Source organism: Alosa sapidissima, chromosome 16, assembly GCF_018492685.1.
Source record: "Alosa sapidissima isolate fAloSap1 chromosome 16, fAloSap1.pri, whole genome shotgun sequence".
Lineage (NCBI taxonomy): Eukaryota > Metazoa > Chordata > Actinopteri > Clupeiformes > Clupeidae > Alosa > Alosa sapidissima.
Genome location: NC_055972.1, coordinates 10,174,517 through 10,318,695, shown reverse-complemented (window position 1 = coordinate 10,318,695; position 144,179 = coordinate 10,174,517). Strand labels below are relative to the sequence as shown.

Sequence of the window (144,179 nt, the reverse complement as noted above, 5' to 3'; positions counted from 1 at the left end):
GATTGACGATGACTCAGAGACAGGGGATGATGGGGATCTATCCGTCAGGGGTCGGCTCTTCGGCCTGGTGGAGAAAGTGGCCAGCCTGAAGCGACGGCTCTCCCTGTGTCCCCTGGAATCTGTCATCGCCAAGCCGGGTGGGTTGCATTTGATGGACACCTGGGATAGATAGCTGTCACAAAGAGCTACAATTAAGGTTGTAGGCTACCTCTCAGCGCTCTGAGTTCCCCTCACCTAATCTCTCTAATCCTCTTGACCTTCCATACCTGCATGCCGCCCTACCCCATCCCCCCCCCTCCCCAGTGTCCCTGCGGCAGATGATATCGGACGCCATGCTGCGCTGGGCTCAGGAGGCGCCCATGGCGGAGCCGGCACTGGTGCGGGCCGTGTTCAGGCTGCTGCGGCGCCAGTACGAGGGTCTGAGTGCCCAGATGGCCGCGCCCCTGCACAAGGCCTACTGCATCAGCCCGGGCTCCGTGGAGGACACGCTGGCGCTACAGAGCGCCCTGGGCCGCCTCCGCTCCCTGCTCCGCATCCGCATGGGCCGCCAGGAGGAGGCGCTCATGATCCAGGGCCTCGGGTGAGACGTGGGGAGGGTTATACCGTAGATATTAGAAAGCTAGATAACGCATTGGGCTCCAGAATGTACGTAAATAGCTCCGCCATCATGATGGGGCAACAATCACTAGAGTCCAAGGATACAGCATAATAGTGCAACTGAGGTCCCTTTTGAATTGTTTACTCCTCTTTAGAGACATCATGAACAATAAAGTATTTTATCAGCACCCAAACCTGATGAGAGCCCTGGGCATGCATGAGACAGTGATGGAGGTGATGGTGAACGTCTTAGGAGAGGGAGAATCAAAGGTAAGAGAGGACCCTCATTCATATATTTCAACACTTTTACATTTTAGAAACATCTATGTTTAATGAATTAACTTATATAGTAAGTAATTTATAGTATTTGTAATAAATGTTTTCATTTTTGTTCACAAGATATTTTCAGCTTTCACTCCAATTTAAATTGAATACATTTCAGAACTGTCTCCCCCTTGTCCATAGGAAATTCTGTTCCCTAAGATGGTTGCCCACTGCTGCAGATTCCTCTGTTACTTCTGTCGGATTAGCCGACACAACCAGAAGGCAATGTTTGATCATCTCAGCTATCTGTTGGACAACAGCAATGTTGGACTCGGTACAAGTGGTTTACTAATTCAGTTTTGAGGAAGTCCACCACAGACAGGCCATGCTGTAGATTAGTTCTGTGTCGCATGTGGTAAAGCTGAATGTCCATGATTTTTTCATAGTAACCCGCTGATCGCACTGCAACACTACAGTCCACTTTAAATCTCCACAGTTGCTCTATGGGGTCTTGTGAGACTTTACTCACTTTGTTCTTTTCTGCGGTGTCCCCAGCCTCCCCTTCCATGCGGGGATCTACTCCTCTGGACGTGGCTGCTGCCTCTGTGATGGATAACAACGAGCTGGCCCTGGCCCTCACCGAGGCAGCGCTGGAGAAAGTAGGAGCACACTCATCTCCAGGCCATGAATATGTTGATGTGAAACGTGAATTTCAAAGGCTGACTGCCCTACAGTAGTTGCTAGCAACTTAAACATTCCAGTAGACCTCAAGTAAAAACCTGGCTTGATTTATTGAGGCCTGTCCAGCGTTAGAATAGCAAAGATTAGCTCGTAAGATTGCATTTGACAGCAAATAAAAGCTTATTGGCTTTGGGTTGGCCTGCTCATTATTTGTGGGTCACTGATTTCCCATTTCTGTGTAGGTGGTTCAGTACCTGGCAGGTTGTGGCTTGCGGAGCTGTCCCCTGCTGTTGTCTAAGGGCTATCCTGATATTGGCTGGAATCCAGTGGAGGGGGAACGCTATGTGGACTTCCTCCGATTCGCTGTCTTCTGTAATGGTAACAGTAATGGCTGTAATGGCTCATTCATCACCTATCATATTACAAAATATTTCCCCCCATTCAAGGCATCAATATTAATATATCATGTTGTCCTGATGTTTTTAATATTTTCTGATATATTATGTCATCAGACATTTCAATATGAATCAGAGAGTTGTTATTGGATCAAGTACCATTTTGACCATTTTTATTTAGTCATTTATCACAGTGCTTGGCTATGTATTAGACGTTCTCTCTCTCTCTCTCTCTCTCTATGTTGAAGGGGAGAGTGTTGAGGAGAATGCTTATGTAGTGCTGAGGTTACTGATCCGTCGGCCAGAGTGTTTTGGGCCCGCCCTACGAGGGGATGGAGGAGATGGTCTCCTAGCAACCATGGAGGAAGCTATCAGGATCTCTGCTGATCCAAAGAGAGATGGACGAACAGCAGCTTATGAGTCCAACAGAACTCTGTATGTCAAAAAGGGAGCTGAACTGTCTCCCCTATTTTATTATCTGTCTTGTGTCACTTATTTATGCTTTCCTTTGCCCTCTAGCCCTTTGCTAAAATACCTCTACTTCTTTAGTGACACGATCAATGATGAAGATGATGACCTCATCCACTTGGGGCATGCAATCATGACATTCTATTCTGCTCTTATTGACCTGCTAGGCCGCTGTGCCCCTGAGATGCATGTAAGAACCTCAGACACGTCCTCCAAACAATAGCATAATTACACCAGCATATGAAGTGCCACTTCCCTCCCATCTGCTGAGATGATTAATGCACTTAGATGATCTTGAGCGCTTTTCATGTGAGCTTTGATGGAGAACGCGATGGTAATGATAGTTTGTAAACTGTATGTATTTCCATGCGGGGCACTTTGATTTGTAGCTGATTGAGGCTGGGAAAGGTGAGGCTATCCGAATCCGAGCCATCCTGAGGTCACTCATCCCTCTGGAGGATCTGGTGGGGGTCATCAGCATCCCCCTGCACCTGCCCACACTGGACACAGGTAAGAGACACAGACTGGGCCGCCGTGTCACAGAATCAAAGCCGTGTTAAGAGATTTCCCCTTGGGGATCAATAAAGTATCTATCTATCTATCTATCTATCTATCTATCTATCTATCTACAGTGTTTTTAACAAAACAGTTTTTAACAAATTAGCGCAGCGTGCTATGATGCTAACCAGATTTAAGCACAATTTAGTACAACCTGGAAAAATCATTGTGTGGTGGTCATTGTTGATATTGTGGTGGGCCGCCACAAATAAGTCAATGTACTGTATGAGAAACACTGATCTATCTATCTATCTATCTATCTATCTATCTATCTATCTATCGATCGCTGTGCTGTGTCTTTGGTCCTCCCAGATGGCACAGTGATAGAGCCAGACATGTGCACTGTGTTCTGCCCTGACCATAAGACTGCTATGGTTCTGTTTCTGGACCGGGTCTATGGGATCCCGGACCAGACCTTCCTGATGCGACTGCTGGATGTTGGCTTCCTGCCAGACCTCCAAGCGGCTCTCAGCATGGACTCAGTAAGGCCTCTCTATTATAGTGTCCCTCCGGAGTGCATGTTTTGTCAAGCGAGGAATGTTGAAATAGTTTTCGTCAGAGAGAGTTGTTCTCCAAATTGAAATTGCTTTTCTGTGTCTCCTCCTCTTGTGTCTCCCCCCCCCACTCCGGCAGTCTGATCTGTCCAGCACCGATATGGCTCTCGCTCTCAACCGCTATCTGTGCACGGCAGTGCTGCCTCTCCTCACCAAGTGTGCGTCTCTGTTGGGCAACTCGGAGGCTCACCACCAGCTGGTGGACTCCCTGCTCCAGGCCGTCTACCGGCTCTCCAAGGGCAGCGTGCTGACCAAGGCCCAGCGAGACGCCATTGAGGACTGCCTCCTGTCTATCTGCGGGTGAGGAGAAACCCGACTCTCCCTGGCTGCCGCTGTTTTATTGTGTTTGGCTGGCAGTCTTTCAGCTCAAATTTCAGTTTCAGCTCGCATAGTTTCCAAATACTGACACAGATAATGTGAGCCAGTTGTCTTTAATAAAAAGTTGTCTTTAATAAAGAGTTGTCTTTAATGTTCTCCATTCAAATCTGAATAGTTTGTTAGGTCTTATCAGTCATGTTAGTCTTTCTTTGATTCTGGAAATATATCTGGTGTCACTCTACAGCAAGCTGAGGCCCTCCATGGTTCAGCCTCTGTTGCACTGTCTAGTGTTTGATGTTCCTCTTCTGACTGACTACACAAAGATGCCCCTCAAGGTCAGAGCCGCTGATGCTACATTTCCTGTGACACGGTGCCTACCAAAGTGATTTTCAGTGTAGAGGAAATTAGGTGCTTTGCCTGACCAAAAGTAGTTAGATTGCTAGATGATAGATATACCTTATTGTCATTCAAGTCATTCACAAAACAGTGCACAAGGAATGAAATTTGTTGCCTTGGTTCACTATATATTAAAACTGTAGTTAAAAAGTGCATTGCAGAAGGGTAAAGTGCTTGTCATAATAAATAGATAAATATGTCCAATAAAAAAGACTAATAAATAGCTAAAAACAATGTTTGGTAGTTGGGTAGTTCTGTAGTATCACATAACAAATCATATCATATTTCTCATATCAGTGTGATATTTTCTATATGAATAAAGGTACTGTCATGGATCTCAGTAAGTGATGTTTTGTGTAACCACTTTGTATAGCTGTTGGCCAATCACTATGAGCTCAGCTGGAAGTACTACTGTTTGGCCGGAGGCTATGGAGGTGTGGGGAGTGCCACAGTGGAGGAGCTTCACCTGTCCAGGCAGCTGTTCTGGAGCACCTTCAGTGCCCTGGCCAGGAAGGTAGGCAGAGAGGAGGCCCAGCCATTAAGTCATATAAGGTTATAGACCCTTTCAACAATAAAAACAAAAACAATGCTTGAACGTTCTGTTTGGTTCCCAATCTACTTCCTCTGCATTAAGATAACATATGGAATGTTAAAACGGAAGCCTTGTGGGGCCAACTATAATGCTGATAATGGAACTCTCTTGAAAGGGTCTATTTCCTATCAAATAATACCCACAGTGGACAGTTTTTGGATTCTAAGTCTAGTGTTAATTTTGTCACCTATTTTTAATTTAGTCTTAGTCTTAGTCTTGTGACAAAATGTCCTTTTTAGTCTTTGTCATATTTAGTCATTCAAATATCATTTTTGTTAGTCAAGTTTTAGTCGACTAAAAGTCTCGTCATTTTAGTCTAGTTTTAGTCAAAAGAAAACTAAAGGTATCTTAGTCTTTACGTTTTTTCAGTTTTAGTCAAAACATTTTAGTCTTCTTTTTTTATAACAAATTATTTCTGATTACCATTCGAGTCAAATAGTGTTTCAGACATCTCAATTTTCCAACAATGTTGTGTGTCCACAGGGCTACTTGTCTGTTATAATTACTCATTCTGATTTCTTGTCAGTCAGTATGTTTACATGCACAGGTAAGTCAAGCTAGTTATAGCTCGGCTGGGATTTGACCATAGACAGTAAAAGATTTGACTGGACCACTGTCATGATATTCGTAGACCAGTGTTTCTCAAAGTGTGGTCTGGTCCACAGGGTTGCAGCAACAGCACGTAGACTAGCCTACAGGAAAGCTGTTGAGCATGAACTCATTCTGAATATTTTGAAAACGTAACAGCTAGATATTCTGTCTTCTCATTTTGTAGACAAAAATGAACAGAAATTTTATCTTAGTTTTTATTTCATGCAAAACATTTTAGTCTCGTCTTTTTTCGTCAACAATAATGCATCTTAAGATTGTCTTAGTCAGGGTCTCAGGACATTAATGGCGTCTCGTCATCGTCTCGTCTTAGTCATGAAAAAAAAGGTTGTTGACGAACATATTTCCTCTCGTCTCGTCTGACTAAATTAACACTATTCTAAACAGCAGGCAGGCTTTTGGGCTAATAAAATGTGAACCTTCACAATATTTATGATCATATTACTTGTTTATCTTTCAGGCATGATGATGAACTTTAGGGACTTTGAGGACTAAGGCTGAGAATGGATTGACAGGCTTTTTATTTTGAGAGAATAACACTAAACAATATGAGAGAATGACTACTCACTTTAGAATGCACGCAGAATACACATATTGTAGAAGGCATCTTGGTATTCTGTAGTCTGTGAGAGTACAGTGATTGCTCTCTTGGGTAACTGCAATGTCCTCACAAGCATACTATGGTGAATTGCTCCCTCAGATGCAACACAATGGGAAGCTCTATAGAATCTGAGTTGGGCAATGAAAAATAAAGACTTGAGTTTACAATGAACAACAAATATGTTTGTTTCATCAGCTTTTATCTGTCAGAATATTTTTTAAAATGTGGAAAAGAATGCTGATATAATTTTACAAACGCTCAATATTTCAGTGTCTTTTAGTTTTTCACTCTTTAGTTCACAGCATAAATAATGAAAGCAAAAGTAAAATGAAGTTGTGATATGATCCAAGAAGAATGTTGGCTGTAATAGTGTATTGTCCTTGAGATAGTTTAAAAACAATAGATGAAGATTTCTTTCTGCATTCTGACAGTTCTTGTCAGGATGCTGTTCAACCATTCTCCCATTCCCTGTCCTAGAACAGCTAGCCGCCTGTGCTTTGTGGGATAACTGTTTTTCTCCATTTGTGTTTTCCAGTCGTATGATGCTGACCTGTTCCGGCTGTGTTTGTCCTGCCTCGGGGCAGTTGCTCGGGCGATCCCACCTGACCACCTGGACCCCAGCTGCCGGGGGGGCCTGGAGACCCACCCTTCACTGGACACAGAGGGACACTTCTGTCCGCAGCCGGTGGACACCTCAAAGTGGGCACGATAAACACATTTGTTTCTACATCTCTCCTCATTTCAGTGCATTCCTCATTTACTTGTTTTCTTGGGAAATAGTTCCTCTTTGAACAATTATATAGATTTGCCATAAATTTGATAATGGAAGAGGGTTGTGATGGGGTTCTCTGATTTCATTACGTAGGTATTGTAGTAAGTACAGTAAACCTTTAAATGTTGTCTGTAAAATAGCAGGGATGCAAGTGTAGGGTTCTTTTGTAGAGGTAGTAGTAGTATTAGGGTTCTTTTGAAGGGTTCTTTTGAATTGTGCATCTTTTATGTAGGCCATATCTGACTTCTGAGTTCAGATGGTGAAATGAAATCAGGATCAGAGGACTGAGCGAGTAGATTTTCCCACACTCCTGCAGTGGAATTTGTTATTCGTTAAGTGGATACCCGTAGCAACCCATGTGGAACAGACTGCCTATTTTACATTGATACGTTCAGTTTGCAAGAGACATTTTTGGGATGGAACCAGATTATATAAATATGTTTCATTTTTCCTCCCTCACTGTCTCCAGTGTTTCCATCCCTGAGGGACTGGAGTTTGTGGTGAATAAATATGCTGAGCACACACATGAGAAATGGTCTCTTGACAAGGTGACTGTCCTATCTGAAGAACTCCTGAGACAGCTGTGGCAATATGTGTAGACTTGCTATTCCATTCATCCTATATCTGATTCATTTATATGACCAGTTTAGAGTGGCATATTTTTTTGCTTGCATTGATGAGTGTTGGATGAATTTTGGAATGGTGTGGGATGAATTTTGTCTCCTGATTACAGTTTGCCAGTGGTTGGGTCCATGGAGACCAGCTTTGTGAGAGTTCCAAAGTTCATCCCCTTCTAAAGCCTTATCGAGCCCTGTCAGAGAAGGTATCATAAGCACTAGCACACTGAAATACACACACACACACACACACACACACCTACACACACACACACACACACACAGAGAGAGAAAACAACTATTTATTAATACACATATCAACATATGTACCTCAGGACAAAGAGAGCTATCGCTGGGCTATAAAAGAGAAGGTGAAAACAATGCTGGTGTTTGGTTGGACCATCGAGAGAACTAAGGATGGAGAGGCTTTGGAAGTGTATAATACAGCACAAAGAATATCACAGGCTGGACAGGTACAGCAAACAGTCGCGCACACACTCACACACGCATGCATGCACACACGCACGCACGCAAGCACACACATACACACACACACACACACACAGGCATGTATGCATACCAACTCCATTCACACCATATTACCTACAGTACTTTGGATGTCTTTTGAGCAGCCTTATGCACAAGCCCATCCTTACAAATGTGTGTTTGTGTCATATGGTTTTGCAGCTCTCCTTTGAAGGCGCTTCCACTTTCAGTCCCAAACCCATTGACATGAGCAATGTGACACTATCATGGGACCAGTATGTAAGTCCTCTCCCGCCTACTGCCTTCTTTTATTTACATTCTGCAGTGTCTTCTTCTGGTTAGGCCTTCACAATAGCACCTGATTGAATTCCCCCCCGTCTTCATTAGTCCATGGCAGAGCAGCTGGCTGAGAGCTCCCATAACATGTGGGCCAAGAGGAAACAGCTGGAGCTGGAATCCAAAGGTAGAGAAAGCACAGCGGAGATGCATTAGCCGGGCCACAGCCTCACACTCACACACACTCACACACACACTCACACTCACACTCAGGCCTCTAATGGTGGGTAATGAGCCTGGATGTGATAGTGGATGATGTGCTGTGCCGTGGGTAGCTGGAAATAGATTTTCTTTTGTTGGACTCATCATTAATTAATCATCTATTAAAACAACATGTCACATTCCCACAGGTGTCATTTGTTATCTTTTATTATCTCTTAGTAATAAAGATTGGGCATGCTGACAGACTGCTTTGTATGAACACTTAGTTTCACACAATAGGACATCGTGTTGTTTTTGTGCTGTTTTAGGAGGGGGGAGTCATCCCCTGCTGGTGCCGTATGATGCCTTGCCTGCTCGCGAGAAGACCAGAGTTCGAGAAAGAGCAAAGGACGTCCTCAAGTTCTTCCAAATGAACAGATACAACGTGTGGAGGTGTGTCACATCAAATGCCAAAATCTTGTATGCTCGTCCCATAGAGCGACACATAGGAATTCATGACCAGTTTTGAGTTCTTATGTTTTGCTGGTTAGAGGACTAAGGTCCTCTCAGTCCACATGAGATTGTGGAATCATGGAATCACCAGTTGTGTGGAATAATGTGTTATTCTACAGTATATTATGTGGGAGTGGGTATGTGAATGTGAGCAGCACTATAATGACAGTGCGTAATGGTTAGTGACAGGTGATGACAGTAGGCAGTGGTTAGTGTATTTAAATGTTTCGTTTCAAGTTTCATACAATTTACCATATAGCCATCCTGGAAATATGTAAAAATGTCTGTTGATTGCAACATACACCCTCATTGTTATTCACTGTGCGTTAAGGCATTTGTTATAATTTTAGTCATAATTTTCCCCTCAAGGCATTTGTGTTTTTCTCGTGTTTTTCCCCTTCATCTCTATTGGTACATTTTCGCTTCCTGTGTGCAGGAATATATAGTGGAGTGGTGCTGTCCATTAGCTGAGGGGAGCGAATACATGATTAGTCACTTCAGTAGTGCCAAATGCTCTCTTATTATCAACACAGGCAAAGCTTGGCTTAAACCCAGATCAGCCACAGCTTTAACTTCAATGCTGCAGTCCTCAAGCGTTTTAAATGTGTTTTGTGATCAAAACAGGCTCCCAAAATCTCCTCGGGGGTAGTCTGTTGTTCCAGCGGCGCTACTAAGTGCTTATTGACAAAGGCATGTGCGTAACCAAGATGGATTTAGCTTTGCTGTTTTGGTTCCATGGTTAATATTCTGCGGGGTGTGGAATTCCATTCCTTGTGAGACGGCCCAGCTCACTCTGCTGCTCCCCCCTGCCCCTACTGTGCCCGAGAAAAGGAAGGCAGGCCGCTCATAAATCTCCTCAGCCCAGATCCAAATCACTCTCTTTTCTCCTGAATCGCAGCCATCAACAGACTTTCCTTCCAACATTTATCATGCAATAGAGGCATTTGTGAAGGAATTGTACTGGTGAGCTTACAGGTTTCAGTTGTCATGAATTTACTTTAGCATTGGTTCAGAACACAACGTGATATTCTTTGGAGGCAGCCACTAAGTCTTGTGTGAAAATCATTTTGACAAGTATGTTGCAGTGTGTTATATTATGTACTGGTTAGACCCAGTATCCATTTGTAGTATGTGTAACCTTAACCTATACCTTTCCTAAATGCCAATTGTTCTCATCACAAATGGAGCTGTCATTGTTCTTAATCCTCAACACAGTCTGGCTTCACCGATAAACCGATAAAGTATTAACTATGTTCAAGCTCCATTCAATGAGTTCAGTTCAATAGCTTTTACCAGCTGTCGCTTGAAAGTGAATACTGTAATCTTTCACAGTATTACTGTAGAAGTGTGCAGCCAAGATGAGATTTCACTGTGCATTACATACAGTATACACCTCTTACAGGGACAGGAAGCCCGTGGAGTGTGACTCTCCAGCCATCGCCAGTCGCTTTGCTTACGGGGTCCTTCAGCAGGCCCTGAACTACACTGACCAGGCTCAGGGGCAGCTGCTTGAGCTGGGTGAGGAAAGTTAATGGTGTCGTCCTTCATAATGCCTGTTGCTTAAATTATAAATTTGATCACCCCATGTTCTGTATTCTCTTGGCTCATCTCTCATTTAGAACTTGCAAGTGTTTTCTTTCATTGTTTCCAGAGGCTGCTCAGGCCCGAGGACAAGGATCAAAATCAGAACAGGCTCCTTATGAAAAGCAAATCAATTTCTTTGTCAAGGTTGGTCCCTTTGAATATCCATTCAACTCAGCTGATACTTAATCCATTACTTGACCCCATTAATCACGTCTTTTATTCTTGTAACCCATTGACTATTCAAAGTACTGGGGCGATACTAGAAAATGTAGTAAAAGGTATTACCATACCCATTGTGCATAAGGCTTTATAGGAGCAACAAAACCTCTTATATAGAACCACGGGTAATCAAAAACCTCATTTAGAGTTTGTGTCATTCTCATTATTGCTATGCTGATACCTCCTAATGTGGTTTACCGATCACTGCCGCTTCTATAATTAGCAACGACCCATCATCATGACGGTCTATTTAGTGCATTTGATATCAGATAGAGATACCTCTGTTTAGAGGATCTGCGGGTTAATTGTATTGCGCGGTAATTCAGTTGGGCTGATGTTGTGGTGAGTTTCCAGACGGGCTGAGGGCAGTAATGTGCGTGGGAGGCCTCGTGCTGATTGGGTTATTGATTAAGCCGCCCACGCTCCCTAACAAGGCTGACAGCAATATCCCGGCAGGGCGCCGCGCATGTCGGCTCTGAGTCACTGACCCCACTGGCTGGCGCACGGGCCTCGAGTAAGCAGCTCGTATAAATATGCCCTGTGCCTCTGGCGGGTATTTATTACAAACAGACCGGTCAATATTTATGTCCGCCGAGTCTAGCTCCGTCTGGCCAGTTTTCCAGTGAGGTGGAAGTGAGCGGGGAGGTTATCACATCCTGTCTTTTCCATTTTTGATGCATCTCCCCCCCCCCCTTTCTCTCCTTAACTTTGCCTCAGGTTGTGATGCCCTTGGTTGATCAGTATCTGAAGTGCCATCGCTGCTACTTCCTGTCCACCTCGACGGATCTCCTTGGTAACCGAGGGCATGCGTCCAACAAGGAGAAAGAGATGGTTACCAGGTAACGGAGGGTAGTGTGACCAGTGGCTCGTGTCATCTCTGTCTTCACTCCCCCTCCCCTCACCCTCCCCTCACTCTGTTTACATATTGAATTCAGTCTATTTGTGTCCTGTTCCAACTGTGTGCTCTATCGACATCTCTTTTCCTGCCATTTCAATTTCATTTTTTACTTTTTTCCATTTTCTGTCTCATGACATTTTCCTTTGCTTTATCACCTGTCATCCTCAGTCTTTTCTGCAAGCTTGGGGCTCTTGTAAGGCGTAGGATAGCTCTCCTTGGTAAGAATTGTGTGCATGAGAGGTTCAAGATTTGACTTTGTATCTTTGCCATCATCTTATTCTCTCTTGGCTTTCTCAGCTGCACATTCTTTCACCTGTCACATGTATTCATCATTATTATTTAGTACATTCCTCTGTCTGATGCTGTCCATGGGTCCGCTCCCAGAGCACCTCACTCTCCAGAACATGTCCTTCAAAGCCATAATTGACCTAATTTGGTGGAAAAATGTACTGGTTGTGGATATGGTCCTTGCAATTCAAAGAGAGATGAAGGAGGTGTTTTAGAAAGCACAACAGAAGTGTCAACCAAATGATGTTTGTATGTTAAGCATTTTAAAGAGAGCCACGGTGCTTTTGTGCTCAGTTTAGTCGTTTTTTCACGGTTGTCACTTTTTTATTCAGGAAACGATTCTCCTTCTGTGACAAGCTGTCTGACCACTTTGGCTTCGTCTTTGGATGCAAGGTTGGTGGTGACAAATATGTGTGATGAAAAATAAAATGTTAAGGAATTTCATCATTGTTTTCTCACACTAACATTCTCTACCCCCTCACACACACACACACACACACACACACACAGGACAGTGATGAAGAATGCTGCAGAGTCCGTGCGTCTCTCTCTCTGCTCCTTCTTTGAGGAGGCCGCTGTTGACCTGGAACTCGCCGTGGAGACCCTGGCTCAGGGCTCACTCCCCCCCACCAGATCCCAGGTGAGGGGAGCGGGGGACTCCGTGGCCTACACCTCCGAGGTCCTCGTCCCCGTCCTCACCGCTCTCTTCCAGCACGCCGCCCAGTGTCAGTATGGCCAGGACCTCATAGGTGAGCTGGGAGTGTATGCTCCGACCCACTGCATTACCCCCCGTCTGTGCCGCCGTCTGTCCAGACAAATTTAGAAATAATGAAACATCTTTATTAGTCAGTGGGGTACAACGTCTTAAGGAAATGCACACCTTGTAAGAAGTTTTTGATGAAATCTGCTGAAACTACTTTCACGATGTCTTATTAAAAGTATCCGGCACCATCCATAAACTCAACACCCATATGAGGTTGAAGATGATCATACCCATTCATCATCTAGGCACTCCATGCCTCCATCCTGTGTCATTCTCTTTCAATGAGAAATGACATTTCTCTCATGCATCACAGGTTAACTTGGCAGCTGCTCCTCTGTTTGGTTTAATCATTCATTGTTCTTGCCTTCTGTTCCTGTCGGCTTTGATATGGGCCTTGTTCAGTGACATGTTGTACATTAATATGCGGCTGCCGAGGGGGATTTTCAAGCTGCGGGGGACAAATGTCGCGTGGGAACTGGGGCTCATCGAAATGGCACAGGGGCTGCCACTCACTCACCGATTTCAGAGGCTTTGCATTTAATGCAGAAATCTGTCGCCCTGGGGGAAACAAAGTTTCCCTCTGGTTCTCTAGCTAAAGGGGATATTTGTAAAAGCGTTAAAGGAACACGCCAACTTTGTGGGAAATTATCTTATTTGCTGATTACCCCAGAATAAGACAAGAGGATACATATCCTTCTCTTCTCTTTGCATGCAATAACCAGTCTGATACTATTAGCCTAGCTTACAGCAAATAAGCGTATTTCCTAAAGAGTTGCCAGGTTCCTTTAAGTTGGCCACTTGTTTATAATTATACTGTATTTTTTTTCAGTATTAGAGCCTCAGGTCTTATCTGATCACTCCAAAGTTATTGCAGGTCCTTATAGAGTAACACTTGATTATGTTTGATTATGTGTATTATTTTCTCTCTCTCTCCTGCTTTACGATGACATACAGCCCTCGTCATGCAGCCCATGTTGTCGTGTAAATATCAGTGAATATTGCCGTGAGTCATCATTCATCAGTGCAATATGAGGTTAAGAGATGAATGTTGTCTTGTCTCTTTCAGTGGATAAAGTTCAAGTCTGCTGCTACAGAGTCCTAATCAGCCTGTATTCACTTGGCACCTCCAAAAATACCTACGCAGAGAGGTAAGCACTGCATTTGCTGATTGCAGCGAGACCCAGGAGAATGGGGAGACTATAAAATGGTGCCTGTTCCGTAATTGCATTTGGTCTGCCTTTGAGTCAGATCAAAGCCAACAAGGGGAACGCTATTGATGCAGCAAGAAAGAGTAAGAGCAATGATAGTATTAACACCAGTGTCAATCACTGGCACATCAGCAAGACCCTCTCAAGTGGTATCAGTGGGATTGCAGTAAGACCATGAGTAGCCGGTCTCAGAAAGATAGCTTATCTTAGGAGAAGGGGACCTGTGTTAGTTTTGTGTCAGTTTTGAGCTGTCATTGCTGACAGAGTTGACCTCTCTCTCTCTGTGGCTGTTAATAGGCAGAGGCCGGAGGTGGGTACGTGTCTGGCTGCCCTGACGGCTGCCTTTCCTGCTGCCTTCCTGGAGCCCTCTTTGGGTGAGCACGGCCCTTTTTTCCTTTGCAGCGATAATGCATACAACGGCACTTCATTTTTTCCCATGAATGTCCAGCTCTCGTACACCTCAACCACACTGGTCAGGTCCATCACTCTTAGCCTTCCGTCTCAACTGCCCTGTCTTCTTTCTCTCCCTCCCTCCCCATTACCTGGTCTCCCTCTCTCTTTCCCTCCCTCCCTCCCTCTCCCTCTCTCTTTTCCTCCCTCCCTCCCACAACTATCTTTCTCTCCCTCCCTCTCTCTCTTTCTCTCTCTCTCTCCCTCCCTCTCTCTTTCCCCCTCCCTCTCTCTTTCTCTTTCCCTCCCTCCTTCCCTCTCTCTCTCTCCCTCCCTCTCTCTCTCTCTCTATCTCTCCGATACCCAGGTGAGGATGCATCCTCTCATGCTGCAGAAGCCAGCCATCTCCTTCCCTCTCTGCACACGGCTCTGGGGGAGGTGGAGGAGCTGGTGTCCGGCGGCTCGACCGCTCGTCACACCCTGCTGTCCCGGGTCACCGAGGTGACGCTCCCCCTGCTCTGCAGCTACTTCTCCCGTTGGGACGGCGTGGAGGCGCCCGAGGGGGGCACCTCGTCTCTCAGCCCCGAGCAAAGCAGCACTCTGCTGGGCCACGTCCTCTCTATCATCCACACGCACCTGGGGGTGGCCGACGGCGCCTGGATGAAGCGCCTGGCAGGTGAGCATGTGAAAAAGTACAACTGCAGCGCAAAGTCAACATTCACCGTTGTTATTGTTAGAATACGGTCCAACACACTTCACATACAGATTCCCTGAAAGGAAGATTCTAGATTCTAGGAGGATTCTTAATTTTTTTTAGATTTTAGGATCCTTCATCTTATGTAGTTAATTATTGAGGACTTTCTATTTTACTTGTTACGGATGGTGCTGTCTACAGGGGTCCATTATCACAGACTTAAAAAAGCCTCTCATGTTGAGCAGGAGAGAAATATCCTAATGAAAATTTCATCTGTCCCAGTTGTGTCTCAGCCAATCATTAGGCAGGCAGAACCACAGCTTCTGAAGAGTCACCTTCTGCCTCTGATGGAGAAGTTGAAGAAAAAGGCGGAGTTAGTTATCATGGAGGAGGAGCATTTGAAGGAGGGGAGGGGCGATACATCAGAGGCGGAGTTACAAATCCAGGAAAAGTTTACTGTGTTAGTCCGTGACTTGTATGCTTTTTACCCTCTACTCATTCCCTATGTGGACTTACACAGGTGAGTACACACACACACACAATAGAGTTCAAACAAATATTTACTCATACATAATGATTATTGTTATTTGTACAACATTCTGAAGTATCAGTTTTATTTGTTGATGTTTTAGAGTGAGTTGGTTGAGAGAGTTAACACCTGAGGCTGAGACACTTTTCAGTATGGTGGCTGACATCTTCATCTTTTGGACTAAGTCTCACGTGAGCACTTCACCACAAATACACACACACACACACACACACACACACGCACACACACACACGTATACAGTATGTATACACATATATATGCACACACACACACAAGCACAATGTTTCTTTTTCACATATGGAGCGTATGTAGTAATATTTTCCTTTGTAATCTTAATCCTTTTCTGTTATGCTTTATCAGAATTTCAAATGGGAGGAGCAGAATTTTGTAGTCCAGAATGAAATTAACAACATGGAGTTCCTGGTCAATATTAGCAAGAACACTAGGCCTACATCAAAGGTGGGTACTCATGCAAGCTCAGGATTGTGTAGAATTAGAATATGTGTTGACTATCCCCCTTTGTGATGAAGATTGTAACCGTAATCAGCCTCAGCAGGATATTCTTACACTTGTTTTTAGCTTTTATGACCTATTAATTTGACATTTCTTTTAACTTGTAGATAAGATACTCTAGTGTAATTTAGACAAACATTATGATAGCTTCACACAAATGGGTGGTAATTCATTGCTGAAATCAATGCAATTAAATGATATGAGTTTTATCAGTGCAACGGTGTTAAATTGCTTTGGTCAAAAGAAAGGGGGCGTGGCAGACAAAAACAGGAGTAAGGTGAAGAGGAAGGGTGACCGCTACTCCACGCACACCTCGCTCATCGTGGCCGCCCTGAAGAAACTGCTCCCCATCGGCCTAAGCGTCTGCTCTGCTGCTGACCATGAGGTCATAGCCAAGGCCAAGGCCCACCTGTCCCAGGTAGAGGAATCAGGGAAATCATAAAGAGATGGTGTGCTTCATAACTGCGACCAGTGGCTCACCCGTCCCCTTTTTCTTTCTGACACGTCTCTCTGTAGAAGGACACAGAGGAGGAGGTCAGAGAGATCATCCGCAAAGGCCTTCAGAAGCACAATAAGGTATACATATAAGTATATATACTCTTTTGATCCCGTGAGGGAAATTTGGTCTCTGCATTTATCCCAATCCGTGAATTAGTGAAACACACTCAGCACACAGTGTACACACAGTGAGGTGAAGCACACACTAATCCCGGCGCAGTAAGCTGCCTGCAACAACAGCAGCGCTCGGGGAGCAGTGAGGGTTTAGGTGCCTTGCTCAAGGGCACTTCAGCCATGCCTAATGGTTGGGGTTTCGAACCGGCAACCCTCCGGTTACAAATCCGAAGCGCTAACCAGTAGGCCATGGCTGCCCAAGGTAACGCATAAGGTAACGCATACAGAACTATGTCCTTTGTCTTTCATCCACTAACTTGATTTCTGGCTCATATTTAGTTTCTCACATTGTTTGTTTGTTGTTTTGTTTGTCAGGATTTATTCAGAGGAGCTTGGAATCTTGAGGAGCTCAGTGTAGGGCGAGTTTTTGGCATAGCTCGTGTCTTATTTCACCTGGACCAGGTGAGTTCATTTACACTACAATTGTTTTTATCATTTCAGAAATGACTGTGCTATTGTGTTAGAGAGCATGAATGTGGTCCTCAAATGAACCATGGTGCTGTTTTGCATCTCTAATTCCCTCAGGTTGAAAGGCCACACAGGAAAAAGAAGGCTGTGTGGCACAAACTGCTCTCCAAGCAGAGGAAGAGAGCTGTGGTGGCTTGCTTCAGAATGGCACCTCTATACAACTTACCCAGGTGCATTTTCTTTTTCACATGCTGGAAAATAACATTTAGTAGCTGACCAACAATATGCACAAATCAGCATTTTCTCCCTTTGTCTCCTTTTTCCTGCCTTTCTGTCTTCCATTCTTTCGTACTTTCTTTCTGTTTCATGTCTCACACCTGCTCTCACTTTCTCCTTTAATGCTGCAGGCACAGAGCAGTCAATCTCTTCCTCCTGGGTTATGGTAAAGCATGGATTGAGGCAGAGGGCCATTCTTTTGAAGATAAGCTAATAGAGGATTTGACTGTAAGCATGCTTATTGTGTTCTTATTACATAATCCAACAAAAGCATTAGTCAAAACTTCATTCTACTGTGATGTTATGAAGTCTAATCCAACGTATTCATGTTTAAACAATTCAGGATGTGTATTTAGCAATGTAAACATAGCCCCTCTGTCTGTATGTTCAGATATGCCAATAAGTGCTTTGTGACTTTGTTTAGACAATTAGGCCATTTTTATTGATGTTTTTTTTGGTGGGAACCTGGATGGTGAAATGAGTAATTCATTGTTTTCAGATGTTGGGGAAAGTGCTTCCATATGTTTTGCTGGTCATAAGTGTCTCAGTATTTTCTCTGAAGTTTTCTGCAAGACTAATGAAAATAGATTTATATTTTCAAAAATGATAATGCCAAAAGTTGCTATTATACGACAGAAAGTGGGTGAGCAAGAACGGGAGGATCCTGAGGAAGTGGGCGATGAGGGAGAAGGGGGTGCGTCTCACTCGGATCCTCTCCATCAACTCATCACACTCTTCAGCCAAAGTGCTGTGACAGAGAGGAGGTATGTCAGGCTTTTGGATGTTTATATCTGTGTCTGTTCTTTCTTTCTTTGACAAAGAATTCCATTCCATTTACATGCCATCTTCTGTTGGCACTACAAGATGATAGAGCTATTTAATATTGGCAAATAAGTGAGAAGTGTTCAAGTGTGCAGTGTTTCAGATGTTCAGGTGCATGCAATGTTTTTCTCCTTATTGCTTGCTGTTTATGATGATCTGCTCTCTAAATCCTTTGCAGACTCCAAGAAGACACGTTGTATATGTCCTTTGCAGAGATCATGGCTGAGGTGAGACCAACCAGCATTTTTTTCTGGAAGCTAGTTTCTCAAGTTAAGCTCAAGTAATGGAAGGAACCAAAAAAAACTGACAATACACATCTACCTTGGAGTTTCGTGCTTCTTTACAAGAAGTGGATGACATATATACAGTATGAAGAGGTCCATGCACTTCATATTTGTTTTGCCATTTTTTCAGAGTTGCCATGGGGAAGAGGAGGATGAAGATGAAGTCAAGTCATTTGAGGTTTGGGTCTTGAGTGCATTCCCAGATTCTTACTTGTCCACGCTGCCCTGTTTACTTGGCTGGCTGTGGGTCACTTGGGCACAGACATGTCAGAAGCTCAACTGAAGAGGCCGACTAATGGGCCTGCTGTCTCCCGTTTCTTGTTTAGGAGAAGGAGATGGAGAAGCAGAAGCTGCTGTACGAGCAGGCCAGACTACACGAGCGTGGAGCTTCCGAGATGGTGCTTCAGACTATCAGTGCTAGCAGAGGTAACTATGGCAACGGGGGGTGGGGGGGCAATTTTACACAATTTTTTTTATTTTACACAATTTTTGGTAAAAAAGTCACTGGCCTTTTTTCTCTCTTGAGGTTGAGTCATGGAATGGAACAAGTCCTCGTATTTATATTTCAGTTTGACCACTCAATAATTTATCAACACGGTTTCGAGAGCGTTTCTCTAAAACTGCCCTCTGTGGTTAATTTATCACTCTGGTCTTAAGGTGAGAAGGGCTCTATGGTGGAGGCTACTCTAAAGCTGGGAATAGCTATTCTTAATGGAGGAAATACAGGTGTGCAACAGGTATGGTCATATATAATTCCTACTGTCCTCAAAAGCCTTTTAATATTGTGCTGCAAAGGTAAGGATGCTTGAGAAGTCTAGACTGCACATAAATCCAAACTTTGACATAATTAGCCTGATGGTTTTGTTGTTAGAATCATTCCTTTCATTTACTAGTTAGCATGCTAGTCATTGATAATCGCACATCACAGTCTCTGAAAAGACATTATCACTGTCCTGTATATTTGACTTGAAAGGTTTCTGAACATGTATTTATCTGCCGACATTTTGGTGTTTTGACAGAAAATGCTGGAATACCTGCGCCACAAGCGAGACGTGGGCTTCTTTCAGAGCCTGGCAGGCCTCATGCAGTCGTGCAGGTCTGGCTGTCACCAGCTCAAAGCGCTCACAGTTGATTTGTTGTCTTGTTTCGTTTGGTGTGGCTGTGCGCTATCACATGCTGTTTGATTGCTTCTTTCGCAGTGTACTGGATCTCAACGCCTTTGAGCGGCAGAACAAAGCCGAGGGACTGGGTCTGGTTATGGAGGCGAGCTCAGGTGCTCAATCCTATCAGTAATGAAAAAATGCTCTTTAGAATAGAACAAATACCCTGCAATTGTAAGAATTGACTGGGGGGCGGCTTTTGAAATTGGTATTTTCCTCTCTCTCTCACTTTCTCTCTGTGTCTCTCTCTCTCCCCTTTTCCTCCTCTCTCCCTCTTTCTCTCTCTCTCTCCCTCCCTCTCTCTCTTTCTCTGTCAGTGTCAATTTATTTTACTCTGTCTTTTTGTCCTCTCTGTCCATCACTCTCCAAGGGGACAAGGTAATGGCAGATGAGGAACTGACCTGTGACCTTTTCCGCTTCCTACAACTCTTGTGTGAGGGACACAACTCAGGTACACACATAAAAACGGATTGGTTTAGTGTTTTCCTGCAAAGAATTGGCAGGGAGCAGACTGTGTTTCTGCAGACTCGAAAGCAGGCCAGCTCTCGAAAGACAGACCCAATACATGCAGTTGAGCACAATTAAACACCTTTTGCACATTCACAGCTTTTACTTCATTTGCAATAATTCAGATTTTCAGAATTACCTCCGGACTCAAACTGGCAACAACACAACCGTGAACATCATTATATCCACTGTTGACTACCTCCTCAGGGTACAGGTAAGATTGAACTAATTAAAAGTAGTGTCATCTTACATCTAGATCTACTATTAAAAGGGTATAATAATAAATATTACCACCGGCTGCTGGAACAGCACGGTCATATTGGCTTTGTCAAAGTGTGTTTTTTTTTGTTTGTTTTTTTTTTAAAGCAATTTGTGTACAATGACTCCCGGAACACAGGCAAATAGAAGGCTTTGGTCCACAGGGGCCACACCACGCGGTGGTCATACCATGTACTGATATGTGGTGCATCTAGTTTTTACACTCACTAACCTTAGCAATCTGTTAAATAAATAAAGTATTTTGACTGTCATTTCATTTTAATATCACATACTTAGGAGTCCATCAGTGATTTCTACTGGTATTATTCTGGCAAAGATAAGATGGATGAACATGGACAGCGGCATTTCTCTAAGGCCGTTAGTGTTGCCAAGCAAGTCTTCAACACCCTCACAGAATATATTCAGGTCTGTGGTTTTGTCTCACATACTGTATGTCATATTCTGTGAAATCCATTCCTATTTTGTTGTAATACAGTTTTACACTTAGCAGTTTTGCATATTATTGCTGAAAAATTAAAGTTGTTTGTCCCTCAGGGTCCTTGCACAGGGAATCAGCAGAGTTTGGCTCACAGCCGATTATGGGATGCGGTTGTTGGGTTCCTGCATGTGTTTGCTCATATGCAAATGAAGCTCTCTCAGGTTAACTTTACCTGAAACTACACACATCCAAAAATCTGCTAATTGTACTGCTTAATGTTTATCCTGTTTTCTGTGGCTAACATAGTTTGCATCGGTTGACAGGATTCTAGTCAGATTGATTTGCTGAAAGACTTGATGGATTTACAGAAAGACATGGTTGTGATGCTTCTGTCCATGCTGGAAGGTGATCATTTTGGAAAAAAAAAATTGTATGTTTCTCAAGAAAACCTGTGCACCCTTTGAATGTGAACTCATTTTCCCACCCTAATAGGAAATGTTGTAAATGGCACGATCGGGAAACAGATGGTGGACATGTTGGTGGAATCCTCTAGCAACGTGGAGCTGATCCTTCGCTTCTTTGACATGTTCCTTAAACTCAAAGTTTTCACCTCGTCTGATGCTTTTAAAGAGTATGACCCTGACCGAAGGGGGCTCATCTCCAAGAAGGACATCCAGAGGGCCATGGAGGGCTGCCAGCACTACTCCCCCTCTGAGACCGAGTTCCTGCTCTCCTGCATGGAGACGGACGAGAGCGAGCTGCTGGACTACCAGGCATTTGTGAAGCGCTTCCACGAGCCGGCCAAAGACATCGGCTTTAACATGGCCGTGCTCCTCACCAACCTGTCCGAGCACATGCCTGGCGATGCCCGCCTGCACACCTTCCTGGAGCTGGCAGAGAGCGTTCTCAGGTATCTCAAGAACCTTCACGCTTTTGCTCTCATTGCTTGAGCAACGGGATTTACTTAAGAGAATCCTGGTAACCATCAGAGAATAGAGAGTCTTTTTGAGCAGGCCCTTGTCTTTGTCAAGCCTCATTCACACAGGAGGAGACAAGCAGTGATTTTGTGATGAGAGATCATAGAATCATAGAACGTAATTTCCCAACTTTCCAACACGAGGGCAGTTAATATGGTATTAATATGGTTTTGTTTTTTTAAGCAAAAAACACTGCGGCTGATACACAATGCGGCAAATACACAGGAAGTTACTGTACTGAAAGGGACTTTAGCGATTGCATCTGAAATAACTATTGTTCAAAAAAATGTAACAAATCTAAAGTTTAGTAAAGTAAACAAAGTTATTACACACTGTTCTGATTTTAATGTTAATTCCACAGGTACTTCCAGCCCCACCTTGGGCGTATAGAGATCCTGGGGAGTGCTAAGCGCATTGAGCGTGTTTACTTTGAGATTAGCGAGTCGAGTCGGACTCAGTGGGAGAAACCCCAGGTGAAGGAGTCCAAGCGCCAGTTCATCTTTGACGTCGTCAATGAGGGTGGAGAGAAGGAGAAGATGGAGCTCTTTGTGAACTTCTGTGAGGACACCATCTTTGAAATGCAGCTGGCCGCACAGATCTCCGGCACGGACGCTGGCGAGGACACAGCTGAGAAGGACGAGGAGGAAGAGGAGGAGGCAGAGAGAGGAAGGCCCAGAGAAACCAGTTTCTTTTCTCTGGCTTCAGCAATGTACGTTCTCCTGGCTCCTGTGCACTTCCTGATGATGCTGGCATCACTGCTCTCTGTGAGGAGCCTCCGAAAGCATCTGAGGAAGGTCACCTTGAAGGGTCTCATCAGTACCATTTTCTCATTTTTATGGAACATTCTCATGGGATTGGCTCATATGGTGTTTTGTGTGATCTCCTTCATATTGCACATACTCTACCTGACCTTCATCAACGGTGGCATTATTGAGATGGTTGAGAACATGACACTCGCTGACCTGGTGATTGACGTCCATGACCCCAACCTCGATGAGGTCACAGGGTTGCGTGTGGGTTTGGGGGATGGAGTCCGGCAGTGCCTGGAGCCCCTCTCCTCCCAGGAGGACCTGAGTGTGCTGGAGCTGGATCTGTCCAAAGACCCGCAGGTCCTTACAGACATCTTCGGACTGAGTCTGAGAAAGGAGGGGACCAAGATCAGACTTATGTCTAATGATTTCAGTGCCAGCCTAGACCATTTTCTCTCGGCCTCGGGCGAGCCTACTGACGCTGCTGAAATCAGGGGGAAACAAAAGGTATTGGGGCGTGTTGTCTGGATATTGTGATTATGCACCAGCTGGTTTAATGAATTTGGGAACTGCAGTTTTAACCCTTAAAGGTGTAGGTTTTTGAACATTCTAAGTTCCGCAACAATTGAAGGTTCTAAAATTCTATGTTGAATTCAGTGAACCCAGATATTCTTTAGAATGTTCATTTCTCAACATTCCCGTCAGCCCGATTTAGGCGGGCAGGAGCCAATAAAACCTGCATGCTGTTCACTCTACACTCAAAACACTTTGGAAGCACAGATAAGATTTAACATGGATGGAACAACAGATGTTTACACAGTCAAGGTTGTAAGTTCAGTTCTCACCAGTCACTGATCTGATACATTTATAATAACCTGGATGCTGGTGCGTAGGGAGCTTGTATTCAGGGCACAGTTGTAAAGCATTTATGCAATTGCCAATGATTGCTCCAAAGCTCCAATGAAGATGCTATCAGACTCACACATCGCCTCTGATCAGTTGTGGGTGTGCAGTAGGAGCTGTAATTTACAGTGCAGGCAGGTCCGCGCTGGGCGTTTGAGGCTGAGCTGCGCCGCGAGGTGCCCAGCTCCACAGTTGGTCAAAATTGCCTCGGCATGTGCCGTCTGGCAAACATTTGGCAGCAGACACAGTGAAGCAAAGCTGTACCTCTCTGTCTCATCAGGAACATATTGTGTTTGAAGCTCTGTGGTACGTTGTCAGTGGAGGTGGTTGCTGTCAAATTATATAATGAGGAAAAATAAAACAGCGCTTTTAACTAAGTACTTATTGAAGACATTGATTAGGGAAAATATGTCCTTTTAAAAATAATACCCAACTCTCACCATGGTGTTGTCTTAGGTGTTTGCATTCAAGACACACGTCTGCGAAGAAAAGGAAGAGAGCATTACTGAAAAAGCAGAGTGAGTTGGTCTATAGTTTGTTTATTTATTATTTTCTAAAGGTGCTGACAGATTGCAGTATAAATATTTAAAGCATCTCATTATCTACCGACTATCTTGTCACAGGCAACTTATTACATTGCACACATTATATTTTTATTACTTTGTGGAATGGCAAGGCAAGTTTAATTATTAAGCAGTAGTTCATACACGTTGGTCATTCGGCTTGCCTCACAGATGAGGGTGATGATTATGAAACTTGTTTTCAGTGGAGAGGAGGATGAGAAGGACAAGAGGCAGGAGCGCAGGCAGCGCCAGAGGGCCAGGCAACAGCGCCGCTCAAAGCAGGAGGAAGAAGATGTCCAGGAGTCAGCTCTCTGGAAATCCTTGAACTCCTATCAGAGAAGAATGCTTGTGAGATTAATGGATACATAACAAATATTTTGACAAAAAAAAACACTGTTTTTTTCTGTCTGCCCGTAGAGGTTATGCATCCAATATTATTTTATAATTTAATTCATTTTAATGTGATAAATTTAATTTAATTTACTTTAATTTAATTTCATAATGATAATAATGTGTGTGTCATTCCACAGAATTGCTTTGCCAGGAATTTTTACAACATGCGATTGCTTGCCCTGTTTGTCGCATTTGCCATCAATTTCATCCTTCTGTTCTATAAGGTAACAACATTTTTCTTGAAATTAATTAACATTCTTTTCTATCCTGTTGTTGAAACACATTCATAAGAACCAGGTGGACAGGGCATGTTGATATTGATTTCAGTTCTATTTTTCCTTCCTGCTGATTCTCCCATGTTAAACCCATGACCATGTGCTGTCACCCCTGCTGGTGAGCTCAGGTGTCGTCGTCTGTGACTGCAGATGAAGAGGACCTGGAGGGCTCTGCCTGGTCTGACAGGCCAGATGATGTGAGCCTGGAGGGGCCGGTGCCAGCGGCGGACCCAGACTCAGACTCAGACACGGCCTCCTTTGTCCTGGAGGAGAGCAGCGGCTACATGGAGCCCTGCCTGCGCTTCCTGGCCATCATTCACACCCTCATATCCTTCTGCTCTATCATCGGCTACTACTGTCTGAAGGTGAGAGAGTAGACAGGCTCATCACGTAAGCTTTGAAATACAGCTCCATTGTGTCTTTGCTACTGACATATTTAACGGCGCTTGTTTTTCTTGTGATCATGTTTATGGGTTGTCAGGTTCCCTTGGTGATTTTTAAGCGGGAGAAGGAAGTAGCCCGCAAGCTTGAATTTGATGGCCTGTACGTGACAGAGCAGCCCTCCGAAGATGACATCAGAGGACAGTGGGACAGACTGGTCATCAATACGCCGTAAGCACACACATAATTACTGATAAGCCATGGTTTTATCAGAATTGTGAGATATATTTAAGTGGTTAATTTTTTACAAATGTATGAACTCATTCTTTCATTATATGTATGTATACTGTGAATATGTTTATGAAGTATGTTTCACTGATTGCATGTGTTTTGTGTTCCTTTCAGGTCATTTCCGAGTAATTATTGGGATAAGTTTGTGAAGAGGAAGGTATGCCGTTTTGCAGCATTATGATTTAAATCTAAAAAGTCCCAGCGGACCTTTTATAGTAAGTGCTATGAAATAGGTCTGAAGGGCACTGAGGGTGTGTGTGTGTGTGTGTGTGTGTGTGTGTGTGTGTGTGTGTGTGTGTGTCTGTGTCTTGCCAGGTGATGGATAAATATGGGGATTTTTACGGCTTGGCGCGGATCAGCGACCTGCTGGGTCTGGATCGAGCCGCTCTGGACTTCAGTGCCCAGGGCATGGAGAGGAGGAGGCCCAGGAGAGAGAGAGAGCTCGCAGCCCTGTGAGTTAGCCGAAGCTGCCGGTCACCTCAGCCTCTAACCTCTCTCTAGCAGCGCAGCAGGGAGTCAGGCATGGAGCCACTGCCAGAAGATGGCAGTGAGGGTCAACCTGAAAACCCTGAGGCGTGTTATTGCTGTGAGAAGAGATGATAACGGGACTGACCAGGCTTTTTCAACCTTTTAGGTTGAGCTCCATCGACATGAAGTACCAGATATGGAAACTGGGTGTGGTGTTCACTGATAATGTAAGTGTACATGTAAAGTCTCCTAGGACCGAGGTATGATATAGAGTCTGACTTCAGCAATAGTAGAAATAACTAAAAGAATTATATATTTTCACTCCTGTGAGTATTATGTCTGAAAAAGGGCATGTCATAAATGGATATAGTAGTATAAATACTATAGTAGCAGAAATAAAAAGCTACATATGAACATGATCATTCCTAAGCCCTCTGGTAATATTTCTCTTATTTTTGTTTTTGTGTCTGTCCGTTAGTCTTTCCTTTACCTGGCTTGGTACATGTGCATGTCTGTCCTTGGCCACTATAACAACTTCTTCTTTGCTGCTCATCTGCTGGACATTGCTATGGGCTTTAAAACTCTGAGGACCATCCTCACTTCTGTCACACACAATGGCAAACAGGTACGGTCGGGTTTACGGTCGGGTTTACGGTCTGGTACGTTACATACACAACATACTGTAGGTATCAGCATAGTGGTGTGGTGTTGATGATGATGAACACAAATGTATGAAATGAATTGGTGCACAACAGCTGGTGTTAACAGTGGGGCTGCTGGCTGTCGTGGTCTATCTCTACACTGTGGTCGCCTTCAACTTCTTCCGGAAGTTCTACAATAAAAGTGAAGACGGTGAAGGCCAGGATATGAAATGTGACGATATGCTGACAGTGGGTATCAATTGTTTCTCTCTGTGTGTGTGTCACTCACAGTATAGTGTGTGTGTGTGTGTGTTTGTGTGTGCGTGAGTGTGCGTGTGTGCATGTGTGTTGGAGTGCGGTTGTTTTACGTGTTATTAACAGTGCAAGGCTTTTAGATAGGTAATCATCTGCCGCTTTAGTGGCTGTGCTGCTGTGCTTTATTGATCTCCGTTTGCCGCTCGGCGTTTACCTGTCAGTCACCGGGCTGTGCCTGTCTGATGATGTCGTCTGTCTAATCACTGCTGCGGCAGCCAGACAGAAAGCTAATCAGTTCATCTCCTCTCCAAACGAGCCAGTGCTAGGGTGAATTACTAGATTCAGCCTCTGCAGAGTAAAATATTTCATGTGCCTGTTGCATAAATCCTGAACCATTCTGTGATAAAAGTGTGCTGTTATCCTTGGCAGTGTTATATGTACCACATGTACGTGGGGGTGAGAGCTGGAGGGGGCATCGGGGATGAGATCGAGGATCCTGCGGGGGACGAATTCGAGTTCTACCGCATCATTTTCGACATCACCTTCTTCTTTTTTGTTATAGTTATTCTGCTGGCGATCATACAAGGTACATTTCACATTTCTTCCATTAATGAACCTTTGAATTGGAGAGCTGCTCTTTGCCGCTCGCAGGGTGCTTGAGGATGGGTCATTTTCATATAGAGTGATTAGATTTGACTGTCCTCTTTTATCTTCACCACTGTGTTAGTGACAGTGAAACTCGGCCAGCATGCAATGTGGTATCAAAGGATTCTGAGCTCTTAGTGACCCTCACAAATCACTTGATGTTAGTCAGCTCTTAATGAGTAATGTTGTGGTAATTGGCAAAACTGGTCTTTTCTAATAGCATGGCCCTCCAAACATATCATCCCAATATGAATACTTATTTAGATATTTGTATACTGTACAAGTTGTACAAGCAGTCTTTGGGGTGCTCTAAATGTTTTATCTGATATTGGTGTCTGGCAGCTTGTTTGGCAGTTGTGGAGCATAACCTTTCATGCATAAATTCACACGTGTGTCTCTGTGTTCCATTCTTCTCCTCTAGGTCTCATCATTGATGCCTTCGGAGAGCTGCGAGATCAGCAGGAGCAGGTCAAAGAGGACATGGAGGTGAGACTAACGCACAGCACACACACACACACAATACCTCACCACTAACAAGGCTCTCCAAATACACCCGTGTTCCCAGAGTAACTTCAGTGTCAAGTAGTGAGAAGTGAAAAATTTATTATGGTTTATTTATTATTTATTAAGTTTGATAATGTGATTCAAAGCCATTAATATATATATATATATTTGTCTTCATGGTCCTCCTTTGTTGTAGACTAAGTGCTTTATATGTGGCATCGGTAATGAATACTTTGACACGGTTCCCCATGGGTTTGAGACGCACACGCTGCAGGAGCACAACCTGGCCAACTACCTGTGAGTACTGCTGCACTGTTGACCTGTACCCCATGCTGTATCTGCAGAGGTCAGTCAGACCGAGGGCTGAGGGACTCCTGGACCCATATGCTCAGGGTCGGGCGGCATGCTTCAGTTTGCTCGCTGGATGTCTGAATGCACAATCTGTCTCTGCTTACAGGTTCTTCGTGATGTACCTCATCAACAAGGACGAAACAGAGCACACTGGCCAGGTACCGCAGCTTTCCCACACACAGCAGCATACTATACCATACACAACAGCATACTATACCACACACAACAGCACACAACAGCATACTATACCACACACAACAGCACAGAGCAGCATACTGTAGCACACACATCACATACACAACAGCATACTATACCACACACAACAGCATACTATACCACACACAGCAGCATACTATACCATACACAACAGCATACTATACCACACACAGCAGCACACTATACCACACACAACAACATACTATACCATACACAACAGCATACTATACCACACACAACAGCACACAACAGCATACTATACCACACACAACAGCACACAGCAGCATACTGTAGCACACACATCACATACACAACAGCATACTATACCACACACAACAGCATACTATACCACACACAGCAGCATATACCATACACAACAGCATACTATACCACACACAGCAGCATACTATACCACACACAACAACATACTATACCACCCACAACAGCATACTATACCACACACAGCAGCATACTATACCACACACAACAGCACACAACATCATACTATACCACACACAACAGCACACAGCAGCATACTGTAGCACACACAACACATACACAGCAGCATACTATACCACACACACACAACAGCATACTATACCACACACAGCATACTGTAGCACACACAACAGCATAGCATACACAATAACATACTATACCACACACAACAGCATAGCCTACTGTAGCATACACAACAGCAGAACACACACAACAGCAGAACACGCACAACAGCATACAGCAGCATACACAACAGCATACTATACCACACACAACAGCATACTATACCACACACAACAGCAGGGTGCGATTTGTAGGGGGGATGGGTGGGATTTCCCACCCTCTGGTCTTGATATCCTCCCCTCTGCTTAATTATTTTCATCGCCGGGGGGGACAACATTTATCCCCCTCTGCCCCTCATATTGATTAATGCTACTTCATATAAGTAAAGCGCTGCAACGTGAGAACAGTCTAGTAGGCTAGCCTACATAATAATCTGACATCAGAAACGCACCGTCACCGTCAGCACTCATGCTGCTGACACAGTGGCTGCGTGATAACTTAATTTGGCCTTGATCGTGCAGGACATTTCAGAATGTCGACTGTGTAATCCATCATAAATGGCTAGTTTCAATGGAAAAGTTAGCTGGACAAATGAAAGAAAACGAGAAGGATTCAGTGAAGCATATCGTCATATTTTAGAACCTTCAAAATGAGAAAACTGATGCAACTGAGATGGAGGACAACTCCACGTATAGAACATAGGCCTATTGTCCGAAGGAACTTACATTAAATGAGGAGATATTAGCTGAATGTCACAAAAAGTGTTACAGAAATTGCTTGGCATCGCTTATTCAATGGCTCTCTACCGAAACACCTAGTTTGCGGAGGACGAATGAGAAAGCACTCGTTTGATAAATCAGCCAGTAGGCTAGGCCTAGTAGACAAATAACTTTCAGAAATAATCTGTACTGCAAAAACGAATGTTGGTGGGTATTTAAACTATCTAGTTTTAACAGGTGTTTTAACAGCTGCAAGAAATAGAAGCTTGCCCTATAACTTTACTCTCCAAACTTCACTGCACTGTAGCCAATCAACTGACAGTATGATAGTAGGCTATTTATTTTCTGCAGGCTACAAATAAACACTTTTATTTTTTCAACTTTTGCAATATTACGCACTTGGCTACTGAACGCAAATCAGCAGGAGAGAGAATGCACGTACTACAGTACGCAGCGTGTAGTGCAATGTGTGCTATTTGGTTACCAACTAACACTGTTAGCCAATTCACTAACTCAAGACTTCAGTGCCATCATATACAACATTTTTTTACATAACAAATACAGAAAGGATGGAGGCAGCAAAAGTAGAGGAGTCATTTCAGATGCGGTAAGAACAAGGTGAATTTGTATGCTTGTCAAAACGTAGTCCTACCCTGCATTAGAGGAGCTGATCATCATACCAAGCACACTCGCTGTTTAAAGTCATACATCACGGTAAACTAAAACTAAGATAAAGGTAAATGTTACAAAGGTGGCAAAATGAATATAGGCTATTATTAGCCATGACATTACTAGGCTATGAATCGTTCGTTCATTTTTAAAAAAATAATAAAATTGGGGGGGGGGGGGGGGGGGTTACAAACTTATTCAAAATCATCCCCCCCTCTGGTTTTTACACAAATCGCACCCTGCACAACAGCATACTATACCATACACAACAGCATACTATACCACACACAACAACATACTATACCACACACAACAGCATACTATACCACACACAACAACATACTATACCACACACAACAGCACACAACAGCATACTATACCACACACAACAACATACTATACCACACACAGCAGCATACTATACCACACACAACAGCATACTGTAACATACAGTACACAACAACATACTGTAGCACACACAACAGCAGAACATACCGGTACTATATTGGGTAAGGCTTGTGTGTTACAGTGTTTCTAAGTGAATCTTGTCTTGAATGTAAGACAGTGCTATATTTCATCATTATTATGGATTATGTGAAGAACTGCTGTAGTTAAGTCTCTTGTCTGTTTTGTGTCACAGGAATCTTATGTATGGAAGATGTACCAGGAGCGTTGCTGGGAATTCTTCCCAGTGGGAGATTGTTTCCGTAAACAATATGAGGATCAGCTTAGCTAAGAGTCCAGTTTGCTCCCTAAGGCAATGCACTGTGGGTTAGTGGCTGCACTTCATTTCTTTGGAGCAGTTGCACTGAATTACCCAACAAAAAGAACTGTTACAAATTTAGAATCAGACCATATGCACATAATGTGTAATCTCACTTACATGGTAATTAGTGCTGATTAATTATTTAATTGCTGTTCATTATGCAGGTCTATGTCTATGCAGAGTGTGATTTGAGACTCAGTATTCTATTAAAGTAACACTACCAGTGTGATTGTTTATTGGCGTCACATCAGCTACTCAGACATTAACAGTCACATGCCCAAGTGTTAAAAGGAAGAACATTCCTGCAAGAAAAGACAAACTGTTGTGTCTTCCCACTTCATTATTGCTGATTACTTCCATACATAATGGCAGTATCGACTCTTTTGGATAGAAAAAGGGACAGAAAAGCCAAACAGCTGTTGTATATAAAGGTAAAAAAAAAACAATGTTGGCTACCATGTCCTGGTTGAGTTCATGCAATCATTTTGGGGGGGAAAAAGCCATGTGCACATGAGCATTAGACAGCGTCTCTGCCGTAAGTGTATTTTGGCCTGGCATTAACCCTCATTCAGTCTGTGCTCTGCTGTAAGTGTATTTTGGCCTGGCATTAACCCTTATTCTGTCCCCGCAGAACAGCTATCTTATCTCTTTATCGTTAAGCTCCAGATTGTTATAATAATATTCTCATGTCCTCTTCCTCCTGTCTGCATACCATTAAATGAGCAGTCTGTTATGGCTGCAGATGGTATATTTGCTGTGCTATTTTCTTGGCCTGCTGCTTACATCTGTAGTTACTGGCTTTTGGCCGTGTGCTTATATCAGCCTCCTGCTCTCTTTCCCTTTGCTCATCATTTATACACAACCTCCTGCAGCTCCTCTCCATTGTCCCACCCATGCTTTCTTTACATCTTCTGGCACAGGGCTCCAGCACTCCCTCTCTCTCTCTCTCTCTCTCTCTCTCTCTCTCTCTCGCTCTCCTCCATTGTCTCCATAACTCCAGTGCACTCCTCTGAGTGTCATTCTTCAGTCCTCTCTTTCGTTGAGTTTATTTTTTATCCTTTTCATTTCTCCCACTAATATAAAGGGCTTTCATGCCGAATTTGCATAGTCAGCTGCATTGTGGTCCTATATGGTTTGCTGATTGGCAGCAGTGGTCATCATGACAGTCCTGATGACCACTTATGGCCCTTTTCCATTAAGGACTGGGGCTGGCTCAAGGCTTTTCCCTGGTCTTAAACACCAGCGCATGGTGCATTAGCTAACAATGCTAGACACTTCTAAACAGTGCTAAGCAATGACACACTAAGCATACGTCAAATTAATTACAAGGACATTTTAACGTCATATCATTGTAAGAAGCTGTATCCGTAATTCTTTTGCAAAGTATTTATATATCTGTAGATCATTTTTCTTCACAAAAATAAGCAAAGTCACTGAAGTTGGTAGGCAATCATGGAAATATAAAAAGTCTGAGGCTTTACCCCAGACACCAGGGTTTTACCCCATAGTGGGAAAGGGCCAATAGTGCAAGGTGCTCAGCTGGGCACTACTGTTGTTCTGAATACCGAGTAATAACTGTGATGCACATTTACTGTAGATTTACTGTAGCCTACTCAGAGCAACACCCTTCTTTAGAATAGAACATGGTGTCATGTATGATATAAAAATGCAGTGGCATGAGTATGTCAGAACAATTTGTTGTTTGGATGAATCACTATTATTGATAGTGTGCCAAATGATTTTAGTGGATTTAGTTTGTAAAACACATGATGGCATGTTGAAAGGTGTTAAAGGCAGCAGTACTGATTTTTGGTTTAACTACTTAAAACACCAGCGTGCATAGCAATGATAAAGAAAAACAGCTAACAAGTTAACTTTTTGGCATAGTAGTTATTTAAATGTATTTGGCACTAAAAGCAATTTTAGGAAACATATTTGCCCCACATGTCTCTTTTCAAAGTTACCTTTTTTGGGTGTAGTTGCTCGCAAAAATGGATGAAAGCAAAACTTGAGTTGGCAATGCAGTACTTTGTGTAGAGGTCCTGAAAACACAATGATCAAAACCCCAGTTAACAGCTAAATGTTTCTCCCTGGTGACTGTGAATAGTACACACAGGATAAACTGTAACAGTTAGGGATTATGTTATGTCAACATATCGAAAACCTAAAGGAACATTTCTTGAAAGTCATCAGTAAATCACGATACAAAAATAGTTCTCTTCCAAGAGAAATGAAAATCCTCATTTTACTCACATCGTCTGTCATGAAGCACATGTTTAATTAAGACCAAGCCCTCCGTGTGGGTGGGCAGCTTTGAACTTATGGGTGCTTATATGACTAACACAAATATAGACTACAGGTATGTGTGCAGGAAAATGGTGGTTTCTGTGGTGAATGGACATTAATGGTAATCTTTCATGTAGCCTCGGTTTCCAGGTATAGGCTTGCATTGAGCCAATGAGTCTTTCCTGCTCTTAGGTAACACTTACTTCAAAGTCCTTGGCTCAGATAACTTATACTGTAGGATTTTGCTTCAGATGCCTTGGTGTTAATGAAAAGCTATTACTGCTGTTATCCACCTTGAGCCAAATGCAAAGTGGCTAAATATAGCTTGCGGTTTTAACTCAATTCCTGCAATTCCTGCCCCAGCACTTGAATATTCTAATGGGGACATTCAGTCAAAACACCTTATGGTGGCAATCATGCTCTAAGCTCTATTTAGAAAATGAGGTGGCTGGCAGAGTTGTGGATGACGGCATATGTTTCTCAGTGACAGCCTCCATACCATAGGAATGCATTATATTCCAAATCTATAATGTATTCTTCATCAATTCCAAGGACTCGTATTACAGGAACCACTGCTATCATGAAAGGAAATGTCATTAATTAAATCAGTCATCAGGCACAAAGAATTAAATGGGAAATCTTTCAGGTATTGATTTAGCATTTCACTTTGCCCAAAGGACTGCATTATTCATCAGGATCAGGCTAATGTATGTGTGACCATATGTGTGGACCCAGCTTGAGGAAACATATGGATGAAGGCCTGAACTGGACCTGGACCATATGACACAATCATCTACTTGCATATACGTGTGCAACTATATTTGCAGTTAATATTTTATTATCTATATTTTTTTCTTTTGCTAGTCTTGACAACTTTAAACTGTATAGGTAGGAAAGCAATGCAATTACTTTTTATGTTTGGAGAAAAAACTCTCAACATACACATATTTTTCTTCATTCTTGAGTGCATTCATCATTTACATATGCACATATTTACTTCATTCTTACATGAAGGAAATCTCATATTTCACTACCTTTTGTAAGCTTGCATTGGTCTTATGGGATTCATTAATCATTCATGTCTGCACCAGTGAGATCTCCTATGTTGCCATAATTGGGCATATCTGCACATGGAGTACTCATTGCCACCTGCTACGCGTATTCATGCTGCTTCCTACTAAATATGGCTACATCAATCCACATGCATGTGTCTCAGTGAACATGGCCCTCAGGTCAGCCCGGCCCAGGCTTGGAGTTCATGGAACACACCGCATCCCTGACTGACATAAGAATTATGCATAGACTGTATTTCCCCCACCGTACACAACTGCAGTAGCCTATGGAGAGCAATCCGATGCTGTATTTTTCATAGACTGATGCTGGCCCTGGGTGATACAGGGACTTGTACTGCATTGATAGTGAAATGCAGAAGTACCTACTGTTTTATCCTTCTCTACAACAAGCTCAGGGTCATCTGAAAAGAACTGAGCACTGTGAATTATGAACAGACAGATGTGCTTCTGTGTGCACCCCTCTGTGTTTGTGAGTGTCAGTGCCAGTGTGTCAGTATTAGTGTGAAAGCTAGGCAGAAAAATAGCCTCTCTGGTTGCAGATGGGTTGTCACATACTCCTTCAGTGTCATCTATTAAATATTTTCCACTTTAGTTTTTTTTTCTTCGAGCACCTCTCCAGATTTACAAAGGCATGTCAAAAGGCTGCTTCAGCATGCTGCCTGAATGGAATATTGAGTTGGAATGTAAAGTAGCCTAGCACAAAGAGGCATTGACAGTGGGGTCAACACAGCTTACAGGGAAAGTGTGAGCTGTCAGTGGACATCTCCCTCCTTAGTGACTCGGCTTAGGTTGCCTCGGGAACCGCTCCTCTCCACCGGAGAAAGGGAGCCACGTGTCGGGCTGCAGAGAAAGCTTCTCGGTGGAATAGAGTGCGCATCACCACCCCTCAAACCAGTGGGAGTCTCCCACACCCATGAGAATGATGGAAGAACTCATTCACTGGCTTGCAAAGAACAGGGTTCTCTACATCATCAAACACCTTAGCGATGAGCTAGAACAGACACTGTGTGCCAGGCCTTCTTGTCCAACATCAGTGGTGACCTCTGACCTCACAAATACTCTTCTGAATGAATGGGCAAAAACTTTCCACAGACATTTTTAAAGTTCCTCCCAAAAGGATTGAAGTTGTTGGTGTGGGGGGGTTTAATGGCATCATATGAATAGAATGGGGATGACATTAAACCCAAAGGTATGTCATACAAAACTCAAACTAAAAAAACCTTCTACTGAAAGTCTATCCACGATCTACTCATCCACTTGACAGTAGCTACCCATTATAGGTTTGCTTGTCAGTGCAGCACAAAATAAGTTGTTCAGCCAAGTGTCAGTGACTGGAAAGAGCAGCAGAACATCATTCACTTCTATAATATAGGAATAGAGATACACTTTTTATGGGCCACTGAGTGTAACATACAAATTTCCTTAGAAAGTGTTCTGTATTAAAATAACGAATTTAGTATAATTTCATTTAGTCCATGAAAAAACACAAACATGTTAGCATCCTGTCCATGAAATATTGAAGAGACCATATTCTTTTGTGTGGACAATTACTTTTGCTCATTGCTAATTCATTTAGAATCATTATTTCATCTTTTGTCGACGCCAAACCAGTGAGGTATTTTAGTAGAGGACATTACACTGACATCCACTGACAATACTTGAGTCCAATCAACAACTAGAGAGAGAGAGAAAGAGAAAAAGAGAGTTCTTGAAAGCACCCTGAGAGGGCAAACAAACATCTGACAGAGGTGTGGGCTGGGATGGACCAAAAGGGGGGCAGGTGAGGTCACTGTCTCTCTCTACCAAAAAAAGTGAATGCTCTTCAATGGAAAGAACTTTTGTTTGAGAAGAAAAAAAGAGCACTGAATGTTTGGAATCCTCAACAACAGAGAGAAGGACCCAGTAGACTAACAGCTGAGCTGTCATGGGCAGTTAGCTGTGTGTGGGTGGTGTGAATTAGTTCTATACGTATCAATGTCTGTGGGGTTTCCTAAAAGCAATCATCAAAATGGAATTGAATTATAATGTTTATCAAAATATACTGTAATATACTGTGAAATGACCCAACGCCTGTTTATTTCACAAGAATGAAACAACAACAAAGCACTTGGAAGACACATGATAATTAGAGATAGTGGTGAAACAGAAGGGGAGTTGCCTTGCGAACAGCCACAGTGCGTCTTTGGATGTATCTGATCTTTGAGCCTTGAGTTTGATCCTCTGAAGCTTCTTCACAAATCTTGAGAAGTTGCTTGATAAGTTATAAAGAGGACAAGATGACTCCAGTCTATACAAGATTATAATCTTCAATAGGTGACAAACATGCTCAGCCCCCTATGGTCATTGACCAAATTAAAACAAGGATCCATCTGTTCTTTGGAGATGTGTCCATATGCACATGTTTTTTTTACCCTTGCAAATATGATGTGTCACTTATTCAATTACCAGGACTTTGGTTAGATATTCCCCTGTCACGCAGTGTAAGTTCATAAACAGACACTTCTGGAGCAGCTGCTGCCAAGTGATTCAGCTTCAACAGAATCCATGCATTTTACCTTGACTGGCAACAGAATGTACAGGTCTATCTTGTATATCTTTGTAGATGTCTTCATCATAGTCGTGAAAAGAAAATCCTTTTTAGATATTGTTTGCATAATTTTGTACAAACCACTGAATATAACCCCTTTATTACACAAGAGACATAAAAACCCATAAAGGAAGTGTTATGATTGGCTCACAAAACTCTATGTTAAACTGTATTTTAAAAGGATGTTTTTTGGGGTAGTCGCAGGTAATGAGTCTCAACTTACAGGACCTCTGTCTGATCCTGAGCCAACAAGTCACTGAACAATCCAAAGTAAACACTGTTCCTCACGAATATACACCAGATTATACTCTCTATCCTTGACACACCAACTTCAACAAACCTACATTTTATCCAAATAGCCCTAATTGAAGTGGTCAGTAATCCTTTTCATCAATCAAACACATTGTGGAAGATGTTGCGGTCCTTGAAGATGAGGTGGTCCTTGATCCAAATTGAACCGTTGAATTAACTGGGATATATATATATATATATATATATTAGCTCCTCTCTGCCTGGTAGGTTTGACATGTTATTAGGTCATAGTCTCTGTGTCAGTACATTGCTGTTATACCGATGTATAAATTAATGTTTCAGACTTTCAGAGAATTTTATACTGTAACTACATCATAAAATAGCTGGGTCTGCTCACTCAAAGACATTGAGAGAGAGAGAGAGAGAGAGCAAATGTTAGTGTGCCATCGGGCTGTGCCAGACCAACTTGTAAAGTGCCTTTGGAAACAGTCCTCACCATCTGTGTGCCACTGTGAAAATGGCGCCTCACATTAACATTTAGATTAAGATGCCCAGATGCTGGCAGAACAGCGCCCATCCTTACACTGTTAAACCTGCTTGAGAGGGAACGAGGGAGTGAATAAGCAGTTCAACGTGGACAGCCACAAAGTCACTTTTAATACCCCACAGCATATTTAGCCATTTTGAATTAGTTAAAAGAGATATCTCTGAGAAGGAGAGTTGTCTTTGTGTGTTTGTCAATTCTGCATGAGGTTTTCTACCGCGGCTTACTTGATCTGTACAGTACATGGACATGGGAGCCAGTTGCTTGGATTAATAATTAATATGTAAATTGGCTTTCTCAAAAGTAGTCTGGAGCAGCTTCAATTATGACCTATTTTCTGACAGTGAACCTCTATTACATATGAGTTGATTTAAATATTGCAGCAACAATGTTTTTGGTGCTATTCAGCATTTCAATATACAACCTCAAAACAGAAAAAGTTGGGACAGAATGTGATAAATATTGTATTTATCATCAAAAAGGACATAGACAATATATCAAATGTTGAAAATGAAAATTTGGACTATTTCATGGAAAATACAGTGGGGAAAATAAGTATTGAACACGTCAATATTTTTTTTCAGTAAGTATACTTCCAGTGAGACTATTCGCATGAAATTTTCACCGGACATTAGTGTTAATTTAGGTAATCCACACATACTGTATATAAAAATCCAAACATTAATGTCTAAAAGTAGAGTTATGAGTAAAAAAGTGGAATGGCACAGGGAAAAAGTATTGAACACGCTAAGAAAAAGCAGTACACAAAGGCAAGGAATGGCCAAGAACAAACTGGAATCTATAAGTAGTTGGAGAAATAATCTCTCCTATCTGTGTAAATTGATATAATCTGGGTTAGTACATACTGGTGGGCTATAAAAAGGTTTTTTGTTACCAAGGTGTCACACAAGAAACATTTCATGATGGGTAAAAGCAAAGAGCTCTGGAACTGGTTACAGATGCACATCAAAACTTCAGAAGCATCCAGTGAGCAGTATTGGAGCCATTATGTGCAAGTGGAAGGAACATTACTGCATCATCAACTGGCCATGCACAGGATCTCCTTGCAAGAGTTCTGACCAGGAAGTCAGAAGGATAGTCAGAAGAGTAGCCCAAGAGCCAAGGACCACTCAGAGAAAGCTCAAAGTAAAAAAAAAGTCAAAGTCAGCTTTATTGTCAATTTCTTCACATGTTCCAGACATACAAAGAGATCGAAATTACGTTTCTCACTATCCCACGGTGAAGACAAGACATATTTTACCAATTTAAGTCCACAGACAAACATAACATTCAAGTAAACAAAAAAGTAAGTAAATAAGTAAATAAGAGGGCACATATAATAATGAAAAAAATAAGAGCAGCAAAATTTGGTTGAAATTGTGCATAGACAGTCAATAAAATACTAGTGCAAAGTCAGGCCAATAAAAGGCCTGGGTAGTTCTGTTTGACCTAAGTAAGAAAGAAAGTGGCATAGTGGTGCAAGTTATGTAAGAGCAGCAGAAGTGTTGTGTTTTCAGGACAACAACAACAAGTTGTAAAGTGTGCAAGTGTGCAAGTGGAGTAGTGCAGGCGGCCATTGTGGGTCCAATGTCCAGGATGTTATGTAGCTGAGGGTGGAGGGGGGAGAGGAGGGAGAGAGTTCAGCATCCTTACAGCTTGGTGTATGAAGCTGTTGGTGAGTCTGGTAGTGCGGGAGCGCAGGCTTCTGTACCTCTTCCCAGAGGGTAGTAGATCAAACAGATTGTGAGCGGGGTGACTTGCATCACTCACAATTTTGGTCGCCTTGCGGGTGAGGTGGGTGGAAGCACAGGGCGCAGGAAGTACAGGCGGCGCTGAGCTCTCTTCGCCAGTGATGCAGTGTTGGTGGTCCAAGAGAGGTCTTCACTGATGTGCACCCCCAGGAATTTGGTGCTGCTCGCTCTCTCCACCACAGCACCGTCGATGGTCAGTGGCAGGTGTTGGGTGTGACCTCTCCGGAAGTCAACAACAATCTCTTTGGTCTTGCTGACGTTCAGCAGGAGGTTGTTGTCCCTGCACCACGTGGTCAGATGGTCGACCTCCAACCTGTATTGAGTCTCGTCGCCCTTGGTGATGAGACACACCAGAGTTGTGTCGTCAGCAAATTTCACTATGTGATTGTTGCTGTAGGTTGCAGTGCAGTCATGCGTCAGCAGGGTGAAGAGCAGCGGACTGAGCACGCAGCCTTGGGGGGCCCCTGTGCTCAGTGTGATGCTGCTTGAGGTATTGTTGCCAACACGTACTACTTGGGGCCTCTGACAGAGGAAGTCCAGTAGCCAGTTGCAGAGGTAGGTACTGAGTCCCAGTTTGTCAAGTTTGCAGATGAGTTGTTGTGGTATTATGGTGATGAATGCAGAACTGAAGTCTATAAACAGCAATCTCACATATGAGTCTCTTTTTTCCAGGTGGGTGAGGGCTGGGTGGAGGGCAGAGCAGATTGCATCCTCTGTAGACCGCTTGGCTCGGTATGCAAACTGGAAGGGGTCCAGGGTGGGGGGGAGAATGGATTTGATATGTGACATGACAAGCCGCTCAAAGCACTTCATGATGATGGGTGTCAGTGCCACAGGGCGGTAGTCATTGAAGCAGGATGGAGCAGTTTTCTTCGGCACAGGTATGATGGCAGCTTTGAAACATGATGGGACGATGGCTTGCTTCAGGGAAGTGTTAAAGATGTCTGTGAAGACATCCTTAAGCTCCCCTGCGCAGTCCTTCAGCGCACGACCTGGGATGTTGTCTGGACCTGTTGCCTTACGGGTGTTGATAGCAGCAAGTGTCCTCTTCACGCTGTCGGCAGAGAGGCACAGGGGCTGCTCATGTAGAGGGGGATGGGTCTTCTGTGGGCAGGTGCTGTTTTGTGCTTCAAAGCGAGCAAAGAAGCGGTTCAGGTTGTTGAGCAGCGGGATGTTGCTCTCACAGCTCTGTGGCGCGGGCTTGTAGTCCGTGAGGGCCTGAATGCCCTGCCATAGGCTTTGTGCGTTCCTGCTGTCTTTGAAGTGGGTGGTTATCTTGTGAGTGTATTCCTTTTTTGCTTCCTTGATGCCACGGGACAGGTTGGATCTCGCTGTTCTCATGCCAGCTTCATCCCCAGCTCTGTAGGCTTTGTCTCTGGCCCTCAGCAGCCTGAGGACATCCCCTGTCAGCCATGGCTTCCAGTTAGCCCGAGTGATGATGTCTTTTGTGTGGGTCACATCATCGATGCACTTGGTGATGTAAGAGGTTACAGTGTCTGTATACTCCTCTATGTCTGTCCGGTTGTTGTAAGTGGCTGCCTGCTTAAACATTTCCCAGTCTGTTGTGTCAAAGCAGTCTTGGAGAGCATCGGAGGCTCCCTCAGGCCACACTTTTACCTGCTTACGAACCGGTTTGTTCGCTTTTACCCTTTGTCTGTATGCGGGCATTAGCATAACAGTGATATGGTCTGAAAGTCCAATGTGGGGGAGGGGGGTGGCTTTGTATGCTCCTTTGTGTGTAGTGTAGACCAGGTCCAGGATGTTATCTCCTCTTGTTGGAAAATCAACATGCTGGTGTAGCTTTGGCTCCAGAAAGACTTGGTACAATTGGTACAAGCTCCAGAAAGACTTGGTACAATTGTTACAGAGAAAATCATAGGTACTGTAATGTACTCCACCGCCATGGCCTCTATGCACGCTCATCCCGCATGACTGTATTGCTGAAGAAAAACATGTCATAGCTCGTTGAAAGTTTGCTACACAACATTTGGACAATCCTATGAAATACTGAGAGAATGTATTTTGGTCAAGCGAGAGCAAAATTGAACTTTTTCGGATGTCATACTACACACCATATTTGGAGGAGAAATGGCATATGCATCACCCTAAAAATACCCTACCACCAGTGAGGTTTGGAGGTGGTGACATCATGGTGTGGGCTGTTTATCATCTTATGGCACTGGCAGACTTCATAAAGTTGAAGGAATGATGAATGGATTCATTTTGTTCCGGGAGAATCTTGCCATCCACCAGGACAATGAGGATGAGACATGGCTAGACCTTCCAGCAGGACAATGATCTAAACCATTCAGCAAAGAAAACTCTCAATTGGTTTCAGAGAAAGGAAATCAAGGCCCTGACTTCAATCCAATTGAACAGTTTTGGAAGTTGACTAAAGATCAGGATTCACAAGAGGAACCCCTGGAATCTTCAATATTAAAGGACTATCAGTTTAAAAAAATGGGCCAAAATCACACCAGAATACTGTAACTGATTAGTTTCGTCATACAGGAAATGCCTTGAAGCTGTCATTACGAATAAAGGCTTTTGGGCAGCCGTGGCCCACTGGTTAGCACTCTGGACTTGTAACCGGAGGGTTGCCGGTTCGAGCCCTGACCAGTGGGCCGCGGCTGAAGTGCCCTTGAGCAAGGCACCTAACCCCTCACTGCTCCCCGAGCGCCGCCGTTGAAGCAGGCAGCTCACTGCGCCGGGATTAGTGTGTGCTTCACCTCACTGTGTGTTCACTGTGTGCTGTTTGTGTTTCACTAATTCACCGATTGGGTTAAATGCAGAGACCAAATTTCCCTCACAGGATCAAAAAAGTATACATACTTATACTTTTCCCCAAAGTATTTAAGAAATTTCAGCAGCCGTGTTCAATACTTTTTTCCTGTGTCATTCCACTTTATTACACATAACTCTACCTATGGACTTTAATGTTTGGATTCTGGGTGGATTATCTGAGTTAATACTAATGTCTGGTAAAAATTTCATGCAAATAGCCTCATTGGAAGTATACATCTATGTACAGTACATCTATGTACACCTCTATGTACAAGTGGAATGACACAGGAAAAACGTATTGAACACGGCTGCTGAAATTTCTTAAATACTTTGGGGAAAAGCCTTTATTCGTAATGACAGCTTCAAGGCAATAATGTGACAGTGAATCCTGTATATATATATAGAACTATATATACAGTCTATGGAAGTATACTTACTGAAAAAAATGTTGACGTGTTCAATACTTATTTTCCCCGCTGTATATGTTAATTTTGAATTTGATGCCAGCAACATGTTTATACAATCATGTACAAAATAAGCCCTTTATATAAAGATGGCGTTTTCAAAAATTGAAATTTGAATTTTAAAATTCACACTGAAAATGGAAACTTACAAACAGGATTCACTGTCACATATTGTCACTGTATTGACAACACATTATATTGCCACATTATTGACAACACATTATATTGCAATTAATTGCGGTAATTTTACAAAATTAGTCTTGAAGAAGGCTGAGGAAGTCATTTGTCCCCAGGGCCATTGAACTGTTCAATGCTTCACTAAAGGGAAGAGGAGAGATAGACTTCTCTGCTTAGTCTGTCTGCCTCGCCACCCTCTCCATTTTTGAGTACTGACTGCCCACTACTGTTTTACTACTGTCCACAGCCTAATGTTTTACTACTGTTTTACTGCTACACTGTTTTTCATGCTATATTAGCACACATGACCAATGGCTTCTGCTACAATACTGAATGGCTGTAACCCTAGTACCTCAACCTATTCTTGCACTGACATATTTTTTTATATTACCTTGTCTACATTATATATTACTCTCTTATTTGTCCCTACTGTATTATTAATGCTGGTCTCTAGACCTTACTCTTGCACTGTTGCACTGTTGGACTACTTTTTGCACCTTCACCATGACACTCACTCTCTTGAGCACCTTACCATGCACACAGAACTACAGGCCAGTCCTGGCCCTGTCACTGCAAGCGTCTCATGCTTGATCACCCTCAAGCACACTGTGGATTTTTTTATTTAATTAATATAGTAGATTTAGTATTTCGTTTTGTTAGTTTTTCTTATCTTCTACTGTCTCTATTGTACAGTGGAGTTTTGTTATACGAATATACTTATATTTACCCTTTCTGCTGTAAGTGTGTGTGTGATGTCTGTATGCTACTGAGACCTTGAATTTCCCCTTGAGGATCAATAAAGTATGTATGTATATATCTATGTATCTATCTATGTATCTATGTATGTATGTATGTATCTATCTATCTATCTATCTATCTATCTATCTATCTATCTATCTATCTATCTATCTCATGTCTGTTGCCCTGATTGGAAGTGGATTTAAAGAACTGAGCCATTCTGTCTCATCATAGAGATGAGAGAACAACTAGTATGCATCATACACTGTCCCAGATCTGAATACACCTGACAAAAAGATGTCTTTCAGATGTTTCATTCACTATATGAACCCTAGATTACAGGTATGCAGTGGCTAAGCTGTGGAGTGTGTGGAGTGCTTCCTGTGGGGCTCTGGATATGCCGCCCTGCATGAGGAGAGGTCAGTGGTGCAGTGAGAGCAGGAAGCCCGGCAAGCCTGGCCGTCCTGAATGTTGATAGAGACACGTCTCCTTCCTCCCGCTCCCAACCCTCTGCTTGCACTGAATACTTTAAAGACTTAGAGCCGTAATCCTCTGTGATATACTAAAGCATGCAATATTATACTCTCTGATATACTTCGGACTGATGGATGCTTCTGAACTACAGAAAAGGTCATTGCTATGTCTGAATGTGTTTGAGATAACATGGCAGCTTTAATAACCAAAGAGGGACCTCTGACTTGCGCCTGCTGAATTAATTTTCGTCACCTGACTTGAACTGATGGCAAGTGCCTCAGGTTTCCAACAGGTTTCTATTTGTCCTGTCAGACTGACATTTGACACAATTTTGCCAAAAGGAAGGTGCTTTGTAGATGTCAGAAGATTCCAGGTATTAAAGTATTAAAGGCAAATCGATAAAGCTTGATGTTATCTCATATGTCAGCAGGATAAGCTATGCCCACCTTACCCCCTTCAAAGTCTACTCACCTCTCTGACTGAATTAGAGATAGAGATGAAAGAACAAGTGTGTCGTTATCACTGGATAATCCATAAATACCTCGACTTCTAAACACATTTAGCTCAGTGGATCTTGCTGCAGTGTACTTCCACCTGAATGCCAAACAGCTGTTAACTCTCAGTGGATTAGACAGATAAAAACTAAAATTAGCTAGTAATGTAGTAATTTAAAAATAGTTTCTCAAAACATTGTTTTCATGCATTTATTCTGCATCTCCACCTTCATCTTCACGAGCACAAACTGCTAACAGACACAGTATTAACTAAGTGTGTGGAGTCTTGTCTCAGCCGCTTCTCGCTTCTCCGTCTCAGGAGCCCGAGAGCGTGTGATTATGTGGCAGATTGCTCTCGGGTGCTGGAGAGGGTGGTGGCCCCCCAAGGAGGAGCGGAGAGCTGAAGCCAGCGTCTCCCTCTGCCGTGGAGCACACCTGCGCGGGGGAGATAAGGGCGTCTGTCGATATCCCCTCTCCTCCCCCGGCCGCTCTCCGGCCACTGTGGCTCGATTCAGTCTGGTTGGCGGGCGAAATTGCTTGGTGGAACGGGAGAGGTGATGTGATGTGCTCCTGCTGCTGCCACGCCACAGCGCCTCCTGACACGGCTGGAGTGAGGTGCTGCCCTCCAATAACCACACAGGGAGCTCTCCTCTCCTCTCCTCTCCTCTCCTCTCTCTGTCCATCTCCTCTGCTCTCCTCCGCTCTCTCACTCCATTCCCCCTTCTCTTCTCTGTCAATCTCCCCTCTCTCTCTCCCTGCCCACCTCTCCATCCCTCAGCAGTACATTTCAGGAGGTAATCACAAGCTTGATGTTTGCTTGTGCGTTCAGTTCTTTGAGGACAAAGGAAAGTAAACTGTATGTGATTTCTGTCAAGTCATGCTCCTCCCTGGCTGATTTGGATGGTACTTGTGCACACAGAAACAGGCTAGCCTCTCTACTTACTCTTTAGAAATATGTGAATAATTCATCTTCACCCTTGGCCGGTCGTGTAAAATAGGAATTCTCCCTCCATGCCTGCACCTTGACTCAAACCTTCTTTTCATTGTACTCTAAACCTTTGTGTTTCTTCTCCCAATTTGGCCTGGGCTTGCACGGATTCTGCCTCTTTTGCCAAAATGTTCCAGACAGACAAAACAACATTCTTTAAACTGAGCGCAGTGCATCTTTCCACCTCAAGTCGTTTCTAATAAATGCATCAAACACAGGTATAAAGCTGAAGTGCTCCGCATTGTTTGTCATCAAAGACCTGCATGTGTTCTCATTCCATGTTCCTTTCATCATGTTGCCGAGGGCTTTGAATACCTGACACACTGTATTACTGATAAGCTGTATCCAAACACCAGTCCCAGGGCTCACACGAGGCTACTAAACTCCAGATTTGAGCAAGTGTGTATATGTGTGTGTGTGTGTGTGTGTGAGAGAGAACGAGACAGTGTGTACGAGAGAGAGAGAGAGAGAGAGAGAGAGAGAGAGAGAGAGAGAGTGTGTGTATGTGTATGTGTGTGTTGCTTTAGAAGATGCCTTAAGCCCTTCCTGAAACTCCGAGATCTTCCAAAACATTTTATCAGTTAGAGACAGGGAACAGGATTGAGACAGCGATAGTGGCTCTGCATATTATTGCTCCCCCCGAACTGATGATTAAAGAACCTCAAATATAACATTCCAGACATTCTGAGTTATTGTGCAGAAGGCACCCACAAGGTTTGCTCTTATGGTGCGCTGATAGAACTATGCCTCACCTAGTCGCTGTGTGCCAGCGTCTGTCATGAGTGTGTTATCGTGGGAGGACGGCAATAGAGATACAATATTGGGGAGAGGGAACAGCTGTTATGCTGTCCTGCATCACAACGCAGCCTCATGGTCAATACTAACCCTGTGTATCGGCTTCAAAGTCTTTGATCAGCTCACACAGCAAGACATGATGCAAAGGGAGGGGAAACAGATGTGCATGAGATTTTATACAGTGTGTGTGTGTGTGTGTGTGTGTGTGTGTGTGTGTGTGTGTGTGTGTGTGTGTGTGTGTTGTGTGAGAGAGAGGGGGGAGTGGGGGGTGTATTTGAGTGGTCCTTGCTGCAGTGATGGAGTCCCTGTCCTAGAGCTGATGGAGTCTTTGATGCTGATTCTGATGGGCCTCTCAGAGCAATGTTGTACTGGCTGATTACCCCAACTCCAACACCTGCGTGACTCTCAGGACATTGCCATATATATTTATTTGTTTGCGTGTGACTTTTTTTGCGTCTGTAATTATCATTGACATTGTAAACACCCAGACTTGCAGGGAGCAATTTCAACCTCATCTGCAGTCTATTGCCGTTCCTGTCAGTGTAGAGAGTGGAGGGAAAGAGAAATTTCACTGGTGGAACTAAGTACTGGACCAACAGTAATGCTGTTGTTCTTTGACCAACATTCTGGCATAATATTGTCATTTGCTGTAAAGATTTTATCGAAATGTACATTCAGCTGAAATAAGTCATGTCAAGTTGCTTTATTTCTAGCTCATTTAAAACAACTGGAATTGACCCAAAGTGCTTTACAGTTGTATTACTCTTGCTATTAAGGTGGCCAAAAAATTGCTGTTTATTAAAAAGTCTAATTTTGGGATGACAGTGAGAGATACAAAAGGCAAGTTTGAAAAGTTTAACTCAGCAACCTATTACACTTGGAGTTAAGAAACTTAATTTTGGGGTAAGTCACTGCCTTGTTCTTCTAAGTAGCCTAGGACAGTTAACAGGCAAAACACTGTATATCCTGATAGCTAACATGTGGTCTAAAGACTAAGATTGATTATTTTAATCAGGATAGTTTCCCTAAGTTCTCATGATCCATTGTTTAAGAATACTTGCCAACAAATGCCAAAAGACAAAAAATGTGTTAAGTTAGCCTTGAATTATGATCATATTCATTTATGTTACCATGAAAAAAACTTTCTCAACCATCAGAAACACACTATATATTGAACTCTTTGTGTAGCATATATCACTATCTTTCATGCAATATTTATGGTTGAGTCATGACAAGAAAAATCAACAGATAGGTTTTAGAGGGCAGATGTTCTCATGGGACACTCGGCAGTCGCAATAAATCTATTAGAGGAAAGGGCAGCGTGTGGAGACCACAGGGCAGCCGGGCGGTCAGAGCCAGCAGCCTGCAGTCCTGCACTCTGCTCTAACCTTGTTTGTCCCACGTCCAGATGAGAACAATGTTCCATTTCAATATCTCTTTTTTGCTAAGGACATCCAAGCGGGAGGGCGGGAGGTTGCTATGATGCATTAGCAGCTGTGGGCTATATTGCGGCTGATTCAGAAGGACCGTCTTTATTGTGGTACCTCCGGTCCCTCATTGTTCAATTTATTTCAAACTTATAAACAGAACTAAGCAATGATCTCTTGCATTGTTTGACTTACTGGAAAAAAGATAGCTGAAAGCAGATAATATGTTTTAGGAGTTTGGTATAATTTTATAGTTTTGTCCAAGTTCTACTTTTACAAACACTGGAAAACTTGTTACCGGTTGGGTCACTGACAAGTAATCATAGCCAAACATGAGGACATCTGCCCATAAGGCATAACAATGCTACGGCCAAGTGGTGCACAGGGCTAGATCTCTGAAGTTGGGGTGTGTGTGTATATTTATTTGTGTGTGTGTAAAAGGGAGAGAGTGAGAGAGATAATGAAAAAGGGACAGGGAGTTTATGGTTGCAGTCTCATGCAAGTCTCAGACAAGGACAGATTTGGCATGGTCCAAGAGGCTTCAGCATGGAGCCACACTCGACATTAGTGATTCCTCTTCCTTTACACCCCATTTAGCACTTTCCTCTCCTCTCCTCTCCTCTTCTCTCCTCTCCTCTCCTCTCCTCTCCTCTCCTCTCCTCTCCTCTCCTCTCCTCGCTCAGGCTTTCATCCGCCTCACTCTCTCCCTGGCTTTGTGTGAGTGAACAGCAGACGGCCCTGACAGGGACGAGTTCCATCCTTCAGCCTCTCTCCTGCCTTTAGTCATGCTCTTTGCCTCATCAAAATGCTCATAATACACTCTGGCCTCTCTCCCACCGCACGGCTTTTTGGGCCACAGCTAAGGAGGTTGAGAGTCAGCTGGAAAGTGCAGTGAATAATGTGTATTCAGAGTCGATCTGTGTGTACCATCAGTACCCTGAGAAATGGGCTTTTTGTGTGTGACAGGGGCAAGGCGATGAGAGAGAGAGCATTTAGATTTCAAATATAAGAGTATGGATGGATGAAGAGGAGGGAAGAGAGGAAGAGAGGAAGAGAGGGAGAGAGGAAGAGAGGGAGATCTGGCATAACGCTGTGGGTGATTGAGTAGGGGAGGAGAGGATGAGATTCAGCTGGCAGGCTAATCAGCTTGACCATAACTTGCAACTGACTGTGACGGGTTTGAATTTAGATGACTGCCATAAAATGCTGATTGGGATATAAATGGTCTAGATTCTCAAACTGGGTGGACACCAGGGCCATTCCTGCCTCTCTTGTGAACCTATTATTGGGACTGTGCTTTGACTGACATGTTTTGAGCTGCCCTTTGCATTCTATTCAAAATGAACACACACACACACACACACACACAGAAAATACCAGGCAAAACATAGTTTGGTCTCTTGGCTTATTTATGAGATCAGGTAGATCGAACTGCAATGTTTTCTTACACCACTAAATCTGACAAGCTAATTATTAAGGAGAAAGAGATGAAAGGACAAGGAGAGAAAGAATGAAGGGGGAAGTACAAAGAGTCCAAAGCAGCTGGAGATGACAGAGGAATGACTGGTGTGCCAACAGTAACGCTTACTTTGTTGATTTCACTTGTTGTGGGGGATGAAGGCATGCTGTGCTGAAGATTTGAGCTCCTCCAGCTTCTCCATCCAATAAAATAATGTTTGTCATCCCTTTTCTGTAAGCAGTGGCACAAAGATTAAATTAACTTTTAAATTAAATTTTTGCCCTTACCTACGTGATTTTACTACAAGAAAGATGGAGAGAGACAGATGGAGAAGGAGAGAGAGTGACAGAGAAAGAGAGAGAGAGCGACGCTGATAGACACAGACAGACAGACAGACGGATAGACAGACCGACTGACAGACAGTGACAGAGAGACAGAGCACCAGCTGAGGTAATCCGTGCACAGGTGAGAAGGTGAGGAGGATGTCTGAGCTGCTGGTATTAATAGAAGCTGATATATGAAGCCTCTGTTGGCCATTACTGCTGCAATGTCCTATCCAATCTGCCTACTGGAGGTATTGCCCTTAGCCCATACAGTAGGTCATTCCTTCAGGAGTGTGTGTATGTGTGTTGTCCTATCACGGATATTGATGACACCGACCTGTCTTGATATATGCATCAGTGACAGCTGCTGTTAGCGGCCAGGCGTGTTCATGCGCTGTTGCATACCAGTTCTCTACCACTCTGTGTAATGGCATTAGGCTGATCAAAGACAGATGAAAACTCAGTCCTTATAGAAAGCCATTATATTATCTCATGGAATGAAGGCAAGTGAGCCCATTAGCCTCATTCTTTCCATCATATATAATCTTTATTGTGCTAGTAAGCATCCATATTGGTGTATTATACCCAATTATGTAATGTATTGCTGTTTTCTGTGAAGTTAAGCTGAGGAAAGGTGATAACTCATTGTGCTATAGGTTGGGTATTTCTCACAGTGGCCAGTTAAACAACCAAGCCTATTTCCCATTGCACAGCTTGTGAAGTAAAGTGGGATAAAGCAGCAGCATGTGAGGACTCAGCGGGGGACGTAGCTCTTTGCACCATTCCTCTGCTGTGCTCTGCTGTGCTCCGCTCGTGCAAGTTTGTGCTTATCTGTTTGTGAATGCTGCCGTGTCCTTGTTCAATCAGTGTGTTCCACCCCCTATTCCGGAGCCCTCAGCTCTGTGATTTATTAAAGGTGAGTGTGGTATAATGATTGGATGGCGGGCGGTTGAGTTTTCAGGAGGACATCTGATTTGGCTCTATCACAGCCCTGTGTGCACACATTGTTTTCCCCCCAGCATGTCAATCTGTAGCTTTTGTTTACATGTAGGGCTGTTAACAATCATGCTGTTAGACACTGGAGCCTGACATGAGACCTCTCGTATCTGCATTGACTTATATACAAGGTTATACCATGAACACAACACTGTAGATACTTTCCTCATACCATAATTGCACTTTAATAGTTCATTTTATTGGACGCAGTCTCATAACTCAGATTCTGCTGAAGTATTTTCCCTAGAAATGTTTCCATTAAAACGGTCACAGTCGATTTGGACTTGGATGAATTAAGATGTGACTTCTGTAGAGTAAGATACAAGTAATATACCACATGCTTTCAGGGATTAAGAGCTTTTTAACAACAGTGAACTTGTATTCAGTGGTGGCTACCCAATCTTTTCTGTATCTTAATCTTTCATGCTCTTACAACCCTGTTTCAAATCCACTATTTAAATGCCATGAAAGAGACTATTTGTAGGCTACAATTGAAGTCTATTTATGTCTATCACCTCACCAGTGCCATTACTAATGACTATGCTCTACACAAACACTAATCAGTCTTCTGTGACATGAATGAGACGGTGCGAGCTTCTGATGTTGCTCTGCACCACTCCCCTGCTGCTGCCGCTTCACCTGCAGCGCCAGCTGTAGCCACATCACACCTTTCAGCAGCGTCCCAGCTCTGGTTGGCACAGACTGGCACAGACAGGACCAGCCAGTACAAATGGATACCACACAAATAAGTTCCCTTTCCAAGTCAACCACATACAGTATTCTGTGAGATCTGCGAGAGCCCATCCTAGCCCTATTGAGGCCCTCCGGGGAGAATTGTGAGGCACAATTTACACAGTCAAAGATCAAAACATGTTGCCTTAAAATGTCTAAGCCTGGATTCATTAAAATAGGCAGGCCAAATTAATCAAATAAGAAAACAATGAACAGTGAGAGGGATAACAGGATAACAAACCAGTATAACAAACAAGACACGGTTGTCCTTGCACTGCCCTCTTACAAACTAAAAAGACGGCTAACCCATTTTATAACAGTGACAAAAACGTACAGAGAACCATTCCGTGGTCCTAATTAAGCTACACTTGAACCTAAAGAAAATACAAACAAAAAGACAAGATAATCATGGCAAAGCAAGACAAAACATGACAGGCCCCAAAGCAAACAGAAACCTCCAGCAGCAGCAGCCTTTAAAAGGGGCTTTTAATCAGCAGAGGCTCCGCTTGGGCAAAGCAACAGAGAGAAGAGCCGGTAAACACAACACAGTTCACTGACACTGCAGTGACAATGCTGCTGCCGTCCTCCATAGAGCCTTATTAGAGAAATGCTCCTTATCCGTCAACACAAAGTTAATCTCAAACACACCCACATTTGGAGTAACTGTTTCGATTAAGTAAACAGTGAAAGGCCTCAACGCAGACCGACCGGAGCTTATTTGCAATCCCGTTTATCTATTTTAAAAGGGACAGTGTTCTCTAATTTAAATAAGCCATGTAAATGTACCAGATTCAGCCATTCAAGCTACTTTTTATCTGCAGTCCCTGGCAGATTAATGTTAAAAAAGAAGAAAAGGAAACAGAAATACACAAGCATGTGTGGAAAACATAAAGGCATGAGCACCGACACTTAATAGCACCATAGACTGTTTTGAACTATATACAGTTTATGAGTAGCACAAACAATTAGTACGGCGATAATATAGGCTACTACAACTATATGATACAACCCCAAAACAGAAAAAGTTGGGACATTGTGTGAAATGCAAATAATAAAAGAATGTGATAATATACAAGTCTCGTAAACCCATATTTAGCAGCAAAAAGGACATAGACAACATATAAAATGTTGAAAATGAAAATTTGGACTATTTCATGGAAATATATGTTAATTTTGAAGTTAATGCCAGCAACATGTTTCAAAAAAAGTTGGGACGGGAGCATGTTTACCACTGTGCTGCCTCACCTCTTCATTTAACAAAATTCTGTAAATGTTTATGAACTGAGGAGACCATTTGCTATAGAATGAAATGTTGTCCCATTAATCCCCAATATAGGATTTCAGTTGCTCAACAGTATGGGGTATTCTTAGTCATGTTTTTCATTCCATTGCACTTAATTTGACAAATCTGGACTGCAGATAGGCTATCTTAGCACCTGGACTTCCAGTTTCTTCCAGTAGCAGCAACTGGAATCCATGCATTTCCACGGAATTATTTTTGGAATCTGATCCCTTATCATACCTGATCATTCATACTCGTCGCTCGACTTATCGTGACTAAATTCAAGATGGCTGTAAACCAGGGCTCTCAAGTTTTGAAGTTTGCAAGGAGTGAGACTTTGTTTCTCAGGGGGGAGGGGGCGTGGCATTGGCACGGTGCCACGCCCCCTCCCCCCTGATCGAAGTACATGAAAGTCCTACGTCTGCTTGAATGCCCCCTCCCCCCGATCAACAGACCCATGAGAGAGCACAAATTCCATTATTTCAAACACACTGTTTTATTTATTCTAGAACCCTATAGTAAATAATAATAACATAAATTATAATAATAATTCCACCCAAATGGGCCCTTTGAACAGCAGTGGCTCATTCTGCTCTAAACAAACAGAAAACAACCAAATGAGAAAAAGCACATTTAGCCCCAAAATGGTCTCTTGAACAGTGGTGGTTCTATGTGTGTGTGTGTGTGTGTGTTTATGAGTGATGTTGTGTGTTGTAAGTGTTTGTGGCAGATTTTGATGCCTTGATGACTGATACTGGGGGCTCCCATTTAAAGCACTGTGGTTCAATGTCAGCCATTTTCACAGTCCTGAGGCCATCCTTAAAAATATTCTTGTTTGCAGTAATAGACAAAATTTTTTTTTTAAAAATGGGTCGGTAGGTAGGTCAATATTTTTTTTTCAAGATTCAAAGTAAAAAAAAGTACAATTTTGGTCATGGTGATTACGTAGGTATGAATTTAAACAAATGTGCATATTGTGACGTAACTGACTGGGTCCTTAACCCGTGCCTTCAGGCGCATCACTGCAAACCTCAATCTGATGCAGGTTTTGTAGACCAACCTTTCTCAAACTTCTTTGACCTAAGGCCCAGTCATGGCAGACTTTGGGGTCATAGGGCTCATCTACCCCACTCCCTCCAAATCAAATTGTCATTATCATTATCACAATCATTATTATGCCTATACTGTTATACATGCACTTTCACTTAAATGTTTTGTGACATGCACATCAGAGGACTGCTTTACTAATGTAATTAGTAAAGATATAATTAGTTTCATTGCTAATGTAATTAGTAAGGATATAATTAGTTTCATTGCTTTTGCATGGTTGCATGATGCTTGCATAAGAAAAGAAATACTTGTCAAAACAGCAACAATTATATGGGTGCTATTGTTTTGGGATGTTTCCCTCATGCAAGCATCATACATTGGTAGGAAATGGAGAAAAAGCGGAGCTTTAATACCAACGTTATCGATTAGTTTCAGTTTCTCTCGCGTAGACGCCTGCATTGAATGAACGCTCATAGGCTACAATTGTTGAGATATTAATGAGACATTTCAAGTCTCGGTGAGATATGCTATCAATGGCTTTTCTGATATCAAGATTGTCAGTGCCTTAGATAAAAATGAGATATGTGATTTTGATTTCTGTGCACAGCTGGTCATTTTCCAAACTAAAGTTCAACATAGTTGTTGAAGTCTGGTGACTGATTTGATCTGAATGCATGGTAGTGATGTCCAAAGGTGAAAGTGTGTTTATGTTTCGTGTTACCACATCTGTTACAATGCAGCACATTCACCACAAATTAAAATGGACACAATCACAGAACAGGACCTTAAATGGAAAATGTGAGTCCATTTTCAAAGGCACTGTTTTTCCTCGTGCTCTGAACTACACAAAATGACTGTCTTGTTGTTTGGCAGACTGTTTGTTTTGAGTTTTAATCATGCTTATTGGGGCCTAACGTCCTGGTTGCCAAGAGCTGCCAGAGCAGCCTGTGTGGAGTAGAGAGGAGGAAGAAGAAGTGGCCTGCTCTGCTCCTGTGCCGCTTCACTGCCTCTGGATGCACACAAAATGACCGGGATTGCAATTAAAATCCTGCTTTTGAAAGCCATCCAGTGAAAGGTGTTGATTTACCATAACATGGCAAAAACAATTGAGCAAATGCGGGAAAGTGTGTGTCATTTAATCACATGGTACAACAGATAATCACCCACAATGGGAACTTGGGATTCATGTGTGCATGCCAATTCAAATCAAACAGTTTTGGTAATGACCAAGTAGGCTGATTGCATTTCATGCTCTTTCTAATACAGCATCTGGAAAATGAGTCATGGCTGACCATGATCACAATATATAAAAACAGTGGTGGTTGTATGAGTCAACTTCATGTTTGTAAATTAAACTATTCCACAAACGGAGCTGTCTAAGCTGTTTTAAAGCTTGTGCTGCTGTGACTCCTTCTCATTCTTTGGTCTCTTCCTCCACTGCCCAATCCAGGGATTAGCATTCGAAGGCTGGCGTAAATGTCCAGGTCCATTCCCTGAGTAACTGTGATCTCCTGTCCTCATTCGCTTCATTGACATTTCCCTGGCATTGGTAGTGAATGGATAAAGTGGCTCAAGCACAGCGTGTTAATGTCAGAGTGTGCAGGCCTGATGAGAGATAAAGACTCAGTGCTCTCACTCCAAATAAGGAGATGGCAGCTCCCATTATCAGTCAATCACAGGCCGTGATGCCAGGGGGACCATGGGTTAGAAGGAACAATCGCAATTTAGGCTCTCATGCCAAACATCTGTCAAACTCAACATCATTTCACATGAACAAATAATGGGCTAATTAGTGACTAATGACCAAATTCATTCCAAATTCAAATCAAAACATATGTCAGTGGGTTGGGAAATAGTCATAATGATACTCAAAAAACGTATAGCCACATTGCTATTTCCTTATTCTTATCTATACAAAATTTTACATGAGGTTTAACTGCTAACAGGCAAACACAAAGCTTCCTGGACTCATTGCTAGACATCATGAGTTAGCCATAATAGCTGCCATGCTTTGACATCTGAAGAGGCACAGGCTCTGTGCTTTGGCAGATGCCCTTAAGGAGACACCATCCACAGTACATGTGTTGATAAAGAATGGAAACAAAAAAGCTTAAAACAAAATGCCCGGTGGGGCCCACACTGGACGCCAGACAGACTGAGCTGATGAACTCTTAGATGGCAACTTATCCTTACAGAAATGCTTATTTTTGTATACCAATTTCCTGTAAAAGAAATCTCACTTGACTTTTTTGATGCACAAACAAAATTGGAATGCGATGACCATCACTCACTTGCATCACTGATTCACTTCTTCAGACTGTACGTTTGTTAATTTCCGATGTTCTCGAAGAAGCATGAGCACAAACACATGAAAACGCATTCATTATACAGACACAAGAGTCTATCTGAAACGGTAATCTGATTTGAGACTTTGCCAGAGACCTCTCCTTGTTCACTTGCTATGTTTTTATCCATCATTAGAGGCTTCATCAGACTGACATTACTGCCTGGTTATACCTTCATGGAATACTAATATGAAACACACATACTGTACACCCGCACACACACCTGCACGGACACACGCACACAGGCAGGCATGCACACACACACACACACACCTGCCACTTCTCATTACATCCCAAACCTCAGGATAATTCTGATATCCTATCCTAGACATCTGCTGACACTTCAGACAGGATTATTACATCTGGATGTCTGAATTTGGATGGAGGAAGTTGCCACAGGTTGAGGCCATTTGGGAGCAAGACCATGTAATTGGCTATATGCATAAATTAAATGTCCCCTCTTGAATTAAATAAAGAAATTAAACAACACCCCTTAAATTCTGTCTTGGCTAAAGTGAAAACGTTTCAGTGACCCTTATTTGCACCACTTTAATCAGGTCATCTGTGAAGCAGAATATGTCAAGCCTTGAAAGAAGCACACCAGCTTTTTGCCTTCTACCCAACAGTTACAGTGGGCAGTGCTTCAAATTGGCCAGCTTCACTCGCGGTCCGCGCGTGGGATCACGCGGTATCACGCGACTTTAATTTGTATTTTTCCAGTGAGACGCTGCAACGACCCAAACAACCGGTAGATGGCTCAAGTGAGCAGGGTGTCTCGTAAAAAGAAATGGAGCCTGGAAAACCCTACACAGACTTCACTACAGACTTTAGCAGACTGGTTTAGAAATAATGTAATAGCCAGAAATATGCCTGCCCTAATAAAGAAATATTTGGTTAACTGCGAGTGAATTCCGTTTGCAGCCGTAGAGACGCAGGACAAATTAAACATTCTGGTTTTCTCCGAGTGCAACGATGATAGACAGACATCATTTGGACAAAATATAGAGTATTAACCTCCGACGTGACCCTCCCTCGCCAGCAATACATTTTTCTATGACCCTCCAAAGTGATTATGAAAAAATCACTGTCAACTTTTTCCGGGTTTATCGCCTACTGTATTTTAACGTTTTCACATATTTGGCCATAAGCCGTTTATCATAGGCTATCACGAAACCAAACTACAAAGGCGAACACTTTAACAGGGGGAATTCATTGGGCATGAATCATGCTGAACGCTATTTCGCTACCTTAGAATAATAAGGTTCTATCTGCGTTTTGAGTAGGTACAACCGGGACGATTGAAACGGGGACGAATGAAACATTCCGTTTTTCTCCGAGTGCAACGATGATAGACAGTCATCATTTGGACAAAACATGGAGCATATTAACCTCCGTTGCTCAGCCAAATGCCTTCCTGTTACGTCCTGGTATCACGGAGTTACGAGCGATAAACGATTTTTGATGGTCACAAGTTTACTTCATTAGCGGTTTATTTTTTTTTGGATTATTAAAGAGTGTTTTTCATTTAAAGGTTTGACTTCGTGCTTATTCAGAAGAGCATTTAGTGCTCTCCCCAATCCCAGACGTTCACATTGCATGTTTGTTTGTAATGGATGCAACCGCGAGATAGGCTATGCGTTTGACAATAAGTTGTTAACAGAACCAAGACATATAGCCCAGCAGCAATCTAGGGACTGATCGTTATTTATTGAAGGGGCCACCGGAGGAATTTTGAGTGCTTCAGTTGGAAGTTGCATGACCCTCTCTTGCCTGCTAGAAATTGTTCAATGACCCTCCGACAGAATTGTTAAAAAAAGACATGACCCTCCCCTGCCAATTGTCTTCCGCCCGCGCCACAGCCACACACTTTGTGATAACATTCTTAAATCAATCTTTCCCGTGAGCTTGCATGCTACCAGTCCTTCCTTTTCAAATGTGTTGCGCCTGTTTGCACAATTTCACAAATAATCATATGTGATAAATAGTATGACAAATAATCCCTGTGCACGGGGACCGAAACAATGCATGCCAACTTTTTCCGTGTTTATCACGTATTTTAACTTTCCCCGCTGTCTTGCCGTTTTAATGTTTTCCCGTAGAATATCCTATATTTTAATACTCTCATAACAGCCCTGCCATCGGGCCTGTCTCTGTGTTGCCCTGTTGCTACCCCTTGCCCTTCCAACGAAACAGATGTCTTCAAATCATCGTTTTCCTTGCTTGAAGGCGAACTTAGAGTGATGTTAACCTATTTAAGTTTAACGGTGCGATTGCCGTGAGAGCACGATTCATTGACGCTTGCATGTTCGGCCTTATGTCTACGTGCGCACCTGAGGCTACTCAGCTGCAAGAGAAATAATTTCCCCTCTTTGTATGTTCACTGCAAGTTGGCCTACCATAACTTACCAACTCTGCACTGTAGACTGGCTATTTATATTTTTCTGTGAAATAAGCAAATGTATTTGTTCAACTTTATGAAGCAGAATTACGCATAGGGTACTTGGAACATAATACATTTGACAAAGGACAGATGAATGTTGCTAGTGACAAAATATTAACTTTCAGTGTTTTACGATGTCTTTGTCATGGGGAAGTGTTTTTCCCCATGCATTTATTCTAGGTTACTGTCAGTGACTGCCGTGAGAGAAGCGGGTTCTGTGTTTCGTTCATGTCAGTGACTGACGCGAGAGAAGCGGGGTCTGTGTTGTGTTGTGTTGCGTTGCGTTAATTTATTTTCATTGGGCATACCGTGCCGTGCCATCCACAGCTCTTCAGTTCTGACAAAGCCAAAATTACTCCTTTTGAAACAATGAGTGCAGGAAGGGGGGGGGGGGGGGGTGTCCCAAGCAGCTTTCAGCCATAAGGCTACTTTGAGAACATTTCAATTCACCCGACACTAATATTCAAAATGTTGAAAACTATTTCGGCATAGCCTATAAAGCAGTTTAATTAAATGGAATGTTAGTTGTAAACAAACGAGCTACTTGGTGAGGCTTGGCCTCACAGATGCGCTCGTGCCTTAGATGGCAGGAAAAATCTTCACGATAGGCCTATTAACTAACCACCCGATTCACGTTGGCTGGGGGGAAGGGGGGCCATCAGACAATTGTGCCCAGTTAATCCGGCCCTTCCCCCAAAAAATCACACCTTCCCACCTCTGACAGCTTAAAAGAAGTCAAGAGGACTCCTTACTCACAGACCTATTCACAAACCTGCGGTTTTGAAATCCTATGCAGCTACAGGAGCTTCCAATCGCGAGGAAGCAATTTTGCATTGTAGGCATAACTAACATGCAATAACGCCGCCAACAACAACCAAAACTAGGCTAGTCATTGTCAACATGTAAATTAAATGTAACATTATTGTGAATCAAATTAAAATGTTCCCTTTTGCAAACGTAGGCATAGTAACAGAATAATTTAATAATGTTACAAGATACTACATCAATCCGTATGTTTCATTGGGCTACTAGGCTATGTGTTTTGCCTTGATTCATTTAGGCTAGGCCTTTTTATTCAGGGGCCGTATTCACAAAGAATTTTAAGGCTAAAAGTAGCTCCTAACTGGCGAATTTAGGAGCAACTCCTAAAAATAATGGGCGTGTCACTCCTAACTTTAGGACTCCTAATTTTTTCACAAAAAGTAATTCACGAAGCATTTTAGACCTAAAAGTAGCACCTAAGTCTGGGACAGCTTAAGTCGAGAGGACTCCTAACTCACTAAGACCTATTCATAAACAGCTTTTTTGTGGCATTTTACGTTGCGATGTTTTGAAATAGCCTATGCTGCAACAGGAGCTTCCAATTGCAAGGGAACAATTTTGCATTCATAAAAGGGATGCAATAACGCCACCAACAACAACACAAACTATTCATTGTTAACATGGAAATGAAATGTAACGTTTCATTGTGAATCAAATTAAAATGTTCTCCTCTTTGCAAACGTAGCCTAGGGATATGGTGACAGATTAATTTAATAAATGTTGCAAAGGTAGGCTACTGCATCAATCCATAGGCCTGTTTCATTAGGCTACTAAGCTATTTGTTTTGCCTTACTCTTTATTCATTTAGGCTAGGCCTTTTTATTCAGTTATTAATCATCTTCCGTCCTTCACACTAGTAGCGCACGCATTCTCCGACCTGTCACCTGTCAGTCATCATCGGAAGAGAGGTGTTTGGAATTCCCGCGTTACAATCGTCAGCCAATCAAGGTGGTCACTTCAGTCAAGCTCGTGCATGAGTAATGACGTCATCCATAGCCACGAAGACTCACTCCTAGTTTAGGAGTTGTCTGAAAGGCTTTGTGAATAACTTTTAAGAGAAAACTCCAATCTAAAATCTTTAAGTGCGATTTAGGAGTAGCCTACTCCTAGTAGTAAGATAAAAGCCTTTGTGAATAGCCTACGGCCCCAGTTATTCATCATCTTCCGTCCTTGTGTAGCGCACGCATTCTGAGACCTGTCACTCATCATCGTAAGGGAGGTGTTTGGAATCATGCCCGCGTTACAATCATCAGCCAATCAGCCAATCAAGGTGGTCACGCTTGCCCATTTACCCAAATTAATGGTCGAATATTACTGATGATCATTGTTATTTAAGAACATGCAGTGTGCGCAGGGTACCAAAAACATCTTGCTCGTAAAAAAGCATCATAACGCACATTCTGGCGGGTCTGTTATTTACTGTAGGCTGCGCAAACCACATGCCATATTTTGGGCAAGCCTGCATTCATTCATTCATTCAACCTTTATTTATTCTCGGAGGGTCATTGAGGGAAGCCCTCATTTTCAATGAAGCCGAAATTACAGAAGCGAAGCAAAGCGCTCCACAAACAAGACAACATTCGAGGCCTTCTGTTGAAGAATTTTATATAAAGCCTGCGCTGACAGTAATCCTCCTGCCCCTGATAGGCCTACCACAGCTGTGGATAGTGTGGAATGTTCAAGTAATAACACAATCCAATGTGTGTCTCAATTGTCCCCCGCTGACCACCTCACACATTTTTCTAGATTTTGCAACGAACTTACATGACACAATGCCATAAAATATGCCAGTTTTAGGACACAGAATAATGTTTGTAATGATACCAGGTAGGCCAGGTATTGTCGAAGGTGCATGGTGAAGTGAAATTCTTACTTTGGAAAACAAACATTTGCCGATATCATCGCCGATCATCAGAATATTGCAATAGATTCTGTGTTCTGGACTGCAGGTAACTTGTTAAGCCAGTGGTTATCAAACTTTTATTTCATTCCCCACTTTGATCAAGGGGCATGACTGATGATAGTGGAGATAACGTGTTATCCCGAGGCTTTTGCAAGTCAGCATCTTCGACGGTAGGCCTAGTCTATTAAAAATTAAAAAAAGTTTTCGATGTCCCAAACGGAGCCATACTTTATTGTTTTTAACGATCTCTATGCTACTCACAAAAATGTAGGCATGGGGACATGATGAAGTAGGTTATCCAACTGTCTTGTGTTAAATTATTGTGATTACGAGCCAGTGGTTTTCAAACATTATGTGTGACTCGGACATCTAACTAAATGCAACAGGCTCATATCGTCCTCGCATTCGCAAAATGAGGACCAGTGTTTTGTCAAATTGCAAATAGCTATTCGTTTTAACTATTTTTTTTTTATGATAGTAGCCTATACAAAAAGCACTTTATACTATCTTAATATTGGAATATGGGGAGGGAAGTGGCGCGTCTGCAGTCAGCCAAATATGAATGTAATTCTGCGGCATAAAGCAGATGTAATTGTTTACAGAAAAATAAAAATGACATGTCAAGCAGTCAATTGACTACATTGCAGTCAAGAAGTAGGGCAAATTAATTTACGAAACCAAAACGTGGGTCATAGTTGTCTAAGCCTCTATTGCGTAGCCTGTTAAAAACTTCGCCAGATAGTATTAAATCGGCAACAACATTGTTTTCTGCAGAAGCCTACCCAAGGCTACAGATTAATTCTGAACAGTTATTTCTCTACTGGCTCAATTATCACACCACTGTTTTGATTTGCGTAGTTGCGTTAACCCCAACACTGACAATAATGTAGACAGCAAATTTCGATTTCGATTTTCGTGTAGTCAAGCCTTAAGCCATACCCAAGTAGCCTAAATCGAGGTAATGTTTAATTATGCATGATTTATTTTGTTATTGAATTCGTAGGCTGGGATTACTCTCGGCAACAATTATGTAAGGGACGGCAGGCAGAGCGATGTACAGTGGCAGAGCGACGCACAGTGGCTGAAAGTGGTACTAAAGCTTCTCGCAGCTTCACGCCGCGTAATGCGCGAATGAAGTGGTCATTTGAAAGCGATGCCCACTGTAGATAAGAGGACACATAGGCTACTCTGCACTTCTCTGTGCATGCAATAACCAAGCCGTTAGCATAGCTTAGCATAATTCAGTGGAAGTGGATTACTGTACACCAGCTAGCCTATAGCTAAAAGGGAGCTATATGACCCTGGCTGTGTCTCAAACCGCATACTTCCGTCTGAAGTGTGCAAGTAGGTGGTTTGAGACAAATCCTCTAGTATAGGTTAGCTGGTGTAACCTTCTCTCAGGCATCTCACGTGCAATTTGTGATTCAGATCACTTTTATCAAACTCAAGTAAATGCTCCCCACAGCCCTCTAGCCATTCGTTCAGTTTGTGGGAAAAGAACTATAATGATTCAACCAATCAGACATTGCTGCAGGAGCATGGAAGAGAGTGGTGAAATTTAATTGGCTATGACGCTCAACAATCTTTCACCAGAATCATTTAAATTGGTTGGCTGGATATTTTCTTCATGCAAGATGACAAAGCTCAGAAATACTTCATGAAGTCATGCTTAGATGAGAGATATTCAGAACAATATCAAAGTATTTCAAACCTATTTGTCAGCCAAAGAGATTCCTTGTTTAGATCTATACCTGAGGTTCAGCACACTGAGGGGTACTCAACATGTACATGAATACATACAACATGTGTTATGATAAGTCACCCTTAAGACACTTGATTTTGTATCACCATTGTTATCATGTCTACTTATTTCTGTGTTTTTGATATTTGTTATTTTCTGGACTTTGATAGTGCATTTGACCCACGATGGCAAAGACAAGAGTGGGTTGCTCAGCTCTTTCTATCTGAAGCTCTAAAGCAGGGGTGTCAAACATAAGGCCCGGGGGCCAGATCAAGCCCGCCAGCAGGTTTCATACGGCCCCCAACATGTTTTGGGTAGGAAGGGAAAATTAGAAAGAAAAGATATTCGCATCCAGCTGTCTTCAACAATTTGTAATAAGAAATTTCTGTGATAAACTCATTAAACCTACAGTAGCACTACAAACCATCCTCAGGAAGGAAGAGGCCAAAAAACTGACATGGAAGTAGCGTGTTTCAAGAGAGAAAGAGCAGGATATGACGAGTGAATGATTTGTACTTGTTTGCTCATGAGTGGGTATAGTAAAGGAGTATATCATCAAACAACACTCAGAGAAATGAAAATTACCATGACAATGACGGCCCCCATGAGGTCTCATTCCAACAAATCTGGCCCACTGCCTAATATGAGTTTGACACCCCTGCTCTAAGGCAACTTCCCCAGGTACCTGACCAGGTTTTTGGGCCAGCTGCTCGGGAACATGATGGTTAAGGGGAACAAGTATCACCACGGCCTCTCGTATCCCTTTCACAACTGTTGTTCCCCGCACTCAATGCTTCATCTCATTCTGATCTGTGGTCTGTGGGAGGTCCCTTTGCATGGCCTGCTGCCTGTTGGACTGTGCACCCACACTCTCCCATGGGGCACTGGCATGCTTTTTGACAAAGACGCTCCCCAAAATCTCAAAAAGAAAACAAAGCCACACAACTGTGTAGATACTATATAAAGGTGGAGGGAATTTTGGCAATGTTCATGTCCCTAATGCTCCACTGCTTTGAACTGTTGGATACATCAAACTATGACACAACCACTAGTGCTTGGTTCAGCACCTCCCCTGCTGTTCAGAATACCACAGAATCTGTGTGTCTCTGAGCAAAGGCACACTGAAAAAAAACCTTCCGTTGGATGATGGATGGGTTCTTCCACATGCAACTCCTAATACACCAACGAGAAAGCAGCATCTGTCCCATCTTGAATCTGTGAAAGCTAAATCAAACACTGCAATACTTGTATTTTCTCCCAGAACATTGCAACATAGCAGATAGATTCATCACTTTCTGGCACAATGTGTTTTCCATTCAAAAAGTCATGTCAGTTCAGTTGCTCTTAGCTTCACATATGCCCTCACAGTGCAGTAAGGGCCACATTCCACTTCCTTGACAACTGGCCTCAGTGCAACACTGACCCACTGTAGGTCGCATCTCCAAGCTTAATGGAAAACAGAACAAAAAAGCCATTTCAGTTCAGTGCAAGTCTTTAAATCTATAGAGATAGTAGCTGCCTAGAAACTGTTTCTTTATGTGGGAGACATTTTATTGTGCTTAACTGACGACACCCGCTTCTATACCCTGCCAGACATCTGTTATGTTTCCAAGTCACCTGGGTTATTCACAAGCTAAAATCAGAATAGACTTGTGACAGGGGGAAGACATTTGGGAGGCCAAGTTTACTTTGTCATTTTGGTAATATTTTGTTGGGTTTCTCAATATTGCATGAATCTTTCTGTATCACATATGCATTAAAATAGAATGACGAGGAAAACATTTCTGCATGAATAATCGTTTCACTGAAATACGCCATTTTTCCGTTGAATTTCCCCGCACTGATTATCTATAATTTATTTGACACAGGTCCACAATACTGTTTTTCCTCCAAAACGGATATGATTGATGTACAAATGCGGAATTCATCCCCTGAATGTCTGGACAGTGATGAAACCCAGAGCATGGGATGTAAACATTGTTCTAGTTTTCAGTTAATCTTTTATTTTCAAGATTTTTGTGAAATTATTAGAGGATAAGTATAAATTCAAAAAGCTGAAGGAAGGAAGTCAGATAGTACGCTTTTAATTTTTAATCATGAGCAGTATGACATCATCCATTGTATCTGTCAGGCTGTATGGGGCATTGATTGCAGCCTGTCCTACTGATGTTGTGGTCCAACCCCCTGTGTTGTCTGATTTCAGACTCTGTCATTGCAAACAAACACATGCAGGCACGCCGTGATGGCTATGTCCCTGCAGACGTGTGCATCCAGGGAGCCTGGTGCTCTCTCTGAGCTGGGGGTGCAGCTTTGAGGGCTGCTGCGCTGCTCTTTGATGATCGGCCTCCCACCACTGCGCACCACCACAAGTCTGATCAGACCCCCAGCTGGGCGCCACAGGCTATGCTAAGGACAAATAACAGGGCCTTCACTTGGTGCCAGAATTGCAGACAAGAGCAAGATTAGGAGTGAAGGAATACAATAAGACAAAGGGAGGAATAGGGCTGAAAACAGGTTAAAGAGTGATCTCCGGATGCACACTCTATCTACTTAATGTTTACTGTCAGTCAGAAAGGTTGAAGACATATCAGTATTTTTACTCAGCAAAAAGTAATTACACTGACAAACACTAGGAACCATCTGGATGTCCTCCAGGATGTTAAATATTGTTTAGTATGTATAGATTACCGGTATCTGCAAACATCCCCTCCATAAGCGATACATTATGTTAGTCCAAGGGCATATTTAATGTCCATCTTATAGAGACAACATGTCATAAAGATTGAAGATATTTTTTCAATTGCTCACAGCTGCTGTTCGCAACCAGACACACTGGTATGTAAACACTGGAAGGCCTCCACACAATCAACCGTTGGGCATAGATGCATAATACAGCCAAAAAAACACGATTCCTGACATTTGTTCAGTTCAATAAGATGAAAAGTGGAGTCAATAAGATGTAAAGTGAAACCATATAGGGCTCCTCTACAATCACAATCTTAATAGAATGTTTCAGATAAATATAATCAGATGTAAATAAACCCTTCCCCTGAGATGTGTTTCTCTCTCCTTATCTTCTTTTCAATGGACATTTGCTTGTGTTACAGATACACCACATATCACACATCCACAGGGCTGTTTGCAGCTATGAACCATCAGGTCAAAAAGTTTGTCTCATAACAATAACCTCCATTACCGCTAGTGAGGCAGTAATATTGAAGTATTGTGCAGCTTGTCACTGTCGTCTACATCTGAAAATATAGTAGTGATTCCCTCAGAGTCTCTGACAGTGCTTTGCCTTTTATTAACACACCAGGCACGTCAGACCCTGCTACAGAATGGCTAACTAACTGGCACGGGTATTTATATGGGGACACAGACAACACGGACAAGGATGGCATATAGAGAGGAAACACTATAGGAAACCTGCACAGGATCAGAATCATAATGCACAGACTCTGAGCGCTAACAGGATGAATTACGAGGACATTAACTCAACAGCCCACTTACTGGACATTTTAAAATGTCACATTCAACACTGAATTCTACATTTACACACGTTCACCTGCTCGCACAGCATATCATTCACTCTACACAGAATTAAAAATCACTCTAAATTAATTGCTACAATATTTCATTCAATTTCTGTTTTTAGTGAGCATTGCATGAGCACAGGTAAATACATACATTACATCAAGCACATTTGACAACATGATAACAACATTTGTTGATACTTTGGTATAGAAAGTCAATAAAGAAAAATCGATAAAGTTGAATACATAATTATCTAATAATATCTGGAGTATCATGATTTCACATGGCCATATCAGTAACCAGCAAATCTGTAACCCAGCGTTTCTACTATAACTTAATGTCCTTACTGGTGGTGATGTCCTTTGAATATACAAATGTGTGCTTCCGCACCAAACATTAAACAGTTGACAATGAAGCATTTTCAAAACAGTAGAGGTCAGTGCATGGGTAGGATCATTTTAGAGCAGCGTACGGTAAATCTTTTACAGCCCTCAGGGACAATCTGATTCACAGGCGCAAGCCAAAAGCACACCGCCCATCAACAGAACTGCACAAAGGCTTTGGCTGGTCAACCTTGTAAGCTATATCCATCATTTACGTTTTCAAACTGGCTGTGTTCGCTTTTAAACATCACTTGTTCAATACAATTCTGAAATGTTATGAAACTAGATTTGTGTTTGCCCACTGATGTTTTGTGTTTGCCCACTAATGTTCATGGACATCATCCTAGACGTTTGCATCATTTAGAACCCCTTTACCTCAGGGATGTAGAAGCCACTCTGTCATTTCAGTGAGAAGTTGTGTTGCTGGGCCAGGCATACCAAATAGAATTGGCTGCCAGCGAATATATAGCTTCATAAATGTCCACACTTCAAATGCACCAGTTCATTTCAGTTCTCCTCCAAGGCAACTGTTACCTATCAATAAATTTGATGGAGAAGTTAGGATGCTTGCTACTAGAAAGTATTACCTTTCAAATATTTATGCGCTACTGAGCTAAACATCTTGACATTTTTTAAAATGTGCAATAAACAGTCTGTGCTTGCATTAAACTTTGACTGATCTTAACTTTTGAAGTCATGTAGGCGATCTGTCAGCAGATCTAAATATGCCGGGGAGCACAAGATGTTGATATCTTTTAATCCAGAATCCACCTATTTTTAAAGAGAACACTGGCATGGAATCAAATCCATCACCTTTATAATATCCCTTTAAGTACTTTTGATGTGGTTATTTGTATGGAAATGTTTTTTTTAATATATATAACACTGTCTTGTATTACTTTACTTGTTGGTTGTATGTATGTGTGTGTTTTGTGTTATTTTCCTTTTAAATTTGTTACATGTATTGAGACTATGTTGCACGGTGATACGGCACTATAAACAATGAATTGATTAATAGATTGATTGATTGAGAGATGTGACGCCATGTAATCATGCAACATTCTGATCATACATACTAATACACATCCTAGCTTGAAGGTAGGCTAGAAAATGAAGGACTGCTGGTCAGTGCTTGGATGTGAGTAGTTACAGAAAGCTGACAAAAGTATATGGATAGCCTGAAGACTGTTCTTTCAACATTCTCTTGTTAAGCCTTGTTTCTTTAGACATCTTGTGAATCACCAACACTGATTTCTTTGGCTTTCATGATGTCTAGGGACAACCGCATACAGAAGGTTCCTGCTCATACATTCTGTGTCTCATTGTGTATAGTGGGAATGTGTTGGCTGAGAGAGACCTGCTGAAAGCACACCACATGCAAGGCCTGACGAGTGGATTATGTTGCCAAGAGCCATTACGAATGTATGCCACGTTCACTCAACCAGTGTGACCATATGTCCCTAAGCCCTGACGGCGAGGGCACTGCAGTCTCAGAAGGACCCCCTGAATGTTATCATCAAACCCCCGGGCCTCTCACACACAGCGGTGACACTTACATCCCAACACTACACAACCACCTGCTCTACTTATAGTCATCCACATAATGTTATTAAACAGTCCAATTGATTCTGAGCACATTTCTTGTCTGCATTTCTATGTTGGGGAACCATTGAAATCTATCACTGTAGGGATTATGCTAGACTATTCCACCCTTCTCATTTAAATGACAATAATTCATGAGAGCGAGTGCCCAAAACAAATGTCAAATGAATAAAATATCATGCCTCACACAAACACTGGGCCCAACTTCTAAACACAGCACGGAGGCAGACACAGGCCAGATTAACATATTTCTCATCTAACCAGTGCCTTTTAATAAGGGAAAAAACACATGTTAAAAGGGATATTACCCCAACAAACCATCATGGCATCTGGCTGTGGCTTAACTCCTCACAATATAAGGATCCCTCTACAAATGGTGTCATTGCAGTAAACCATCTGAGTACACACATGGGGCAGAAGGCAGAGATGCCTTGCACACAGAAGTCACTGTGTGCATATGCTCCTGCTCCACAAGAGAAGATTTGGTAGGGTGATCTAAAAGAACCCATCCATATTTAATCAATGCTGCATGATTCCCTTAACAATTCAGTTCAATTCAGTGGTCTGGCATATGATAAATATGTTCTCTCTCAGTATGTTTTAGAGTATGGAATACCTATCGACTAGACTAATAGGGTATCTTGTGTCCTTTCCCGTGATTGCTTCTCTGTCACTGAATCTCACTGGTCCAGAGAGATGTTAGGATGACCAGCATATTGAATGTGAAGTTAACTAGGTTCACTGAGGTCAGTTTCTTCTGATATTGTGGCATCTCAAAAGGTCACAGAATACATACAGCCACTGTTAGTAAAAGCTCTGGCCTTCTACCCCTGTAATTACAATAGGACTTCAGGTCGGTATGTATGAAATTGGAATATAGTTCTGAACTTCCATTGTTATTATAATACAGAAATGATAAAAACATGCTAATGGCATGGTCAGTCGTATAAGGGACATTATCTTGTAATGTTGGTCAGATCAGTTCAACTGTTCAGTTGCTCCTGTCAGTAGTTTGTAAACAGTGTCTGATATCTGTTGTTTTTGTCTATGTACTACTGTAGCCTGGCCACCCCCCACCCAGTATCAACTCATTTACATCCCATTGAGATAGTAGTCTGGCAGCTCACAGTGCACACCTGCAAACATAAAAAAATAAAGTAAATTTAAAGAGTTTGGTTCCAAAATGCTATATCTCCATTTTTAAAAAAACATTAATATGTTGTTTAATTGATATTTCAAGTAATATCATAAAATTGCAGTTGTGTTAAATCACATAACAATACCCAATTACAGTTCAACTGAAATTACTTGGAAAACAAAATGTAAAATGATTTATGAAAATTCTCAAAAATGGAGGATATAACGTTTTGAAACCAAACTCTTAATTTATAAAACAAAGGCAAATACATTGTTTCCTGACAGCTTATTAGTTTGTAATGGTTAGGCGAAGTAGGAGGTAATATTACAGTAGGATTCCCTGATCAATGTGATTGGTTAGACTGGACCAATGATGTGGAAGTTAACGGAATGTCTACGCCCATTACGATGCTATTGGAAACATTTTCCAGGAGAGTACCCAGAATCTCTTCACAAAGTGAATGGGTCTGCTGAAACCAGACTACTGTGTATGGGCAACAAAACTGAAAAATCAACAGAGGGAAGGATTTGCACAGTGCACTGTGCCTCCTTTAAAATAATCCTGTGATTTAATGCTTCAACAGTTACTTAAAACAATGAGGAAGTCTTTCAGAACACCGGTATTATGCTTAAATTATACTTATCACTTGAGAGCCCCCCCAAAAAAGTGTTGTCACACTGCAAACCTGCAAAGGTTTTGCATTGAGGTTGTATTAGCCTATGAAAGGGAAATGGTATGCTTATAGCATATTAATGATTAAACCATTCCCAAGAATTCCCACCCAAACACACACATCAGGACTAACTACACATTTAGATACTCAGAGGAAGGCTGTTCAAGGCTCTTAAACCGTTAGCCTTATCTGCAGAAGTCACCTTACCACTCTATCTTTATGACTGGCAGTCCTCTGCCAACGGGGATTACAAGCAGGGCTGACTGCAGCTCACAATCAGAGACATATACAGTATCCCTGGTCAAGCCCCTGGGTTTGCTTTTATTTATTTTTCGACTCTGGCGTAGGTAAGGGTGATGAGCCTGATCAATACTTTGATTACGCTGGAGTTGGGAGGATGACGGTATGTTGACACGCACACACATGCTGGCCTGTGATGACGCTGTGTGTGGATAAACATTTGTCGTCAGTCCATGCCAAACGTGCACACACTCAAGAAGACGTGCCACTGTGACATTTCCTATTAAGAGCATCTATGTTTCGCATTCTTGCCTCACAGGCTGATTTCCATAATCAAATAGCCTACCCGAGATCACCAAGCCATCAAACACCTGCCTTTTTGAAACACAAGTCAATACAATGAATAATGTATAGGCCACCGCGAAAAATGGAAAATGGGTACATATACCCCTGAGTATTGGTTATGTTGTTCAGAATCAGATTAATTATTGGGAAATGTCTCACTCTTTTTCGACGCACGGCAATACAGTCCATTGCGCACTGCTGCGTTTTTGTGAACGGTTGAAAAAGTAATGCAGAAATCCAGAACGTAAGGAATGCAAACTTTAGCTCGGTCGACTACAGTCAGTCTGTGTTTTCTGGAGAAACTGCACTGAAATTACTTCACCATACCCCAAACTGTGCATCTAATTGGCTTATGAATTCCAACGGGGATTGCGGCTCGGTTATTTGTTTAACATGTTGTCAGAGTGACATACCCTCTATAAAAAGATGAATACTACTTGCACATATTTTAGCCACGATCTAGAATCTCGCAATAACACGTTTTCTGCGGCTTAAAATGTTGATGCCTAACTTTAATCACCATTACAACTACTAGGCTACTAGTCCATCTAAATGCGCTATTAAAAAGAACATATCAAAATATTTTAATATCCCAAGGTGGCATTTCGCGTGAATATAACAGGCATGCCACCTGGTGGTTCGTCATTGACACCTTAACCAATCACAGTAATGCACCGGGAGAGGCGCTTCCTCTTGCTCGCACCGGGAGATTCCATCAGTCTGGTAATTAGTGCTCGGTAGCGGAACGGGGGTTCTGACCGACCCAGTAACCTGACAGGCCATAGAGCAGCATACAGACAAATCAGTCCACCGCTACCTAATTCATGCAAAATCTGTTACAGTAACCGGCGTAAAGGGACAGTTTGCGCATGGACTGGAACTGGCGAACGCGAGAAAACTGCTTTGACAGTACATTTTCCCTTTGCAGAATCTTCGCTCTTGAATAACTCGTCTCCAACAGTTTCCACGGGTAAGAAGATGCAGTTTTCCCTATGCTCTTGGCATATTATGTTTTTTTTCTTTTGTTGTAATGTTCTATATCAGGTTTGTTTAAGCGATTACAGAGTCAATAATTAACTTGTTTTTTGGGATACATTTTTCCTGGGTAGAGGAACCGCAAACCTCATGAGATCCATACAGCAACTTTGCTTGTTAAAACTATGTCATATGCGTCGATGTACTGGAATATGCAGTGTTCTCTAGCTTCGGAAGTCACTTCTTCTACAGACTTCTGTGTTTGCCCCAAGTACACTGTTTTTTTTATGAACATTGATTACGCAAATAGCAATCCTTTATTTTTCTGCCATTCTTTCTTCAATGTGGCGAAATAAATTCACGAGAGTTGTAACTCATTTTTTTTGGGGAATAGACTGAATATTCATTTTATATCTTCCTCCACGAGATCTTGCAAACGTCTATTTTTTCGCGGTCAGTTTTCATCGGTGACTAAACCTTTTTGATGAATAAATTATCAAATAACATGAAATTACTTTGATATATAATAGTTTTGTATTGTTATAAGCTGTAATATTCCATATCTTAGTCGTGTCGATCATAGTCAGAGCAGGAATTTGAACCCATGTGATTAATGAATTCTTATTGCTAGGAGATCTTTCCTTCCTTGGTAGTTTGATAATACTGCTGCTGCGACAGTATGCCTAACTGTATTTGCGTGAATGTTTTAAGGTGCCGAATCTGCGACAGTTCAAGGCCAAATCTGGGCCGGTATTCATTCCAAAACTGGTATTTATACCTTTACAGAGGTATACAATAGCTTTGCTTTGCTCTGTGTGAGGTAACGTGACTCTGTGACGGGCTGTGGAAGCAAGCCCTCTCTCCAGGTGGTTTGTTCATGGATCAAGGGGGCATATATTAGATGTCTGTGTATGGGTTCAGTCTTTGATTTGTGGTTTTCATCATAGCCTACACATGCAGGATACTCACCTGTCTTTCACGTGGTATTTTTTATGTCATCATTGTCCTCGAACATTGTCTCGGAAGAAGCCATATGGTGTGAGGGTCTTCACAGAGATGTGCTGGTGTGTGTGTGTGTGTGTGTGTGGTGATTGAGTTGAGCGTGAATGGTGGCTGAGCAGAAGCAAAACATGTCACAAGAAATGTCAGCACATATAAAGCAATTCTCCTCAGTTATAGCAACATGAGTTCAAAAATCACCAGTCATAATTGGTTTGTCAATGTCCATCCAATGTCCACTCTAATAAATGGTACGGCGTGGGATTAATCCTTTTAACTTCTAGATGATTGATAGTGATTCTCTTTGGTTTATTTACATTTTACTGTTAATCGTGGATGGAAGTGGCACATTCCCAAATATCAGCACCTTTGTGCCTATATGGCCCAAACGCAGCTTTTAGTTTTGTTTTCTATATTTATTTATTTTCTATATTTATAATTTACTATATATATATTATTTATTACCAGCCCCATTTTAATCATATCATCATATTTAAGGAGAGGACATTGCCACAACTGCATGGCTGGAGGCTACTGAACTATGATGTGCGTATAGGGGAAGGATGTCATTTGGTCAAATGGTTAATCAACCTGTTGCCTTAGGAATCATCAGAGTAGTTGGACAAGTATAAACCATCTGAGAAATAAGCTTCACATATTATTGTTATTGTGCTGACATGGCTCTTGGTTAGTGATTTAAACTGTCACTATGGACAAGGGAGAACCCATAACAGTGCAGGGAATGAAGTGCTAGTGCACAGATATGATGGTTGCAGAGGGGAGTACATTTAATAACTGAACTAGTCTTCTGGTGAACGTAACGAACGTGAAGTCCTCCTGATGTGACATTTTGCAGAATTTGTTTTATTCATAAAGAATTGGCTCATATACAGAATTCATCCCCAGTTAAGCACTGAATGAGACAGTATGCCTTTAGAAATGCAGCAGTTGTAGATTAGAGAAATCGCTCCTCACTTATTGCAAATCCTAATGGATCTAGGCAGATGCACAAACATTTGGCAAACCATCCATCTTGTTGACATAAAGAAACTTCTAAACTTGAGTACGCTAAGCCAGCTTTGAAGTAAACTACAGTATTTGAAATTATGATAGTTGGTTGCCAGAGTTATGACCTGAGAATCTCTGGATCAATCCCTTGGATTTTGTGAAAGATTACAGAATCTCTGGTCACTTCCTAGGGACATCTGAAGGGTTTTACTGGAAGACTCGACTGTTCTCCTTTTTCCTTCTGAGATTGATTAACTGAATCTGACTGACAAGGGCTTTGGTGTGGTGGTGTTACGTAGCGTCAACTTTATTATAGGGAGATGGGATTGGAAATGTAAACAGCAAGGACAAGCCAATAGGACTAAATGTGAGTTACTGTTGTTGTTACTGATCCTTCACATGGCCATACTAATGTGTAAATAGCCAACAGCTACAGTATAGGAAATTAAGAAATCTAAATTATCTCAGTATGCAATTGGTGAAGTGCTTGCGCTTTCTTGACACTAAGAAGAATTTAGTTAAGTTATGGCAGAAAGGCTCTTGACATCATCATCATCAGCTGAGATATGTAATCTATGTAGGCTATCATGCAGTTAATCATAACCCTAGTGGCAACCTCTCATTTACACAACCATATACTTATAATCATTTGAAAAGTAAGCTACATCTGATTGTGCATTGCACATTAACAAAGCATCAATATAAGATAACTGGGGTATTGCTATAAACTCTACTGTACATATTGCTCACAAATGGGCTCTTTATTTCAAACTATTCTCCACCATGTTTATTATTGCTTCAGCACCCTATCATCAGAGTCCCAGAACTGTTTATCATGCAGTATTTATGTGAATACCACATTATGCCATTCACTCTCTAATCTAGCGAGGGTGCTGCTTCACAGTCAGAGCCACAGCCAAATTCACACACAGTCTCTTCTGCGTGCTGTGAGCGAGGATATTGGACTAGTTGTGTGATCAGGCTTTACGTATACGTATACGTAACAGGCTTTGTATTTTGTTTTTACGGGCAGAAAGGAGTTAGATGGTTATTTTTGTGGTTGTTATGGTTGGTCTGGGACACACAGAGATAGAGAGAGAGAGAGGGAGAGAGAAAGAGAGAGATGTTTTTCATAGCTTTCTGCACTGTTCTGTTTCTGCGTTCTGATTATTGTAAATGATTTGAGCTTATTGTAGGTTTCTGTATAAAACGTTAACAGGTGAAATCAGTGTTTTGTCTACAGTAAGTCTTTCTATTAATTTAGTTTGTATAATCATGGAAAGGATTGATTTTTTGAAGTGGTTTACATGGTACATATTCCTTTAAACAACTGTGAACAGTTCTGTTTGTGTTGAAGAGAATGCTGCCAGCGAATACACATTTGGAATGATATGAATAAACAGCTGAACAATTCTCTTTACTTTATGTGATTATGAATGTGCTTCAGGCTTGAGAGTGAAATACAAACTCTTAGACAAGAGGAAATGGCATAGGAGCTGTTATCAATCCATCATTTATGTGAAATGATAGCTGATTATGCTCCTTCATTTTCAGTCTGTCTCTCCTGATACTGCTCTGTCTTTCTGACATAACTCATTAAGCACGTCACTGGGATCCCAGACATGATTTAAACTATAATGCTATAATGCAATAGTGTTCTGTCAGCTGTGCCATTGGTCCATTCAGAGATTCATGGACAAGAAGGGCTTCCAGAATTGTTAATAGAATAATACATCTGCAAATGGTTTATATTACCTCACGTATGCAGTATTAAGACAAATGCACCCTTCCAATACTTCCTGAAGAATGTTTTTGGCCATTTTTGCTTTCTCATGGCTATTGTAGGCTATCATATTTTATGAACACTAAGCCAACTGTATTCATGTGTTTGTAGCATGGGGAAACCTGTGGGAAATGGCTTTAGGGGGTTTGAAGGTAGAGGTAGATGAAAGGATATTGTTCACAGTCTGACCATGATGTTGGTGTAAGCTCCTCTGTTTCTAACGGACCGACCTCTGTGATTTGTTGAGGTACGGCCGCATGCTGCTGATTATTGCCAATGTTTTGGCTTTCTCTGAAAATAAATTACCCAATCACTCAATTTCACAACAGCTCCGTTAGTTTATTATTACAAGTATGAGATTTTTCACAGACTGCTTGTGTTTGACCATCTTACTCGGAAATTTGAGTGTCGATAATCTGGTAAATTTTTGACCTCACTAATGTTGCAGGCATATTTTCAGCGACTGGATCACGAACGTGATGAGGTATTGTGAAGTAAATTTGGGAGGACCGTGTCAGACAGTCTGATGTAATTGTTGGTGTCTGTAGATGTAGCCCTGACAGGGTCCTGCATCTGGTAGTTTCCTTTTGTCAAACTGTAGTGTGGCTTGCTTTCATCCATGTCTGCATGACGTATCTCAAGCTTGGTGTTATGGTAAAACTACAGCGAGGGATAACTTATCTTGCATACCCCTGTCACATTCACATACTGGAAATACTCATAACTCTTTTCCCACTGAGCATGGATCAGGTGCCTGTTGTGCACTTCCCTGTCTCAGGGGGAAAGGGCCAGATGACTCCTCTGGTACACTGGAAACTGATGGCCTTCTGCTGGTGAACTTCCAGAGGGAGTTGCAGGGCATGAACAGGGCCACGGTGGCACACTCCCTGGGCTCACTCACGGAGTCTTTAAAGGAACATGTCAACACTGCTATACCTTGGAGCAATGATTGCACGCTACAGCAATACTTACCAAGTAACATGTGCAGAGTTTGAGCACTCGGTGAAGTAAATATTATCAGCTAGCTATCACATTTGAGTGGCATGTTTGAAAAGGAATGGTTCTGGATCTTGGTTTGTCCCGAAGTAATCATCATCCTCTGAGGATTCCGAACTCACAAAGTCGGTCACCAGTAACCAGTCATGTTAGTTACTCACACACGTTGGTTTTATTGACAGAAGTTACGATGGGGCTTTTCAGGTTCTGTGTACTTCCAGTGAATTATTCTACAGTACTGCAAGTCAGGCGGGGATGGTGGTAATGTACAGACTGGGCTATTGCATGCATGGAGAAGGGAAGAGTACATATCCTCTTATCTAACTCTGGGGTAGATGGCAAATCCCAAAAAGTTGGTGGGTTCCTTTAAGAAACAATGTACCAATTTCTTTTAAATTTTGCTGTAAACATGAATACAAATGCTTTTTCTCTGACCAAAAAGTTATTTTGTTGTCAAACCTTGAGTGGCAGCTCAATCTAGGAGTGAAGTTTTTATAAGGTGGGTGAATCAGCAAGTAGGCTAGTAGTTGTGAAAGAGCTCAAGATTGCCCTGGGCAGTGGCTCATTTTGCCATCTTAATAATTTCATAAATAACTTTAGGATAATTGCTTTTCAAGGTATTACAGAAGATTTGACTGACCGTAGCAAGCTTGCTAGCTGTCAGATCAACCATCCAAACACTAACTAGATTACTAGGACTACCCAGTCCAGCACATTTTTTCCACAAAAATAAGTCACGTTTGTTAAATTGTGTTAATTTCCTATACGTTGTTCCTTTTTTTGTGTTTGTAATTGAGTGTATGGAGTGTGTGGTTGTTTTTGTGTATATGTGTGCTTCTGTGTGTGTTTATTGAGTGTGTGTGCCTGCATGTAAGTTTTTGTGTTTTGTGTGTGTGTGTTTGTCTATGTAGATGTGTTTGTATGTGTGGGTGCATGTGTGTGAGGGTGTGTGTTTATGTGTTTGAGTGCATGTGCGTGTTTGTGCGTGTCGTGTGTGTGCATGTGTGGTCATGCTTGGCCCTACGGTTCTCAAGATATTCACAGAAAACTCTGTTGGTGTACAGTCACTAAATGTACACATAAATTAATTTATTGTATGGCCCCCCATGAACGAAAGTCCACGAAACTTGGCATGCATTCAGAGGGTGGCATAATGATCCTACACTTTCAATTTCGTGCAGTTTTGACCGTGTCAGAGATATTGTGATTACATCTCATTTTTGCTTTTTCATTTTTAACTAGGTGGCGCTATACATGAAATGAGTGGTTATGGGATGGGTTGACATGGCCCCTTAAGACTAACATACAAAAAAAAGGTGGTCCTCCTAGGCCCTACAATTCGAGATATTCACAGAAAACTGTGTCCACCCTATCCTCCTTTCGGGGGGTTCAGTCCGGCAGGAGGGCGACGGATCAAAACAAAAAACGATGGTTCCATGCTATCCTTGTGGGGCTACATGCCCACCAAGTTTCGTGCACCCTGGTCTTTCAGTGTTTCGGGAATCCTTGATGGAAAATAACACATGCGAAAAAAAAAAAAAAAAAAATAACGGAAGAAAAAACTGACTAAACCTATCATGACCACCGCTCTGCTGCGCGACGGTCATAATAATAGCAGTTGCCACTGATAAAAAGCTAAAGCCTGCTGACTGAGGTTACATATTTTGGCATACTTTGTAAGAAATATGTTTAAATAATATGACATGAGTGGGAGAAGAGTTGGTAAAGGATATCCTCATAGCTGTAGCCGGCACAGTTTATTTCTGCTTTTTGACAACTTACTTGCTTGTACCTCAAAGTCAAAGTCAAAGTCAAAGTCAGCTTTATTGTCAATTTCTTCACATGTTCCAGACATACAAAGAGATCGAAATTACGTTTCTCACTATCCCACGGTGGAGACAAGACATATTTTGCCAATTTAGGTCCACAGACAAACATAACATTCAAGTAAACAAAAAAGTAAGTAAATAAGAGGGCACATATAATAATGAAAAAATAAGAGCAGCAAAATTTGGTTGAAATTGTGCATAGACAGTCAATAAAATACTAGTGCAAAGTCAGGCCAATAAGGCTTGGGTAGTTCTGTTTGACCTAAGTAAGAAAGAAAGTGGCATAGTGGTGCAAGTTATGTAAGAGCAGCAGAAGTGTTGTGAAAAAAGCTGCAGCTTGCTCTGCTGTCCTCATCAACCAGGAGGAGTCGCTTTTGCAACACCAGTCCAGCCTTCAAACACGGACCATTAATTTGGTTTCTCTGTTCATAAATGATCCTTTCTCCTGCATATTAAAAGCTATACGTTACCGTAGCCATTTATGTTTTAAGGCAATGAAGGTTTAATTTCCATCAACCTGATGCATTCTGGACTGGCTGAACTGCCATGCATAAACAGGCAACAGATCTGAAAAAATATTTTGCCTCCTGGCTGTATAATGAAGGAGCGGCATTAGGCATCTACTGTAAGCACACTCTGAGCTAGGCTTCTGAGCGCAGTCCTCTCTGTGGTCCCGTGGTCTCATCTACAGTACATGTGATATATAGTTTGAGTTCATTGTGTTCATTAGTGAGATGGAAATAAGGAAATGAGAGCTACCATCTCATCTAATTATATTTTGATTAAATGACTCCTTTTCACTGCTTGCCATCTCTTCCATCCTAAACATATATTCCTGTGCTTGAGGACACCCTATGGTTCCGCTTCATTTGTCAGGTTTTGCTTAAGCTATCTGTGCCCAACCTCTCAAGGTGAAGTGAAGCACATCGTGACAGATTTAAAACACTCAGCAAGTGATACTAATCTGGGTCTTATCCCAGGAATGTGTGTATCTGGCACAACATGAAAGTGTGCTGATGGAGGTTTTAACACACTAGCTCAGACGTAAGCCTTCTGAGTGGCTAACTCAATTTTTCTCTGAGCCATTATCCCTTTCATTAAACGCTCTCCTGACAAATACAATGGGTTTTTGAAAATTACTCAAGTTTGCCAACAGGGCAATTTATTTCTTATTGTTCTCAATCACATCAGTAATTATTCTTCCCTTAAGGCAACGAACAGTGTGGGGGGGGCATAAAGGTATGATTGGCTGATGCACTTTTGACTCTCCCTGTTCTTTTGGATCTCAATGATGGAAGCTTTGGGACTCTGGGGGTTCGGTCTTGGACAGTTCATCAGCTTCAATATCAAATTCTGGAAGTTCTCAAATTAGCAAAAAAGACTCCCCTTACAACTTTCCAAAGTATCCTAATAAATGAATGATAAGAAGTAAGGAGTGATGCATAGTTCATCTCAGGACAATACTGTATCTTTCATATCTAGTGTTGAACAATCCAGAAGGTTTGAAGGTGATAGAGCAGTCTTAATTATGGCCACTACTTTGGAGCCTCTCACAGGGTGAAAAGGTTGTGGGTGTTGGCTGTTTTATCCTGTGTGAGACCAGTGACAACAGTGAGTTCGTATTGATGATTTTTTTCAAGAGATTGACTTCGAAGTGCATTTTGAAGATTAAAATTCATGAACAGTATTTGGAGAATTATTTGTCACAGACCAAGAATAATGGCCCGTTATTAGATGACCGTGAAGAGCCTGCACTGAAGACGCTGCAATTCCACTCTACTTTAAAACTATTAAAAGCATTAAACTTGTCTAACTTTGACAGATAAAGACCAATTACAGTGGCAGTGCTGCCCTAGAGGTTTTAAACAACAACTTTCTTGTGCTTAGAATTTTAACTACTGAAACCTAGCCTAGAAAAATGCCCATTCTTCTGAGTTCAGAGAGACACACATCACAGATATCGTGTGAAGAGCATTCATGGAAAGAAACGGAATATTCCACTTCTCTGTGATTAGATGTTATCTGCTGTGACTCATGAGATGAGTCAGTAGCATGGTTGTATGCTCGTCTAGTTGAAGGTAGAGACCTCAGGTTTTTAGCCTCATGTTACATTTGATATGAGACATTGATATAAGGTCTTTTTGGAACCATACATTTTGTAATGCACATTGTGGTCACTTCTTTTAACCTGAGCCCTATAACATGAAAGGATAATATATTTATCAAATATTTACAAAGTTAATTAACAGTTCTTAACCTTCACAGGAACTTGCACAAATAGTGATAATCAATCTGTCATTGATATTCCCTTTCATGTAGAGAAAGCCATCCTCATCTGCTGATTTTGTTACGGACTGACCAAGGATGTGTTAGGCTGACTTACAAAAGCCTTTGTTTACACCACAATTCAGCTGACAGAAAAAAAAACACATGGGAAATATTTTGGGGAAGGTGAAGGAATTAGCACAGTTACTGTGAGTGTCTAATTTGCCACCTATAATATTGTTGAAATAAAGCAAGGTCTTACAGTGAGCTCTGTCTTATGTCATGAGTATTTAGATATTGTATTTTTGCTTTGTCAAAAATGTGAGTATTTCACACAACATGTGTTGTGAGCTGCCAGCCTAGTTTTATTCATTCATTGTTGATCAGATCCACATTAATATGCATTTAAATAACCATGCAAGGTATGCACACTATTGCCTTCCCTCTTCTTTCTTAATCCCATTTTCATAGAGCATGTGTCACAGCTTGTGTGCTGTCTTAAAACAGGGTCAATTGATCTATTCTGTGGCTCTGTCAATCTTTCAGATAAATGTCTCGGTGTCAGATACTGTCTCTCTGTTTAAGTAAACTAGACTTGGTCACCTCTGAATACCCCCTCAGAAAAAAGGACACTCCTGGAAGTCACCAAAACATTTTCCCCTAAATGAGTGGCTACAAATCAACTGGAAAGTTAATTTGGTAAAAGGTCTCCCATGTTTACTAAGTGGTTGGCTGCTTCAGAATACCGGTTGCTCGTTGAGTTATGAGGGAGTCTGCTTCTATTATTTTTGCTGGAGAGCATGGTCGGTGTATCTGCACCATACATCTGTAGGCTTCAGTTTCCAGCACGTTGAATGTGACTCTTTCTTGCACAGCGCAAGCGCATAAGTCAACCCCCCCCCCCCCCCGCCGTCAGCATAGAGCACAGGGATTTTGTTCAGTTTTTCATGGTGATGTTATGTCTGGCACGACCCCTCCAAAATTCATTTTCCACCATCAGAGGCTCTGAGAGTGCTTACACTGGGCGTAATGAGCCATTAATCCTGCGCTGTCTCCAGCCTACCACAGCCATCTCAAGGCAAATTAGCCCTGCGCCCAGTGGAGGAAAAAAAACACCCAGACTCGCGAGATGGGGTTTATGGCTTGCGTTATGCAGTTGTTCTAGGAAATAATATCTACCGGTATTCATTTTGATGTGGGGAAAAAAATCCTTACAAATATTAAGGCTACTTAGCAGAGTGCCTAATGATTGCTGAGGCTGTGGAATTTTATTCCACTTAAAACTCTTAAGTCTTCCCATTCATAAATAGTTCTCTATCCTTCTCCAGCTTTTATTGAGACTATGCTAATACATGTCTAATAAATGACATTTGAGACATCCATTATCTGAAGGTAATTATTTTGTTTCGATATTTTGCCCTCTCTCTCATTCCACACACACACACCTGATAATTTACCCGCTCGCAGCACACAAAACAGAAAACAAGCGTCCATGCCTACTCCCCATCTCTGTGTCTCTTCTGGCCTGGGTGAGACGTCTTTCCTGAGCTGATCCTTGTCTGTTCCCTGTCTGTGGTCCTGAGCAGGAAACCACGCTAATAACGCCGTCCACTCTGTCATGTGAGCAAACAGGAACCAGCTGCTGCTCAGCTCACCGGCTCGCCCATGAAAAGCAGCCGGCCTAATTAGGACCTCTGCTCACCCGTCACAACCCAACCCCAACCAAAATACAGGAACTCCGATCGCTCTGCTCTCGCTCACGCTCTCTCTCTCTCCATCACACACACACATTCTCGTGTCATCTCTCTCTCTCTCTCTCTCTCTCTCTCGTGTCCAGGAGAGCAACAGTGTAACAAATGATTGAAATAACATTTGAATTTGACCATTCAAGGGGAGAAATGTTGTTTCCAACAGATTCATTTCCTCCAATTTTCAAAGAACTGAGACGTGAAGTCTATTTTTCCATGTTTTTTTATAAATGCTGATCTGGCAGGCCGAACAGAGATTTTACGCTACTCCAAAAGGAACATGTAGGATGATACCGAATTAGGATCTGAAGATGCAACATTGTTTATGTTTGAGGTTTTTGCAACACATAATGGTTAAATTGAACAAATAATTTGGACATAATTGAACTGTACACTAAATGCTGTTCCCATGGTTGTCTAGGCCTAGACTAAAAATCCTATCTAAACACAGGCTTGTGTCAGAGGACATGCTCTGAATACACAAACAGCATGTTGAGTCTCCACTGTCTTAGTCAAGGTATGGAATGCATATTATATGGGAAAGGCGATGGGGAGCCGTGAGAAAATGTTGTCCGGTGACCGTTTGTGTCGTCCGAGTTGTTTGTTTGATTGACTGATGAGTGCAGTGAGAGGGCACTAAATGTAATCATTAGTTCTCCTCGTCCTGACTCTGAGCCTTTGCTTCTCCACTCTTGGCCCTCCACAATTCCAAGGTAAATGGCTGAGATTCCTATTTTGAAAGCGTTGATCAAAAGGTTATCAAGCAATTAGAAATAACAAATTGATTTCCAAATTTGTATTCCTGTTAGTAATGCACAAACTGCACAAGTACTGCACAAAAAGAAAATACTTTCAGAGGAATGCTTTTGTGCTGAATATTATTTTCTGTGTAAAACAGAAGATTATTGAAAGGCTCAATCATTATGAAATGAGTTCAAATTTTAGAAAATTTTTCACACCTCATAATTATGTCACATCATATAGCTACAATTTGATATACAAAGCCTTTGTGTGAATGTGTCAGTCTGACATTGTTTACATAACTCAAGCAAGACATGACAGAAACAGTCAAGACTGTGCAGTTTGTATGGGGACCACTTATTGGAGACTTTAGTAAACTCAGCCAGACTTTCCTTTGTTACACCATTCAGGATTCAATGGCTCAGTAGAGGGTCAATGAACACACCCACACGCACAACCATTTTCACAGTCACAGCCCAAGTAATGGGGCATGTAAAGTACAACCACATTTGTATCAAACCACTCTTTCTCTCACATCTTGCAGGTCCAGTACCTTCTTCAATACCATACATCTCATACCATACAGCCATAGTACATATAGTTTGCTTACACATTTCATTTTTTTTTGGATTTGAGTACTCTGGAGAGACATGACAGAAAAACAAAGAAGACGGAATGATCCCAAGATCACACCACATAAGAGTTCAATTGGATTCCCAATCAATACTCCATCAGATGTAATGGCTGTTGCCCTGACAATTACACTTTGTCATGATCTTTCACGTGACCCATTCTAATGCTCCCAGTTCTCTCTCTCTGGCTCTGCGCACTCTGATCAGTAGATCGTCATTCAGATTCACACCGGGTCTCAAGTGCAGTACAAACCAAAGTGTGAAAGGAGTCAAGGTGGCAAGTCTGTTTGGTGTCTTAAACAGCAACATGCTCAGGTCACAGAGAAGGCACGCGATTCAGCATCTGTGCAAATCAAGGGGCTGATTTGTGTTTAGTCTCAAGGCTGAAGGAAGGCTTTGAAGCGTGGTGAATTAGCTAACTTTTGACATTTTTTGTTTTTATTCTTTGTAAATGCATGACTGATACAATTAAATGAAAAAAAGAACATCATAGTGCCTACTTCTTTTAGAATTTACTTCTACTACAGTGCAGAATTACACCTTATTGTCTTGAAACAAAGGGTTTTAATTTTTGATACAAAAAACTGTAGTTCCCATTGAAAAAAGCTAAAACCTATTGCTCTTTTCTATAAATTCTGTGGCATTATTTACATTTTGTTGGAATGGGGTTTGCTGTGAGATACTAATGTTCGTGAGTAGGGTTTTGGAATATACTGTGAATCTGTGAGTGTGATGTTAACTAAGGTCCAAATGCTTCATTGAAATATTCACGTTGGCTCTGGTTTCCCTGAACTGCTGAAATAGCATGTTGCAGTTTTCTGACTTTTCCATTAACCTTGGGACAGTGCAAAAAGAGTGAGCACTGCTAATGATGACTTAACCCCTCTAATGATGGATTGCATTATATCTTTTAGTTTTTATTCAATTCAGCAGAAATAGCTGAAAACAGATAATACATTAAGCTGCACAAACACAAACACACACACGCACACACCCTACTGTAACTGCTAATGGATTTTGTCTGGACCCAGACCTGAATTAAAATCATTACATTTCTGTGCCTGCCCCTTGCAGATCACCATAAACACTGAAATTGTGTCCTCTGAGCCCCGAAACTATCAGATTTTCACATTTATACCAGGCCTTTAGCGCTGCCTCTAAGCAGTCAGGCTTGACCCAACTCTCAATCTAAAGGATCCTGGATCCATTGGCTACTATGATTAATACAGGATACCCCAAAACTAGAAGCATTGATTTATAAGGTATTTTTGCTTGCCTTAAAGGGACACCAGGCAACGTTTTCGTGTTAATTACTCATCTTCGTAAGTCGATATATGGTTAAATGACTCATTACAGGGCGAATAAAGACTCTCTCGCCCGCCCCTACTGCCTGTAGGAAGAATATCCCACTTGCAAGTTCAGTGTATCGTACCCACCGACCGAAGCAGGATCAGTTTACATCCTGCATCCACAGCACAGAGGACACAGCACGAACCGCTAGCGATTGTTGCAAACGTGTGTATAATGGCAGCGAAAACCCTTGACAGAAGATGCAAAGAAAAGGAAAAGAGCTTCAGACCGAGCGAGGGAGAGTTTCGTAGAGAAAAAGCATCAGGCTTGCCTGGTGTCCCTTTAATAGCTCAGTATTTATAAACCACAAATCTGACCTGTCAATTACCAGTTGAATGGCACAATTTCCATCAGTTAAATTTAGTTTTTGTCTCCATCTGTGTGCAAAAAAATGTTTATTGTGCTGAGCAACAAAAGAGTAATAGATGTTAACCTTCTCTAATCCTTCCTCTTTCCAAAAAAGGTCTGAGAGACATACAAACATGGAATACTATAGTATGCTATAGTATAGTCTAATAAATAGCAATATAGTAATAACTATAACTTATTGTCTTTTATATCTAATACAGAGAGCAATTGTCTCATGGAATTTCAAAAACAGCAAAGATTTGTAGGTCTCAAATATGAAATAAAATGGAGTGCTAGAGTGTACCTTCAGAAAAAAATAAGCTGGTGCTGAATAGGCATTTATCTTGTGATTCTGTAGCTCTCCTCAGGGACAGAAGTTTAAACAGTTATTGCATAACGTTAAACAACCCTGGACAATGGCGTCGGCTCTGTGAGTGAGAGGGGGGCTTAACTCCGGAACACCCAGCAGAGAAGCATAACATCCCAAGACCCACATATCTGCATTTCATTTCATTACTGGATCATGGAAGCGGATAAATAAATAAATAAATACAATTCTAAATTCACTCTAAGACAAAAAATGGTGCTCTGGTGAAAATATGTGATAAAGTAAGTGGAAGATTACCTTCCCAGCTGAGGAGAAGAGTGTTCCATGACTGCAGCTGTGTGGATAGACACAGTGTTCTTCCACTTCAGAGCATGTGAAGGCTATAATAATGTCAAGATGATAATTACAGTTATCCAGCAATTTAGGTTTCAGTCTTACCATAGTTTTCCCAAATGTTCCCTATATGGAGTAGGCCCATTACAAAACCCCACAAAAATTCTAAATCGCATTATCTTTGAAAACATTTAGCCTCTCTCTTTAGGCATGGATGGGCAGGACTCCACTCGATAAATATCTTGTAAATGGATTTGGATTATTAACTTTGGCTATTTGGATGGTAGAGACTTGATGGGTTTAATTTGTCGTGTAAGGACTAGTCATTGATCGGAAGAACATTAAATTCTCTTTGCTTTTGCCTCGTTTTCTGTTGCCCCTCCTTTACCGTTAGATAACACATTTGTTACCATAACAACATTTTAAACTGAAAGAAAAATAATTCAACACAACAGAGTGATGAACTGAATAGAATTGAGTCAAATGGGTATCAGCCAATGCAAACTGACATGTCTATAATACAGCTTTAAATTATGTGTGGTGCAAAGCATGTTCCTTCGGCTAAAAAGTCATTGAAACCCCAATGATATTATCTAATTTTATAAAAGCTTTCAAGGGAATACAATTTGAAGAGGTAACTTAATTCATATAATCAATTATTTTGTGATGATTCTATACTAAGTGCATGATGCATAATTAGAGTATATGTACCTGCCATGGTTCTCAGTTGTTGACATTGTGCTCATGGGCTGATGCATACTTATGTGACATCTCCAGAAATAGTGTGTCCCAAATAATCAATCACAGGTGCTCCCATACATTGCCACCTCATTGATTTTTCCCTGAGAAGAAGATAAGCAATGTTTGAAAGGGTATGTGACTGCGGGTGTCAGGCGCAAAGACATCACCAGACAGGTTTACATTAGCCTATCGGCCGTATAGATTGGAGTATGTTCACTCGGGGTGAAGGAATGCCGAGGTTAAATAAATAAATCTGCTGGGCCCTCCTTATACTCTCGCCCCAGCCCGAGAGGCACGGCCAGCCGAATGAACTGCCGTTTAACTGCTCGAGCTTCATTAAAACCAAGGTCCTGTCCCCCAATTTTCTCTGTGTGGGTCTGCCTGTGTGTGTGCGTGTGTGTGCGAGCGCGGAGTGCCTACTGTGTGTCACTGAATGCTATTAACTTGAAGTCTGCGGTGCTTTGATGAAAGGGTGAAATCCTTTGAGAGCTGGCGAGATCGCATTCAGGAGGGAGGTGACAAGAAAACACTGCTGTGCCCTGCTGTTCACTTCTAAAAGCTGGTTTGTGTATGCTTTGGGTTTATGTAGGAGCCAACAACACAGACATCAGCACTTCACCAACTTCCTTAATAGCTCCTTAAAAACCCTAAAAACTGACACTAAAACACGATTTTTAGAAATAGATTACCATTTTCACATTGAGATTATGATGTATTCAACTTCATCAGTAAGTACAGGTTGTGTTATGATGTTCCTGCTTGACCAAACTACCTGCAAAGAATGTTACACAGAAATCTTCAACACCTGATCATGAATCGTAAGGCAAAGATGTCTCATCGGATAGAGAGAGATAGATAGATAGATAAGCATACTTTATTGATCCCCAAGGGGAAATTCAAGGTCCCAGTAGTTTATGACACCACACACAACAACATAAACAGGATGATAAAAAAATATATAATAAATAATAATAATAAAAAAATAATAAATCACGACAGAGAACAAGAACTAAACAATAACGGGCTGTATCATTGTTAGATAAGTAATTGCAATTAGTGACATTACTGTAAAAATGTAAGCGTAAAAGTATTTTAAAATACAGGGCATATGATATATACTTACATATGCAACCATGTGCCCATCTATGATGCATTATTCATGCATTCATATGTCCATGACCATCTACATGGCTGTGCCTCTGTTTAAGCCTCTTAGCCTGAATAGAAGGAGACTTCAATGTCATGTTCTTTATGGAAGTGGGTGCCTACCACCACTATTGAGCCTTATACAATGGCATTCTAAAATAGCTGGTGCTGTACATGAGGTGCTTTCTGTAGTGTGATAAGGGGGAATACTGACAAAAGCAGGGTCTATTCTTCCATTAATTATCTCAGAGTTTCTGAATGTATTAGCTCTTCGTTATGATGTGATGTCAGAAGCAGCTACTTCAGAATCTTTTGACCTTCACACACAAAATCTGTCACAAGGGAAGGGGATGGAGGCATTGTTAGGTGGGTTTTCAGCAGGAGGTAGAGACATTAGATGATTCTTAGGCCTTCCTGCTGCCTGTTGTTTGCAGAGCTGGAAAATCTGCTCATTTTCGAAACCTTCCGCTGACCATTCTTATACTTGCATGGCCGCGCTCCTCTGCTGACTGAAAGTGAGGTCATAACTCAGCATAACTCATATTTCAGCAGACAGCAACACACTAGGAATCCAAGAAAAAAGCCAACTAGACCTGACATGTGATCCAAAAATATGTTGGTGCAATATCATCCTAGAAATATGCAAAGATAGCATCAGAGTTTAGGTGAGCAGCGAGAGTAACTTGTGTCTGATGTGCTGCTGTTTCCTGCTCAGAATTCCAGCAGTAATGAGTTTTCTTTTGATTCTGGCCTATAGTGCCATTAGCAATCCATGTGCATGAGGACACTGTGTTTGAAAACATTCTATTTAGCTTGGGAGCACATCATGGGGGGCGGGGGGCAGGGCTCATATCCTCCGTCAGATTTTGGGAGGCAGTAATGAGCTTTGGTAACCTCTCTGTGACTTTGCCCATGCCATGCCACGGAGAGAAGGAAGACGTCCACAGGCCTATATAAGGAAAGAGGGGATTTTCTGTGGGGGTGACCGGTCGGATGTCCCTGTATTCGTCAGTAGCCTCGTTTGTTTGAGCTCCGTGAAACCTTTTAGGGTGAACTACACAGGATAAAATGGCCCATTCATGCATCTAGTGATTATCCTTGGTACTGGAATGTTGGCCTTTTCTTGGCTTGTCTTTTGTTTGTTTTATTTAATGAAACAAAAAACAGAACAGGAACGACCCGCTTGCCTAGGAGCCCATATCCAATTGGGCCAAGGGTTGTTCACCTTGTAAAGATACACATCTCTGAATATATATAACAAATAGGAATTCTCTTTGAAGATGCTTCTATGGATAATATATTACAGTGATGGGTATAAAGGGCAGAGGCGGACAGAGTACACAGCTTCATTACTTGAGTAAAAGTACAGATACCCCTTGCTAAATTTTACTCAAGTACAAGTAAAAGTACAACAGTCAGATGTGTACTTAAGTAAAAGTACTGAAGTACTTGTTTTTAAAAGTACTTGAGTACAAGAGTACATTTTCTAAATATTGCATTACTACTGCCACAGTGCTTACATTTATGTACAGAAATGTCCTACATGGAGTTATGGAAAATGTTAATGTTAATACCTTGGAGAATGTAAAAGGAATTGAAAGTAAAATCAAGTCATTTTCATCTTTTTACCATGTTGTCAGGGATGGGCAGTATTTCTAATACATGTATTTAAAATACGTATTTCAAATACAAAATACTATTTTGTAATTTAAACACTTGAAGCGAAAACTATCATTAAATAGTTCAGAAAATTTAAATAGTCTGGCGAGGTGGGGCCACGGGTTGGCACATTCCCGGCATCCAGTAGGCACCTGCTGCGTCTTCATCCATTGTTTCGTCCATGGTTTCGTCTCTTATCTAAATCTGACCATGGAGGAAAGCTGAAGGTGATTGCTGATAGGCTGTCCCAATCAGTGGCGCCTGCACAATCCAATCACGTTTGAGAGGGAAACAACAAATTGAGGGTTTCCTGGATTTTTCTTTTTTCAGTTTTTTTTTTAGAAGAAGTGTACTCACTTCAATAGAAGTTATGGATAGAAATGTAGCGGAGTAAAGAGTACAATATTTGCCTCTCAAATGTACTTGAGTAAAGTCATGAGTACTCCCCAAAAATGATACTCGAGTAAAGTACAGATCTCTCGAAATTGTACTCAAGTACTGTACTCAAGTAAAATGTACTCAAGTAAATGTACTCCGTTACTGTCCGGCTCTAGCCTGATTAAAATGTAGGGTCTGGGCACTCACCGTTCGCAGTGCTCAGTCCGAGGGGCGGGATAATCGGTTGTCTTTCAAATTCCCTCTGCACGCAATAGGACAGCGGCAGCGCTATGAGTCCCATGCATTTCCCACCAGCGGAGCTAGTTGGCTAGTTAAAACGTTTGCCAACTTAATAAAAGCTTAACTCGTGTCACACTGTTCGCCAACAGCAACATCCATCTTATTTGTTTTCAAGTAGCAGGGAATTCAAGCCAAACCGTTGCAACTCTGCCATTAATCATTATGTTAAGCCCACCTAACGACTCTATACACGATTTCATTGGCCTGATTGAGTTTCGATTTCTGGAGCTCACAAGCCAACGGAGAGTTGCTAGACTAAACCCCCAAATTACATTTGCTGCCGCTAGGGGCGCGTCTAGATTTCTAGGCTAGTCCGGCTCTGATAAAGGGTATAAATTTGCCACATATGTTAGGTACTATTTATGTGTGTTTTAGACCCTCAAGGTAACATTGTTTGTAATGGATCCCTTTCCAGGCTCCCAAGGCATCATGACTTAATGTGAGGACCTGGTCTCACAGTTGCAGCATGCAGACACAGACCTGCGCTCTGCTACGAGGTGACTTTGATACCTTCCACCTCCCCGAACCTGATGGTAAGTGTCCCCCATGGTTGCTTGCCCATATACAGCAATAACAAACAGGTTGGGCGGAGGGCAGGATTTTGGTGATCGCAGCCTTGCAACAGGGTCGTATGTATCAGTCAGACTTGCAAGCATTAAAAAATACAACACTGAGCAGAGCTCTGCAAATCTGAGACCTGGAAGTGAGATGGTTATCTGACGTTTTGGCAAATTGAGATAAAGTTGTTATGTGAGCGGCTTTATACCAAACTGCAGATTGAAGATGCAAAAAGTGGCACCAGCTTTGACTGATTTCTGTGTGGTAGACTTTTGGAAGGCCTTATCAGCAGTGTATCCAGTCAAAACTACAACATATTCATCTACAAGACCTATCTGTCATAAACAAGGCTAGTTTCGGTTTTCATCTGAAATCTTCATGAATCTTTGTAAAATGTAAAGTAGTTGTAAAATTATTGGTTCCCTGTAATGAAACTAATGGTGTCTACTTATTCAGGGTATAAAAAGAAATTCTGAAGTGAAATTCAATACCTTTTAATACCTTTTTAAATACCTTCTCAAAAAAACACCACAGTCCACAATGGCGAAACCTTTCCAAATTCAAAGTAGTTATTTTAATATACTGATCAGGGGGTATGCAATTAATTGATTTTGAATTTCAGTTCATACCTATCTGATCCTATTCAATTATATTCAATCCTATTCATACACCTCTGAAGTTCTCCTACAAAACATCTTTGCCCATATAAGGAGATCCTAGTCCTTGCGATTTTTCCTATAGGAAAATAACTTGGGAATTTTGAATGTTAAACTCTCACGGTGACATCTGAAATCTGTCAGACGTTTTGCCCTACACACTTTTGTCATCTGACTTCGAGTGGGTTTTGTGATCTTTGGTACGCTAAAATGGGGAACTTTGATATTTGCTACATGGGAGCTACTGTAACTTGCAGTGCAACTTGCAATAGCTTTGATTATCTCCAGGATTTCCTTATATGGGCAAAGATGAGCTTTGGGTCCTTTTTGGAGGCAAACTTCAGAGTCTATAGACCGCAACCGTCCCACCCACAGCCGATTCAGGAAGTAAGAATACAATACAATTTACAATACAAACCAGTTACGACATGACTAAGCAATTGTACATGCTCATATTTAGGCCAAAAGTTAATGGGGCATCAACCTTGTTTTAAGACAAAAAAATTATTCGCAATTTAATGGGAAAGTAGTATACTACCCAACATCCTAACGTGTAAAAGCTGGTAAAAGCAGAGCCTTTAATTGGTAGAGATAGCCGTCGCCATGGAAATGTTTAATGGCACTGTTCCCGCGTCTCGCTGGAATCCAGATGGATACCGAGGCTGTCAGAACTGATGGGCCGTCTGATAAAAACTTTTCTCATCTTGAAAGCTGAATTTACTTAATGGAAACGGTAGGAAGTTAGTAAACTTCTTGTTAACATTAATATAGAAGCATGTTAAACTATCATTAGGCTGCAAATGTTCGAAATGTGTAAGTTTAAAAAGGCTTATAGGATAGTAGTTCCTTCACTTGGTTTTTTGTATAGCGCATTTAACATGCACAGAGTGCAACCCAAAGCGCTCCACATATAAGACATTGTCATTAACACAGACTAACAAAGACAATAGATGCCGGACGGAGCGGCGTAGTTTTCATCAAAATCGCTGTTTTATTTCTAGAAATGGAGATGTAGCGTCTTTGATGAAATATGAAATGTTGCCTGGTGTAACAAGACAAGGTCTTTATGCCGCTGTTGTGTAATTTATTGTCTTTAATCATGTTTAGGCTATGTTTGTTCGGGACAAACAACAACGAAACAAGATCAATACAATTTTCTTTATTTGTCATATGATGGATAAACAACCACAATATGCACGTCTTCTCATAGGCTCCTCAAGAAATACGCACTGAATAACGTTTGGCTGTAGCAGCCGGATAGGTACCCGCCCACCAACATGTACGCGCATGAGAGCTCGTGCCCAACACGGATTTTCGTGCATGGAGCTGGTTCCAAATGCTCCATGCAGCGCCATATTTGAAAATGGTGTATGCTAACATGCCGAAGCTAATCTGCACGCTCTTGACCCCCTGTGAACAGCAGCTCTCTGAGCTGAATGAGCGCACAGACAGCAACGTTGTGTGACACGTTTGTAAAATATAGCCCTTAGAAATTTCTGTGCGAGCAAGTTAATCATTTCTCGGAGTGAGAAATGCCATGTGTGGCGTGTGAGCGTGTGAAGTCATTGAAATGCGTGTGTCTCACGCTCAATGCGTGAGACTTGAGAGGTCTGCAAATTGTATTTGCTGGGGCACGTTTACAGGGCACGTTTTCAAACATTCAATTTGAATTGTCAGATACAATCACAGAGCTAAACCCACATCAAGATTACAAAGACTCTGCTGCTGCTTTCAAAACCTCTTCACACATAAAGGAGATCTTTATTATTTTTTATACTTTATTATTACTTTGGAAGCAGAGACATACAAATAGGCTATAACACTAAATATCACAAAACAATCTTTGTCTGAAGGTCCAAAAGCTTTAAAGCTGACTCACAGACATGTTACATACTTCTCTAAATAAGTTTTCATAGCTTGTTTTTTCATCAAACGTTCCATGCCTCCTGTATCAACACTTGAGCAATTTACAGTCCTTAGAAGTGCATTCTGATTGGTTTAAGGTAAAAGACATGCATCTATTAGATGTGCAGAGGCCTAGACAAAACTATGCTTGTCAGCTGTAACCTCTGGATCTCTGCTTCCAATCACATTCTTTGTCTCTTCACTGGACTCTCTGGCTATAATTGAAATGTACCTTCTTATCACAGATCAGTGGACAAGGGCAGAGTGAATATGAGAAAGTGAAAAAGGAGTAGGTGAAGGAGTAAGAATAAAAGAAAGAAAGACATAATCTCTGAAATGGCTGAAGAGTTAGTGTCTTTTGGAGTTGGAGTTTTGGAGTGAATAATTGTGTCTCAGGCTCCCCTGACTGCCCTGAGGTTTGATTTAACACGGGACGGAGTGGATGTTTGATCTAACACGGGTCCGAGTGTATAAGGGGCCACGTTGTCCAACACTCAACTGCCAGTTGGAGACAAAGGTCAGGACAGGACGAACTGCCTGTGGCAGCTTGAATTTTGATCAAGTTATCTCCTGCATTGCTATTGCTGGTTAACCGGGAAACCAATAACAGAAACCAAAAATAGAAATGCAGGGCAGCCTTTGAAGCAATTTATTGCCTGCTTCGGTTGTGAGAACTTTACTATTGATCACCACTTGGTGAAACTGATGCATTATAAGATTTCTTCAGGGCATGTGCAGGGTGTGGTGTACAGTACATCGCTTGAAAATGTGGAAAATACCCCAAATGAAATTTTGTCAAGCTCTGTTGTTCCCATTCAGCTCGTGTGGCTCTTGTTTACTGCCTGCTCCCACTGTGTGCTTGGGGTTAAGGGATGTAGCTCCGGTTTCTGCTAAAACACACTAAATTGATTTGTATTCCCTTAGTAGAAACTGCGTTTTCCTCCTTGAATGTCATGGTTGGTGAACACATCAGGAGAAAATCTTTAGAACTTAATTAAGGGGTTGTCTTGAAAGGGGGAGTGCAAGTGACAGAAAGCCAACAGATGCATACTGTACATCATAATCAATTGTTTATCACACCAGATGTGTCAGCGGAAGTTCAGAACATGCTAACCTCTCATGTTTGTGTGTGTGTCTGTGTGTGTAAGACGATGCTTATAGATGGGTATTGATTTGACATGTTCTGCATTAATGTGGTCTGTTTATCATCCGTTTTTCTAGATCTTATGTGATGGCTATCATGAGGGTTTTTGGTTCATGTTTGTCTCTCCAGATGTGTCAACAATGCTTTTGGCTAGTGCTGTATTTTCCCTTTTAATTGAGATACTCTTGTAAATGAGCTTACTTTTAAAACCAAATTATACAAACTGTCTTTTACGAAATTGTAGTTGAAAACTGGTCTAGTATTTCTGGGCAACTTTGTGAATGACACTGATATACCCCAGTAATGCGAAAAGACACAACTCTCTTTATTTTCGAAAGCCGAACATTCAAAATCTATTAATTACTGTTTAAGATGAGCCAAGTTCATTTTTATAAGTGATTCCATTTTGAATCGATTCATTAGTTTAATTGTTTCATTAGTCGTTTCATTAGTTTCATTTGTTTAATCTGGGCAGGAATCAGAAAACAGTGTCAGGGGTGATTTGTGAGTTCATGTGTGTTTACAGTGAAGAGAGCAGACAAGTGGCGGGCGAAACCCAATCACTGCCCTGGCACTCTGAAGTCATGCTCAAGAGAGGAAGAGCTGAGCTTATGACAACTGACACCCAAAACCAGCACTTGGGCTGAAATCCTATTCCAACCCACTGAAAAGTATGTCAGCCACCTTAAGGAGTAGAGAGAAATGTGATCTCAAGTCCGCCTGATGTACCAAGACTAAAACCTCATTGTTCACATCGCCAAATGAGCCTTATTGTTTGAATTTGTCAGCTTCCACAATTCTCCAAAGGCTACGTTCTTCAAATGTGGAACAGGCAGGCAGTGTTGCCAGTATGGAGACATTTTGGAGTAGATGCGATGGACTGAAGCACTACACAGTACACACTACATGCCTGATTGCGCTAGTTGAAAGCACTGATCTGTCTCACAGTATTCTTCTGCAGCGTTGCAGTTAATGATTGTCTTATTAATTAGTTTGTGGAGTTAATTGAAAGAAGGCCTGACCAAGCAGGAATGACGGTGGACAAGGAAAATAGGCCCCGAGAAGTGATAAGGAAAAGGTTCAGAAAGAATGGAAGAGAGAGAGAAAGAGTAAGAGATGGAGGAAGAGAGAAAGTGAGAGAGTGAATGTCTCTGGGATAGCTTTTTAATTGGCTCCTTGTGAAGGCTGCAGGGAAGCAGTCACCCAGTCGGAAAAGGCCACCAGAAATACCTCAGGCACAACACAGATACATAGAGCAATTTGTCAAATATCCCTTTTGTAGCCCTAAAACTTGGATTAAAATAGGAATGGATTACACAGTTACAGCTATTTTAGAGGTGGTACTCTGTGATTTAAGCCGGCAAACCTGTGAGTTTGTTTAAAGGTTACAGAGCACACTACGTGCGAGTAATAAATAGGTCTGAAATTATATGGAAATTTAATTTATGTTTCCCATTTCCCATACCACATCCCTGGATTTCAGTCAATACTGATAACTCAAGAAAGTGGTGTTTTTGCCCAAAGTCATTACCATGAAATGATGTGCAGTGCAATTATGGCAAAAAGGAATTAAGTTGTGCAGTACTTATCTGGAGTCAGCCGTGGCACTGCTGCATCTACAGGCCATGGTTTGCAGAGGGAATAACTAAACAGTGAGTATCCCTATCTTCTTCCCTTTCACATACAATATGCCTACATCAAGAGAGAATGTCTGTATGGTTACCCAGGGAAAGGTCTGTTGTCACTGTGTCAAGCTTGTCCAAGTTGGGCTAAAATAGGTTTCTTATGTCTACCATTTCCCACCCTCGTTAATAAGTTTGCTGCTGCTTTTCAATCCGTGCCAAGTGGAAAGGGTGTGCTCAGGGCTTAGCCGGAATTTTAATTTTATGCACCCTGCCTTCTTTCCCTTGTATCTCCACGTCTCCAGAACTTTCTCAGGAACCGTATGAGAATGAAAAATCCCGTTCCAGCATATCCCAAGACTAACACAACCATGAAGTGAGGGCACAAGGAAAACACAATAACTTTTTCAATTACAGAACTTTGTGGCTCTCCTCTGACAGGATAATATATTGACCGGGGTTCTGGAAAATTAAATTTAATGAAATCTTGCATACCATCAAGATAGGGAGCAATACCTTGTTGACCACCAAGTGGTTTGAAGTGGCCTTGAATACCCCAAGATTTCTCCAGTCTCTACAGTATTTTTCCACATGGCAAACAAGTATAGCGTACTGCTGGTGAGAGGCTATACAGGCCCCTTCTGGCTTGTGAGTGAGTGTGTGTGTGTGTGTGTGTGTATGTGTGAGTGTGCCTGTATGTGTGAGAGAGAGCATTGGTGGATTTTGCATGTTTCCTCCAAGGCTTGATACCCTAGCAGTCTATTCATAGTTTCAAAGTGCATTTATAATGCCGGAAATTCTACAATAAAATATATATCGTTGAACTCTTTTACACCAAATTATGTCTGTTACTCTGTGTCGTACAGTATTGCCGTATATCCACACTAGCATCAATAATACAATACATAAAATATCTGATTTTGTTCCCCCAGCCCATATTGGGATGTGTTTTAGTCTGAGATCAACAGATGAGAACACAAGTCTTCTTTCACTTTACCATTTTTTTTTATCATGTTGTAATCAAAAGGAGGTCTTCCTATGCTATTACCTAAATATTCACTGTTGTCTTTGCTACCTTCCACCACCACCATCAACCCTCCTGAAAGGAGTAGCAGTTACTGTCATTCGTGGGGTGAAAGATAGATCAATGGCGTCTATAGCTGGTTCCCCGTAATCAACAAATGGATGTCAAATTCATGTGGCATGTTGTAGAGGGGCAATGTGCTCTTGCAGATAGGTCTCTGAATTGCCCTGCTAAATGTCTGGCTTTTTATTTAGTTGCCCCGCTGCACTGTAGGGGTCTGAGAAGCATCTGAAGGAATTGGTGACTGATTGTGACGTGAGGCAGAGGCCAAGCTGTTCATTTCCCCAGAGTACATGCACAAAGTGCTGACGGCTTTATCGGAAATGACTGATGAATGGGTAGCCAGTACACACACTCTCATACCTTGCATACTTCCATACTTTCTCTCTCTCTCACACACACACACACTCACTCTCACTCACACACACACACAAATTGTGTGCATGGAGAGAATAGGCGTCTAGGAAGGCAAGAACACTAGATAATGGCTGACAGCAGATTGAGTGGCAGATGAGCCCAATTTTGTGAGCGGAATCCCCACTTCAACATGGATACAATACTGTACCTCTTAGACAAAATATTTAGTCTGTGAAATAATTTAAGATGGTTTTAATGATCGAGACTTTCAATCCAAATTGGTGAATATAGTGTTTAGACAGAGCCTGGTAAGAATACCTGTAGCCAGTAATCTAAAGACACAAGATGTTAATGAGGCAAATATTTTTGGAGTTTTCTGATGTTTCCACTTAACAAAAGCAGACACTTGATAAGCTTAATTTGGAAGTCAGACAGCAGTGCAGCCACCAAACGGGCACTGGATACGCTATACTTTAAACCTTAAGCTGATGATTAACTTTACTGTTTTCTGTTCTATTTGCAAATCTGAGATGTGACAAGGATTTTTATTTTGGGAAAAGATTTGAGAATAATATTCATGAGAGCAAAAGAAGAGAAATTGTTGGTAAAAGAAAGAACCTTATTCTGTCAGTAAATCGGAAAGAACCTGATTTTGAAGCATTACAATTTAAGAGTGCAAATGTATGTATGCATTGTATTGGGCTGTTTTTGGATAGCAAAAACAAAGATGTAATTATGCCGGAGACAATAGGGTGACATTTACATGTTCTAGTAGTTCTAAAACAGATGAAACTTATGAGATGAAATTTGGTGGAGAAAGCACTGGGATGTCTCATGGGAAATATAGGTAAACATGTTCGTGGTAGCTTGGGAGAGGAAATGAAATGTTGAGGAAATCAACCAACGGAAAGTCAAAATGATATAAGTTACTTTTCGAAAGTGGTATCCCTCCTGTTTCATCTGCTGGTTTCCCTTTCTCCCAAGCTATTGAGAACCTTTTCACACACACACACACACCCCAAGCTATTAAGAACCTTTTCACACAGACACACACTCTAGAAAGAAAGCAATCATAAGGAATCATTTAGGCTATGTTTAGACGGAAACGATCTGAAGAGAAAACGCAAAAGTGGCGTTGCGTTGTCACTTTTTATTCCATGTTCAGACGAGCATTTTTTGGGGGAAATCTGTGTGCAAATGTGTGTGAAATTCGATGTACTGTAGTATGCACGCCAGGCAGCTAGGGGGCAGTGTAAACGTGTACGCATCGAGAGCCACCGTGAGCAGATCGGAGCAGACTTTTGCGTTTTTACCCTTTAGACGGGAACGCGATGGTGGAGTGTTTTTAAGATTCTGGAGGGTGGTTTCACTTTTTTGCGTTGTTAAGCCCCAAAAACGTAGTCACCGTCTAAACGAAAGGCACATCTGATAAAATATTTTGTCGTTTTCAGCCGCAAGTGTTGTCGTGTAAACAGGGTCTTATTTACATGACTGCCTTTTGGTCATGTAAATAAACGCTCTCTACAGTGTGGCATTCAGGAATCTGTCGCTACCATGACTTGTAAGGTGTCAGGAGAAAGGTTTCCATAGTCACTGCACAGCTACACCCACTAGTGATGTGTTAGTGGTAAGAAGACCTTTTTTCCAGAATGTTCATCATGCCAGCAGGGAAGTGTCATTCTTGTAATCTATCTTGTAGTCTAACATGCTGGGCTCATATCTGCAAAGCATCAATCACTAGACAATCACCCACAAACTCATCAAACAGCGACATTTTGGTACCTTCACGATCAATGGCTTTCTGTAGACATTTGAACATCACAGTACAACCACAGCATCCATGAGAAACCATGTTCTCTTAGTGAGTCCCAGAGTAAAGGTAAATCTATTTTTTGATGGGCATCCTCAGGCAAAAACTCAAAGCTTTTGTATCCTCTAGAAATTTTCCCTGATAGAAATTGCTAGACTTTGTGGAAATACAACATGTAGACAGTGATTCTTTCAGTAATAGAGAGCTGTGGTGAATTATCACCCTTATGTTTTGCAGCCACAAAATCAAACTTCTTCCAAGACACATTAAGATCACTTAAAGACAGCCAGAAAATCAACGTACCTCATGTAGGAAGGGTTTGACGTAAGAGAAATGTTATCTTGACTCATTTTCATCTAGCCCAAGAGTGTGTTGGTGGCCACAATTTGTAGTCATAAAAGACTTTACTGAAACCCAGCTGTGAGACACAATCTTTGCTTTTCTTAACACCCTGATGCGTTCTGCAGTGGTCCCACTGATTGAAGAAAATTTGAGGGTTGATAAATTTAACTAACACACATCATGAACATATGTATGCACTGACTCCCAGTCTCACATTGCTTGCCAAATGTGTAACCAACGCCAAGAACACAAACACAATTGATTAGATGGTCTCATTTAGATTAATTTGTGTGTGTGTGTGTGTGTGAACTATGACTTACTGTAAATGTGCATGTGTGTGCTTGTGTATATTGGTCTTCCTCTACACTCATTGAATGAGCTTTAATATTTCATGGAAGGAGATCAACTGGCAGGTGGGGTGAGCATGATGCAATAAAATGGAAATTTTTGCTTTGAACACAGGGTGTAAATTTGGCCCAAGGAGTGAAGAGGAAAGTCATTTATACATAGATGTATAGCCTCATCTGTCTGAACGGAAAACAATAGCACCATAGCTGTGAGACATTTCCTTTGATGATACGATATGAGCCATGAGAAAGAGACTCAATTTACCCAGTCAAATTTGAAGTTTCTTCTTCTTCCATTTTTGATATATCTGTTGTCATGCTGTGACATTGACCTTGTTTTCAGTAGTACTGTAGACATGCCTATGACTGTTGCAATGCCTCAGATCTTCGCAGATGATAATGAAATGCTTTCCAGACATCTGTCATTGACATTCTTTGATGATAGATTATTATCTGTACAAGCTGCACTACATGGAATGTCACATGTATTTGCTAAGGTATTTGTATTGTATTGCCTTGTGTAAAAATGGCAGTAAAAATACAGTTGCTTTGCTATGCAATCACAACAGCTTTATGTCATAAAATGAAGTATAAAAGAAAGGAACAGTATTTGTTTGTATGTTTAGCATAGAATATGTTTGTAATATAAAAATGAATCAACTTTGTTATAAGCATATGTGTATCAAGTATAAATACTGTAACTGTATATTCCCATTCAAGTCTGACAGCACAAAACCAGACATACTTATGACAGTATATTCTGAACGATTCAACAACACTAGCACAGGTCGCACTCCCTGTTTTTTGTCAGGCCCATCATTGAGGCAGCTTGGCAGAAAGTGTCATGTTAAGTCTCCCTAACTCACGGAGGATGCTGGCCAGGTGTGCTCTCGCCAGACCTGACCTGAGGCAGCAGCAGCCTGCGAGAGCTGCATCCTCAGACTTACACACAACTGGAGCTCTGCACTCCATTAGCCAAGCCCTGATTTATCCCCTTCTCCTGTTCTCCTTATCAGCGTCCTCAGCCTGATGCATAAAGTGACCCCAGGTAGTCGGCCGTCTACGGCTGGATGCAGACTGCCTGGGAGCCTTTGCTGCTGGAGACTGGGATTAGGTGATGTATGTCAGGAGGAGTTATTCACCATTGTGACATTAGCCTGATTAAGGGTCCTTTGGCAAAGAGCAGAGCCTTCAAGGGCGTTTGTCATTTAAATACAGTCAGGAGTGGTTGGGCTTACATTGTGTGCATGTTCAGCGGGTTACGTGTTTGATACGTGGACTGTGATTTGCCAGATACGTGTATAATGAAATTCAGATTGAATTTAATTTACAAACTTTCTGTTTAGCTCATTTGCAACATATCAGGAAGATGCCAAAATACATTTTATTATGTTCCCTGTCCTTCTGTCTCACATTAATGCCTACTTCTGATGCTAACACAAAACCCTTCATTTGCAGAGGAACTACGTTTGGGAGAAACTAAAAATCAGAAGATTCGAATTGATGATTCTGGCTTTAATTAGTATAGCCTGTTTTAGTGATCACTTCAGTTCTTTACAGGCTATGCTAATCTATGCCAGAATCAGCAATGCATGTTGGAGCAACAATTTCCCAAGGTTGTTGGTCTTTTATGTTAATCTTATGTGGCTTTTCAGAAAGCACTGTATACTTGTCATGTTTGCCACATTATGTAATCACTGTGAATAGCAGCAACATCACAGCAACCATATATAGTGCCGTGGTATCAGACCCACAAGTTTTGATGTACAAACCAGTTATGATGCTATCATATGAAACTCAATCTTTTTTTTAACTTTGTCCAAAATCACCACAGAGAGAAAGGCAAGAAGAGGAACACATTGCTGATCTTTCTGAAAGGTCAGGCTATTACCCAAGCTATTTCAGGATAGAATTTTTCACGGTTTTCCCTATCATACATCTACTTCCAATACAGCACATCTCCCATTAGACCAGTACGGAATCCTTAGGGTAGTGTTCCGTCTTCATTTGTCGGATTTGCCAGGAACCATTTTGTGTTATGGGAAGAGATGGGAATGTCAGAGTGTTGATGCATCGCTCAGGTATCAGGCTCAGGCTGATCTAGCGTCTCTCTCTATTCACCTGTAGGGTTAAAGGGCAGAGTGGTTGCATGTAACCTGTGGGAAGTAATTTAACAGCAGGGTGCCCATATGACAATATCATTATCCACGTACAAGTTATTTCCAGGCAACCGGTTTGGGGAGTAGAATGCCATCTTCCCTACTTGAGCCCTAGAAATCTGGAGAAGCTTTGCATGGAAACCTGCAAGTTAGTATCTGTTGTTGTTTGCCATATTTTACAATTATGTTATGCTGTTAAGTAAAAATGTATTTCAGGGGACTCAGTTTCCTTTAGACGTTAAAATGTATTTTTAGGACAACCACTGAGAAACTCCGAGATGAGAAAAGCAAAACAGTAACAAAAACAAGCAAGGACCAAAACAGAGAAACAAAACCCCACATCCTGAAATCCATTACAGACTATATTTGAAAGCAAATGGAGTTTCAGCGTCTCTTCTCTTCTGTGTGATTTGTGTTGACAAAGGCACCTGGCACTGGGGGACTGACATTCTGGCATAGCCTTTGAGTGGCAAGGGGAAAGGACAGGAATGTCTCTGGGCAACCAGTGGGCACCCTCCGCACTCTGAATCAGAATCTTAATGCGCCTCCTAATACCCACTAGCTCCAGCAGGTGCCTTCAAACTCAGGAGGGGGCAAAGAGACAATTACCATAATCTGTCCATCACTTACCAACCTGTACCCCTTTCCCTACTAAACAAAGAGTCTGTTCACAGTGGGAAATATGCATACAGTACATGCTGTAATTTGTTGATAAAAAGTATTTGTTTAAAAAAAGTATTTGTTGTGGCTTTGGCCTGATCCTGGGGTGAGAGAAGAGAACAAGTGAAGTGAAAAGGAGATCAATTCCAAAGGCAGTTGGCACCTTGAAATACATAAATATATTTGAAATACAACCTCTCATAATAAAGAAGGTACTTAGATTTCTCATTTTGCAATGTTTGTCCTTAGAGTAAACTCCTCTTTGACCATAGGCGGACTTTGTGTCTATATGAAGCCTACTGGCAGGCATACTGACTTACAGCCACACTAGAGCGCGTTGTAAACAATTGTCCTGCCCTCCTATGGTTGGTGTCAGTGAGGCGAGTAGAGGGAGGATGGAGGGTTTCCTAAGGTCACATGTTTTATGGTGTAATATCCCTGAGCTGCAGCAGCCAGCAATCTAATTTAGTGAGATTACTGATTAGTGTCATCGCAAGATGGATAGGAACTCTGTTGCTAAAGAGTTCGGCCTTATAAGGAATTGAACATGTATCCAAACCTCTTTCTAAATCTCCCTCCTCTATGCCTCTTTCTCTTCCTTCCTCTCTCTCTCTAGCTCGCTATCTATCTATCTCTCTTGCTGTCTCGTTTACTCTGCTGATAAGATTGTGGTGTAAATTACAACATTCTGCACCTCTGCCATGAACAGAACAAATAATCACAAATTCCAACTCTCATATTTTCATAACTGGATGGAATCAGGAGTGTTTTGTGATTGTTGGCTTCTCCAATTATGCTGTTCCTCATGTAAAATGAATAATCAGGATAATTGCATTTTTACACTCTCTCTCCCTTTTCCTGCGCTTTACTTTTCCACCGTGGCTGAGGTGAACATTTTGTACTTGACTGTGGTAAACCATATTGCATTACGTTCAACAGTGATTAAAGTAATTATTTCTCTATTCACTCGCATGTTGAGACATGACACTGCATAATCAAAGTTATATAAACGGGGCTAAATTTCATATAAACCATATCAGTATGCTTTATGATTGATGTCTTGTGTAACACTTACTGAAAAATGGGTCATTTTCTTCTCCTCCATGTTTTAATAGTAAATATATAACTAAAGGGGTTTATAACTTGCATTTCTCAACCTTGAGACCAATTGAGTTTAATAGTGAGTTCATTTGAATGGGTCTGATGGAGAGCCAGGTCCTGTAGTAGTAATTCTAATGAAAGCCTACAGGATAAGCATTTTATTGTGCTCTCCTCTGCTCCCTCTTTTCATCTCCCGTACCTGCATGAGTGATTCCGCTCCATCTGCTAAAATAAGTCATGGCACAATTTGTGGGGTGTATAAGCTGCAATAACATTAACCTCAGTCAATTATTCAAACCATGAATCCCATTTCATCCCACAATTAAACAGGAGCCATCTACTTTCTCTTAAGAAGATTTGCAGGCGTTCTGTACACCCGTTTCTCTTTCAACTCCATTAAGTTATCTTTGCTATGGAGTCATCTTCATGATGGCAGGCTGTGACTCTTAAACTTCATGCTTAAGAGGATAATTGCAGTGAAGAATGACCCGTCGTTGGCAGAAATGAATGAGCTGTCATGCTGCCAGCGAAGTGACTGGTCAGAAAGAGATACACTGTGCAGTGCTCTAGCAATTGTCGTTAATGACTAAACCTACTAAATGACAAGAATTTCCTTCCTTCCGTATAACTGTTAGGGATAAGGTACTTTCTGCTAAGCATTAATGTTTTTGTTTCCTTCTTTTTATACATATGGGCCTTCATCCTGTTATCCACTTTCATTTCGTCCATAAATAATAATAAAGTATCTATCTATCTATCAAATACAAAGAGAGACAATGCGTCATTCTGATGACTAGATAACTAAGCACTGCATTTGATTCACCTTCATTTCCCTGTCAGCAGTAAACCATGATCATGCCGACCTCTACTCGTGAGCGTAGTCTCAAGAAGAGGGTGCATAATAACTCAAAGGAAGTACATGTAATACTGTAGGATCACTCTTTTGCTTCTGTTTTTCTCCCAACTTCCCATCAGCCTCTGGTCGTGGCATTTCTTGTCTTCTTTGGTGTGGATCTACTCATCAGCGTCAAACAGAGCTCTCTTTACGCAGTTAAGCAATCAGGCAGTCTATATCAGCAAAGCGGGCGACAGATCAGCACACGCCGTAGCCAAGCAGGCAGTCTCTTCTCCTTGATTCACACCGTCCAGTTTTGTGTCACTGCTCAAGGCTTTCTGAAGGTCGGACACACTCGCTTTCAATAGGTGTGTGTGTGTGCGCGTGTGAATGAGTGAGTGAGAAAAAGAGAGAGAGAATGAGTTAAAGAGAGGACATGTCATGTAATGTATGTGTGTGTGTGTGGGTGCACGCATGCGTGTGTGTTTGTGTGCGCCCGCGCATATGTGTGAGTGAGAAAAAAAGAGATCGAATGACTAAGTGTGTGTGTGCTTCCATGCATGTGTAACATGTATTGCAGAGGAGAAAATATTAGGTTTCACCTTCTAAATGGACCACTTAACCTCAATTGGACTGAAACCAGACAACCCATTGGCTTCATCTTGGAGCTGGCCTAATATGTGAAGACATACAATAAAATCTTAAAATGTATCACTTAGTCCATACTGATGCCACTCTGGTGGCTCGTTTACTATAAAAGCTTGTTTGGAAGTAATTCTGGATAATAGGTGGCGGGAATATGTGTGCCTGTTAAATGTCACAGTTTTCCTTTTCCTGCTCTGTTCATCCTGCACCCATTCATGTCATCCCAGCCCTAAATGACAGTAATAAGATACACAGTTGAGGATACATAATGTGTCTGCTTAACAAGTAATGGCTTTTAGTTTCATTCGTTGCAGCAGATATGTCTCTTAAGGAACTGTAGCTGTGAATATTTAGATATATGACCTCTTACAGCCAAGACAAGCATTCTCTTCATTTGCTCTCTCCGGAACAATACAATGGCTATTTACTGTCTTCTCACTGTATTTAATGCTTCAGGAAAGTCAAGCTCACATCTTGCCTCTGATCTGAACAAAACCATGAGCACTACCTTGGTCTTTTCCAAAATGTCAAACCATATATTGCCTGACTGCCTGTTTTCTTTCCCTCCATTGCAGTTCAAACATGGCGAAAGAAAACACAGCTGTTCTATGTCAGGCATTCTCATTTGAAAGAGTTTGATTAATACTTATTGCCAGGTTGAACCTCAGCATGGCCTTTTCTCTGGCTGCCTGTGGAACTTTCCCCAATCTGCAGAGAACACTTAACACCTGAGCCCTTGTTTCAAAGAGCCCATTGCTCTCCACTTGCAACAGAAAACAATAAACCAAAATCACATTGAAATGATCCTGAAAGGATCAAATTAACACTTATCTCACATGGGAATCTTCTTATGCTCTGGTCTGAAAGGCTTATGATAAGGTCATGAAAGTGTGCTTGATGTGGAGTGTGAGTTTGCCGTTTTCCACCTGAGCCTGTTGTCAGAAGGCATCAGTCCTCGTTGTCCTCAGGACATATCAAAAACACATCCTCTAGACAAGTGTAAAAGGAAATCTTCTCACTTTGCTACCAAAGACCTCTTCAACAGGAGGACAGCAAAAGCAATTCAAACAAAGCAAGAAAAGTAAATGTTTTCTATTATGCTAAAACTAAAATTGAGCACATTGTACTTGACCACATGTTTGTTGCTATTGGTAAAGAAATATATGTACATTTTTGAGAGTACAGTTACACTATGAGTATTGGTAAAATAATATCTAATATGCCAAAAAAGATCAGCATGCTCTCACAGGTTGGTTCACACAGCCAGCGTGCTCTATAAGGAATTCAAATGTCAGGGGAGTGAAAGACCGTCAGCCACTGCAGCACTATCAACACCTCCTCACAACCCAACGCCTCCTCACAACCCAACACCTCCTCACAACCCAACGCCAGTCAGGATCCCCAGGAAAGGAAATGATGGTGGAGAGAGGGGGAGAGAGAGAGAGAGAGAGAGAGAGAGAGAGAAAGAGAGAGAGAGAAAGAAAGAGAGAGAGAGAGATGCAATTTTAAGAGGCTGTGGTTCAAGACCTATATATTTTTTTGTATATGTCAGTCACAATTTTACATCTTGTGTCATGCACATGCATGTATATTACGTAAAAGTGTTGGATGTGGGAGGCTTTAACGAATGCATCCGTCTGATTTACAGGCAGAGGGGAAATCTGTGTTCTAGCGGAGCAATCTAGGTAATTTATTGGCGACGGCAGTAAATGTCTGACACTGTCGTATTTCAACGACTAAGGGACCGCACTGACGCCGTGCTTAATTCTGCTCTCAGCCCTGAAAGCTCGGGTGCTTATTTGTGTGCACATGAAAGACCCTTCATAGTCTTATCAACAGCTAAAATGCAGGCCCAGCAAACACTCCGTCATGTTTCCGATACTAAACCCACCTGATGACTGGAGTAACAGTTTTGTTTAAGTTGTTGCCCAACGGAATGAAAGTTTTTACAGGTCCACAACAAACATATTTTATCTTCCAGTACATGACTCAGGCTCAAAGCCCAGCCCCAATACAGAGGTGTTCTTCCACCACAGCGCTATAATGAAAATCTTTGAAAGTTAATAGAAGTTGTATATCTGATCTGTGTGCAGTGATGCATTAAAGTGATTAAAGTTGTCTGCAGAATGAATCTAAACGGCACTTTCGGCTGTAGACCAACTTCAGCAACTGTCTCAAATGGATCTGTTTACCTCTTTAAAAAATCTATTCCTACTTTAGCATTTACACGGTTACTCAGATTCACTCAGTCATTCATCCACTGTCCCAAGTCACATTCATTCAATACTTTTACTCGTTTGTTACCTCCCTAACTCCCACTATGCCCATATTCATTACCACATCAGCTCATTCAGATATTCATTTGGCCATTCATTTGGCTTTGTGAGGTTTATTTAACAAGGCATGTAATTCCACTGAAGCTCATAGCATTTTGCTAATGCTATCTGTGATTCAAAAGTGATTCAAAGACACAATGCTGGATGCGTATAGCCATTATAAATGAATGTGAAGGTGTAATGGCTAGAAGCAAGCACTCTCAAGCACAAACAGACCCTATAGAGCAGTTAAATGGCTGAGCAGACAGTAACTTGTTGAAGAGGTCATTTGAATCAAAGGTTTTGCCACCATCCTCACAGCATGATCAGCTGTTTCAAATTGGTCCTGACAGCCCAACGCCACTTTGCATATACATAACTTATCAAGCCAGCACCCAATGGGAATACTGTGAGAGGTTGATTGATGGGAAAAGTCAACATCTTCAGCTCTTTAATGAGACCACGGATTGGCATTATAATAGCAAATGATTGCCAAGATGCATCATGGGAGCTCTCCCGGTCCTCTGCCCTATTGTGATGCTGGCAGTGGGAAAACTAATGGCCAAAATTCAAGGTACTGAAGTCAGTATGGTACCTGCTAATGATCTCCTGCTCTGCATGTGTTTTACTGTAATGCCTTTCTGAAAGTATACTAAAGCCATTGTAACCTCTAAAGAGGCCAAAGCCTGTTATCAAGTACCTTTATATCAGATCAGTTGGACATCGGAGTCATAGTTTAGTCAAATTCTGAAGAAATTCTGAGAAAGGTTGCTTCTGCTTAATGAAATGCTTTCAGTTTTGATGAACAATGACCTTTGTTTCATATTTTATATCGCGCACAGCTTTATTGTGATGGGGGAGCCATTCTCTCACTCGGTATCTCAGGAGGGGTCTGGTGTTGATTAAAGTGGTGTCCTGGTGCAAGAAAGGTTAGCCAAAACTTTGATACACTGTGTTATTCTGCGGATGCCAGTAGATGAGGCCTCTAATTAAGGAAAGACTCAGAGAAGGTAAAAAGAGAGAAGAAAATTTGTTCAAGTACAAACAATTTATCATGCAAAGCATAATTGGAGAAAAGTTACCTTTTAAAAAACTATTATTGAGCTGTGAACCATTCACAGGAATAGGGTGTTGACGTCTCAAAAAGAAATGTACTTATGTGGCTGAGAAGGAATAAGATAATTATCATGGGAGGTTAATGGTGAGTTATTTGTGATATGCCCGTACACACACACACACACATTAAACCACAGATGTACACATGCCTATTATTAGTCATGGATGATACCCTGTGACCGCATGTTTATGGTGTTGTTTTAATGCAGATGTGCATTCAGGTGTGACGTTCAGTAATTAGTCAATAAACATGAGTGATGTAAGTATGCTGGTAGTCAAGCAGTAATGCTGTATGTGCATATCCCACTTTGGCTCCTGCTCATCTCTGTGTGCCATCATTCAGTGGAAGTCTTCGGAAAGTCGTGTGTGCGAGAGTCAGGCAAAAGGGTCAGTCCTCCTCGTGTCACTTTGGAGAGGGACTCACAATGAAGTCCTCACCAGGCTGCAAATGCAGTCGAGCTAATCGAGCCAATAGAGCATGTCTGGGCATTATGCATCCAAGTTGGCATGAGTGGCCAGTGTTGACAAGGCGCTCTCGTTTAATTGCAATTAAAATCGGAAAAGCTTAGGAAAACAGACAAATGCACACACACACACACACAGATATGCTTTAATGTGACTGATGATTGTAGCCCTCTCCACTTTGTCACCCTCCTTCATTCCCTTCCCTTCCTCTGCTTTATCATTCCTGTCTCATGGCTGTCTCTCTCCTTGGGGACGTGCCATGTTTATTAGGCAGCTCTTCAGCTACTGTAGGTTAAGTAGATGTATTCCATTGTCTCAGCCATGCCAAAACCTCTGCCATTAACCTAATAAGGGTTCATTGGAGAAATTTGTTCCCTGGATGTGGGGGGGGGTTCACTAAAAGTGCTATTTAACAGAATATTCATGCCTGCTCACACACTTCTGACTGTGATCATCTCCACTTATTATTTTCATATTCTGCTCGCAGCTAGCATTCCTATGATCATGCGCTGATTAAACAGCCACACTGACAAGTCTGCTCCCAAATTAGCACTGGGCTGTAATCCACCAAATATGTTTCCATTACCTCCTATAAGTGTTAATGGGTAAAGTCTCTGGTGAGCGAGTCCAACAGGGCAGGTCTGTTGGAAAGTTTGGTGAGGGGAGGCTTGCTGCATGGAGTGATGGCTCTGGGGAATATCAAAGAGGCCTTAGTCTTTTCATCTGATCCCAAGGTACTACAATTTGATGATTTTCCAGATAATTTTGACTGGACTCTCCTTTGCTGGGTGGGGTTCAAATTCTTAAAAAATTGACATCATTAACATGGAGATTCTTCAAGAAAATGCCCTCCACTTTTTGGCAGGGCAAATTCTTGCCTAATAAGTTGAATTGAAAACTAATTAACCCTAAGCCACTGTTTACCACAAAATCTAATTTTAAATGTACAAAAATGCCACTCACAACCTTATTACTCAGCTGGCAACTGTGCACTTCGAGAAAACTGTCATTATGGGAAATATCATCAGGCCTTGGGCAGAACAACCACATGGCAGTATTGAAATTCTTACTTTAATACATTTTCATATTATTCAAACAACTGTGCTATCCATCATGCTACAGAGTTGTATGTCTGTGGGATAGATATGATTAATAATCATTTCCCGAAAATAACCCTAGGGTTGAGATTTATTTTGTTACCTATTTTTTTGTGTAAAATCTGTAAACATTCAGTATACTGGGGCTGGGGTATTCTCTGACTCAAACAAAAACATAAGGTAACTGAAATACGACCTTGACCAATTGCATTGATGTCAAAAGGTTGAGGGAAATATTTATTTTTGTGTGACAAAAGGAGTTCTAGCAAGATGGCGTTGACTGGAAGAATAGGTGAAGCACTGACTGCACGGACAGCCCTCTCTACAGGGACCCTCTTCACAATAACAATAGTTTACTTTGATGAACCAAAATGCCCCCAAGACTATCAATATATGCTACTGTATTTCCTTGCAAATGCATATTCTAGTCTTACTCAAAGCTACCACCAATGAAAGTTTACACTTGTTATCATCCAAAAAGGTTGTTCTTAGACCGGACTGTTCCTTTAATCAACAAAATCCAGTACATAGACAAGACACATTATAAATATAATATATATTTGTATATATTTGGGTCCTATGTGAATCGTCTAGATTCAGAATTAATTATCACTGGGATTCTTTTCCATTAATATTTAGACATTCTGAGTCTGGCATGTAAGGTTTTCTGGGTGTGATGGCTCGTGTCAAGCTTTTCTGAACTTGAACGGGGCTTAACTTTCATCATCATTATTTGATCTTCATAGTGTAAGCACACAATTTGGTGATTATTAGGAAAAAGCAATTTCACAATAAATTGGGATGTTTTCAGTGGTCATGGACGAGCTTGGAATAGAAATCAAAGGCGGATAAATTGGGTTTGAACGTATCACGATTTCGCCGTTATTGAAATTCAGGCACCTCCGGGATAGCCAGGTTTAATTTCAGATTGTGAATTGCTTTTGGAATGAGTGCGTCACACAACCTTGTACCCCATTTCAGCCTCCAAAGTGATAGCTCAGGTGCAAAGACCATACAATCGGGATTGTTCACACCTTTCAAACTATTCCTGACAAAGCAGCACCCTGCACCATGGGCATTTTTTCTGGAACTCGAGTTAAATAGCCATGAACTGTGAAAATAATGGATTGCAATGCTAATGCTCACGGTTGTTACTGTTAATAAATGCATTAATTAATGTTAATTAATGAAATCTTAATGTACTGCCTTGCCGACCACTCAGTGACTCCGCATATTGGTTCTTAGTCGACTCATGCATGATGTATTACATGTATGTGCATATCAGATGTTATGGATTTTCAGGCCTGTGGTGTGCATTGTATTCTGGGAAAGCACTGGGTTGCCTAATGCACTCCCAGAGCTAGGGAGTCGTCCATCAAAAAGCCATTCGGCCATTGGGTGTTTAGTGCTGCGCTAAGCAGCCTTGCAGGGGGGAAATCTCTGCCCTCACCTCTTAGATTCACCTTACACACGATTGATGTCTGGCCTCTTAATCGGGGGAGATCATCCAGCCCATGACACAACCAGATATGCAGAGACAAAGAGAAAGTGTGTGTGTGTGTGTGTGTGTGTGAGGGGGTGGGAGAGGTGAGTTATGTGCAGGGCCGTAATCAGAGGCAGGTCTTTAGGTCTAATGGGGAAATAAGAGTTTAAACAGAACGAGGAGCTGCAGATATCTGTGATTTATGGGCTTAGCTGCTCTGGAAGAGGAAGATGCCCATTAAATTCAATTAGCAGCTATCAAGCCACACACACACTCACTGATTGCAGCAGCAGCAAATTTAGCCTGGAAATATGAGTGGATAATTGCTCTGCTTTTACTATTTGCAGTATTTACTTTTTTCATGGTGGAGGGGATTGTTTTGGGGGGGGGGGGGGGGGGGGGGTTGGCAGGCTGCTAATTGTATGTATGTTGTGTGTGCATGTATTGTGAAGGTGGGGCGAAGGTAATGGAAAGTTTGTGAAAATGATTCTGGCTCAGTGCAGAAGAGTGCTCGCTGATTTTTTCCAAGTAGAGGCTCATAAATGCCTGTCACAGTAGCTCATGCAGAAAGAGAGCTTTTATAAGAGGGCTCATTTAAAGGATTGGCTGTTTGTGGATCTGAGGTATTCTCCAGTGAATTTAATCAGCTGTGGTTTCAACAGTCTTGCTATTGACCATCCCCTGCTGTCGCTCCCCTCTTTGTTGGCCTCAAGGTTTTTAGGCTTTTGGCAAATTCATTATTTTGGCAATACAAAACCATTAAAGGTGCAGTCAGCGATGATGCAGGAAGTTGCGTTTGTTTATATTTATGTTTAAATTGATTAAATATTAGATGCTTTTGTCCAAAATAACGTACATTATATTTTAACTGAGAACCAAACGAAACACACAAGAGGTATCTCACCCCTCCCTTTGGTATTCCCAGAGAAACTCCACACAGGGTTTCATTTTTGTTTGGGGGTCAGGCTCCCCTCACTTAGTTTGTATCCAGTTTTTGGAGACTGGGCTTTTTTTTACAATATACTCACCAAATAGACAGCCGGCGGGTCGTTAGGAGATTGCTGAATGGGCTTAAAATTGCGTACAATCGCTGACTGCATCTTTAAGGCCATTCAGATTGTTTGCATCTTTTGCATACATTTCCAAATTACATTTTGCAAAAGATATACTGTAGTCCTTAAAAATACACCTTTGATCCACATTGAGCTATGCTCATTAGCAAGAGCCTTGTAGTTGGTAAATGCCATGAATCAACAAGCGTGTTTTCCAAACTTGTGGTTTACAATGAGTGTTTTTACATGTACGAGGCTGTGTTTTCTGCTTCCTCTTTCAAGGGACCCTAGTGATATCTGATGGTGTTCCACTCCTGGTGTCCGTTTCCCTTGACGTGAAGTTTTCTCCTCCTCCCAGCACCTCAAGTGCTGAGTATGAGCTTGATATTGGTGCCTCTCACTGACCTCTCTGCCTGGTTATAGATCTTAGTGATTTTCTTTACTGTGAAGGGTGAACCTGACACTGAAGTGCATGCACACACTCATATATACATACACACACGTGTCTGTGCTCTGCAGTCCCATCCACCTGATCCACCAGTCCCATGTACAACTGATAGGGCTGTGGATGGTGCATGTGGACGCAGTGGTATGTGTGCAGCAAAACCTGCTGAGCTGCGTCACAACTCTTATCAAGAACAGTGAGAACAAATTAGACCAAATGAACTTGAGAAAGAATAAGTTCAAATGTTTTATTCAAGAAGGATCCTCTCCTCCTACATCTTCACCAGACTTCTTAAGGTGAATTGATAGAGAAAGTAGTGAGTTGAATTATTCATTTGTTTCTAATAATGGGGAAACAGAATGAGGTTACAATTTCCCTTAAACTAAACACCCCTCTTTCATACCCTCATATTCAATCACTCTCTTCCTTCACTGCACGCAAATTCTTTACCCCTGTTCTTTGATATTAGAGATTGATGCAGGCATTTTACAGACCAGGAGATAAAAAAGCAGTTGGCTTCATAAAGTGCCATTGATCTGATGTGACTGAACAGAGATGACTTTGATCAGCTCTGTAATCAAGCCCAAGGCCAAATCTGCTTTTAATTCAGCCAGTGGTCCGCATCTGCACTCTAACACACTTAAGCACAATTAATCTGCTTATTTGAACTGTCTTAGTTTCGCATAGTTGGTCTTAAAACTAGCCCTAAGAACAATACTAAGGATATGAGGTGCATATCTGCTCGGAGTCCTGATTTGGCAGATGAATCGTTTGTTGAATCTGTGTGGATTGGTCTGTGCTCATTTGTCCAGACTGTAGCGAGAGCAACCTTGGTGTTGCAGCTGTTACTCGGCCTGATGGACTCACCACCATTTGTTGGCTCCTGGCCCTGCTAACCCATCTCAGTGGTGAGCAATAAGTCTAAGGAAAGCTGGACCGTACTGCTCTCAGAACCAGTCATCATACTGCCTATTCACTTTTTATTGCAATTGGATTCCCTTTTTTTCTGATTCACTTCCTCTTTCATTGGTCCATTTCTTTGTTCATTCCTATAGACCCTTTCAAGAGAGTTCCATTATCAGCATCATAGTTGGCCCCACAAGGCTTCCGTTTTAACATTCCATGTTATCTTAATGCAGAGGAAGTCGATTGGGAACCAAATAGAACGTTCAAGCATTGTTTTTGTTTTTATTGTTGAAAGGGTCTATAGACATATTATTTGGTCATATCTCAGTCTTCCAATTCCCTTACCTTTTTGAAGTGTGGAACAGTGCATTTATATCAATTCGGCAGCATTTTCTTGGTTTGTTTGAGAATGTGTGGGATATATGACCATCAAAGAGTTCTGACCCAGCAATGTTTTTCTGGTCTGAGAGAGAAATAATGAAATAAAATGCTGTAATATAAACAAACTGACCGTGAATAACTCTTATACTCTAATAGGAGTGGCATGACAAATGGTGCTACCCATTGGGATGCTTCTGAAACTTTCAAAACATGGTGTGTCCATCGGTAAACAAGCATGTATTCCAGTCTCGCTGATCCTCAAAGAAGTACCTTGCTGGGGCGTGCTTCATCCCTGGATGGATGCACATGGCTGGTGAGAACAGAGAATTGTCTCATGGCTTTAGGAGTCTTTCAATTTGACCTTGTTCTAACCCACATTCTCACATATCCTCATAGCTTTTTGACTAAAGATTCTGTGAGGTGACAAGCACACACATTCATGCATGCCTGCACACCCCTGTGCGCACACACAGCCTTCCCAGCCGCATATCAGCATGAACCAGAAGTCCTGTTAATTCGTTTGGAAAATCTCTGACATTATTCATGCTTGCATGGTGGTATTATTTCCTTCAAATAAACACAGCTCATCTCTTGATTGACTATTCATTAAACAGAGCCATAAGGGCAAATGATAAATTAGCTTTTAAAGTGTTAGAAAGTCTGTAAGTGTACTGATGTTAGTGAAATATTATGTGGGGACATGGTTTAGTGTATTATTTAAGAGTTTTTGGATTAGCACGTACAGTAGGTATTGCTTTATATTACTGAATGTAGACCAATCAGTAGCCTCTGTCTGATCTCTGTCAAAACAGGAAGCGTGATCTTCCCATCCATATATTTTCCACAGGAAAGTGCATCAACAGTGCATCGAGCCTTGCTTTTTCTGGTTATTTTCCATCATTACACAGTCAATTAATATTTGATTGGGGTGAACCCTTCCTATCTTTGATGTGGGCTGCAGATGTCAAATCAGCCCGTAATGAGCCTTGGTTCCACTCTGAAATGTACAGCATCTGAGATTACTCACGCAATTTAAGGCACTCTCAGCAAGCAGATGACTGCATCAGCCGGCGTTTGAAAGGAAGGGAAAGGTTATGCCATTTCTGAGATGTGTTAACACAGGTGAGGGTTTACTGAAAATATTTTCTTCTTCTTTTGATCTAAAATCATTCCAAAATAATTACACATCTGTGATTGTCCATCTACCTCCCTGCCTGTAGATGAAATTAAATTCAGCCTTGTCCCAATAATTGATCAGAAAGGTCTACTGCAAACATTATCAATTGTCAATCTTCTAGATCGCTCTTCATTTCAGTCGTGGGCTACTTATGGGCAAACCTATAGATTCTTGATTGCGTTTCAATGGGCAATCTCTACATTAGAAAATTTCAGCTTTTTACAAAAAGACAGAGGCGCTGATACTTGGGCCTCAGTGAATCGTAAGATGCAATCATGACTCCAGGAAAGTGTGTGGGGAACATAACCTGCATTTCCAGTCAGTTTATTTTGTAGCCCAGAGAGAAGGCAGACTTTGGGTGATTATATGTAGTGGATATGAGTTGAAGGCAAGCTCTCCCGTGTGTATGAGTGAGCGTGTGAGGTTGAGTTTGGGTTTCATTTAGTTTCAGTGAAAGACGGCTTGCCCTTGCCCCCCTCTCCACCACATCCGTTACTATGACGTCTGAGCGGTCCTTGGATCGATGGCTCTGTCGGAACAATGCTCTGGCCCTTGGCAGTGCCGTCTAGTCCCAGTGAAACTGATCGGTTGTTTTGGTCTTGTTTGGTCTCAATTTTAAGCTTTGTGTGTGGCTCTGTGAGTAAAGGAAATCTAAGAAGATAAGATTGTGTTTCTGCTTTTGTCTGTGTCTTTTATTTCGTTGTTCCAAAGGCAGATTGATAAATGTTTTAAGGCTGAGATTCTTATATTGCCAGTAAGGTCAAAACAATCATTTTGTGTGTAAAGGCCTTTGTTGTTGGCACAGACATTTCAGATGGGTCGAGACAGTTGTTTGGTTGTTCGTCGAGTAGCAATTTGTTTTCTACTTGGAGTGCCAATCAGTGAAGCAGCAAGTGCTTTCCTCACGCTTGTTTTTTGTTTTTTTTTGGCGGGGGGGGGGGGGGGGGGTGCTCTGATTTTAACTCGACACATCTTCTTACCAGAGCCTTGCAGCAGGACTAAATTAGACTATACACTAGACACTAGACTAGACACTTTAGTCATATAAATAACCCTCATTAATGCAAGATGCCACTGTGTACAGAAGCATATAAACAAGAGCTTGCTAGGTGTGCCAGCTTTTATAAGTCACCCCATGCCTAGGAACTTATTATTACTGATCAGAAGATTTTTTGTGTGTTATTTTTTACTGTTGTCTTGTTTTAACACCCTTCTCATTTGAGAAAACCAACAAAGCCACTGTAGTGGGTGGCATGGCAATGAGCCGTTCATATAAACGTCTCGTCTTTAGTATGCTTACAGGGCGCTCTTGTTTTATCAGCTAGTGTCAGCAGTCCCAGGCGTCACAACAGCGCTGCGTGTAAAGAGATATCCTCATAGGAAAATCGGCTGATACCGACACGTGAGCCTATGTGGGCTGAGACACACGCCTCCAGCTAAAACCGCAGCACCAGCATGATGTCACGTCGGTAAAGGTGTTTGCTTGTGATCCTGCTTTTCTACAGGTTCAGGTCAGCATGCCATCAATGACCTACTTTGTGTGGTACTGGGGCGGAGGGTGATCGGAATTCAATTAGCACATGTTTGTGTGCTTGATATATATACACTATTCTAGACATGAGTGTGAAGTGTGCTTTTGCTCAGCGGGAAGACAACCGTTGGCGGAGGGGATGAAAAATTTATCAACACACACACTCTCACTTGCATATTTGCTGTACTACTCATGCATACACACAAGCTTACATCATGGGTATCCAAATGCTAAGCATTAGCAAAAGGAGATAATGACTGTAAGCACTTCCACTTGTTTTCAATCCAACCACTAACAGCTACTGATTAGCTTTATGGACACGGAAAATGGCACCCTTTCCATACGTGACACCTGCCTGCCTGTTAGTGAGCAGTTCTCTGCTGTGTTGCCCTGACTGTGTCTGTGGATAATTTGATCAGTTCCTCACATCTGGGACACAGACAATGAGCGACAGCATCTTGTGCTTCCCCCCACTGGGTTCACCTTCCCATTATCGTCACATTAGAGTCCATTACGGGAGGGGATTAACTTGAAGGGGAGCCACAGGCATATAGCAGATCACCACCGATGCCACTGACAGCAAGGTACAGTAGATGAAAGAAAGGCCCAGAATATCTCAGAATATATCAAAGACAAAAACGTGAGACACAGAGAGAGAGAAGGGTGTATTTTTGAGTGAAGGGTCTTTCGGTCAGCCCCCAGGCGGCTGTGTAATACATTTGTCTGCACTAATATGGCCTCTCCGCAGAGCTTTTACTCTGTGTGAGGGCCAGAGAGTAGCTCCTCTCCAGAGTGTCCTTAAGTAGAGGAAATTTCATTGTTGATAGAAAAAGAAGTGTTGCCAAGGCAATCCTACAGGGAGATCTCCCGCTCTCTCTCTCCTCTTTCTCACTACCTTCCACTTTTTGGAAGTGCTAAAACTTGAGTTGCATACAAATAAGATAATGTTTTGGAAATCCAATTACCTTCTAAAGGAAAAATATTTTAGATGTCTTCAATTTACACTAAATTAATAGAATTATCACCTGCATTTACATGCAGTGCACGTGTGTCTACCTATAAATATTGTGCTAAAGCTTAAACGTTTAGGGCCCTATTGTGCACCTGGCGCAAGGTGGTGCGACACAAGGCTTATTCTTATCTTACACTCAATAAAGTGAGGAATTTTTTGCCATGTGCTCCACTTTTATTAAATCTTGCGTCCAGGGGTGTGGCAATTCACGACATAAGATGTGGTCTGGTACATGATCCAAAAATCGCTATCTTACACTCTCTAAAAACCATTACGCCACTGACCAAAAAAACCCTGGTCGTAAGACGCATATAAAGCACAGCTGAAGACGCACTGTCACGAGATATAAGCAGCAACTCCTCTGCAGGATTCGAAAATTATTGGGTTAAGTCAAGTGTTGCTTTTTTCAGGCTATGTGTTGAGGGAAGATGAAGTAGTGCGGTCTCGAGCTAGTTGGACACACTCAGGAGGACTCAGCTGTAAAGTTGGAAGATGGGATTTTTATTTTTTCCCCAAATTAAGGCCAATGCTTGGCAATAAAGATGGTAATAAAAATTAACAAAACAAAGAAAAAAGAAAAAAAAATACTTTCAAGAAATGAAACAAAATGACATGATAGTCAAAAAAATAACAATATAATAATTGTAGCCAGCTTTAACAATAATTGACCATAAACAAGTCAAACGTGTGTTGAGAACATACTGTCACCTACTGCCCTCCCTCTCCCTATTGACTGCTAGTCCCAGCCTAAATAGGCCTGAGAATCTGTTAAAGGGAATGACAGATGTCATTCTCATTGGTTTAAAGCATTTTACTTCCAAAACACCCATAACTGATTAAGAAACATAAGATCAACCCTTTTGCACCCAACGTTCGACGAAATCAAGCCATTAAATTAGTGAATGTGGACTGGCCACACTCACTAATAAACTTTGCGCCTCTGACCTTCCATTCCTGATCGCGAAAATAGGGCCCTTAAAGTTTAAACCCACAAACATGCAAATCAGTAGTGACTTATTGCATGCTATGTATACACATTTGTCTGTATAGGCAAAGCAGCCATCACTAACTACAATAAACCTTCACCAACTTCTTTTCTCCTTCACTCGTCAGAAGTCTCCTGCGAGGTGATGCAGGTTTGACGTGTTTGCCAAGTATCTGTAGAGAAGCCAGATGCGGCAGGCAGGAGTGTTCCCTGTGTTGGGATTTGATGGGGTATTGTTGTAAACATGTTCCCTGCAGCAGCACGCTCAGAGCTGATATGTTACCTCGGCTCATCGATCAGAGCCCGTCCCCATTAGTATTCGAGGCTCATTAGGCAGCGAGCAGACTGTGATGTATGCAGTTGAAGGCAGTGAAACCCTCACTGTGCTACTTGACCGCAGGCGTAGTGGTCATGTATCAATTATAATTTATACTAGATCATGGACTCCCTACAGTACCCACTATGGGGATTGTTGTTTGTGTGTTGTGAGTGTGTGTTTGAACTCCTTGAATGGAATTTGACTTTACAAATTCAAATTCACACAAGGATGCCAATTTGAAAAAGATTAACATTAAAGAGAGTGTTTCTCCTAAGGGTATTATGTCTAGGGCTAACTTTGGTAGTTTTGAATGGTTGCACAGGTCTGTCTGGCAGTGTTTTTGTATTGCATTTTCCCTCAATGAATTTAAAGGAAAAAACAACCACAAAGGCATTCAAATGTCCACACAATTCTTTTACACACACACACACACACCTAGTCACTGCGAAAACATCAGAACTAAAAAAAAACAAACATAAATCCAATTATTTAGTTGTCAAAAAAATAGGATGAAAGAAAACAAACACAAATCCCAGGATTCATAAGACGGTATTAAAAGTTAATGCTATGTGGCCATGGTCACACACACAGAAATGTATTTCTTCCAATTGTTATGTACAGCTGCACTGTAGAAATCAATGACCATGGAACAGATTCTCAGGATACAAGAAGCAGAACAGCATTTTGCATTCGTAGGCATAAATGGGCATGTGCACACAAACACACACACAAATATGTGTGTGACTTTCTCTAGGTGATGGACGCTTTCATTGGTGCGTGTAGTGTGTGTATCAAAGCTCTTCTCCTCTCGTGTCAGGAGCCTCCGTCAGCATACGCAGCACAGGGTCTCAGTGGGGGATCCTTATTCAGCATGGTATGGATTGGGAGCTGGGAGAGTACCTGCTCCAGTAAAGCACAATGTACTGTAGGAAGCTACTGTCACAGTCACTGACAAGGTTCTATGGGCCTTTTTAAGGAGGCGCGAAGTTTATGTTTCGACCTGATATGTGCAGTGTGCATCAGGTCTATTTGCTGGCAGGTGTCGCATGGTTGGATCGCTGCTGATGATGGGAGACTGGTTTATTTACGGATCCACTCGGGACTGTAACCGAGAGCTGCAGTGTGCTGTAAGGCCAGTGAAGTGGAGCTGTGAATGAGCTGTGAATGAGCCGTGAAGGTCCCACCGTCATGGCTCTTATCTTCATCTGTGTGCGCAACCCCCGCCCCCCACCCCACACACACACACTCTACACATGGTATTACTCTCACTTTCTCACATGCAAATACTATTTCACTCACTCAGTATCTTGTGCGTTCATGTAAACACAGTATGTCAGCATGAGTGAGGGAGCGTGCGCTGAACAATGTAAGTGTACACACCCACATCCCTACACACATCTCCATACACAAACACAGTCTCCTCCATGCTGTCGAACTCACAAATCCAGACGACCACACTTACTCCCATTCACAGACGCACTCACGCACACGCCACTTTTCCTCCTCTCAGAGGCATGGACAGAGCCCCAGCGAAATACACACAGCTGTGCGAATCGCATGAATCACACGCGCTGCGGGCCGAGAAGGAGGCAGACGTGTGGCCTCTCCCAATAACCCCACTCGCTTTTAAAAAAAAGATTCCATTCTCTGCGGACTGTTTACACTGGAACCAGTGTGCGTTTCATCTCGCGGAGGTGTCTACTCTGTAGACCAGGGCGCACACACACTGCCTTTTAAGGCCTGTGTAGAATTCAGTATCATGAAGTTCAGCAACAGTAGGAACTGCAGAGGGAGGATGGAGTAGGGCAGATAGAGGGAGAGAGCAGGGGGGGGGGGGGAGTGGGACAGATAGAGGGAGAGAGCAGGGGGGGGGGGGGGAGTGGGGCAGATAGAGGGAGAGAGCAGGGGGGGGGGGGGGGAGTGGGGCAGATAGAGGGAGAGAGCAGGGGGGGGGGGGGGGAGTGGGGCAGATAGAGGGAGAGAGCAGGGGGGGGAGGAGTGGGGCAGATAGAGGGAGGGAGCAGGGGGGGGGAAGTGGGGCAGATAGAGGGAGAGAGCAGGGGGGGGGGGAGGAGTGGGGCAGATAGAGGGAGAGAGCAGGGGGGGGGGAGGAGTGGTGCTGCTGCTTGATTGTGTAAGCTGAGACGGTAAGGGAGACATCGGTGTGAAAGTGAAACTGAGCTTGCAGAGTTTTTTTTGCTTATGTTAAGCAAACTTGCACAAATGTTTTCTTTCAAACACTTGCACACTCTTTTAATTTTTGTAGGTAGAAAAACTTTTTTAGTGAGAGGATATAAGAAGGTAGAGACATGTATTGATGTATTTTTGCAATGTAAGGGCTTTCTGTAGCCAATTGAAGTTGAATTGGTTGGAAATAGTCCATCAAAGTAGATTTTACAGAATGTTTGGGAGATCTCTGCATTTTAATATGCGCCAATGCATAATGCATTATATTAAATGCCGTCGGGGATATTTTCAGGTGCTCAGAGGGACACAGTGACAGGACTTGGAGAGTGCATGCAGAGTGAATACAGCAGCTGGTCATCCAGGTCAGTTCTGATCAACCAGGCTGCAGGCCATCCTACAGGATATGACCTCTGTCTACAGGAAATGTTAAATCCCATGATCCTTCTGGTTGGTCAGGAATGAAACTTGAGACCTGTTTGTGTAATCATGCACACTCCCACACTCATATACCCTCCCCTTCCCACTCAGCCTCCCATAACCCCCACAACACACACACACACACAGAGTAAATAATATTAGTCGTCGTCAGAGAGTTAATTTGTGTGTGTGTGTGTGAGCTTTTAATTGCCTGTCATGTTTAAACTGATAAAAATGCTTATACCATTCATAACCTTGTCATTTTCTCCTAGATCTGTTATAAGGAGACCAATGTTGACCTTGAATGTGTACACCACACAGCCACAATAGCTACTGTTGGAAAAAAACAACAGCCTCATATATAATGATTTCCAAGCACCGTTAATTCATCTCGGTTGGAAACAGGGGCATTTGAAAGTTCCTGTTTACAGAAGACGGTGCCAATGTAAGCATTCCTCAGAGACGTGGTTCTGGTGAGAGGGTAATATACTCAATCACTCACAAAGCAGCCCCAATAAAGACATGCAGCCTCGCAATGCCTGCTGCAATAACAGCAGATGAAGAAGGTTAAGCACAGAAATCACAGTCTACAGTCTCCTGGAATCAAGGTATGGCAAGACCCAGCCCAGCTTCTCTGCTGACAGTATCAGCAGGCTTAGCTGCTCCCCCTCAAATATAAAGACAAGCTCCAATGTAGTTCTGCTAACTCAACAGCAGAATGCAGAGTTAGAGTATCACAGTTTACACCAGGTGAAAAAACACCTGAACTCATTTTTGAACTTTTTGAAAACAAACACTATGATCAGATACACCTAATGGTTGTGTACTTTGAAAATAGCACAGCCTCCAGCAGATGTCGAAGCGCTCCGGAGAGAAAATAGTGCGAGATGTCTCGAATGTGTTTTTGTTGTTGTGAGAGAGCAGCACACTATGCCGAGCAAAGCTTCCTTCTGCCGTGGCCAACTGAGATGGACGGCCTCCAAATTCCAAACAAGGAGCATTAGCCGTGAGTCAGTGGTGAGGGACTTAGGTTGCCCTTGCACGAAGGGAATGCGTCCTGGCCATCTCTTGGAAGGCTTAAAGTCCGCGGGCTTCCATTACAGTATTGCTTACATAGAGTTGATATAAAACACAGGATCAATGATTCCACAAGCTGGGGCAAGATGGCTTGTTCACATGCACTTATGCATGCTCATGCAGCTCTCCGTGTATCGACCACTCTAGTATCACTTCCTCCACTTTCCCTTAGTGTTGTCATTACAGTAGGAAGGTAACGAGTTTGTGTAAAATGTTTTTTCCGGAAAATAGGTGGGAAAGAAAGGAATCAATTCAGTGATTGTGCAGCTAATGAAGAGGAAGACATGTCTGACATGGGTTCGTCATTCCAGAGGCTCCCTATTTGTGGCGGGAGTAAAGGACTATGCTTTCTCTTTTTGCTGCTTATGTTTTCCTGGAGGCACCTGAGAAGAAACTTAGCTGGGCCATAAGGAAGGGAGCTTGGAGATGCTGCTGACTCCTTGATCAGGTGTCTTGTCACCTGGCTGTGACAAACGCCTGAAATGTCAGCGCGCAGACTGTGTCGGGATCCAAAAAATGAGTATTGATCGCTCTCCCCAAATATATTCCACTGGTATTAAACACTGGAGATGCCAGTGGAACACAAAGGGAAAGACTATTGCTGGTGTCACTGCAGGAGGACAGGGACAGCCATGGAGGAAGCGGGGGACACAGAGAGATTAAAAACAAGGAACCCAGAGACTTGTACAAGAAAGGCAGAGAGGGAAAGAGAAAGAGAAAGAGAGAATAGGGAAGAACGAAAGTAGGGCAGAGTCCGTGTCAGCTGGAGTCAGCATTAAAACAAGCAGAGGAGCCGTTCCTTTCACCGGTCCACTCATCAATTATTCTACTCCTCAGCTTTCTCTTCAGTTTGAAATCGATTACCATCATAGATTGTCTTTTGATTTATTTCCCAAGATCTGGGGATCTTTATATTACCTTGGCTTAGTTACTCTGCTCATAGCTACTTAAACCATAATTCAATCACTATCTATTTTATTAATTATGTTGGAAGATATTGACAAAATGTGCTATAAAGGCACTAAAGATCAAACTCCGCATCTCATTCCACATTAGTGAGGTGATTAACTGAAATTGTCATTAACGGAATTGATTGCTTGTGCGTGTTTTTGTGCACGCATAGGTGACAGTGTGTGTAAGCGAGCGTGTGGGTGCATGTGGGTGCATGTGTGTGTGTGTGTGTGTGGCATTTAAATCATGACATTCTCTGGTCTCACTCACTGACCCTTGGAGGCATGTTATTGTGTGTGGGTGTGCACTGGTGAATGGAGATGATCTCTTTTCTCTCCAGAGGAAGGGAGAAAATGTGCACAGTGACATTTAAGTGCCTCCCTGGGGACCAGTACATAGATCTAGCAATGCCTCAGAGGGAGCAGGACCACGAGAGACGAGCTTCAAAGCCTGTTATCACAGTCCTCTTTGTTTCCCATTTGTGCTTTACCATTTAAATATTAAATGACCTAACAAATAAGTTGTTTTCTGTTTTGTATTTATTGTACACCAAAGTCTAAATTTACAAGCGTGTACACTGCAGTGCAACTGTGTCTATAAGTGTGTGTGTTTGTGTGTGTGTGAAGTTCTTTGTGCACTCCCAGAGGGAGTATGTTACAAAGGACAGGTGGTGTTATTAATGATTGGGTCATCACTGGTGCAGTTCCCCACATGCACACTAAAGTGTGCACACACATACACACACGCGCACAAACACGCACACATCAATCTTGGATGGTACATTACCATGACTGCAGACTTTGAGGAGTCATTGATGCAGCTAATGTGTACAGTTCAGCTACAGGACCGTGTCTCCGATCGAAAGCTCAGCTCAGTCAAAATCCCTCAGTGACAGGAAGAGGTAAATCCAGTGACATGTCAAATACACCTTCTTTATGCAATCAATGAATCATTTAATCACTCAGCCATCCAACCCCTCAATGCACAGTCACACAGCAGCTGTTTGAAGTGCCCAATACTCAGGCCACCAGTGCATTTGATCCCTCTTACTATATGAAGTTATGGATCTGTTTGACACTACTAACCTATGTTTACAGATTATCACAAAATGAGGCCAAGGCAAGATTCTTGATAAACCTTTGCACAGCTATTTGCACTAAAACTAAAAGGTTAGGTGTGCTCTTTAATAATGACACATTTGTGATATGACTGTAATACCAAAATTGTTTTTATTAATATGACTGAATGGTCTAGAAATTCTTCTAAAGAATTTTAGCTATTCGGTGTAAGTATTATAAACATGCACCATTTCAAATCACCGCCATGCTTAGAAAAGCCCATGCAGTCAGACAGCAGACCCTACAATGCATCAGTAGGTGTGTGTGTGTGTGTGTGTGTGTAAATCTGTATGACAGGTAATGTCTATCATAGCAAGGATAGTTAGAATATAACCCTGCACTCAAAATCAAGTTGATACCTGGAAATTGGTTTCTGAAAAATAGAAGATCTCCTTTCTCAGCATTCTGCCAACCCTCCCTTCCTTCTCATCTCCCCTTGTCTACACCTCTCCCCTCATCTGTTCTCAACTCTTCACCTTAGTCTCTCTGTTTTTAGTGAGCCCCTTGAGGTGAGAGCCTGGAACATTTGGTCAAAAGTTGCTGCGAGTTTGACTCAAGGTTTATGGTTTTGTGTTGAGTTGGGTTATACAGTAGTTCATTGTCTAAATTGTCTTGAAGGTCTCTGTAAATATGAATATACTACTGTATGTGCTCTTCCTCTCTCTCTCTGTGTGTGTGTGTGTGTGTGTGTGTGTGTGGACATGAATATATGTGTTATTTGTGCGAGCTTATATATTTTTCTTCTGGAGAGGGAGGTATACTTTTTAAAAGATAAGATGTTCCTCTGTCCTTGGACTGAAGCCAGGCGCATTCTATTCTCTGCCTCTATCAATAAGATTAACACAGGGTCTGTGAATGGATGCCAAGGAGGACATCCTCCAATATAGTGGCCACCACTGCTGAATCTTAATGAGGTGCGCATACGCATATGCATGCACTCCGGGATACTCTTGTCGGCTTGTCAGTCTTGAATCGTATTGTTATTTTAGATTATACAGGGATATTTCAAAGCCTTTTCGTTTAATTTTGTTTCGTTTAATTTTCGTTGAAATCCTGTGATGTGTTCCTGTCTGATATCTTCATGTCAAATGTGTGAATATAGAAATACTTAGTATACTGTGCATGATTTTGCATTAAATATTTATTAAAACACTATTTTGCATTGCCCTTATGACAACTGGAACATATCTTTATTTTTGCATACAATGCCTTCAGAGAGCACTAACTAAATTAGACTTTTGAAAACTATAGTGGTAAAAAAAAGTTTGATCACACTTATTGACCATCTTGCTGTACACAAAGCAAACTACAGAAGCCATGTCAGCAGCTACATCTAATGGACAGAAGTGCAAGCTGCATTTCATTTCTCAGAGCTCTTCTCTCTGCTTTGTTTCAGAATATGCCAGGATCTCATGATGAATGCCAACAGTACAGACCCTGGCTTGTATCTCGCCCCAAGTGTAGCCGAAGCAGCCATTTACTCCGAGATCAGCTCCTGGACCGAGGTCCCCGGTAGAGATGGCAATATCTCCTCCGCTCTCCTGCACTCATTTCCCAACCTGACTGCCCTGGCACTGGGGAATGGGAGCAGTAGCAAAGCACCGGGCCAGCAGTATGACCCTCTTGGGGGTCACACCATCTGGCAGGTCATTCTCATCGTGTTCTTCACTGGCCTGCTCTCTCTAATCACCATCATCGGAAACATCCTCGTCCTTGTGTCCTTTAAGGTCAACCGTCAGCTCAAGACTGTGAACAACTACTTCCTGCTGAGCCTGGCTTTTGCAGACCTCATCATAGGGGTGATATCGATGAATTTGTACACCACCTACATCGTCATGGGCCACTGGGTTATGGGGAACTGGGCATGTGACTTGTGGCTGGCCATTGACTACGTAGCCAGCAACGCGTCTGTCATGAACCTACTGGTCATAAGCTTTGACCGCTACTTTTCCATCACCAGGCCACTGACTTACCGGGCCAAGAGAACCACCAAACGAGCAGCTATTATGATTGCTCTGGCTTGGTTAGTGTCCCTGGTACTCTGGGCCCCTGCCATACTGTTCTGGCAGTACTTTGTCGGGGAACGGACAGTTCCTGCAGATAAGTGCTACATACAGTTCCTGACAGAACCGATTATAACCTTCTGCACTGCCATGGCGGCTTTCTACCTGCCAGTGACAATCATGAGCATTCTGTACTGGAGGATTTATAAAGAGACAGAGAATCGATCCCGGGAGCTGGCTGGGCTCCAGGGTTCAGGGGGGAGGCGTGGTAGCGAGAAGTCGCACTTCCACCTCCACTCCACCGGGGGGAGCGCCAGGAGTTGCAGCAGCTTTGAACTGAGCCGGCCGATGCAGAGACGCGGCTCCATGCTGGGACTCTCTGGGCGCTTCCACTGCTGGTCGTGGAGGCCTGGCCGCTGGGCCAGAGGCCGAGGCGAGGGCGAGCAGGACCACAGCAGCAGCGATAGCTGGAACAACAACGACGCTGGGATCTCCGCTGACCACTCGGGCTCGTCTGACGAGGACGACAGCAGTGTGCCCGCTACACGTGCCATCTTCTCCATTGTGCTGAACTTGCCAGGCATGAGGGCCGCTGTCAACTCACAGGTCACCTCCTGTGAGGACTTTGACGAGGCGTCAGAGGAAGATCCACTTCGGATTGGAGAAGAAGATGCCACAGAGATGGACAGCGTCTCTCAGTCAGTCAACAACGGCAGCGGCAGGGGCAGCAACAGCTTCCAGAGCTTCTCCACCAAGATGGGCAAAGTCCAGTCTATGCCTGCCATACAGTCTTCATCCGCAGACTCAGATCCCACTGCCACAGCCAACACCAGCACCACCAAATCACCCTCTGTGCCCATCTCTTTTAAAGAGGCAGCTCTGGCACGACGCTTTGCCGTGCGAGCACGTACTCAGATCACCAAGCGCAAGCGCATGTCTCTGGTAAAGGAAAAGAAAGCAGCGCAGACACTGAGCGCCATTTTGTTGGCCTTCATAGTCACATGGACACCCTACAATATCATGGTTTTGGTGAACACCTTCTGTAAAGAATGCATTCCACCATCCCTGTGGGACATAGGCTACTGGCTGTGCTATGTAAACAGCACCATTAACCCCATGTGCTACGCCCTCTGCAACAAGACCTTCCGCACCACCTTTAAAATGATCCTGATGTGTCGCTGGGATAAGCGAAGGCGAGAAGGAAAACAGCCACTACAGCAGAAACAGACCGTCAGATTCCACAGAAGGTTACCCAGGGACTCCGCATAGACTTGTTAACTCTGAACATACATACAACAGCTGCTCTGCAGGATTAGGCTGAATGTGGATTAAAAAACTGTATATTTGCGAGTTTGAGGCTGTGGCCTTAATGGATGAACGGAAAAAATATTTTTGGACTCTGTGACCTGTTCTCCTTTGTCGTGTAACTTTGAGGCCAGGAACTACTTCACTGTACTGTTGCTCAACGGAAATACCAAGAGAACAAGAAAGGGCTTTTGACATTGTAGAGGAAAATCTGCTTGCTGTCTCTACCTGAAAGGATTACCAGATTTCACTTTGATGGGGATTATTTTTGTTTCATCAAATTTTCAGCCAAGTCTCCTGGAGGTGTTGCTTTTTACGTCAAGCTCATAAAATATTGGTTTGAGTCGAATTAGATTTACTGATCCGAAGGCTAGACATTAATACCACTGAGCATAAAAGTCACAAACTCTTTTTAGGCTCATGTTGAATGGCTAGATGAAGCCATAACACTTCCCCATACGTTTAAAGTTTTGTTTTAGGGAAAACTACAAGGAACATTGTGAATTGTCACTATCAGTCTTTGTGGACAGATTTAAAAAATACTTAAACATTTGATGGGTAAATATAATGTGTTCTGTGCATCTCAAGCCATGTTAGAGCAGTTTATGTATTTCTGTTGGTTTGGATAAATCTTTGAATTTTGACTGTACTCTGATTGTACAAGCTGCTCTGGTGTTCTCTGTGTTTAGCTGTTTACATGGTTTGAGGCAAATACGTCAAGTATTTTCAGTGACTGTTTATGTATCAGAAATTTGTGTTGATATTGCTGGTATTTGTACATTTTGGGTGATTTGTATTTGATAACTTGTATAGATTATACATTGACTATGAAGTGTACTCCCTTGTTTGGGAACTAAGTGTTAATATTGATGACCTTGCAATGTTTTTATTATTGGACATATTCAATCAAATTTATGCCACACGTCAGCCAAACATTATATTAAATATTTTATTAGAAAGGTACTTGTAGCTAGCTGCCTTGACAAAATCCCACCATATTCAGAAATGGATACCCAAGACATTATTTTTATGTTTTCATTTTGCCATGCTTTAAAGCACACCATATAATTATTGAATTAAAAATTGTGTAGAATGTAATTATAGATCTTGCCAGCCTGTGAGAAATCTAATAACTGCTCTGAAAAACTCCCATGGCACGTATTTTCTGCAATGTGCATTATTTTGACAAGGACCAGTTAAATGGATAGTGCATGCCATCTACATTAACCCTAGATGACATTAGTTTATTTCCTTGCATAGTTAATTATATATGTATCTATATATCATTCCAAAATGCATCTTGATACCCACCCAAAGTAGAATTAATTTTGCTTGGTTCGATTGACAAAGGAATATCTCGGTACTATTCAACTAATCAAACCAGTGTTTCTAAAGAGTAACAGTGCCCTCTGCTGAGCAGAAATTTCCCTGCATTTCAGTATGCCATTTTCATGGTTTCACAGTCGTCACTGAGGCAAGAGGAAAAGACTTGGGAAATGAAGTAGTCCATGCCTTAGTCATTTTGAGACATTTGATTCAGCCTTACTTAGTGGAAGAGTGAATGCCTTAGAATCGAAGTCAACAGCTCTTGTGAATGTCAATTACATTGTACAGATGAGGCAGCAAATTCATACCAAAGTGTTCAGTATTTACATTACATTACATTTTAGCCAAAGCGACTAACAACATGGTAAAAGTATTTGAGTACATGTGTTTTGCCCATGGTGACTTTATTACTTGATTCAACCAATAGTTTTCATTGATTGATTACAAATGTAGATACTTCATTTCTTATCATTTCATTGTCCACTCAGTGGCTCCACAAGCAATTAACTTTTCAGACAGCGAAAGACCAGACTGATCCAACACCTGTTAAGACATGGAATATAACTGGTTTATGTTGTTGATGTGTGGTCTAATTCATGTTTATTATGGGACTGATGTGCATTTATCAACAAATATTTCTGAATGTTTACAGAATATCATTTTGTGACAGTTTGTGAAGTGTACTGAAATGCAGTTCCAATGCTAAGCATTTCTATCCAGCAGTCTTTCCTTTTTGAAAATAAATGTCACAGTTTTAATGTGATGACTCTGTCTTTAAAGCAACACAATGTTTTTTTTAATCTTAAAATAATGACTTCAAACTCATTTGTTCTGACATTGCCTGGTGCACATGCAACATGCCTGGGATTGCACCATGTAGCATTGTGGCAGGTAGGAGCATCACCCTCTTCCTCAGGTTTTACTCCCTGAGCACTAAATGGGTATCCAGTATGACTCCTACATAGTGTTACTTTAAAATTAGAGCTATATTATGTACTGTAAATGAAGCATCACTTGGGTTTATCATGCTAAATCAGTTTCTGTAGTATTCACTGATGCTATTCCAATTTAATGAAAGTTCTGTATATATTCTGATGCAGGTACAAAAATTGCTGAAAGCATGCTCATTCACTTTTTTATGGTTCAGGTCACAGCCATATAGAAAACTGATATAAAGGCCAAAACATAGTTACGGTCTATTCAGCTGTGTGTGATCCCAATACTGCAGTAGACATGGAATTGCTCAACTATGGAACACATTAACCTCCAACACCCCCCCAAAGTCAGAAGAGACTCACTGAATGCAATTCTTAAACAACACTGTGCAGCGTTCAGCTTTCCATTTAATTGCATGCTTAGCGAAAAGAAGCAACAACACTGAATGATCATGATGAGGTACCAAGGTTCCAGCTGGGCCCTGTAAATACCTATTGATATGCACACTAAATCATTGGCGTAGGTACAAATTCCAATAAGCTGAATTGAACATTGAATTAAATGTGTATGTCTTTGAGGAGGATACCTGATGTTGTCAAGACAGAGTACAGCATCCCTGATAAATATAAATTTACTGTCTGAAGTAAGCTCAACATTTTAGAAAAAAAATACTATTCAATTATTTTTCTAAAAATTACTGAGGTTCTTGTTGGAATAGAATCAGAGACTGATTACAGGAAGCAGATAAAAGAGGATAGACTCATGGGACATGTAGTATTATACGGTGGGTATAGGGTTCACTAATATTCAGTATTGAGTACAATATGAGTTATATATCTTATGCTCCAATGATGGATGTGCATACCTCTGTAGGAGTCACTAATGGATTTCTCCAGCTCATATGTTTGTATGTAGCACCATTGTACATCTCAATGTGTGTGTGTGTATGTGTGTGTGGGGGGGGTCAGAGCCAGACAGTAACGGAGTACATTTACTTGAGTACAATACTTGAGTACAATTTTGAGGGATCTGTACTTTACTCGAGTATCATTTTTGCGGAGTACTCATGACTTTACTCAAGTATATTTTAGAGGCAAATATTGTACTCTTTACTCCACTACATTTCTATCCATAACCATGAGTACCCATTACTTTTTCTAAAAAAAAGGAAAAAAGAAAAATCTTGGAAACCCTCAATTTGTTGTTTCCCTCTCAAACGTGATGGGATTGTGCAGGTGCCACTGATTGGGACAGCCATCAGCAATCACCTTCAGCTTTCCGCCTAAGTCAACTCCATGGTCAGATTTAGGTATTAACATTAAGATTTTTCATAACTCCATGTAGGACGTTTCTGTACATAAATGTAAGCACTGTGGCAGTAGTAATGCAATATAAAAATGTAGGCTACTCTTGTACTCTTGATACTCAAGTACTTTTACTAGTACTTGAGTAAAATTTAGCAAAGGGTATCTGTACTTTTACTCAAGTAATGAAGCAGTGTATTCTGTCCGCCTCTGGTGGGGGTGTCTGTAAAAAGACAGCTAAAGGGTAAAATGGGAAGATGACATGTGATGATACACTCCCATCTTCATGTGACTGAGGAAGAGGAGCAGCCCAGCATTGATCACAAACAGTCATTTGTCCTCCTCACAATCTACGGAGACCACAGTGGTAAGTAAGTCTGCTTTCACTCTTGCAATCTCTATTTTTGCTGTCTGTTTTCTTCTATGGGATATGCTTAATATTGTAAATCAAGATGAAAAGACCGCTTTGTTATTTAACTTACATTGCTTTTCATTTGTTTCAGTCTTTATTACATTCGTCATACTACCTCAACGTAATTATAGTTTTCATAACTTCTAAAATATTCCAATTATAACTGAAAAGTAGTATTTGCAGTATGTAGTCAAAGTAAAAACCCCATTTTTGGAGGCAAATACATGTTACTATAGTGATGGTGCTAACTGGTGATGATGAATGCTCTGTTGTAGTGAGGTTCTCCCTTCACTGTAAAGCACTTTGGGGGCCTTGATAAAGCACTATATAAATGCAAGTAGTTGTTTATTGTAAGGCATGAAAAGATGAGAGTGCACCTATATCTCTGTTATACGTTTCATAAATCCTGCTGAAGAAGCATAGACTCAGTGCATTGTCAGGGATCTGCTGAGGGCCACATCCTGTTGGCTAAATGATTCATGAGAGCACCTCCGAGAATCCATTTTCATGATGCAACTTGATATGCAGCCTTTTCTAGAATGTTTGTTGAATTGCATGGAAGTGTTTGGGTCTGGTTTCTAAGTTGATTCATTTGACCATTAGATTGATTTACATGTTAATTCACTTTGACATTATCCCTCTCATGATGTAAGGCCTCCTCAGTATCATACACAAGCTAACAGAGGGAAACACCAGGTCTATTTTTATCTCCCCAGACTGGATTGAGGAAGATTATTCTACCCTGAATCCCCCTCCCCCTTCACAAATACTATAATAATCTATGATGGTGGATTTAAAATCCCAACAGCATGTGATATTATTATAAATGGGATGTGGATGAGCATTTATCTTCACAATACTTTCAGCAATTTCATATTTTTTAATATTTTAGACAAATATGTTAGGTGTACAGAATGCAGATGTATTCCTATCAGCTGCAAAAAAAAAGAAAAATATTTATTTAGGCAGAAATATCCCAGGGAGGGACTGCTGTTAAGATTCTTAAATTTGATAGGGATTTTACCTCAGTAAATCCACTTATGACTTTTTTATTCTGTACTTTGACTTACTTATTTTTACTATGTTTGTGTATGTTCACTGTTAAGTAAATACTGCTCCATCTCTCTCGTTGATTCCAGATACATTGATACATGAGTAGCAAGTATAGTAATGTGATAGGATGCAGACAATCCAGACCATCGAAACCCAGCTTCCTGTGCTCAGGGAAAGCTTTATCACAACTCCCTTCAGGCACACAGAGAGGAGAAAGAGCAGCTTAACCAACCTCATCCGGAGACAGATACAGCGACAGCAACAACAACAACAACTCACATTAAAACAGCAGGCTCATCAGCAGACTTCGCAGAAGAAGCATGCCATAGAGCATGCTCAGCTGCGCCGCTCAGCGAGCAGCCCGTCATGCGACTCGACAGAGCGAGCAGATGGGCAAGCGAGGGAGAGGGAGCGTGGGGGAGAGAGAGGGAGGGAGAGGGCGCATGCCAGGCTCTCTGCTGCAGCGTCAGAGGCAGAGGCGGCAAAGGCAGCAGCGTCACAGCAGCTCCAGTCAACACCAGAGCGAGCAAGCGCGAGCGAGGGGAGAGGATTAGAGCGAGCCATCGGGAGCAGCGCAGCACAGATTCCACTCCCACAGCATCCTCAGCCACCGCTAAAGCCAGAGCTGCACGCGCTCCCCCAGCATGGCCTGATCGCAAAGGGAGTCTGGCTGCTGAAAAATATGGGGAACCAGGAGGCCAAGCAGAAGAAGGCAGTCGCCACAGGGGCAGAGGGGACAGGCAACGGGGTCAGGGTTGAGGACGGGGAGCAGGATGGATCCAGGAAGGGAGGCTTCCACAGCAAGAAGTCCCAGAGCAAATCCAGCAAACTGGGAGAGTCCGCCAAGAAGAAACCCAAAGCGGAGTCCACGAAGACCTCAGTCTTCTCCAACCTGAAGAAAGGTCTGTCTCGGGCGAAAGGGGCTTCCAGGGAGAGCATCCTGGATGGTGGAGCCTCCCAGGCGTCTCTTCTTGACGGCTCGGGGATTAAAGCTGCTGACACTAGTCTCTCTGGTGATGAGCTGGGGGGGCTGACCGACAGTGAGCCTGAGCATGGACAGCCGACGCTGGGGCAGTCGACTGTGGAGGTTGAGGAGGACAAGACCTCGGGGTCGGGATCCGACACGGACATATACAGCTTCCACTCGGCCACTGACCATCAGGACCTCCTTGCGGACATCCAGCTGGCCATACGTGAACAGCATGGCGACAGCATCCCCGACGACCCGCTCAAGGACGTGGGGAAGAGCATTACAAACCTGCCCCGAGACCCCACAATCCCAGATGCCCTTTGTGACCTTCCTTTTGATTTGGAGCCTGGAGGTGAAGAGGGTTTGGCAGATGGAGATGAGGCCAGGGTGGAGGGGAGGAGGGATGACACTGAAACAGAATTAAACGCAAGTGAGAGCACTGCAGCTCAGCAGACAGAGGAGCTGGATCAGCTCAGAGAAAGCGTCCAAGTGTCTTTGTCTGAAGTTCCCCAGCTGACCATCACCAAGACACCCAGCACTCACAGTTTCCCCGACACCAATACAACCACCAACACAACAACTAACACATCCTACGAGAGCGCTGATGAGCCGCCGGACGAGGAAACAGGAGACTTCACCGCTTCCTTTGAGAAGGTCCTGGACAGTCATCATGATCTCTCCATGGTCTTACCTGTTGGCCTGGAGTCTGTTTTGGAACTGCCTGACCCCAGGGTGAAGGTGACTAGAGTCTCAATCGGCTCACCTAAGAGTATGAGCAGCATGGATCTAAATGTGTTGAAAGATGAGAGTGAGGAGGGCGGTGTGAGTGCTGAGGAACTGGGGTTCCTCTCTCCACAGCGGAGGACCAGCAGCAGCATCACCTTCACACAATGGGCCTCTGAGAGTCCGCAGGGATCTCGGGCTCGCCGGGCCTCCCCTGCCAACCCCATCGTCAAGCCTTACCCCACAATCCATCCAGCGTACGTGAAGACTACCACCAGACAGCTGACCTCGCCCACGCACTCTCCAGTGGGCTCCCCTGTACCGAGCCCTCAAGTCCATCGCAGAGACTGCTCCAGCTCCGGCTCCTGGAGCTCCCGAGCGGAAAGATGGGGGGCCCAGAGGCAGAGGTCCAGCAGCGTTGCTGGACCCATCAGCTACCCATCAGACTGGGCTGGGCGGCTCGCGGGTCTGCGGTCTGGATCAGAGGATGGACCTGACCCATCACAGGAGAAGGGCCCAGAACAGAAGCTTGGAGCCAGACGTACCTCCTCATGTCTGCAGACATACGGAGGGGGGTTTTCTCTGGATGTCTTCTCTGGTAAGTCTGCAGCCTTCAGTGAAGTATTGGGTATTTCTAATGGTTATCATCCATCAAAGGAACCCCTTAACTGGCTCATGAGGGTTAGTTAATCGTCTATTGAAAACACAATGAATTTAATGAAGATCATTAGAAAGAATTGAATGGACTGGCTAATGGTTTGGGAATCATAATGAAACGATTGTAATCTAATCTGCAGATAGCCACACTAGCCGATCTCTCATGTGTAGAGTAGTGACCCTACCCCAGGTGCTTCTCTCTCTCTCTCTGCTCCACACCACCCCTCCCCCTCTCTCTGTCTTCTGCTCCTGTGATGAGTGCTGGAATGTCAGGCCACTTGGTGGCCGCCGGCTAAGAGGTCTGGGTTTCTGCATGGCTGCCCCTCTATGCTATGGGAAGCCTCCGCTCAGCATGCACATGCTCATTCTCATGCCTCTGCACGGTAACTAACACACACACACACACACACCACACACACCACACACACACCACACACCACACACACACACAGAGCTTGAGCCAGCCCACACACATGCACAAACCAGACCCTAGCAGGTCACACAGGAACCTTAAAACGGGTCACATGAGGACCACAGAGAGAGAGAGGGAATGGAGGATAAGGGTGGAAAACAGGGAAAGAGAGGCAAGAGGGGCAAATGATCTGCTTTTCTTTACACTATTTCTTAGATTCTACTGAGATTTGACAATTACTAGATTCATAGGTTTTCAAAACATTAGCTTACATTTTTTTGTATTGAAATAAGTTTTTGTTCACTTTTTGTCTATTCGTTGTGCAACTAGCTGGTCAGTGCAGCTAAACGTGCACCTATCCTAGTAGACTCTCATTTTCAGAATTCTTAGAAAATTAGAGGGAGTTAGAAGGAACAGGAGAAACTCAAGACTGGTTTGACTATCACTGTTGATATATTTGTCCAATATATTTTGTTTTTTAATAGCTAAAAATGATTATTGAAGGTTCTATAATAACCATGGAGCATTCTAACAATACAGGACTGTACATTGTAGGTCAAACCTTCCCACATACAAATCCAAATGGATTATTCCATTGTAACAAAATTAACAGGCTGTGCCTTCCTGGAAGCAGAGCACCGCTGTCACATCCACTATAAAAGCCTGTCGTTTTGTTTGACCTCCAAACTTGTACTTCTTTGAATTTTCCCACTCTAACATTATTATGGCCCTGATTAAGTTATCCAGAAAGGTAGCGGGAGAGACCATCACAGGCAGATTTTGATACAGAGATTAACCTCCACAATAAAGGTATTTTTCTACCATGATGTAACCATATCAGTTATAGTAAGATGACAGTTATAGCAACATTATAGATAGCATGTTGTCTACATTATAAACAAAGCCGATGGGAATTTTCAACAAGCTCTTGATCCACCATTTGGCAAGTTGACCGCAGAACACAACAGTTGAACTGATCAAACAAATCTGCTGCAGCTCTGGTGAATCTCTTTTATTAGGTCCCACAAATGCCTAATTCCTCAATGTCACACTTTCCAGATGGAAAATAATCCTGCATGATGAGCTTGTCATGCACAGAATACATTGTATACATAAATGATATTGTTATTGCAATGTGATAATTTATGTGTCTATAAACTAACAGGGATTTGGGGCAAGCACTCAAACCGACTCACAATGCAAGGATGCTATGTCCAAGACTATTTAATCTATTTCATTTAATAACTCAAACAAAACTTTGGATCAGTGAAGAATGCTAACAAAACATCAGAACAAAACATCAGTCACATGCAGCAGGTTTCCATTCCTCCCAGGCCAGGCAGGGGAGTGTAAGGTGAACGTGAACACCAACAGTATTGGCAGGGTTTCCCGCAGAAAATGTGTTACTTAAGGTGGTAGGGTGGGGTTTGCCGTCAGACGGGGTAAAATTTAATTCATAAAATTATTTATAACAATTATTTATCAAAATAACGTGGTCGATTCGGACAAATAAAGGCTGGCCCCCAAATACAAGCCGGGGTAATAGGGCTATCAGTCCACGAGCACTAGAAGACATTGTTTCAATTTAACTCAATAAAATTAAAGAGCTCTACTTAATATTTCATAATGTTGGTTGGTTTTATACTGTTGCCAATGAAAAGTTGTTGTCCTATGGGTCTCAACACGTCACTCTCTCAAAATACCAGTTGCTTGACGCCCCCTTCTGAGCTTGCCAGAGGCTGAAGCAGTAGGCTACTACATTTAAACACAATTGTTGCCGCGAGGCATTCCAGCATACGAATTTCATAAAAAAGTAAATCATGCATCATTAAAAAAATAACTACATTCATGCTACCATAGGCCTATTTGACTACGCAATAAGGTTCCCATTAGAGCACAGTGCACAACGTTCAATGAATGAATGAAAGCGACTGCCTGTCTCGCAATAAACAGCAGGTAGAAATCCCAACACTCTTTCAACTAGGCTACATGAAACTTAATAGTGAACCATCATTTGGGTCTAAATCCCAAACCAAACCGAAATTGTATGTTTTTGATAGCCTACCGGTATGCTGCTTCAAACGCATGTTACATTACATTACATTACATTACATTACATTTGGCTGACGCTTTTTAACCAAAGCGACTAACAACATGGTAAACAGTAAGTTTTAGAACAATTCTCACAATTTTAGGACAGTTTAAAAAAAAAAAACATTAGAGTACAGTAAGAATAAGTGCGTCGGTGAGTGCTGTTTTTAACAGTTACTTGTCAGTTTGAAACGGCTGGTGAGTGCTAGGATCAGTAAGACTTGTTGTAAGTGTTGCTATGAGAGTAGATGTTCTCTAAAGAGCTGGGTCTTCAGGAGTTTTTTGAAAGTGGAAAAGGATGTCCCTGCCCTTGTATGTCTCACAATAAAACGCATGTAAGAAATACTGTAAACGCCTGCCTCGATTACAGTAAGTAAATAAAAGAACCTGGCCATAATTTAAGGATTTACGGCATTTAAAAATTGTAAGAACTTCCCATTCATGGCACGATTTTTATTATTATTTTTTTAATGCGTTCTGCAAAGAAGGGAGACTGGTGTTGGTCACGGTTTGGAATGAAAGAGAGAAAACAGTACAGAGTAACACGGCGGATAGCTGTGTTTGTTTGTTTTGACGACGTAGTTAAGGCGGCAAGTGTGTGTTGCTTAGACGGCTACCTTAGCTGCAACGTACTGCAGGAAACCCTGATTGCTAGCAAAGCTAAGGTAGATAGATAGATAGATAGATAGATACTTTATTGATCCCCAGGGGAAATTCAAGGTATTGTGACAACACTGATAATAAAACACTCTATGGCAGGGGTTGACAACCTTAGATGGTGTAATCATTGGCAATTGACACGTAGAAAGATTTAAAATTATTATTACCATTTTTTCCCCCTATGTCTATGGAGTCTTAATCTAGGGTTAGGTTGTTGTTAAATTTGCATTGAGTTAAATAAGTAGAGTAATGGTTTCTAACTCTGGCAGCAGGCTAGGATGATGACTTACCTTTGGTGGTCTAGGAGTGTCTCAAAGTATGCAGATACAACAATCTGTAGAAAGAGATGCTGATATAGGTATAGACACAATGGTAGAGAGAATTACTTTGTTGTTGGTGGCTTTCTAACTTAACTTAACCCTTGTAAGGTGTTCATATTTTTGTTACACAGCCAATGTTTCCAGGTCAGGTGGACCCACCACATTATTGGACTTTTCAATCAATACAATTTATGTAAAAATTAGGGCTGTCAATCGATTAAAAAAATTAATCGAATTAATTACATACTCTGTGATGAATTAATCTAAATTAATCGCATATATAATTTTTGCTGTGAAAGTATTTTAAATATTTAAACTCAAATGAATCATTGAATAATCAGCATTAGTGACATTAAAGTTCAAAAACACTCTTATTATTATTTTCACTGTTCAAATAATGGCCATAATAATCTATGATATGACCTAATATGCTGAGGAAATAAATTCAAAAGTGCTTTGGGAATACGTTTTTTTTTTCACATACAAGGCATTTCAGGCCACAGATATAACCTAGGGGACACAATGAAAATAAATTAACACTCCACTCTATGTCAACACTATTTCTTTGCATTGATGTGCGACTTTAGAGTTGACGAACTCCAGTGATATGCAAATTTCTTGCTGCAGACATTGCAGAGGACTTTATTTTAATCAACACTTTATTTTAATCAACACCATCAGGCCGTTTTTTAAAAGTAAATGTTCCAATCAATGATCTAGGCAGCACATTTTCTTCTCTCTCTTTCATTTTATAGTCTAATGGTTACTGACTAGAACGGCTCGGGGGTCAAAGGTCATACGGAATCGATTAATCTGCGTTATTTTTTTTTTAATCAGTTATTTTTTCTCAAATGAATTAATCGAAATTAATCAGTTATTTTGACACCCCTAGTAAAAATACTTCACAGATGTTCACTTCAATTACGATCAATTACCAATTATATAGACATAATTTATGGAACATATTTGCCATTTACCCCTGAGATCACATTTATGATGATTTTTGTGGAAACAATAGGTAAAAAAGGTAAAGGTAAAAAAAAAGGTGAAACAATAGAAAAGATAAGATTATTATTGGTGCTTAACTTAGAATTTACTCAGAACAGGTGAAAGTGATTGAAATGTAACAATTTTGTAACTTTGTGTAGGAATATATCAGGTGCAGAAAGACAACATTTCTGCACACAGACAACACTCACATACATCCATCGTAACATACACACAGCAGGCCGGGTTTCTCACGTATTTTAACTTTTTTTTCCCCGCTGTCTTCCCGTTTTAATATTTTCCCGTAAATATCCCGTATTTTAACAATCTCATAACATTAGCTCTACCATCGGACTTGTCAGTCTCTGTACTGTTGTCCTTTTGCTACACACTTGCCTTTCCAACGAAACAGATGTTTTCAAAGCATCGTTTTGCTTGCTTGAAGGCGACAGTGAGACTATTTAAGATGACGGTGTGGTTGTCGTGAGAGCACGATTCGGTGGCACCTGCATAGTGTACGGCCGCACGCACTGTGTGTATCGGCCTACCAGTCTACTCAGCTACGAGTAGAGAAAGAATTCCCCGTTTGTATATTCACTCCAAGTTGGCCTACCATAACTTCCCAACTCTGCACTGTAGCCCATAAACTGCATGACAGGCAATTTATATTTTCTCTCTAAAATAACCAAATGCATTTGTTCAACTTGAATAATTACGCACTAGGTTACTTGGAACGCACACATTTTGTTTGCGCATGAGAGAATGACAGCGCACAGGGCCATCGATTAGGCTACAGAACTTTAGCCTTGCTAGGGCTGTATAAAGTTGACCAAATTAATATAGGCTGTTGTTAGGCGTAAATAAAGTAGGCTACTTTGTTGTATTGTTTAGCTGACCAATGCACGAGCTTGCAATTATGAAACGGACTAATACTGCTGCAACCCTTCCAACGTTGGGGGACGAATGTTGACATTTTCCCGTATTCTGCGTGAGAAACCCGGGAAATCTCCCTTATTTTCAAAGCTCAATGTTGACAGCTTATGGTCTGACATGGTCAATCGTAAAAGATCGTGGGAGACAAAGGTTTCTTTGTGGTCTCATTCTTTTTTCATGGTCTTATGTATGTAGGCTACAACAAACAGTAGCCTATTCAGGGTCTGGCTGGTATTGCTGGTATTTCTCAGAAGCAAAGTGGACCTGAACAAATTACCTCTGTCATGGCTCCACCTGGTCCTGGGCCTACCCGCCTGAATGCTAAAAGACACCTTCTGGCAAGCTTGCTCTGAGATCTGATCCGACTCAAAGCTTCAGGTACAGGACTCTCCACATCAATCACGTAGACTGGAGGCTTTCAATAAGTAGCCTAGTCTGCAGAATGTCTATAGTCTAAAAATAATATTGAAACAGCGTTATATTCCGACAGAGTTATGAAGAGACGTGTAACGATTAGTCGCGCTAACAGACCCGATTTTGATGCTAGCTACTGTAGACATGCTAGTGGTCAAACATGCCTGTTACATTAGAGCCAAATATTTGTGCGCCAAATCCATCACTGTCAAGGTGTGTTCTAAGGCCTTAAGGAAAGGATGGGTAGCTAACTTAACACATTTTCACTCACCCTGTTTTTCCTTTGATTCACCCTTTCCTTCACTTTTCGTGTGCTGCAGGTTGCTACTGAAAACACAGTCCGACGCATCGTCTCGACATGTGGTAACGCTATGCGAACTCGTTGGGCTTGTGTTGCCAAACTGGGCGGGTAGGCCTACTGTCTGTCGCCCTTGATTTGGTTAAATGAATCATGCATAAAATGACAAAAGTCATCGCATCTATAATACTATCACGTGGATTTATGATGACAGTGATACTGCGTAGCCCACATTTTAGTCGCTGACCCAATCACAGCTATAGGACAGACCACTGTCGGCTACTACCATCACATGAAGATACCATCAAAATGATTGTATTTGACTAAATATCTTTTCGTTTGATATTAGTTTAATTAGTCTGCCAATCAGTCATATTCTATTTATGATTATATAGCATATGTCACTCAGACATGTTTAAAGAATCATTTAGTCTTTCACTTGGGGTCAGACATTGACAGGGTCTGGTCTGTGGTCAGAAATGTTAATCTCTCAGATTATCAGAGCTTTATATTAATCCCAATCCACTGCTTGTCTCATAATACATTTTCTTGGCAATATGGCAGATTTATTTGGCACAGCTGTTTTATTACTTGTTTACTTTGCAAAGGCTATTATAGTGCCATGTGTTTAGTCCAGCTTGATGTTGCATGGATTTTGAAAAATGAGAAACTTTGTAGCCTAGTTGGTTAGTTCAATATGAGGTGTATAATTATTCTATCATACATGCTAATGGATCTTGCCAAATTGTCTTTGGCAATTCGCCTCAATGGAACCAATACGTATGAGACCGCTGAATCTGAAGAGAATATTGAGTTTGTGCAGAACTGATAGATGAGTGATTTTTTTAAATGGCTAGGCGCTCTAAAACTGCTCACTCATGCTCCTTTTTGCCTGTGGTAATGATGCTGTTGTGGATGAATGATTGCATTGGTGCATTAGTCTTCAGTCAACCAGGAGCTCTCACTGCTCTCTCAGCCCAAGACAGTGGGAGGCGTATTTTCAGTTTTTGCATTGTATTAGGCACACTCTGATTTTGAAAAAGACAGTCCTCTTTAAAAATGACTGGCCTCTCTCTCTCTCTCTCTCTCTCCCTCTCAGGTCGTACTCTGCTGGAGCGTTGTTTGGCGGGGCAAGAGGTGCCGCCGGAGGAGGTCGAGACGCTGTGCTCTCGCTTCCTGGCCCTGGGGATCCTCCAGCCTTTCAGCCACTGCTTCAGGGAGCAGCTCCAAGAAGGGGACATGCCAGATATGCTCACCTTCAATGTAAGACTAACTGCAGTGTCTTAGTAGACTAACATGCCACAGAGGATCCAGTTGTTTATAGCATGTCACCAGATGTATCGGTTTCAGCCCGTCTCAATTTATGTGACACAGTGATGTACAGTGGTCTCCACCGCTGCTAAGAAAATAGTCTGTGCAAAGATCCTTATCTGCGCTGCCTATTTTTCTCCTCGGTGTTCTCCAGGGGAGGAGTTTGTTCTTGCCAAGAGTGAGCGCATGCACATGTAGCGCTAAATAAAGTCACAGGTTGCCACTCCTCATCACAGTTCATTAAAC

General features: G+C 42.0%; 3 protein-coding genes across 5 annotated transcripts in view; all 3 read left to right on the top strand.

Annotated features, from left to right (window-relative positions):
- Positions 1-31,387, top strand: part of ryr2b (ryanodine receptor 2b (cardiac)) — a 50,134-nt gene extending 18,747 nt beyond the window's left edge. Inside the window, exons 38-103 of one of the 3 annotated variants that reach the window (XM_042065674.1) lie at positions 1-137; positions 304-580; positions 753-867; positions 1,063-1,195; positions 1,417-1,520; positions 1,785-1,920; positions 2,186-2,372; positions 2,487-2,595; positions 2,795-2,915; positions 3,276-3,445; positions 3,597-3,817; positions 4,080-4,170; positions 4,605-4,745; positions 6,569-6,732; positions 7,275-7,353; positions 7,539-7,628; positions 7,758-7,895; positions 8,110-8,187; positions 8,296-8,371; positions 8,715-8,838; positions 10,301-10,416; positions 10,550-10,626; positions 11,419-11,540; positions 11,768-11,817; positions 12,220-12,280; positions 12,398-12,636; positions 13,717-13,798; positions 14,156-14,232; positions 14,616-14,924; positions 15,225-15,462; positions 15,575-15,662; positions 15,853-15,951; positions 16,250-16,423; positions 16,522-16,581; positions 16,993-17,079; positions 17,203-17,315; positions 17,493-17,589; positions 17,998-18,125; positions 18,362-18,410; positions 18,598-18,645; positions 18,794-18,893; positions 19,125-19,204; positions 19,487-19,563; positions 19,667-19,740; positions 19,998-20,078; positions 20,260-20,348; positions 20,690-20,818; positions 20,948-21,052; positions 21,155-21,236; positions 21,324-21,741; positions 22,170-23,064; positions 23,917-23,978; positions 24,227-24,371; positions 24,554-24,640; positions 24,820-25,056; positions 25,173-25,303; positions 25,478-25,520; positions 25,679-25,815; positions 25,998-26,058; positions 26,310-26,456; positions 26,587-26,721; positions 27,157-27,313; positions 27,794-27,858; positions 28,073-28,173; positions 28,334-28,385; positions 31,033-31,387. The exon at positions 1-137 is cut by the window's left edge and continues 7 nt beyond it. In XM_042065674.1, coding sequence (XP_041921608.1) covers positions 1-137; positions 304-580; positions 753-867; positions 1,063-1,195; positions 1,417-1,520; positions 1,785-1,920; positions 2,186-2,372; positions 2,487-2,595; positions 2,795-2,915; positions 3,276-3,445; positions 3,597-3,817; positions 4,080-4,170; positions 4,605-4,745; positions 6,569-6,732; positions 7,275-7,353; positions 7,539-7,628; positions 7,758-7,895; positions 8,110-8,187; positions 8,296-8,371; positions 8,715-8,838; positions 10,301-10,416; positions 10,550-10,626; positions 11,419-11,540; positions 11,768-11,817; positions 12,220-12,280; positions 12,398-12,636; positions 13,717-13,798; positions 14,156-14,232; positions 14,616-14,924; positions 15,225-15,462; positions 15,575-15,662; positions 15,853-15,951; positions 16,250-16,423; positions 16,522-16,581; positions 16,993-17,079; positions 17,203-17,315; positions 17,493-17,589; positions 17,998-18,125; positions 18,362-18,410; positions 18,598-18,645; positions 18,794-18,893; positions 19,125-19,204; positions 19,487-19,563; positions 19,667-19,740; positions 19,998-20,078; positions 20,260-20,348; positions 20,690-20,818; positions 20,948-21,052; positions 21,155-21,236; positions 21,324-21,741; positions 22,170-23,064; positions 23,917-23,978; positions 24,227-24,371; positions 24,554-24,640; positions 24,820-25,056; positions 25,173-25,303; positions 25,478-25,520; positions 25,679-25,815; positions 25,998-26,058; positions 26,310-26,456; positions 26,587-26,721; positions 27,157-27,313; positions 27,794-27,858; positions 28,073-28,173; positions 28,334-28,385; positions 31,033-31,128 — 8,791 coding nt within the window. In that variant the 3' untranslated portion in view covers positions 31,129-31,387. Of the gene's footprint in view, positions 138-303; positions 581-752; positions 868-1,062; positions 1,196-1,416; positions 1,521-1,784; positions 1,921-2,185; positions 2,373-2,486; positions 2,596-2,794; positions 2,916-3,275; positions 3,446-3,596; positions 3,818-4,079; positions 4,171-4,604; positions 4,746-6,568; positions 6,733-7,274; positions 7,354-7,538; positions 7,629-7,757; positions 7,896-8,109; positions 8,188-8,295; positions 8,372-8,714; positions 8,839-10,300; positions 10,417-10,549; positions 10,627-11,418; positions 11,541-11,767; positions 11,818-12,219; positions 12,281-12,397; positions 12,637-13,716; positions 13,799-14,155; positions 14,233-14,615; positions 14,925-15,224; positions 15,463-15,574; positions 15,663-15,852; positions 15,952-16,249; positions 16,424-16,521; positions 16,582-16,992; positions 17,080-17,202; positions 17,316-17,492; positions 17,590-17,997; positions 18,126-18,361; positions 18,411-18,597; positions 18,646-18,793; positions 18,894-19,124; positions 19,205-19,486; positions 19,564-19,666; positions 19,741-19,997; positions 20,079-20,259; positions 20,349-20,689; positions 20,819-20,947; positions 21,053-21,154; positions 21,237-21,323; positions 21,742-22,169; positions 23,065-23,916; positions 23,979-24,226; positions 24,372-24,553; positions 24,641-24,819; positions 25,057-25,172; positions 25,304-25,477; positions 25,521-25,678; positions 25,816-25,997; positions 26,059-26,309; positions 26,457-26,586; positions 26,722-27,156; positions 27,314-27,793; positions 27,859-28,072; positions 28,174-28,220; positions 28,386-31,032 lie in introns of all 3 variants that reach the window. The other 2 variants (XM_042065673.1, XM_042065671.1) reach the window with 2 other exon arrangements.
- A 20,543-nt stretch (positions 31,388-51,930) lies between these two features.
- chrm3a (cholinergic receptor, muscarinic 3a) lies at positions 51,931-131,167 on the top strand. Its single transcript, XM_042066182.1, has 4 exons — positions 51,931-52,036; positions 120,886-120,976; positions 121,108-121,200; positions 127,215-131,167. The coding sequence occupies exons 1-4, from the start codon at positions 51,931-51,933 to the stop codon at positions 129,088-129,090; spliced, it is 2,166 nt and encodes a 721-aa protein (XP_041922116.1). The 3' UTR covers positions 129,091-131,167.
- A 3,537-nt stretch (positions 131,168-134,704) lies between these two features.
- Positions 134,705-144,179, top strand: part of LOC121685408 (formin-2) — a 48,511-nt gene continuing 39,036 nt past the window's right edge. Inside the window, exons 1-2 of the mRNA XM_042065919.1 lie at positions 134,705-136,448; positions 143,722-143,885. Coding sequence (XP_041921853.1) covers positions 134,840-136,448; positions 143,722-143,885 — 1,773 coding nt within the window. The 5' untranslated portion in view covers positions 134,705-134,839. The remainder of the gene's footprint in view (positions 136,449-143,721; positions 143,886-144,179) is intronic.

What these genes read in the sequence shown, in the direction of transcription:
- chrm3a (XM_042066182.1), top strand. Translation starts at nt 51,931, where the DNA reads ATGACAGGCCCCAAAGCAAACAGAAACCTCCAGCAGCAGCAGCCTTTA. An exon ending in AGCAACAGAGAGAAGAGCCG is followed by an intron (nt 52,037 to 120,885) that starts GTAAACACAACA and finishes CTCTCGTGTCAG; the next exon opens with GAGCCTCCGTCAGCATACGC. An exon ending in CTGGGAGAGTACCTGCTCCA is followed by an intron (nt 120,977 to 121,107) that starts GTAAAGCACAAT and finishes ATTTGCTGGCAG; the next exon opens with GTGTCGCATGGTTGGATCGC.